The sequence below is a fragment of the Bos indicus x Bos taurus genome, chromosome 4 (genome assembly GCF_003369695.1).
Source record: "Bos indicus x Bos taurus breed Angus x Brahman F1 hybrid chromosome 4, Bos_hybrid_MaternalHap_v2.0, whole genome shotgun sequence".
Lineage (NCBI taxonomy): Eukaryota > Metazoa > Chordata > Mammalia > Artiodactyla > Bovidae > Bos > Bos indicus x Bos taurus.
In genome coordinates this window covers 90559579-90679490 of record NC_040079.1, presented here as the reverse complement: position 1 = coordinate 90679490, position 119912 = coordinate 90559579, and the positions used below count along the sequence as shown (strand labels likewise).

General features: G+C 36.4%; 1 protein-coding gene across 2 annotated transcripts; it reads left to right on the top strand.

Moving 5' to 3' along the window:
* Positions 1 to 3645: 3645 nt before the first annotated feature.
* Positions 3646 to 101809, top strand: ITGB8 (integrin subunit beta 8). Of its 2 annotated transcripts, XM_027539961.1 has the most exons (14): positions 3646 to 5137; positions 39441 to 39526; positions 50386 to 50557; positions 59661 to 59907; positions 61246 to 61411; positions 61997 to 62155; positions 75352 to 75447; positions 78719 to 78808; positions 84973 to 85107; positions 87766 to 88171; positions 90608 to 90833; positions 92063 to 92169; positions 95799 to 95962; positions 96059 to 101809. In XM_027539961.1, exons 1-14 carry the CDS (start codon positions 5011 to 5013, stop codon positions 96179 to 96181), a joined length of 2304 nt encoding a protein of 767 aa, XP_027395762.1. In that variant the 5' UTR covers positions 3646 to 5010; the 3' UTR covers positions 96182 to 101809. The 2 variants fall into 2 exon arrangements, with proteins under 2 accessions (XP_027395762.1, XP_027395763.1); XM_027539962.1 differs by lacking the exons at positions 3646 to 5137; positions 39441 to 39526; positions 50386 to 50557 and adding an exon at positions 56606 to 56956.
* Positions 101810 to 119912: the final 18103 nt, after the last annotated feature.

Sequence of the window (119912 nt, the reverse complement as noted above, 5' to 3'; positions counted from 1 at the left end):
ATTGCTGACAGATTCTTTACCATCTGAGCCACCAGGGAAGCCTATTTAAGTTCCTGAAAATTTTTCCAACAGGATTTAAATTTAACCCAGCATCTCCTTAAACTCAATAATGGAAGTCTTATTTCCGAAAATATTAACATCTCATACAATTAATATCCATAATATCCAAGGTATTTTCATCCATAAACTACCTTGGAAAGAGACACTGGCTCCAGCAGTTCATTTTTCTTTGTCTTTGCATCTGACGCTGGAGTTTATCAATAAGCACACATAAGTCCTTTGAGGAGTCTATGCGTTAGTCTATTATGTTAGGGGCTCTTAAAGCACAGTATATAAAGCACTATTTGAGAAGTTAGTAACAATGCATATTGTTGGGCATCACACCACATCTACAAATTCAGTATCTCCTGAAATAGTAAAGAATCACTCTACAGGTGATTATGTTATAGGCAATCTTCAGTTCACAGCATAAGGAACACTACTTTCTGTAACATTTCAGTGAAAAGTACTTCTTGATGGCTTCTATTCTTTATTATTGGAAGAATCTAGAAATCATAGTCACAATAACATATCCCACTAGCTCAACCATTCATCTCTAAAAAGTTGTAGATGAAACAAGTTCACAGACAACTTGTGAACATGAACTTAAAACCTTTGAATAAAACTTCGAATATCTTTGATCTCGACTTCAGAAAGATACAATATTAAAATGTGAATATGGCTTTGGCTGTAACCATGGGGTCAATGGGCTTCCCCAGTGGTTCAGTGGTAAAGAACCCACCTGCAATGCAGGAGCCAGAGGAGACACGAGTTAGATCCCTGGGTTAGGAAGATCCCCTGGAGGAGGGCATGGCAACCCACTCCAGTATTCCTGCCTGGAGAATCCTAAGGACAGAGGAGCCTGGTGGGCTACAGTCCATAAGATTGCAGAGTCAGACACGACTGAAGCAACTTAGCAGAAGCAGCAATATTCAGTTAAAGGCTGAACACACACTAAAAGGAGTAGTCTCTCAGATGTCTCTCTCACCCCTATTAACTGTCTGCAGCATATTCATTTCTCACCATAAACTGAGATATCAAGGTTAAAGGAGTAGGTTAGAAACTTAATTTACCCAATCTTATGACTTATTACTACTAAAGGATTCTGATTATAGGAAGCCCAAAATGAATAGCTAAAATGTTATTTTTAGACTATACGTGAATTTCATTTGCTTTCATTAACATAAACAATGAAATATCAGCTGTCAGAAATTTCAAAGACAGCAGAACATGATAGAAACAAAAATTACTCAGGTCACTATCTTCTTAAGCATTGTTTTCTTTGTTAGAATTCTTCAGATAATATATGAAGAGGACAATACTACATTTATTCACAATAAATACTGTACATTTTTCTTACAGGAAAAAGGTGAGTTGTGGTGACAGTTTTTTGTTGTAAACAAGCAAACTTTGCCCCAAGCGACTAGTTATATTTGGTCTTAGAATATGGGGAGGAAGGAGGGAGGAGGGTTCAGGATGGGGAACACATGTATACCTGTGGCGGATTCGATACATGGCAAAACCAATACAATATTGTAAAGTTAAAAAATAAAATAAAAACCAAAACAAGAAAGAAGTGAACCATAGTGTTTGCTGAATTGCAAGATTTGGGAGAATTCACTTTTGTCTTTATAGCCCCAAATGTACAGATAATTTGTTAGTAAATAGCTTGCAAGGATCACAGTCTTGCAGCTGGAATATTCGCTTATTTTGATAACCAGAATTATGACCTCTTCGCAACTGGGGAGTGATGATATATGGAGCTGTGCTTATTCTTCCATGTCTCCATAAAACTGGCATCCTGACATAAATTTGCATGAGCTCCATATAACACAATATGAAACTCTTTCCAAAGGGCTTCAAATTTACAGCCTTACAGATTTATATGTTTGTTTTATTCCTCTTGCTACACAGTTGTGTTGACTTAGTATAGAGCATAGTGACATCTAACAATACAGAGTTTAAAAATTTGTACATACCTTCTCAATTTCACATTCTCATTATTTGCATAAATTTATATCTTATTTAATAAGTAACTTCCATTTACATTTCTAGCACTAAGAGTTAGACTTTAAAATGTTAGGAAACTTTGATGTGATAGTCACTCAACAACGCAGTGTACTTATATTAACACATCCTTACAGAGTTTATGGATTGACCTTTTTGCTTTATTGTAGCACTGAACTGTCTCAAAGGTGGCTGCATTCCTTAGAATTCCAAAGAACTAATCTCTGGAAAATACACATACTGCTTCACCAAAGAGTCACTAATCCGAGCTTGAGTATGTTCCTTTTGTGTTCCAATTTCAAATCTTCATCCCCATTCCAGCTGTTTCTCAGGATCTGTCCTTTAGGACCACCAAAAGCAAAACTATAGTTGTTCAAACTTGAAAGTGAGGAAAGAAAAAATGAAGCTGGGCTGAATATAATTTTATCTACTTAGAGTACATTTCCAATAGTGGAATTATATTTACAATTATCTTTTTTTTTTTTCAAGTTTGGGTCATTCATTCAGTCTCTCAAAAGGACTTTCTTTGTAGATCCAGAGCACTTGTAATTAATTTTCGAACTAGGCTCCTGGCTTGCTTAGCTAACTAATACTGTGGGCCCCAGTGTGCAGTCCACACCTGAAAAGGGGGAGTTTTTAACGTCGTGGTTTATTAACCAGGTACTTTCCATTCACTCAGTTAACAATTAGAAAAGAGAAAGAACAAAAAGAGAGAGAGAGCGCGAGAAACCCTCCTACTTGTTTTTTTACTCCAAATATGGAGATGGAAACTATTAAACAAATAAGAAGGAGGGAAACTCCCGCATATTTCACCTTGACCTGGCTGGAATGCTGATGCTTGTAAGAGGTGGTGCTCTATAAAAAAAGATCGGGCTGCTAGTGGACAAATGAGAGGTCAGACTTTACCACAGGGAACCTCTCCTGCCCCTAGAGGAAAAAGAGAACCACCAGACTGTCTCAAATTGGAAACAGCGCCTTGTTTTCAATCAGGGGGACTGGGTTCCCTCCCTCGGCCTAACGTCGTAGTAATGCGACCCAAAGAAGCGCGCGGCTTTCCTGACAGTTGCCGAGCATAACACCGCCTCCCGGCTTGTACCTAAATCTCTGAGCTGTAAACAGGCAGAAAGGTCCTCCCACCTCCTCTCCTTAGCCTCACTCTTCTGCTTCGCCGCCCTTTGTAACTCCTTTGTTCCGTTTATTCGGAAGGTGACGCTTAAGGTCAAAAGATCCATTGTGACTAGCAAAAGCCCAGGGCCACCACGAGACTCTGGGAAGAACAGGGCTGTCCAGCTCAGGGCTGAGGCTCCAAGTAGAGAAGGAGCCGTGAGAAATTTCAGCCGCATCTCCGGGTACAGCCCCTGCGGACCGGCCCAACTCTCCAAGGGTTGGGAAGACGCTCGACAATCTTGCGGTGGGGCAAAGGGTGAGCTACTAATTCTGCAAGCAAAATGGGCAGCGCGCACCATCGGAACAGAGGGTGTTGGGGGCAGGGAGAGGCCTCTAGACTCCACTTAGTCTGTGGTAGCGGCCGAGCAGTGAGTATCTCCCAACAAAGAGGCGCGCAGCGTCGGGGTCAGAGGCTGGGACTTTCGCGCAGCTGCCATTCTTGCTGAGCGTGTCTCCGCGCTTGCTAGGCGAGCATTGGGGTGCAAGGATTCCGGGAGGAGGGGGAAAGAGAACGGGCTGTGCGATTCCTGCTGCGCGGCTACGCATCAGGAGCTCTTGTGAACGATGGGAATGGCAACTATCAGAGCCAAGGGGGAGAAAAAGAGCTGGAGTGAGCAAAACAAAGAGCGAGTGTGGGCCGTGGTGACTTCATGCCTCACCAATGTCCCGCCCACGCTGCTTCGAGCTGTTGCTGCCGCCGGAGCCGCTGCCGCCGCGCCTGCGGGCGGCCGGGGCAAGGAGCTCTGTAGCGTGGGGCGGTTTCCTAGCAACTCGCCGCCCTAACGCTCCTAGCTATCCACACTTTAGGAGCCCCAACCCCCCTCACCCCAGACGAGGGCCGGGACAGGACCATTCCTCCCCTCCCCTCGCCAACTTCGCCTCTCCGGAGTGCACCCCAGAGCGCGACAGCTGTCCGGGCTCTGGACGGCGGCACGCCTGAGCCGCACACTGGGGCCAAGAGAACCAGGGCACGAAGCTCCCGCCCCGTGAAACCAGGCTCCTGCGCCCCCGCGGAACCTCCCCTCCTGAGCTGTCCGTCGGTCGTGCGCTTCACTTCGGGTCAAGCAGGGAGCTGCGATGCCTCGCACTGTGTCCGCCGACGCCGGCGGGGGCTTCTAGAGCGCTCGGGGGCCGCCTCCCCTGGTTGCTGGCACCTCAAGCTTCCTCCCTCGCTAACCAGGACGCTGTCGTTTCGACTTTGCCTGCTGCTCAGCTGACGAGGCTGCAAAGCTACAACCAACTGAAGTTGGCCTCCCTGCCCACCTGTGGAAGAAGCTCGAGCTGATTGATGCGCCATCGACTTTTTTCCCCTTCGGCCTCGCCAACGTCCCCTCCCACAGATGCAGCATCACCCACTGAATGTACATTAGGCTGGTTTTTCCCCCAGCTTCGGGCTTTGTTTGGGTTTGATTGTGTTTGGCTCTTCGCTAAGCTGATTTATGCAGCAGAAGCCCCATCGGCTGGGAAGAGACAAAAGCTCTTTTCTTTGTCCCAGAGCGGGCTGCGGAGCCTTTGCTGGCGTCGCCGCCTCGGGCCATTGGCCGTCAGAGGAGCTGCTTCTCGCGGAGCTCTTGGGACCCGCAAGATTGCTGAGCTGGGAGGGCCGCCGGGGCCCTGAGATGCCGAGCTGTGACCAGGCCGGCGTACCTGCAACGTTTGCTCCGAGCCGCGGGGTCCGCCTGCTGGGCCTGCTGGAAACGTCCTAGCAACACTTGGCACTTCGCGCCGCGGAGCGCGAGCGCGCATCCGGTTAGCAGCCAGGCGGCGGGCGCGGTGTGGTGCGGGCTGCTTTGCATTATGTGCCGCTCGGCCCTGGTTTTTTTTACTGCCACATTAGTCTGCCTGCAAAACTGCAGGCCAGGTCCTGTCCCGTTCCTCCGGGCGGCCTGGATGTTTTCAGTTGTTCTTGGACTGGGCCAAAGTGGTAAGTTGTTTTGTTTTCTTTTGTTTTCTTCCTTTTCTCAAAGGTCTTGGGCTGTCAAGAAGAGCATCCCAACCAGGTAAGTGGCCGGGTGACAGCCTCCAACTGCGGAGAACTTAAGAAGGGCGGGTGTGTGGCAGCATTCTCCATCGCAGGCAGCCCAAGGGAGGCCAGGTGTCAAGCAAGCATTTCCTCCCTGGAGTGACGGCAGTAACTACTTGTATCAGGAGACACTATATGAGTTGCTCAAGGAGGCAGTAGTAACAGAATGAAAGTTTGGAATGGTGGTGGATATTTACAGAAGCCAGTTTAGCTGTTCCACTTCATCTTTGAAGGTGTCCTCCTTGAAGGCATCCTTGAAGATGCTTCCACATGTTTCTAGCATTTTGGGTCCACTACCCACTAGCTCGCATTTGATTCAAGCCTGAGAATCAACTGGTATAATGAGAGTGATGGTCCTGTTTTTGAGTCCCTGAAGGAAAAGGATAGCAGCATACGTTTATTCTACCATAGTGCTTAGCCTGAATGAACTGAACACATATGAAGAATATTCCTGCTTTAAGTCACTGTTTTTTTCAGCTCAAAAACCAATTCCCAGCTAAATGATCCCTCAGTGAGATCAATGCCTGAGACTGAGACTCTGAGACAGAAGCCTAGAGCAAGATTGCCAGCTTTCATTCCAGGCAAGCCACTTTTGTCAGAACCACCTGATTTGGAAAGGATACTTCTTTATAAAGGATACCATCTTCATTTTATGAATCACAAAGAAAAGCTCAAGTCAAATAGCGTATGAAAAGGTGTTTTGGCACTTCTGAATTATATGCAAATTTAAGGTGGTAGTACTGGATTGTTAACAAACAGTAAGACAAAGTAAGTAATAGCCATAATCATGAATTTAGGATAAGTTCTTACTGGCATTAAATATAAGGCAAATATTTATTTTTACCAATGCAGTGATTATTGCCATACTTTTTAGAAAATGTTACTTTATCTGTGTTTGGTCACTGAACCTTTAAATTCTATTAGAGCCTTTCTCTCACCTCTCCTGTTCAAGGAGACTTGTAATTGTTTTGTAGACTAAACTGTTCCTCTATGCTTTGAATAGTCAAATTTCTATATGATTAAATAGAAATTAAAACCATCAAGTCATAACCATATAAATAAGAGTCTATAATGGAAAAATGCTATCAATTGGTTGCATATATAGCTGTCTGACATTTGTTTCAAAAGATTTACCCAGCTATGTGAAATGAGAGCAATTAGAATTAATTTTTAACTTGTGGTTGTTTTTTTGGCTTGTAAGTTAATTTTAAGTGAAACTTAAGGCAAAGGGAAATGTAACATCATTAATTGTCTCAAGTGAAATACTCATTTGTTGCAAATTTCCCACTGACTATAACTCCATCCTATGTTAATAAGTAACAAAGTATTTTTCTGGATTTTGTAAATACACACACACACACACACATATACATTAGTAAAATGATCAAAACTTGTGTCAACAAAGTATATTTTGTCCCCAGTAGGTAGACAAAAGAAAAAGCCATACTTGCCCCCAGATTATGCTAGTAATAGTGAGTTTTTTAAAATATATTCATTGTGTTTGTTAAGATTAGTCAGGTTCTCCTCTAATAGCTGTATTTCCATCCAGTGACTGTAGCTGATTTGAAGCAAATATTATGAATGGACTCCCTTGCACCTGCAGTTGTGAAAAGGGAATGCTTATCTGAAATCAGAACAAGGCATCCTTTTCCCAGTCTCTGTCAATATACAAAGGTTTCTGATGTATACTGGTTTGCACTACAGTTAAAAACATGCAAAAAATTTAAATTATAGCCAGGACAAGTCAGAAAATTAGAGATCAGCGTAAACTGTTGTACTTTTGTGATATAGCTACAAGTCTCAAATTATATGTCTTCACAGTACAAATTAGATGCTTAAAGCAGAATAGAAATTTAGGTATCAGTTACAAAGGAAATCTTGTTCCCCTGCTTGGTAGTTTACACCAAGGAAATGTTGAGGGCAATAAAGCTAAACAACAACAACCAAAGAAACCAGCTGCACGACTCTGGGTTTAATTTTCGAAGTAGAACGTACAAGTCCCAAATATAATGAATATAGTGAGCAAGGGGGATGTTATTAGTAAAATCTGAACATTATTCTGATCTAGAAAAAAAATTATTGGAGTTTGTTTTTCAGCTTTTGTTGGTGGGAATTACCGACAATCAGAGAAACAATAACACCATAAAATGGTTAATGAGTAACTAGAAAACACTAAAGAATACCTAATGGTTAATATTTGAAGAGTTAATGTAGGAACACTGCTTTTTCTACATTTGTTAGTTTTGGAAGGCTAAAAATCATTTTAACCTAAATTTTCATATAACAATATGAGTGAAAAATTTCAGAAATTACCATTTCTTTTTAAAAAGTGGTAGCTATTACAATTAAATTTCATCTTCTGTGTATAATCAACTATTATTTTACATAAAAATCAACTGGATTACCATTGTTTTGTAAATGTAGTATTATTTTTACCTCAGAACATATTTTATAGAATAAGTCTTTTCAGAACTCTTTATGCTTACCTAAAGTGAAAGGATATTTAAAAGAACTCATGCTTAATTTTTAAAAATCCAGTTTTCCAGATTATTTACACAATAAGCATGCAAAGTGCTTCTGTCTTAAAGTAACTGAGATACTTTTTGATAAAAAGCTTATGCTATATATGAAAAGGGCTTCCCAGGTGGCTCAGTGGGTAAAGAATCCACCTGCAATGTAGGAGATATAGGCAGACATGAATTCTAGCCCCGGGTCAGGAAGACCTGGAGGACGGCATAGCAACCACTCCAGCATTCTTGCCTGGAGAATTCTATGGACAGAGGAGCCTGGTGGTCTACAGTCCATGGGGTTGCAAAGAGTCGGACACAACTGAAGTGACTGAGCATGTACAAACACACGTATATTAAAAGGCAATGTTTATGCTGTATATATTCAAATCATGTAAGTAGCTGTTATGATTTGGATAATGCCATACAATTTCTGAGCCCTCAAACTTTGTTCACCTATTATCAAATTATCAGAAATTTCACCATTTAATGGATTTCTTTGGATTAAGCATGGTATTGACACTCTGTTTCTTCTAACTTTTAACTGTATATTATGGAAATTTTCAAACAAGCACAAGAAGAAAGAAAGGTGTAAGGAATCACCATAGGTCCATAACCCAGCTTCATCAACCATCAACTCAAGCCAAACTTCTTTCATGTCTTCCTCCCACTCATTTTCTTTCCCCAACAAGACTCTTTTGAAGCAAATATCTCATATCACTTTGTCCTAAAATATTTCAGTAAATCAAACTACTACTAGAGGAGAAGCACACATTTAATCACCACAACATGAATTTTTTGGGCTGAAATTTAGGGCCACAAGAACATCCACTATCTTCAAAGGGAAGAATGTAGAAGTGAGGGAGGCAAGCAAAGACAAAGACAGTTTTAAGCATTTATTTTGCAGTGGTTCTATTATATAGCTCCACTAAAAATATTTGTTAAAGTATCCATGTATGTGAAAAAAAATGTAATTACTTTATTCTAATTGAATCACAGCAGATATACTTTGCTTGAGTTTCAGTTTTAAAGACTGTTCCCCTCTCTCTTGAATTGTCATTTTTCTCCTCTAGATCATTTATAGCATATGCATATCCATACATGCTGTAATAACTCTCATCTTTAATCTCAGTCTCCTTCATAGCAAAAATTCTTGAAAGAGTTGTCCCATACTTGCTGTCTCCAATTCTCCTCACCTTCTCTATTAAACCACTGCATTTAGGATTTCTTTATCATCTCTGACATTATGCCACTCTGTTATGATTACAGTGACCTTCCTGTTGTCAGATCTGATGATCAGTTCATCGTTTTCATTTTTCTTGACCTGTCATTGGTCAGCGAGTTGATACTGTTGATCACTCCCACCTTTGAGGCACTCTCTTTGACTTCCTGGACCCACATTCTCTTGGTTTAAGCTCCTTATCCATTCCTGATGTTGCTTCTTTCTCATGTTCCAGCCTCCAAATACAGGAGTGGCCCAGGATTCAGCCCTCAAATGTTCTTTTCTAGATATATACTGGGTCTCAGGTGGAGCAATCCAGTCTTGGGTCTTAAATATCATTTCTATGCTGACAGCTCCAGTCCTGCCCTCTTATCTCATCTCCAAAGGGTCTAGCAAACTGCCTATTCAATACCTCCACTGTAGGTCTAGGGTTTCCCTTGTAGATCAGCTGGTAAAGAATCTGCCTGCAATGTGGGAGACCCGGGTTTGATCCCTGGATTGGGAAGATCCCCTGGAGAAGGGAATGGCTACCCACTCCAGTATTCTGGTCTGGAGAATCCCAAGGACTATGTAGTCCATGGGGTCACAAAGAGTTGGACATGACTGAGCGACTTTCACTTCACTTCACTGTAGGTCTAAAGATAACCTTATGATATTCAAAACTAAACTTCCCATTTTCTGCTTCAAGCTTGCTCCTTTTACACTCTTTTTCATCTCAGTAAGTGATGTCAGTCTCCCAGTAGTTCAGGATAATACTTTGGCAGTGCCCTTGATTTCTCTAACACCTTCACTGTCGATCCCTGGGTTGGGTTGATTTCTCTGTTTCTCCCACATTCAACAGTCAGTTCACCACTTCAAGTGCCTAAAAAGCTGACTTTGTGGTCATTTTCTTTTTTTGGCCATTCAGAGTTGATGAAAGTTGAATTAATACTGTAAACTTTTTTTTTTAAATAAAGGATATCTTCAAATGGTAGAACGATATATAACACTCTATAAAGAATAAGAGGACTGACCAGGTAGAAAAAGTTCTTAGAATATTACCAGCTGATAATTTTTTAAAATGTATTTTTAAAAGTATGTTTAAGTCTTAAAGATATATTATTTATTCATGAATATATTTGTGTACTAAGCTAATTAATCTTGATTGGACTGAAAACATAATTAGTTAATAACAATAAAACAAGGGAAGTAAGAGGATATAGTTTAGAAGAGAAAGGGACATTGTTAAATAGGATTTAATGTAGACAATTAATAAGATAATCAGTTTCCATTCCAATTTGATATTTTTATGAGATGTAAAAGTATATGATATATATGATATAGCAATACTATATTGCCTTTTCAGTTTCCCTGTACTCCATTTTGAATGATCCTTCCTTGAAGCAACAAAGTATTTGAGATAATCTGGTTTGTGTTTAACAGTTTAGAGCCTTTTCTGTCCCACCTGTTAAATTTCATTTATCCAGGTACAGTTTATGTTAAATTTCTTACTTTGTTCACCATGCCTTTTCCCAGGGCCATTCTGTTGACCACTAGATGGATGTCAGAGGGTACAGTTTTTATCTAAAGTTCTTTAAACTTTAATAAATGGGGCCTGATATGCAGAGACAATCCAGTTTTCTTTAAAAATGTAATAAACTATTTGCCTTGTGATACAGTCTTCCTCTTGTTTGTACTTATTAAGCAAAGATGCTCAAAGCTTCCTCCTTGAAAGTGCCTGTTGTATAGCAGTCTCCATTATTTACATGACATCTTTTCACAGGTTTGATAAGTCTCAGTGTGGAACTTACATAAAAAAATATTTTTTTATATTATTGAATCTTACCTTACCAAACTGACACAAGGAAATAGTCTTTTTAATATGTTCACTGAATGACCTGAAAACAGTCATAACCAATCCTGTATTGTTTATGCTCAGTCCTCCTTTGTCCTCAAAACTCGTCCCTGATGGAGTCCAAGTCTATACATTTAGAGAAGTTTTGCCAGCATGAGGACTGTGAGGCCCTAAGTATCTTCTCCAGTTCTATATGAAATATATTCTGTAAGCTATTTATTGATTATAAAAGAAGCTATAGAAAAAAAATAATATTTTATGCTTATGCATATTGCATTTTATTAAATTGAACAATCAGTGAGCTTAATAAGTAGGTGATCTAATTGGTAACCTCTAAAAATGGAACTTTTCCATTTGTATCCGAAAGATGTCATGTTAAGTATGGCTTCTATATGTAGTGGAAAGAAAGTGCAATGCTTATGTAATTTCACAAACAACTGGGTACTCTCTCTCTGTACTATGCACTGATATAAATGATTTAAATGACATTAATTTAATCTTCATAATATATCACTGTGAGAGAGGTAGATTTGTTATTCCTGTTAAAGAAATGAGAAAACTGCTGAAACATAGAAGAGATAAGTAACTCATTCAAAATCACCTAGCTAGTAAGAAGAAAAGATGGGATTTGAACTCAGTTATGCTGCCTCATAATTCATTTTTAAAAAGTTTCTAGATGTTGCTTAAAGTTATACCTTCAGTGTGACTGTCAGATAGAGGGCATTGTAAGGAGGCCCATGGCATATTTGGAAAAAGGTCTTTCATTCATCCCTTCTCAACTGTTGGTGTGCAAAGGGAATTGTGGTGGAAATCTGGGTGTTTTAGGGTTGTCCAGGAGGCAAGGAAGTGATGGCCACAGGTGAGGGCACATGTGAGAGCACAGGAGCCTAGAAACAGAGACTGGGACTCCTTCCCTGGAGACTGCTGGATGCTCTATAATGCTGTTGCCCTCACAAAATAACTGAAGAGAGGAGGATAAAGACGAGAATCGGGGTGTGGTCAAAATATACTTTCAGTGGAAGCCCTCGAATGCTCCGACTCAACCCTAAATGCTTCTCACTAAGGTTGTTTTCATATGGGAGCAAGAAAGGGAGAACACAAGTGGCCTTATGAGAGTAATCTGGAACGAAACTCCGCCTCCCAAAGGATTTCCAATGTGTTAAAGATGTGTATGACTTGTTATGAGACAGAAAGGAAAAGGGAAAGTTCAAAGAGTTCAAAGAAACAAAATCATGATGCAAGGCATCACATAATTGACCAACATAGGGCTTATCACATTCCTAGCCACTTGGAGCCATGCTATTATAGAGCTTGATACTCTATATTGTTTAAAATATTCGTATTAGTTTTTCCTCCCTGCATTTTTACAAAGTAGGTGTCCCTTCAGCTGTTAAATATTTGCAGTGATTAGTCACAGCCAACAGTCTAACAGTATTGGTCATTTAGAGCATGGCATTTCTGGTGTGTGCCAGGCTCAAGGCATCTGCTGCTATACTTTCTTCAGGCAGACGTTTTTGCTGTTTTTGTGTCTTTATGAATTTGAGTGTTTTCAGTTTTATAACTATTTGACAATCAGCAGTTAGTTCACATCTATGTTGACTGCCTACAGATTTCTGAAAGTGGTGACAGGTACATAGGTGATCAACATGTAGAGCTTGTTTAGTGAAACTTCACCCTTGTTTCCTGGACAACCACATAGGAATATGGTATGGGACACTCCTTATTTTTTTGGTTCAGTCAGCTTTGTTAAATCTGGTATCAATGCAGATGTCTAGCGTTCCCACCTCCTTCATGGCAAATTTCCAGGTATCTTTGAGTGTCCAAAGGTCATGCTTCTTTTAAAGCCTATTTCATATATGCACAGGATGCTGATGGTTTATTTTCTGGTCACCACCCCACTGATGGCAGAATTGCCCTCTTGCTCACCAGTATTTTCCATGGGAGTCATCCAAAAAGAGCAAGATATTGTGACTCTTCAGGCAGAAGTTTAATGCTGAGACATTGAAAGCTCTATCTAAGCACTAAGAATACAATGATGCTTACATTCTAATTGAAGAGGACAAATACATATTATATATCATGCGTATATATGCATGATATATTAATATAATTACAATTTATAATATAGAATATATGTCATACATACATGTATATGTGTGTATATATATATGTGCATGTATATATATATATATTTGTGTGTGTATGTGTGTGTATGGTAAAATGAAGAAAAAATAAAGCAGAGTGAAGAAAGTGTTCTGAGAATGACTGGACAGACTATTATATACAAGACAGAGTAGGCCATTCTAATAAAGTAACATTACATTTCTTGAATGTTTTTCTTTCTATGGTAAACTTAATATATTTTACAATCTTTCTTATAGTTTAGCTCCTTCTTGAAAATGGGAGGCAAAAAGATATGCTAGGATTTCTAAGATGTTAACAGTAATAGGAATTTTTTCTCTTTTGCTATTAAAGGGGATCAAATTTTCACTTATGGCTAGGAAGAAGAGAGTTCAAAGGTCATGAGGGGGTGACAAGATGATAAATAAGTGGGTGATTTTAAGATGACTAAAGGAAAATGGAGGTTTTTGGTTTTTAGCATCAATTCTTTGTTCATAATGGCTTATCAAATCTATCCCCTCCTTTTAATACAATGCCACTAGGGTAGAGAAAGCCTGAAATAGCCTTCATTCCAGGAGGCAAATCTTTTGGCAAATTCTATGCGTGTCCTAACCAGTCTCCATTATTTCAAACCTTTGTCCACATTTTATCTCCCTACTCAGAACCTTCCATAGTTTCCATTGTCTTCAGGCTCCTCTGTATGGTATGCAAAGCTCTTCCGGAACATCCCACGCCTAACATTGTGGCTCCTTGTTCATACCCTGTCTCCTGATCAACCTGTGACCTCCTTGAGAGGCGAAATTGTTCCTGTTGATTCTGTGTTTTCAATGCCTGGCACGCAACAGGCCCTAATAAATTATTTTAAGTAAATGACTCAATGAATGAGGTGAGGATAATAGTGATCAGTTTTAAATTGGATAGGTAAGCAAATAAGCCATATTTAGCTCTAATTATCACTAGAATTTGATTTTTAAGAAATATACTTTTCTTTTAAAAGTGAGTTCTATTATGAAAGGTTTAACACTATAAAAGATGTTTGTTTCTGCGTTCCCAGTCCACTCTGAAAAGCAGTCTCTTGACTTGATAGGCAAATCTTTAGCAAAGATCAAAACAGAGACTTGGTACTTTTTAATCTACTTTTTACAAATCTGTTTTGTTTTTCAAATTTCTGTGATTATTTTCATTGTTTTTAATTAAATATGAAAAGTAACCCTCATCCCTTATCCTCAATGTATATTTTTAAATTGATAACTGTTTAGATGATAGAAACTGAAATTTGTAGTCATTTTAACCAAATACTAAAAAAAAAAATGTAATAAAAGACTAGCTATTCTAATAACTTTAATCATTATTCATCCAGATTTTCTTAAAGCATCTATAGCTTATAGTTAATATTTGCAAAGTATATTCTGTATGCAAGACACATGCCTATATATGTGGTATGAAAATATATTCTTTAATGCCCACAACCCTCTGAGGTATATACTCTGATAATTGCCATCTTATAGGTAAGCAAACTAAAGAGTCACTGGGTAACTTGTTCAAAATCTCTCACTTAATAAGTAATAGAGCCAGAATTCAGACCTGCATGCATTTGACTCTGCACTCTAAATCATCACTACAGACTATTTTCCAGGAGTAAGAAGAATCTGTATCATGGGGCTTTGGGGCCCTGCTCTGGATTCCTGGATTCCCCAAGGAATCCATGGGGCATGCCTATCCAAAGTCTTCAGTTCCCTTCTAGATCATCTTTAGAATTCTCTGCCCAAACAGCCCCAAACTACTTTCTTTAGACTGTGCCATCCATATGCCAATCCCTTGGAGAGGGGAAATAAATAGAACTTGGACATGCAGGCTTGAGTATCCATGCAGGTAAGTTATAGGCTATTTGTAATGCAGAATAAAGCTAGAAGTGAGAGAAAAGAGGAGAAGATTGAGGGCTGGAGAAATAACACACTGCCAAGTTCCCAACCAGAAATCTTAAAGAGTTCAAAATTCTAAATTGAGACCTAGCCTTCGAGGTCATTATCAATGCATGCTTATGAATGTAGGAAAACAGAACTTATTTTACTTAACAGTTTCTTAGCCTGGGTTTAAACTGTTAAATATTTAATTCTGTTATGCCTGCCATCATTTGTGCTCTGGTTTCTGGCCTAAAATAAGTTAAGGACAGGTCTGTCTAGTATATTAAATATTACTGGGGTGAGGATGACAGACAATGAATACACCATACATCACTGAATAAAGAGAACTACTTTATGTCAAGGTAGTTTTGGTAAAATTCTTAAAATGTGTACAGATTACACTGAAATTTATTTTCTTGTAATTAGTATCATAGAGTCTAGTGTATGTAGATTTTTAATTTAGTTTTACCTTTTTATTTCCCCTTATTAATTTAAAACATTATAGAAAAGAACATTTTACTGACATGAATTAGCCAATTTGGTTGAGTTATTCCGTTGGCATATATATATATTTAATATTTGTAAGTAAATTAATGTGTACAAAAAATACTGCCATATTGCCTTTATGGACTAAAAGTGCTAGTTTTCAATTTAAAAATCAGTTTTAATGTGACTTTCTGTTTTTACAGGAAGTAAGTTAGTATAATTTACATATCAAAGGAAAATGTATTAAAAGTCAAAACGGTTTCCACTGGGATTTTATAATTTAATTAAATACTGTTCTACCTTTCAACATAAGGACGAAGATCAATCCTGGTACCGCTGCTGCTGCTTAGTCGCTTCAATCATGTTCAACTCTTTGAGAACCCATGGACTGCAGCCTGCCAGGCTCCTCTGTCCATGGGATTCTCCAGAAAAGAATACTTGAGAGGGTTGCCATGCCCTCCTCCAGATCTTCCCAACCCAGGGATTGAACCTGGGTTTCCTGCATTGCAGGCAGAGTCTTTACCACTGAGCCACCAGGAAGCCCAAATTCTTGTGAGGAAACTACTAACATTAAATAAAAACGTATTAAAATGATCTTATCTGACATTTTAAAAGATTCCCAACTGAAATTAGTTCAGGAAATAAGCATAAGATCATTAAATTAAAACTGCAGTGTTAAAGTATAATGGTCTTATTGGATATATACTCTTCAGATGATTCTAAAAGACACTTTTATTTTGAATACTATTATTCAAAGTATTAGCAGTTCATATTTTAAAACAGCACACAAAGTCTTAAAAAGTGGTCTTTCATGCTGATTTTATCAATGAGCCAAATATCATTACTAATGTTGTTTTGGAAAGAGTTGTTGCTCTCTTTCCTAGGTGTTTTCGTTGATGCTTCATTTTAATCTACATATACTGTTACATTTGTCAGAGTTGGCTGCCATTCCAGATCAGCAGTGGTACATTTTGATTATTCTAGAGAACTTCCCCAATAATCACAGCCTCCATGTGGTATAGAATGAGAAATTCAGAACAGTGACCAAAGGCTATTTCAAGCTATAGTCCATGGGAGACACTGAATTTGGAAGGGCTGAAAATGGGAAAGGCTGGCAATGAAGACAGAAGAACAGAAGACTAGAAATATGTTAGCCCTGAAGAAATGTGACAAATACTTATTAGTTATGTGAGGTGTGCAGTGGCTTTTGGTCAGGAATGTTTTGATGTTTTGGACTCAGCCTCCTTTTAGGATTGAAAGAGTTAATATACTGATAGTAAAATATACCCACAGTCAAGGTAATGTTGTTCCAAATATACATATGGTAACAGGGTTCTATCCTTAGAATTGAACCACAAACATTTTTCAAGGCAGAAGCATTTTTCCTGATTTCAACGGGGGCCATATATTCAGTATAATTTCCTAGTAACTATTGCAGGTACTAGGTAGGGAAAAGAGCTTCATCCTTACACAATGAGGGATGACCATCATCCTCTGAAGGAGCTTCAGAATATTATGAGTTTGAACAAAGAAAATATTAAAAATTCAAAATTCTACAGGATCTAAGAAGGTCCTTAAAAAATGCCAGACTAGAGAATGTCTTTTTTAATCACCTACTCAAGTCAGCCTTGGAAGTCAGGCTGGCCACACCTAATGGTGTAAGGTATTCACTGATTGCAGTAGAACAAAGAATACAGGAAAGTTTTGAGGTATGCAGAAATTGCTGTAGAATTGGCTGTTCTAGTTGAAAACAAAGAACTCATTGTAGCAGAACTGAATTATTGGCAGAAAAGAGACCTAGCTGGTCTCTTTCTTAATATAAGGCATACCTCCCAAGGTATCACTCTATTATTGTCTTTCATGCATTTGGTTTTGATTTATATGGTGAACTGAGGACAAGTGAACCATAATTTGCAAAGGAAAACCCTCTAGATACATAAGGCTCAAGTTCCAAGAAAATTTATCTGGAAGATGATAACACTGAAAAATACACTCAAGAAGGGAGTCAGTTTCAGGCATCCTGAACTTTGGTTTAAAATGTCCCTTTCAATGAGTGTTTCATCCAGCATTACCTAGAACCAGAGCCCTAAGGTGAAGCTTAATATGTATAATTACAGTGCCCAACCCCTGCGGTTGGTAATGGAAACACAAGGACTAAATATTATTGGTACCAGTATTTAGTTCAGAGGATATAGCTTGTTTGATGCCTCTTGAAGACTTGAAGACCACACCAGCCACCAGATACTTGGTGTCATCTAATGGAACTAAGATGGGGTGTTAGAAGGGATTCGGCATCCTGAGTATGTACCTGTGCCCTACTGAAGACAGCATAGCACAGATGCAAAATAAAGCCCAGGGCCCCCTGTTAGGGAGCACATGTTGCTGACCTTGGCTACTTGGAGGTCAGCAGAGCACTGATGCCTGAGATCATTGTTCTTGGACAACAAGGCTGCTGGATAGATTATCTGGTGGTAGACTTGTTGGGGTAGAAACCAACTTACAGGCATTTTCAGAAATCACATGTCAGGGATTTTGGAACAAATTTGCCCTCTTAGAAATGTGTTTTGATTTTGAAGTTACAAAAAAAAAAGACAAGTGCTGTTTATGACTGAATTATTTGGTGGTGTAGAAATGTTTGGTCAGTTAGACCTATAATTGCATATTATACCCTGCTTTCCTAGAGGGCAGCCTTCTCAAATACTACCCAGATGGGTAGTATTTTCTCTTACATTCAGTTCAGTTCAGTTCAGTCGCTCAGTCGTGTCCGACTCTTTGTGACCCCATGAACCGCAGCATGCCAGGCCTCCCTGTCCATCACCAACTCCCGGAGTTCACCCAGACTCACGTCCATTGAGTCAGTGATGCCATCCAGCCATCTCATCCTCTGTCATCCCCTTCTCCTCCTGCCCCCAATCCCTCCCAGCATCAGAGTCTTTTCCAATGAGTCAACTCTTCGCATGAGGTGGCCAAAGTATTGGAGTTTCAGCTTCAGCATCATTCCTTCCAAAGAAATCCCAAGGCTGATCTCCTTCAGAATGGACTGGTTGGATCTCTTTGCAGTCCAAGAGACTGATTGGGCACCTATAAATTCCTTTGGGTTTAATTTTTTAAACAGAAAAGACCATGTACAGAACTTGGATTTTCTTGGCCCTTTAACTAAATTACATACCTTGGAGATATTTTGAGTTTGATATCAGACCACTTCAATAAAGCCAATACTGCAAAAGCAAGTCAGAAATTTTTGGCTTTCCCAGTGCATATAAAAATTACAATTACACTACTCTATAGACCATTAAATATGCAAAAGCACTGTCAAAAAATAATTACATACATTAATTTAAAATACTTTATTGCTAAAAAAAATGCTAAGTATTATCTGAGCCTTCAGTGAATCATCATCTTTTTGCTGAATGGGGTCTTGCCTGGATGCTGATGTCTGCTGACTGATCAGAGTGGTGGTCGCTAAAGGTTGGAGTGGTTTTAGCAGTTTCTTAAAATAAGATAGCAGTGACGTTTGCTGCATCAACTGACTCTTCATTTCATGAAGGATTTCTCTGTAGCATGCAATGCAGTTTGATAGTAGATACAGCAGTATTTCTTTCAAAACTGGAATCAATCCTGTCAAACTCTGCCACTCGTTTATCAACTAAGTTTATGTAATATTCTATGTCCTTTGTTGTCATTTCAAAAATCTTCATGGCATCTTCACCAGGAGTAGATTTCATCTCAAGAAACCACTTTCTTTGGTCATCCATAAGAAGCAACTCTTCATATGTTAAAGTTTTTTATCATGAGATTATAGTGATTCAGTTACACCTTCAGGTTCCACTTTTAATTCTAGTTCTCTTGTTATTTCCACCATTTCTGCAGTTATTCCTCCACTGAAGTCTTCAGTCCCTCAAAGTGATTCATGAATGTTAGAATTAACTGCTTCCAAACTCCTGTTATTGATATTTTGACCTCTTCCCATAAATCACAAATGTTTTTGATGGTATCTAGAATGGTAAATCCTTTTCAGAAGTTTTCTATTGACTTTGCCCAGCTCCTTTGGAAGAATCGTTATCTATGTCAGCAATAGCCTTATTGAAATACATGTAAGAAATGTATTCCTTAAAGAAAACTTGAAAGTTTTATTTACTCCCTTACTCCATGGCTGCACAATGATCTTGTGTTAGGAGGCATAAAAATGAATTAATCTTGAATATCTCCATCAAAATGCTTAGGTGACTAAGTATATTGTCAATAAGCAGTAATATTTGAACAGAATTTTTTTTTGAGAAGTCAGTCACAAAAGTGAGCTAAAAATATTCAGTAAACCATATCATAAACAAAGATGCTCTATTCCAGGCTTTGTTCTTCCACTTATGAAATGGAATAAGTGCAGGAGATATAGTAAATGAGTATTGGCTTCAACTTGAAGTTACAGTTGCATTAGCCCATAACAGGAGAGTCAGCCTGTCCTTTGAAGCTTTAGAGCCAGGCATTGACTTCTCCTCTCTAGCTATGAAAGTCCTAGATGATATCGTCTCTCAATATAAGGCTGTTTTGTTTACGATGAAAATTTGTTGTTTGGTGCAGCCTCTTTTATCAATTATTAAATGAGCTAAATCTTCTGGATAATTTGCTGCAGCTTCTGTATGAGCACTTGCTGCTTCACCCTGTACTTTTATTTTATGGAGACGGTCTTTCCTTAAACTTCATGAACCAACCTCTGCTAGCTTCAGACTTTTTCTGTGGCCTCTTCACTTCTCTCTGCCTCCAAAGAACTGAAGAGAATTAGAGCCTTGCTCTGGACTGGGCTTAGGCCTCAGGGAATGTAGTGGCTGCTTTAATCTTTTATCCAGACCATTAAAACTCTCTTCATATCAGCAGTAAGGCTGCTTCACTTTCCTATCATTTATGTCTTCACTGGAGTAGCGCATTTGATTTCCTTCAAGAACTTTTTCCTTCTATTCAGAACTTGGCTAACTGTTTGGCACAAAAGACCTAGCCTTCGGCCTGTCTCGGCTTTCAACCTGCCTTTCCTTACTCAGCTTAGTCATTTTTAGCTTTTGATTTTTAATTGAGAGGCATGAGATTCTTCCTTCACTTGACTGCTTAGAGGCCACTGCATAGTTATTAACTGGCCTAATTTTATTGCTGTAGTGTCTAAAGGAATAGAGAGGCCTGAGATGAGGGAGAGAGAGAGGAGAATGGCATGTCGGTAGAAGAGTCAGAACACACTTAATATTTACTGATTTTCTATAATAGTAACATCAAAGATCACTGGTCACAGATCATCATAACAAATATAATAATAATGAAAAAATAAATATTGTAAGAATTGCCAAATGCTGCACAGAGACATAAAGTGAACAAATGTTGGTAAAGTGGTACTGACAGACTTGCTTGATGCAGGGTTTCACAAACGTGCAGTTTGCAAAAACACAGCAACTACAGAGCACAGTAAGATCAGATCAGATCCGTCGCTCAGTCGTGTCCGACTCTTTGCGACCCCATGAATTGCAGCATGCCAGGCCTCCCTGACCATCACCAACTCCCGGAGTTCACTCAGACTCACGTCCATCGAGTCAGTGATGCCATCCAGCCATCTCATCCTCTGTCGTCCCTGTCTCCTCCTGCCCCCAATCCCTCCCAGCATCAGATAAAGTGAAGCGCAAAAAGGTGGGTGAGCCTGTAGATGCTTTTAGCTCTACGTTAAAGAATTCAAGCTTCAGAGTACTCCAGAATTGGGCCTTTGAGTCCTATGGAGCTGCCACAGTGGTAGAGGACCTACTGACTGGTCGATCCAATTTAAGATATTTGTTAGAGGCCCTTATTGACAAGCACAGAACACCCAGAAAAATCCCAAGAAATATGGGATTACCTAAACTTTGGTAGTATCTCTCCAGCATAGCAGCCCTCCTATATATGACTTACCTACAAGGAATTTGGGTCACCAAGAACTTTACACTTAATAGAACAAATTTACCTTTCTAAGGTTTGGGGGATGCTGTACAATAGGTGGCCTGAGAACAGTCTGAATTAGCTGGTCATACAAAGAAGGCTATTGGATGTTGCCGAGATATATAGTGACCCCCATCGATCTAAAAGATCACAGGAGATGCTACATGAACACTGGGAGACTAGCAAGGAATTCTAGAATCTGAGAGGGCATTATCAACAACATATATAACTTAATTTAGATATTAAAAATGGCATATTTGGTAAAAAAAAAAAAAGGCCTTTCATTCATCTCCCTTTTTAACTGTTGGTGTGCAAAGATGAAGTATGGTGGAAAACTGGGTATTTCAAGGTTTTTTAGGAGGCAAGGAAACAATGGCCACAGGTGCACTTGCATGTGAAAAAGAAACCTAGGAACAGAGTTTGGAGTTGGGTTGTTGTTTGTTTGGGAACAGAGCAGAATCTCCCAGGGAAGAAGGGGTAGATAAACTGACCTATCTCCGCACACTCAGTGGATCTGAAAAATGGATCTGACAGGGTGGAGAGGCACTCAGGAGCCTGGGTCATGCTGAAGAAGCAGCTCCTATTTACCATTCAAAAATAATCGTACTTGATTATATATTTAAAAGGGTTTCCCTGGTGGCTCAGATGGTACAGAATACACTTGCAATGTGGGAGACCTGGGTTTGATCCCTGGGTTGGGAAGATCCCCTGGTGGAGGGCCTGGCGACCCACTCCAGACAGAAGCCTGGCCGGCTACAGTCCATGGGGTCAGAAAGAGTCAGACAAACAACTGAGCAACTAACTACAAGCACATATATTTTAACAGGTAGCTTGGGAGTCTTTAGCAGAAGCACAAATGTTGAACGTGAAAGGGGTGAGACATGAGGTCCATGGGAAACTGAGTGAAAAACAGATGGGTTCAGAGATTAGACCTGGGGTGTTGCAGGATGATTTAATTTTTCCGAATGGAATGCTGCTGTTTGCCAGCATTAATTGATCCAGCTGAATGGACTGACTTTCTGTAGCAACTTAACAATACTCTGTAATCTCTAACAGATAACATATATTTGGGAGCCAGACAGAATAGAGATGTAATCATGTAATAAAAGGATCTAGCAAATTCCTGAAGGAAGTTTTTACTGATCTTCCCAGGCTCCCTTTTAGGTGACATCCTCCCATCGTTTGCCACCATTGCACCCAGCCTGTTCTTTTCATAGCACACTTGTGTGATATGTTAGTTTTTGCCATTACTCTATAAACTTTACAAGACAGAAGATTAAATGCCATGATTAAACAATTAGATATTAAACAATTAGCAAATAATTCATGAATGGACAAATGTCATCCAAATCCTTACAGTTTCAAATTCCTTGAGAAGTAGAATTTTCTGCTCTCTGTTCCCAGATGATAATGTCTTTTCCTCTTTTGACCAAATCTTTGTCCATTCTCTTGCTTCTACTCAAAAAATCTTTTAATAATACCAGCAGTTCTGCCCATGAGAAGGTGAGAAACAGTTACAGTAAAACCCTGGTTACCTACAGTGCATGTGAAAGGTAGTATCTTAATTAAATCCATGGTCATTCATATTTTGATGCTTTCTTTTGAAAATCTTTTAAAGATATATTTATAAACTTTTCTGTCTCGGTAAATACATCATTCAGACTGAGAGATCTGAGGAAGCCTCAAAGTTACCATTCAATCAATACATCAAAACAAAAGGTACTGTTTGAGCACCTACTCATACTAGTATACATACAAACTAGTAGCATTTGTACTAGTTGCTGTGGGAATGGAGGAGAAGTAAGATACCATGCAGGTGGTTTAGCTGAGCTTAGAAACAGTGTGGTACATAACACAAAATAGTGATGTGGGGCTGATGTGGGTGATCTAAGGTCATTAGTGTTGCAGGGCTTCTGACTTCTCCTGAATCAGACAGGATATAGGTTAAGTGTATCCTGATGGCAAGAGAGAACGTTGAAGTCCCTTCTAAATATTAATACTTAATTTTAACATTTCCTGTGCTTCAGCAGAGAATTAAAGTGGAGAGCCTTGATTAACTGAAGGTTTCAACTACTTAGGTTTTACAAAAAATATGGCTCACCTTTTCAGGCACAATGTACTCCTAGAAACCATCATAAAGTTCATCAACATAAAGCAAATTCAGGCTGTGTATCTCTTACTCTAAAGGTATATGTGATTTACTTGCACTGTCTTTAGTTATTAGCAGAAATTGTTAAGTCAGTGTATATTTCAGTCTTTGTCTAAGACTGTAAGTCAGTCTCTGTTTAAGAGAACAAAAAAATTTGAGTTAACGTAATTTAGGTATTCTCGGTAATATAAAGGTAAGGTTGGATCATATCTTAAGTATGAGGACTTGGTAGAAGCATTTGCAGATCTGAATAGAAAGAATTAGAATAATGAATGTGAAAAACTATGATGGAAAGTCAACAAGAGATGAATCAGCAAGGCCTAGGGGTTCGGTTCAGTTCAGTTCAGTTCAGTCGCTCAGTCGTGTCCGACTCTTTGTGACCCCATGAATCGCAGCACGCCAGGCCTCCCTGTCCATCACCATCTCCCAGAGTTCACTCAGACTCACGTCCATCGAGCCAGTGATGCCATCCAGCCATCTCATCCTCTGTCGTCCCCTTCTCCTCCTGCCCCCAATCCCTCCCAGCATCAGAGTCTTTTCCAATGAGTCAACTCTTCACATGAGGTGGCTGAAGTACTGGAGTTCCAGCTTTAGCATCACTCCTTCCAAAGAAATCCCAGGACTGATCTCCTTCAGAATGGACTGGTTGGATCTCCTTGCAGTCCAAGGGACTCTCAAGAGTCTTCTCCAACATCACAGTTCAAAAGCATCAATTCTCCAGTGCTCAGCTTTCTTCACAGTCCAACTCTCACATGACCACTGGAAAAGCCATAGCCTTGACTAGACGGACCTTTGTTGGCAAAGTAATGTCTCTGCTTTTCAATATGCTATCTAGGTTGGTTATAACTTTCCTTCCAAGGAGTAAGTGTCTTTTAATTTCATGGCTGCAGTCACCATCTGCAGTGATTTTGGAGCCCAAAAAAATAAAGTCTGACATTGTTTCCACTGCTTCCCCATCTATTTCCCATGAAGTGATGGGACCAGATGCCATGATCTTCATTTTCTGAATGTTGAGTTTTAGGCCAACTTTTTCACTCTCCTCTTTCACCTTCATCAAGAGGCTTTTGAGTTCCTCTTCACTTTCTGCCATAAGGGTGGTGTCATCTGCATATCTGAGGTTATTGATATTCTCCCCAGCAATCTTGATTCCAGCTTGTGCTTCTTCCAGTCCAGCATTTCTCATGATGTACTCTGCATATAAGTAGGTGAGAAAGAAATTTGGAAGGAACAGTGCCCCACAAAAACAGCTTCAGATGCTGGTATAAGTTGTTGCTTAGGGGATGCATATACACTGCTACTGCTGCTGCTGCTGCTGCTAAGTCACTTCAGTTGTGTGCAACTCCTAACGACCCCATGGACTGCAGCCTATCAGGCTCCTCCGTCCATGGGATTTGCCAGGCAAGAGTACTGGAGTGGGTTGCCATTGCTTTTTCCACATAAACACTACTTCTGTGTATTTTCAACTTTATGTTTAGAATTCTTGGTTCAGGAGCCTGCCTTCTGTCTCATCCTCTGGCTCCTCCTGAATTTGTCCTTTATCTTACTTCTTTTGGTCTTTGGGTCTAATAACTCACTCATGGTTTCATGATCCATTGGCCTCAATAGCTTGTGAGAATTCCCTGCTGCAGTCCTGGACCTCAGGGATTCCCAACAATTCTGTCTAAGGTGGAGGCAGTGAGAGTGATATGGGTGATTTTATGGATTTGGGTAAGCTGAAAATCATGAGCAAGATCATGAACACATTGTAAACTTTAGAAAAGTGCCTGGTGATGATAACAAAGATTGGGAGGGGCATATTAAATAAGAGCTGTGAGCTTGGAAAGAATAGAAGTTGATACATCTTGGGAGGCAGGGAGGTGAGGAATTGGGGGGAGAACCCTACAAATAGTAAGAGCAAGATTAAGGTGTTGGTTGAAGATTTACCCAAAGAATCATGGAATTCTCTAGGCAACAATACTGGAGTGAGTTGCCATTTCCTTCTCCAGGGGATCTTCCTGACTCAAACCTAGGTCTCCTGCTTTGCAGGCATATTCTTTATCATCTGAGCCACCAGGAAAGCCCCCTGAAGAATGATAAATTCTAACAAAGCTGAGTATTGACAAAGCGAAAGCAATAGCTGCGCCATTTGGGGAAATATGGAGACTATGGAGTGAGAATTTCAAAGCACAATACATACTACAGTTCATGTTAGACTATTAATATAAAATGTCCTGAATTCCCCAACTCTTGGTGGTTTTTTAAGAAAATATCCTTGTCCTTGGAAAGTACACCTTGAAGATTATGAGGTGAAGCACTGATCATTGATACACATGTATAAAGAAGTACCTAGTCAAAGTCCAGCCCATGGAAGTAAATTGGGCAATTAACTGAAATCATTTCAGTAATTTAAAGACTATAAAATATTAAATTTCATTCCTACAAGATAGAGCTAGGTGAAAATTTTAAATCATAAATCAGAATTTTCTTTGCCTCAGTCGAAAAGTAAAATGAATATTATAAGAGACACTGAAGTATTTAGAATCATCTTTAGCTAAAACGTAAAAGAGATTTTACTGTAGAGAACAGAATATATTATTATTAATGTGTATGTCAAACTATAGTAGAAACTAATACTAATTACTAATACTAAGCAATAATATTAGTACTAATTACTAAGATACTTAATCTTACACTTGGTGTTAGTACCCACTCCTTTCAGTTTTTCATGCTGCTGAAGGCTTGCAAGAAATTCTAATTAAAATATAAAAAATAATTTTTGAATTTTAAAACTATTTTATCATCTCACAGCTGAGCTCAATCCATTTGAAGGAGCATTACAATAATTCACCCCTTGATCTGAACAGAAGTTATATAAGCCAGGTAAATACAGTATAGGGATAAATGACTTTAGTTAATTCGTTGATTAAATTGATCTGTAAGCCAAAAGATTTACATAATGTGCCACTGACATACTTTTTAAAAGTCACATAAAGTAATTTAATATTTTTATATGTATTCTCAAGAAAGGAATCTATTTCCCCATTGTGCTATGATTGTCCTTTATCTAATAAATAATACTCCATCAAATTTAATTTACAATATTAATCTTAAACTTGACAAAATTTACATCAATAAGTCAACCTTACTGATAAAATTTATATCATTTAAAGTGCCAACTGAACAGTTTTTGAGTTATGTATAGACCTGCCGAACTAACACTGGAAACAACATACAGAAGGGTTTCATCCCAGCCAAAATTTGTTTGTGCTTCTTTGCTGACAAAGTTAAAATATAAAAGAATAAGTGATTCTGTGTTACAGCCAACTGATGAGTAACTAATGTATCTAACATATAGGGTTTTAGATGACCTTTAAAAATACACCTTTCATATTATAAATTGATCTTAAAATGTCCCCACAAACTAACAGGAATGTACATGCTATAAAGCGAGAGTTTTCTGCTAATCATATCATTTAAATTCATACTCCACTTTTTAAAGTGTTTTCACAATATAGTGGATGAATACAGCATTTAAAAGGAGGAGCAGTTTCCCTACTTCATCAGCAAGGAAGCAAAACCTCAGCAAAGTTAAATTATGAAGCTAAGGTCTGAGAATAGCCAATTAGGGCAAGAACAAGTTGCCTGCTTCCCTGTTCCAGATTTGGCTTCCAGGGTAGAAATGGAAATTCACAAATGGAAACTGCAACTGCAAACACCATTTCAAGTGCTTCTGCCTAATTAGAATGCAGCCCAGAACTGTCCCCTGGCAAGAGATTGGGGAAACACAGTTGTAAAAGGAGAAGCTCTCCCCTTTGCTGAAAAAGTGCCAACCAATCTGATTCAGGCACATGGAAAGACATTCAAGCTGAGGCTCTGGTGTTAAAACTCAAAGTTTCCTTGTGCATAGAAATAAAATGAATTTTGAAAAGGGCACCGAAGTACTCAGGGAAGTCTTTGGCACTGAGGACAGAAAATAATTCTACTGGGGAGAATCTAACATCCTCATCTCCAGAGTTGGACTGATGATAGGAAAAGTAATGACATGCTACTAATATGAAAGAACTGTCTTCAGCTACATGGGAATTATTATTGAGTCATCACTTAAGAATTAATAATAGTACTAATTAACAAGGGTTTTAAAATCATACTTTGGTATAATTGTCTTTATGTTTTCTTATATTCAATATAGGACAACATTTAAGAGAAAAGACTCTGTAGTCAGAATTGGATTCACACTTGTTCTCTGGGCTTTCTAGTTATGTGACTTTGAAATGAGACTTTACCTTAGTTCCTATTCTTTAAAATGGGTATAACAGTGCTTTCTCCATAAGACTTTTATAAATTTTTAGTGAGATAATACATATGAAGTGTTTGGTACAGGGCCCAAGAGAGAATAATCACTTAATAAATATTTGGAGTTTTCCCCCTTATTTTATCCTATTGTATATACAAGAGCGGATTTTCAAGTGGCAGAGTCAATTATAGATACCTTTTTGGTCTCTGAAATGTAATTACAGGAAAACCAAATGCTGAATGAGCTAAAGCTCACTCTTTGAGTTTTAATTTATTTTTTTTATTTAAAACAAAATTCTTTACAATACAGTGTTTCTCTGCTGCTCTAATCAAATGCACACCTGCAACATGACTTCAAGATTAAAAGATATAATGAAAAAAATGTATTCCTATTATCCTTTGGCATTTTTCTTTACCTCCTTAACTAAGAAATGAATAGTACTTGATTTTTTTTTTTAGGTAGAAGAAAGGAAATTCATGCATGCCAAGAGTTGGAGAGGAAAAACCCCTAGAACTCTAGTGTGCTAGATTAAAAAACATTATTTAGAGGAACAGAGTGGGAAACCGGTGAATATTTTGGCTTTTATAAAAAGGGAGTGTGCCTCATAAATAGGACAGTTGGAATGTATGGAAAAGTTCCAGTTAAAACAAGACACAAAGCACATGACTAATATTGCTTTTCCAAGTTAGACAAATGCAGCTTTAACCAGAATTTGTTTCAGAGGGGCCTCTGGAGCCCTCCTTGAATCTTGAGATTTTCATCTTTTTTCAAGTTCCAAGTGTGAAATAGGAAAGCCATACTGAGATAGACTGTGTTTTTGTCCCTCACCTTTCTTTCTGAGTTTCCCTCGCGTTGTCACAAATTCTCACCAGGTGAGTGAATGTCAGAAGACAAACTGATATACACAGGCAAAGAAGCAAATGCAAAACTGGATTTGAGCCTCTTCAGGAACTATCTTGTTTTATGTTGGATACCTGTGTAGCCCACCAAAAGAATATTCACTGTTTAGGAAATAATATGAACTGCAAAGTCATTTTCAAATGCAAATGACAAATATTCTTTATAGTCTTTCATCTTCTTGCCATTTCAAAGAAGATATCTAAAAAAACAAACAAATTTTCAGCCAGATTTCTGTATGTTACCTATCCTTCAAACCTGATGGATCTTCCTCAATGTGAAGAGATTCCTTTAATAATAATTCATGGTGTTTTAATTCTCCTTTTACATTTTCTGTCACCTGAGAATGAATCGCCTTGTGTTTTGTTATTATTTCTTGTTCTATGCACAAAACAACTGTGCATTTAAGATGACCTGAGGCCTCAGCTTGCCTAAGGAGTTTCAGTTTACACCTGTTTCACCAGTGTAATTAATAGTTCCCCCTTTCAAGTTAAAAGGTACTCTGGTGTACAGTGTAAGTTATACATCACCCAAGGTGGTCTGCAATCAGAACTTTTCAAAGCAAAGGTGGTTAAAATGTATATAAATGAGCCACAATAAAAGTTTTGATATGACCCCTCCAGATTAGCCTTCTTGCTGTGCCCATTTCAACACAAATGAGTGCCATCAATGGCTTCACAATGGTTCTTGTAAATTCCATCATGAATTAGGGTTTTGATTTCTGTCATTCCAGCACACTTTAAATACTGACTCATGTTGGGATTGCCCCAAACAGGGCAGGGCAGACTAATGGAATGTGAAGTATTGCCCTAACATTTCTTAACCTGCCCAGTGTTTAAAGTGGCTTTATTTTCTCCATTTATGCTCCAAAAATTTTTGTGCTAGCATAAAAACTGTGTTGTATTCACATGATATTTTTTGCTGTGTAACAAGGAGGGTTGAAATTTGTCCCTGAAACAAGGATTATATATAATAAAAGCCTAATAAACCTAGTTAATGAGAAGAAAACATACTAGTGCTATTTCCTAACATTTGCATTATAAGGAAGTTCTGCTCAGTAAGAAGTTACTCAATCTCACAGGGGCAAAAAACATTTGCTGAAAATGGAATTTGATTTAGATCTGAACAATAAGAAAAATAAAATAAAGGCCTCCCTGGTGTTCGGTGGTAAAAACAAAATCCACCTGCCAGTGCAGGGTACACGGGTTCGATCCCTGATGCAGGAAGATCCCACATCCCTTGGAGCAACTACTTATCCTGCGCTCTAGAGACCCTGATAGTTCAGTTGGTAAAGAATCCACCTGCAATGCAGGAGATCCCGGTTTGATTCCTGGGTTGGGAAGATCCACTGGAGAAGGGATAGGCTACCCAATCCAGTATTCTTGGGCTTCCCATATGGCTCAGCAGGTAAAGAATCCACCTGCAATGCAGGAGACCTGGATTCAGTCCCTGGGTTGGGAAGATCCTCAGAGAAGGGAAAGGCTACCCACTCCAGTATTCTGGCCTAGAGAATGCCATGGACAGTATAGTCCATGGGATCACAAAGCAGCAGACTGAGTGACTTTTGCTTTCACTTTCACTTTCTAGAGACCAGGAGCCCCACCTACTGAGCCCATGTGCTGCAAACTGAAGCCCATGCACCCTAGAGCTTCTCTGCAATAAGAGAAGCTGCCACAATGAGAAGCCTGCTCACAGCACCTAGAGAGCAGCCCCTGTTCTCTGCAACTAGCGAAAGCCCAGACAGCAATGAAGAACCAGCACAGCCAAAAATAAATAAATAATTTTTTTAAAAAGAGAAAGAAGGCAAGTGAATTTGATAGTTTTGCATCTGATAATGGTAGCATTCAAAAGTGCTATTTCAATTCAGTATCATTCCATTGGGAAGATCCCCGGAGGAGGAAATGGCAATCCACTCCAGTATTCTAGCCCGGGAAATCATGGACTGAAGAGCCTTGTGGGCCGCAGTGTATGGAGTCACAAAGAGTCAAACAGGACTTAGTGACTAAATAACAACAACAGAACTCATTTCATCATATTTTCAAAGTTCTTTAGAAAGAAAGTAACCTTGCTTTTAAAAAAATCAGCAGAAATATTATCAGAAGACCAATGTAAGGAAAAGAAATTTGTCACTATAGGTATATTTGTTTTTTTTTCACATTTGGAAACATCAACATAAGTTCATTCAGATGTGAAATATTAAGTAAACATAGTTATATTGCAAAAATATGTTTGCGAAAGAAAGATTATTTTAAAATGCAAATAATCAGAGCTAGAAAGACTTCAGAAATTAAATAGATAAACTCAATTTAGAATATCAATTATTCGGGCGTCCCTGGTAGCTCAGCTGGTAAAGAATCTGCCTGCAATGCCTCATCACACATTTATTAAGTGTGTACCAGGTGCTAGGCTCACACACTGAGGAAAGAAAGAAAACAAATATAATCACCTGTTTTCTAGGAACTGACAGTCTAGTAGGTTTACTTTTCCAAGGTAAAGCAAAACATTAAAATTCAGTCTCTTTATGATAGATGATCTGTTTTTTTAATGCTATGCTTAACATTTCTAAAAGAGTATTTACATTAATTCTGCTCATCTTTCTCTTATTTTTTTCATTGATATATAGTTGATGTATAATATTGTAATTTTCTGATATACAACATAATGATTTACAATTTTAAATGTTACATTCCATTTATAGGTACTGTAAAATATTGGCTATATTCCCTGTGTGATACAATATATCCTTGTAGTTTTTTTTTTTAATATAATAATTTGTACCTCTTATTCCCCTAACTATATCTTGCTCCTTCCCCGCTTCTTTCTCCCCACTGGTAACTACTAGTTTTTTTCTCTATATCTCTGAGTCTCTTTCCTTTTCGTTATATTCACTGGTTTGTTTTATTTTATATATACCACATATAAATTATATCATACAGTATTTATGTTTCTCTGACTTATTTCACTTAGCATAATACTCTTCAATTCATCCATGTTGTTGCAAATAGCAAAATTTTACTCTTCTTTATGGCTGAGTAATATTCCATTGTATATAACAGAAGATATAGAAGATGTGTTACATATATAACCATATATGTACATAACATATATAAATATATATAACATATATAAATATATAAATTGAATATTTATACATCTATATAGATTTCCCTGGTAGCTCAGTTGGTAAAGAATCTGCCTGCAGTGCAGGAGACTCAGGTTCGATCCTGGGGTCAGAAAAATCCCCTGGAGAAGGAAATGACAACCACTCCAGTATTCTTGTCTGGAAAATCTCATGGACAGAAGAGGCTGGCAGGCTATACAGTCCATGGGACTGCAAAAGTTGGACATGACTAAACAACTAACACAGTTTCTAAATCCATTCATCCACTGATGGACACTTACATTGCTTCCATATCTAGGCGACTGTAAATGATGCTGCTATGAATATCTTATTAATTTATCCTTTGAAACAGATGAAAAATTATCTTAGGCACTGTGTTTATCTGCTAGTGGCCTTTACAAACAGTGACTTAAGTAAGATTGGTGTGAATTTTCCTGTTAATGTCAGAAACAGTCCTGAGAGACAACCCGGAAAGAGGGAAGCAACTCCACAGAGATGAGCAGCTTGGGATCCTTTACTTTTGCAAACTTTACTATCTGTCTGTCTGTCATGAGACAGACAGACTGTGGCTGTCATGAGAAAGGTTACCTCAAATCTGAAGATTGCTGCTGCTGCTCGGGACATCACATCTATGTTCTAGGCAGGAAGAAGGAAGACAGGCATAAGGCAAAAGGGGCCTTCCAGCTGAATCAGCCCTCTTTTTTGAGGAACTCTGACAGAACCCCCATTCAGCAACTTCTGCCTCATCATCCTAGTCATCAGAACTAATCATATGACCACATAAGAGAGGCTGGAAAAGGTGGTGATCCAGATCTTCTCAATGCCATATTCAGCAAAACTAGGATACTGTTAGTAAAGAACCAGGCAGGCAAAGAGCTGTCCTCTGCCTGCTATTCTGATTATTTATCGCTATTTAGGGTACATCATTATAGGAGATATTGATGGCACCCCACCCAGAGTCCTTTTATAGGCTAGCACACCATCCCTAGCTACTTTGAGTTTTGGCTGTTAATGGCTCCAAATGCCACCTTCTCAGAATTGGCTTCCACCGAAGTGACCCACATGGCTCAAAGATAAATGGGACTTTAATCCACCCTGTCTCCTTCCTATGCCCTCCAGGCTGCCTGAAACCAATGAATGACTGGTATGAGGGTATAAAAGTCAGACCACCTTTGCCTCAAGGTGGAAAAACACTGTGGTATCAATTTGCTATGACTTCTGGGTGGGATTAGGCTGAGATCAGACTTTGCACCAACATATTTGCTAAGCAAATGAGCAATTCAATTTTGTATTATATATGTGAACTCCCAAGGAACAAATGAGGAAAAAGAGAAATACCAATGGCTGTATTACTTCCTTGCTCTCCCTCTTTTGAGATACTGCCTCAGGCACTAACTTCCTTGTAATATATTTCTAAGCTTTACCCAGCTTCCCTACCCAGATCCATCTTTTCCAAAGAGCTTCCCACATTTCCATCTTTTCTCTGTTGCCTCTTTACTTAATCCTTATTAAAATTTAACAGTGAAAAAAAAAATTAACTGTGACTTTGGTGGTTTGTTTGCTGTGCCTGATTTTCTAAGGAAGAGTCATAAATCACCTCCTCCCTCTCTATATTTTTTGAGGGGCCTTTAGTAAACAGTTCTCAATCAAAACTTGGAATAACCAGATAATTGCAAATGACTAGAGCACAAATCTATTTCTTTGTTTTCATTTTTATATCAAATGATAGTACATTAAATTTCATGTACGTGAGAGCTTTCGGTAATCAGGTAATATATTTCAAAAATATCTAACATTTACATGACTATGATATACATCGAGAACAAAGAAACTCTGAAGTTATATTACAAACTTTATTGTGTGTGCTCAGTTTGCCTAGTTTTGACTGTTATCAAGTAGAATACATATCCATTATAATATGATTTGTTTTTTTTAAAGGAAGCAGTTTTATATAATTACCCAAGTTTAATTTAATTTGTATAGTAAATGCAATCAAGAAAAAACACACTTATGCATTTTTCACAAATTATTCTATCTAAAAGTAACAGGAGAATCTAAAATGATTAATTCTAGATAACAAGTACAATAATCTTTATTAGTTTTCATTGTTCCTTATTTCAGATAACTATGGACATCCTTTGAATTTTGTTGAAATTCTGTGGTCTAGACTTTAGAGCACAAAAATGTTTCCTAAACTTCCACTTGATCTGATCATTTGATTTATGGAAAGATCCCAAGTTAAACACTGAAATTTCTACTGTCTTTAGGTTATTTTTTCCTGGTCCAGATTCTTCCTCTTTTTAACTTCTATAAATTAAACATTCTCAAAATAATATTAATAAACATATCATTTAAAACAAAATACATAAATGAGTGTCATGAGCATGTAATTTCTTGATTTTGTGTACTTTATCCTATTGATGATTACTATTTATTACAGTTCATGACAGTTACGGAGGCTTTCTTCACATGTATCCTAAACACTTAATTCTGGGAAATGATTCAAAAATTATTCAGATTAAGTCAATGTTCACTTTTTAAAATTTGAACAAAATGAAGGTGTTCTAAGAGATTTTCAGAAATCCAATTAGAGTCATGCCAAATTGTATTGTAATAGATTGGACTGATATGCATATATTTGACTAAATTGCTCAGTTTTTCTGTAGTTGTGGCAAGCAGGGGTTACTCTCTAGTTGCAGTGCATGGGCTTCTCACCGAGGTGGCTTATTGGGGAGCGTGGGCTCCAGAGTGCATGGGCTTCAGTAGTTGAGGCACATGGGCTTAGTTGCCCTGTGGCATGTGGAATCTTCCTGGGCCAGGGATTGAACCCATATCCTCTGCACTGGCAGGTGGATTCTTAACCACTGGACCACCAGGGAAGTCCAGGACTTTCATTTTAAAGAAAACCAGTTACATTTTAAACAAACTTAAAGACACACAATGCCTTCATTTTTTTTTTTTTTGAAAGCAGAACTAAACATATATACACAGATGTATGTGTATCCATTAGTCACTCAGTCGTGTCTGACTCTGTGACCCCATGTATTATAGCCCACCAGGCTCCTCTGTCCATGGAATTTTCCAGGCAAGAATACTGGACTGGATTGCCATTTACTTCTCTGGGGATCTTCCTGACCCAGAGATCGAACCTGGCTCTCCTGCATTGCAGGCAGATTCTTTACCGCCTAAGCTACCAGGGAAACCCTACACAGATGTGTGTACGCAAACATATAAATATATATGTATAAATATATACATCTGTATATATATATATATATATATACACATATAACTTATTATAATAACATTACAATAATCCCTTTATTGAGTGCCTAATATTTGCCAAGCACTATTCCTGGCATGCTTGTACTTGTGATGCATCTCATATAAGTATTTTGATACAGGTAAAGTTAGCCCCATGTTACAGTGGAAGAAATGGAGCCTCAGAGAATTTAGGTAACTAGCTTAAGGGCACATAGCTGCTAAATGGTAGTGCTATGGAAATCTGGTACTTTGTTCACAGTAACCAATTAACCATGCTACCTCATCACATCTGTCACCTCCAGGCGTAACATGATGAGAAAAAGTAAGACTTTCCACTCATGCTCATGCTGCTGCTGCTGCTGCTGCTAAGTTGCTTCAGTTGTCCCACTCTGTGCGACCCGATAAACAGCAGCCCACCAGGCTCCCCTATCCCTGGGATTCTCCAGGCAAGAACACTGGAGTGGGTTGCCATTTCCTTCTCCAATGCATGAAAGTGAAAAGTGAAAGGGAAGTCGCTCAGTCGTGTCCGACTCTTCGAGACCCCATGGACTGCAGCCTACCAGGCTCCTCTGTCCATGGGATTTTCCAGGCAAGAGTACTGGAGTGGGGTGCCATTGCCTTCTCCGACTCATGCTCATAGATCAAGGAATTTGACTTATTCAGAATGTATGCAGTTACTGACAGTATGATGTTAAATCCTTTATTCATTTCTGTCATGGCAGCACACTTTCTAATAAAATAGGGTTTGTAAGGCACTTAGGCCTAAAACAAATGGACACAAAAGAGAGTTCTGAGGATATGTGGTTTATGATATTATTATTCTGTTTCCACTGGCTTAAGAATTTAATTAGAGTCCATTAAAAATCCTTAATTGGAACAGAGTATTGGAACATAAACAACAAGGTGATTAAAACCACATAACTGGACAAATACCTGGATAAGTAGCCACCACTACCATAGAGGAGGGGGAAGAACCGCTCAAGCACACCCTCTAATGAGGTGTCAGCTCTGAAGGCTGCTAGGAGACTTTTGCTGGAAAGCAGCCTTCCTGTGATGCTGACTCAGGGATGGGAATAAACTGAGAAGATGTGGAGACTGATCACACACACACACAAACTCCTAACACTTGGTGTCTAATAGCCCACATAGTAGCAAGACCATTCAGTATAAACAACTGCTGACTAATATGATAATATTATGTTAGGTATTAACTTACTTGCATACTTTAAAATTAAAAAGGAAATCCGTAAAATTATGCTTACCAAAGTGTATTGACTCGTCTTCTCTAAAGTCTAACTATGATACTCTCTAGGAGCCTGGTGGGCTGCAGTCCATGGGGTCGCTAACAGTCGGACATGACTGAGCGGCTTCACTTTCACTTTCCACTTTCTTGCATTGGAGAAGGAAATGGCAACCCACTCCAGTGTTCTTGCCTGGAGAATCCCAGGGACAGGGGAGCCTGGTGGGCTGACGTCTATGGGGTCGCACAGAGTCGGACACGACTGAAGCGACTTAGCAGCAGCAGCAGCAGCAGCAGTAATATTTGACACTATTCCCGTGGAGTTCAATTTATGGCCTTAATCCAGTTCTGGAGAACCAGAAGGCCCACCTCCTTTATATCCATATATAGGATCATTTTTCCTGTAATTAGGTAGACTCTGATGTTAGCCTTGGAACCTAGGAAATATTAATAGAACCAAAGTTTCTGTCTCTCTTGGTCATCATCCTTAGGTGACAAAGTTTGAAAACAGAAGTTGGCATTAGAACTTTTGAAACAAAACAGAAAGCAAAATTCAGAGACAACAGATGTTTGCTTATAAATTCATTATTTACTACATGTGCTATAGAAGTAACAGCCTGACTTGAACTTGAACTGTGTTAACTTAAGACAGAGTCAGACAACTATTAGAAACAAAGACCAGAATCAAAGAATCTGCAGTTTCCCTTCTAGGAGACTGCGGTCTTCACTGCCAGAGCAAAAGTCTCACCGATTAAATGAAATGCATGGTCAAATCTGATCTGAAATAGGCTTAATTCCATCTTCCAGTTGTGTCAAGCTTCAGTTCAGTTCAGTCGCTCAGTTGTGCCCTACTCTTTGCGACCCCATGGACTGCAGCACACCAGGCCTCCCTGTCCATCACCAACTCCTGGAGATCACTCAAACTCATGTCCATTGCGTTGGTGATGCCATCCAACCATCTCATCCTCTGTCGTCCCCTTCTCCTCCTGCCTTCAATCTTTCCCACCATCAGGGTCTTTTCCAATGAGTCGGTTCTTCACATCAGGTGGCCAAAGTATTGGAGTTTCAGCTTTTAGCATCAGTCCTTCCAATGAATATTCAGGACTGATTTCCTTTAGGATTGACTGGTTGGATCTCCTTGCTGTCCAAGAGACTCTCAGGAGTCTTCTCCAACACCACAGTTCAAAAGCATCAATTCTTCAGTTCTCAGCTTTCTTTATAGTCTCACTCTCTCATCCATACATGACTACTGGAAAAACCATAGCTTTGACTAGATAGACCTTTGTTGGTAAAGGAATGTCTCTGCTTCTTAATATGCTGTCTAGGTTGGTCATAGCTTTTCTTCCAAGGGTCAAACCTAAGAGTTGGTAAAGGTCAAGTTAGGTCTGCAAATGTGCTTGATTTATAAACCTAAACTGACTTCCATTCTGGGGACAAAACTAAAAAGGTCACTCCTCTCCTAAATACTTTGGAAATAAGCAGGCTTTACAGTTTTGGAGGATAAGCCAAATGAAAAGTTTTTAGGTTATGGAGTCTTCATAGTTGGAAACCACACTCATAGTAAAGAGAGCCCAAATATTAGTTATTTTTTTTAGTCTCTGGAATTCTAGACTAGTAAAGAAAATTCTAGGCCAGTGCATCTAAATCAGGGAAGATGTTTTGGATAGTGTATTTTAACAGCTGATATAAAGTCAAGGCAAAAGGATGAAGGGGACATAGAGAGGGGTAATAGAACAATGAGACACTAGGAGAAAATGTTTTTAGCTTAACTCATGGATGTCTGGGAAAATACAGGAAAGAATGCTCACTACCACTCCAGGTTAGCACCTCTCTGCTGTGTTTACTCTCCTGTATTCCTCTCTCTCTCTTCACTGCCAATGCCCATCCCACACCACCTCCAAGTCAGAAGATTCTAGAATGTTGGGGCAAATTGCGAGAGAAGAAAAGAAGAAACCAATTAGACGGGGACAGATAGAGATTTTGTAGGTTCTATCCACTTACGTGTGTGATTGGGCACACACAGTCTTTTTTTCATGCCTATTACATGTCTAAAACAGAGATAAACACAAATGAGAAGAAACAAATTGAGATGGCAAAGAGACATGCTATGTAACTTGCCCTCTTCTCCGACCCCTGCTCTCCCCTCTAAGCAGAGAGAGAAGTTCCTCACTATATTCCCATAGTGCATTGGTGATATTTTGTTACACCTATCACTCTGTATTTTATTATTTGCTTATATGGTTTTTACTCCACCTGGATTGCTTAGAACCAAGATATCTATGATATGTACTGTGTGTCTGAAGTAATGGGTAGAGTGCTGTGATTTCCCTACATTTTACTACATTTCATAGTAAAGGATGAAATATAGGAAGCATGTAATTGTTCCAATAAAACCTTATGATAAAATAACTTATGACTCACTCTTTATTATATTTTAGGTATTTAAGTTTATAGTGATGAGTCTCTTTTTAATGATCTAAGTAGTAGGTGGCTAGAAGGATAAAGGTAAACAGTATCCCAGCTCAACTATGTTATTAACACCCAATAGAAAAGTGTGGGTATCTATGCAAAAGTGAATTGGTCATGATATTAAAGTGGTTCAGTCACAGAAATTAAATTAGGTTAACTAAAACAACTCATTCATTTTTGCCATTTTACTTCTAAAATGATGAATCATGCCATTTTATCTGGTTCTGATATCCTTCAAGTCAAAATAATCAATATTAATGCAGTCAGAATTACCAAGTGAACTACTCTGTATGTCCATTAAGATTGTTTCACAGAAACTTCATTCACTATGACTCAATACATATTTACATGTTGAGATTGAGGTCTGTACATGATTATTTTTATAGGAAGAATTCTAAATCCAAAACCACCTCATTGGTTCAGATAATATGAACTATGGTGAAACTTTAGCACACTAAAAAATTTGGAGGATCCTCTACCATTGCAACAGAATTTCAGACCAAACCCCTAAGACTGACTAAAGTCATATTTTTATCACCTCCTTCTCCCTAATTTTATAAAGCTAGATAACTAACTATCCAGAAAATATGGCATATATGAATTGCAGTGATCTGGTTAACTCTTCTCAAAGATATTACATATTTTTGTTGTCACATATTTATAACTATGGGTAAGCTTATTTCAGTTTTCAAAATACACTTTGGTCTAGAATTGCACATAATTCCCAATGTGAGAGTAAACCATAATGCCTCATTTTATCCTCCATTACAGAAGACAATAGATGTGCATCTTCGAATGCAGTGTCCTGCACCAAGTGCCTTGCGCTGGGTCCGGAATGTGGATGGTGTGCTCAAGAGGTGTGCCTTTTTCCTTTCTTTCCCTTTTGGATCCTTTGTCTTTTCCTGCATGATTTCATTGACCTAATATTCTCTGCCTTGAAGATGCATCAGGAAAAAAGAAAGATATTGTTGAATATCAGGAAAATGTTCTTTGGTTTTATGCTTGGAAACAGCATGTTTGGCTGACTATAAGTATAACCTTTTTATTAGGAAAATTATGGTAATTTTAAAATGAAGTGCAAACCGTTTTATGTTTTCCATCTGTTCTATAGAAAGAATTGGCAAACACAGATAGTAACTTTTGATGGGTCATAGGCTTTGTGTGAAACTCTTGCTGCAGCTTGGGGCATTAGGTTATATATCCAAGTTGGATCATTGTTTTGTGCTTGCTTATTAAAGAAAAGCAAGCTAATTTATTATTCCATCTCATTTGTTTTTATTTGAAATACTTGGAGATAAGTGATTTGCTCCCTTTCATAACACTGAACATCAATTCACTGGCTACTTATGGAAAATTTGATGCTTTTGTTTGACATGTGACCCTACTCATGCAATATTGTGTACATTTAAATTCTGTGACATACAAAATAATCAGAAAATGTTTATTCTTCAAAATTAGTATTTTTGTAGTCAAATAAAGAGAAACATATCCCAATAACAAACTTTTTGGGAAAACAATTATAGTGTTTTCTTTCCTTGTTGGGCTCTAAAGTTGTTTTCAGTTATTTCTTTTGTTGGTAATTTTCAATCAAAACTACCTTATATATTAAGTTTCAGTGAAGAAGCCATCTGCTAATTTGGGGTTTTTAATGAGATTTCCTAGGTAACTTACAATTATTTATGTAGTTCCTGAAAATTGAAACTAATAGACTTTTAATGGCCTTTTGTTTGGCGTGAAGAGAAATCTCTAGCTTTTGCAACTTGTTGATTTAGTTGAAAAAATGGTACCTATCATTATCTTTACAATCTCTCCTGTTACTGCTTGCCCTTATGCATCCCCCAGGAGGAAACAGAAATATGAAAAGTAGCAAAGGATGATGGTCAATACTTTCTTCTATGCAGCAAGTCAAGGAAAAGGCAAGGGAAGGGCTCATGAATAGTAACCATATCTATAAGTAAGCAGTCCCCCTACTGACAGCCTGAACGCTTCCTGGATGTACTATTGGCTTTATCAGTCAGAAAAAAGATGCCACTCAAAACTAGGCAGTGCTTTGCCAGAATTCATGGAGCCACACAATGTAACAGGACAATTCCAGAGTTTCCAGGATCAGTTTCATTCCTCCTATGATCCAAATGACCAGGTAGAATTCACTCTTTTCTCTGAGCCTCCCTTTCCTCTTCTCTACAGCCTAAAGTTTGGAGTTTCCTTCCAGGTTTTCCTTGTCAGGTATGCTTGATATTCATCGATATGTTGGTATTTCCTGACCCTCACCCAACATTCCATTTTAGATTTTTACTGCAGCACTAAGGAAGATGATTGCCCTGGAGAAGGAAATGGCAACCCACTCCAGTATTTTTGCCTGGAGAATTCCATGGACAGAGAAGCTTGGCACGTTACAGTCCATAGGGTCACAAAGAATCTGACATGACTGAACACAAGGCACATGCTGAGGATACACAAAGAAAGATTATTACAGTTGTGAAGACTGTGCCAACTTAACTTCAGTTCCTTAGAACTTTAGTGATTATAGCTTAGAGGAGTTTTCAAAACATGGTTCAGAAACCCAGTTGTCAGCCAAGTGCAACATGCCAGCCATACAGAATCAGTCAGCTTCCAGAGATCACCCTTCTCCATTTCACACCTCTACTGGCACAAAAAATTGGAAGAGTCACAGTTATGGGAGCAGCAATGTCAGTCCTACCACAAGGGAGGGATTTTGTATATTCACAGGAGGAATAGGTGGTCATGTGGAAGGAGGTAAGCCAAGAAGGAAAGGTGGAGTGGCTTCCAGAGGTGTTTGCTATTGGTCCAATCCTCAGAAGGGGATCTCAGAAAACACCCAGAAATGACTTAGCTGTTCATGTCCCAAAATATTCTTCTATGTGGTACAAGGTAGCCTAATATTTATATTGAAAAAACAGGCTCTGAAATGAGATCAACTGGGATTCAAATCCCAGTTCCATCAGTTTCCAACTATGTATCCTTGGCCATGTTAACCTATGCACTGTGAACTTCAGTTTTCCCTAATTCTAAAATTCTAATTCTAAATTCTAATTCTAATTCCCTAATTCTAAAATGGAAATAATAACTGAAACTACGACAAGTGGTGGAGTTTAAATGAAACTGTATGTGGGAAGCATTTGGCACACAGGTATTGCTTAAGTTACTATAAGAGCTACAGTGAGACTCAAGCAATTCATTCAGACCTAAGAAAATCGCCTGAATTAAGAACACGTTAGAGGAAGCAACCTGTGTTAAGACTGTCACACTGGAAGATAAGATATTTGGTTTCCTTTGTTTGCTGGGTCAATCTGTTGTACTTTATTTTTGTTGGACTGTTTTGATTTTGCTAATGTGTGTATATTCAGTCACATGTTTCTATTCAGTCACAGTTTTTATTGTTGTCATAAACCTCAGCCTCTACACTGGGCTTTTGAAGTTCTGTACAGTTTTCCTTTTTTTTTTTTCTTTCTTTTTCCTTTTTTTTTCTTTTCTCTTTTTTATAATTATAATTTTTAATTTCTTTAAACCTATTATATTTTTTCTACATTTATTCCTTTCTTTGCCTTTCCTATTGTACTTTTCCCCTTGCAGTTAATCTTTGATGTATATAAATCTTCATCTACCTCTGTTTAACTTTGCATATCTATTCTTTCTTTCTTTTCTTTCTTTCCTTCCTCTCAATATATTTATTAGTTTTGTTTTCATTGCTTTATTTCCCACTTGGCACCTTGCTTTAGTTTTGTTTTCCAGTTTGTGCTTTAGTTAGTTTTGTTCTTAACTGGTAAATATAATTTTTTATTTCCTATTTTTACTGAGTCAATCTACTGCACTTAACTTTGTTGAACTGTTTTTACTTTGCTTATGGGTCTATATGTATATGTGTATATTCCATTATTTTAATTTTTATTTGCCTGATTTTGTAACTGCAATTTATCTGGGGTTCAAATTTGTTTTTTTGGTTTTGGGTATTTGTTTTAATCTCACTTAATGCCATAACAAACCACTTGTGGAATCTTAGTTCCTGACCAGAAATCAAGACCTGAGCCTTTGGAGTGGGAGCACTGACTCCAAGACCCTAGACTACCAAAGAACTAACTCTAGGGAGTATCAAATAGTGAGAACTCACACAAAGGAAACCGCTTAAATATAAGACTAGGCGTCACCCAACCACCAGTAGCACCTTGTGCAGGACACCTCATCTAAACAACAAACAAAACAAAAATACAAACACAATCATCAGCAGATAGGAGTACCACCTCACTCAGCCTTGCCCATCAGAGGAAAAACAAACAAAACTCAGCACAATCTCACCCTATATGAAGCTTACACAAACCACTGGACCAACTTTAAGATGACAGAAACCAAAAGGAAGAAAGAATTCAGTCTTGAAGCCTGGGAAAAGGAGACCTCAAACACAATTAGTTAAAAAAAAAATGAAAAGGCAGAGAAATATTACACAAATGAAGGAATAAACTAGAAACACAGAAATCCAAATAAATAAAGAGGAAATAGGCAAATTACCTGAAAAAGAATTCAGAATAATGAGAGTAAAGGTGATCAAAAACCTTGAAAACAAAATGGAGAAAATGCAAGACTCAATTAACAAAGACCTAGAAGAATTAAAGAATAAACACACAGAGACAACACAATTACTGAAATTAAAAATACTCTAGAAGGAATCAATAGCAGACTGTCTGAAGCAGAAGAACAAATTAGTGAGCTGGAAGATAAAATGTTGGAAATAACTTCTGAAGAGCAGAATAAAGTAAAAAGAATGAAAAGAACTGAGGACAGTCTCAGAGACCTCTGGGACAAAATCAAATGCACCAGCATTCGCATTATAGGGGTCCAAAAGAACAGGATAAAATGAAAGGGTATGAGAAAATTTTTGAAGAGATTATATATAAACTCATACACCATGATCAAGTTGGGTTTATTCCAGGAATGCAAGGATTCTTCAATATATTAAAATCAATCAGTGTGATACACCATATTAACAAATTGAAAGATAAAAACCATATGATCATCTCAATATATGCAGAAAAAGCCTTTGACAAAATTCAGCACCTATTTATCATTAAAATTCTTCAAGTAATGGGCATAGAAGGAACATACCTCGACATAGTAAAGGCCATATATGATAAGCCTACAGCAAACATTATTCTCAATGGTGAAAAACTGAAAGCATTCACCCTAAGATCAGGAACAAGACAAGAGTGTCCACTTTCACCACTGTTATTCAACATTGTTCTAGAAGTCCTAGCTTCAGCAATCAGAGAAGAAAAAGGAATAAAAGGGATCTAGATCAGAAAAGAAGAAATAAAGCTCTCACTATTTGCAGATGACATGATACTGTACATAGAAAACCCTAAAGATAGTATCAGAAAATTACTAGAGCTAATCAATGAATTTAGCAAAGCTGCTGGATACAAAATCAATACACAAAAATCATTTTTGCATTTCTTGCATTTCTATATACTGTCAAGGAAAATCAGAATGAGAAACCAAGGAGTCAATCCCATTCACCACTGCAACAAAAAGAATTATATATCTAGGGAAAAAATCTACCCAAGGAGACAAGAGAACTGTACACAGAAAATTATAAGACACTAATGAAGGAAACAAAAAATTACATAAACAGATGGAGATATATTCCATGTTCCTGGCTAGGAAGAATCAATATTGTAAAAATGACTATTTAGCAAACTCAGTCTACAGATTCTTGTGATCCCTATCAAATTACCAATGGCATTTTTCAAAGAACTAGAACAAAAAATTTTACAATTCAGATGGAAACACAAAGAACCCAAACAGCCAAAGCAGTCTTGAGAAATAAAAATGGAGCTGGAGGAATCAACTTTCCTGACTTCTGATTACACTACAAAGCTACAGTCATCTATACAGTATGGTACTAGCACAAAACAGAAATATAGACCAATGGAGCAAGACAGAATGCCCAGAAATAAACCCATGCACTTACGGGTGCCTTATTTTTGACAAAGGAGGCAAGAATATACAATGGGGCAAAGACAGCCTCTTCAACAAACGGTGCTGGGAAAATTGGACAGCTACATGGTACTGAAGAATTTATTTACATGGCAGCAATGGAGAAACAGGCATAGAGAATAGACTTATGGTCATGGGGAGAGGGGAAGAGGGGGGGAGATGTATGGAAAGAGTAACATGGAAACTTATATTACCATATGTAAAATAGATAGCCAACAGGAATTTTTTGTATGGCTTGGGAAACTCAAATAGGGGCTCTGTATCAACCTAGAGGGGTGGGATGGGGAGGCAGATGGGAGGGAGGTTCAAAAGGGAGGGGATATATGTATGCCTATGACTGATTCATGTTGCGGTTCGACAGAAAACAACATAAGTCTGTAAAGCAATTATCCTTAAATAAATTAATTAATTTTTAAAAAGTCACTGGCCATATCATTAACAGAAGGAGCTGTCCAGTCCCCACATGCTGACTGGGTATCATTGACAGGAAAAATGCTATGGTTATTTTTGAAAGATCACCCACAATTAGGCACATATGCAACTGATGGTTTTATTTCTTAGCCAGCAAGGGTAGAGGGACAAGAAAGGAAGATGCACTTTTTTCTCTGTGCGTGATCAGAAAAGATAAGCAAAAATAACGTAAGCCTGGTTTTTATAACTCTCAAAGCTGGACAAAAGTAAAAGTTCACTAGAAAATTTACACAGAGTATAATCAAATGGTCTGCATTCTTGTGTAGCGTGTTAATCTGTGATTTTATATATTTTGACTTCTCTTTCTCTCCATGCTACATAAATATAACTGGAAAATACTTAGAACAGACAAGAGTGTATTAATATTATCTAGTTCAATGTTTCATATCCCTTTTAACATATGTGAAAGACTTGACATATCTCTGTCGGGAAAAAGAGACAAACATATCTGAAAGTTTTAAAGGCTTCTCTGTCTTTTCTGCCTGATACGTCAGACACAGGTTGTGCCTGCATAGCCAAAAGTTTTCAGGTCAGCCTTGGAACATAATTAAACTAAACTATAATATTGGGATTTCTTTGGAAGGAATGATGCTAAAGCTGAAACTCCAGTACTTTGGCCACCTCATGCGAAGAGTTGACTCATTGGAAAAGACCCTGATGCTGGGAGGGATTGGGGGCGGGAGGAGAAGGGGACGACACAGGATGAGACATCTGGATGGCATCACCGACTAGATGCACATGAGTTTGGGTGAACTCCGGGAGTTGGTGATGGACAGGGAGGCCTGGCGTGCTGCAATTCATGGGGTCACAAAGAGTCGGACACGACTGAGCGACTGATCTGATCTGATCTGATAATATTGGGTTGGCCAAAAAGTTCATTCAGATTTTTCATGTCAGCTTACTGAAAAACTCAAACAAACTTTTTGGCCAGCCCAATACAAAGAGCTTTCACTGTTAAAAAGGAAAATGATAGAATCTTTTCATTTCTATGAAGATTTCCATGCTTGGAGCATAGAAAAGACTCAGAAATGAGTACAAGAAAAACCTTTTCCTATTTATATCTCCAGATTACTACATTAAATGGATGAAAGTGACGACTGATGAAAAGTCAACTAGGGTAATAACTTCAGCCTGGGTGTTTCATTCTCAAGTAGGTTTTAGATGCAGACAGTTGGGAGGATGATTTTGCTTGAATATTTCTTATAAAAAAGTAAAATATAAGAATTAGAAGACATTGAAATGACTCAAATCACCAAAAGTTAAAAGGGTGTGGTTTCAAATTCTTTTCTTTTATACAAAGTGGAGAGCAGGCCACAAGTGGGTAGGGGCAGCATTCCATTCTTTGTTTTGATGCCACGATCTGATCTTTTCTTCCCTTTTCAAATCTGTCAAATTGGCAACGTATTTCTAACTTAGTTTTTACAGTAAAGTAAAAACAGCCATGCTGATTCAGACACTGCAAAACAATTGAGACTTTTTTGCCTATTTCAGCAAAATGATTTGACATTTAAAGGTCAAATGATATAGCTTGATGTATAGTTGCAGTGAATTAACCACCCTCCCTTCTCTTTCATTCTATATACATAAATCACAAAATTCTGGCCGAAAAGAAAAATCAGAGTCTTTTGGATCATATTTACTTTCCTAATTTGAAGTCCTGCAGTTTTCACTTTTGTAAAACACATGTGGCCTTTGGTCTGTGGCCTGTCACGGGAGGCATGAATGAGCATACATGTACCAAGGCCTATATGCCCTCAGTATTCCCCAGGCTCTAAAAACAGATGAGATCCCCTCATCTAGTCCCATAAATCTAGCAGTATATGCCACCTTTCTTTGAGTAGCTCCAAGTTGTTTAAGAACTAAGTCTTACATTTTGTACCCCTAAGTTTTATCAATAAATAGGATAAATTTGGTAATGAGAAATTAAGGCTTTAAACATTTTAAATTTCAGGCTAAAATCTAGGTGTGTGGCCATCAGCAAGGCAATTGTTTTCATTCCCATGAAGTCATTCACCAATGACACCTGGAGATTTTGATTGAAAAGAACATATTCTTTCTTGTCTTTTAATTATATTTTTATTATAACTGTGCACCACACTCTAATTCAGGATCAGTACTGTGAAGAGTAACATACTAAACATTTTTGTGCCACATACTGTCTCTGTTGTGCAGCCTTCTTCTTTTTTATTGTTTTCAGTTCAGTTCAGTTCAGTTCAGTCACTCAGTCATGTCCGACTCTTTGTAACCCATGAATTGTAGCACGCCAGGCCTCCCTGTCCATCACCAACTCCCGGAGTTCACCCAAACTCATGTGCATCTAGTCGGTGATGCCATCCAGATGTCTCATCCTGTGTCGTCCCCTTCTCCTCCTGACCCCAATCCCTCCCAGCATCAGAGTCTTTTCCAATGAGTCAACTCTTCACATGAGGTGGCCAAAGTACTGGAGTTTCAGCTTTAGCATCATTCCTTCCAAAGAACACTCAGGGCTGATCTTCTTCAGAATGGACTGGTTGGAACTCCTTGCAGTCCAAGGGACTCTCAAGAGTTTTCTCCAACACCACAGTTCAAAAGCATCAATTCTTCGGTGCTCAGCCTTCTTCACAGTCCAACTCTCACATCCATACATGATCACAGGAAAAACCATAGCCTTCACTAGACGGACCTTTGTTGGCAAAGTAATATCTCTATATATGCTATCTAGGTTGGTCATAACTTTCCTTCTAAGGAGTAAGCGTCTTTTAATTTCATGGCTGCAGTCACCATCTGCAGTGATTTTGGAGCCCCCAAAAATATAGTCTGACACTGTTTCCACTGTTTCCTCATCTATTTCCCATGAAGTGATGGGACCAGATGCCATGATGTTAGTTTTCTGAATGTTGAGCTTTAAGCCAACTTTTTCACTCTCCTCTTTCACTTTCATCAAGAGGCTTTTGAGTTCCTCTTCACTTTCTGCCATAAGTGTGGTGTCATCTGCATATCTGAGGTTATTGATATTTCTCCTGGCAATCTTGATTCCAGCTTGTGCTTCTTCCAGCCCAGCGTTTCTCATGATGTACTCTGCATATAAGTTAAATAAGCAGGGTGACAATATACAGCCTTGACGTACTCCTTTTCCTATTTGGAACCAGCCTGTTGTTCCATGTCCGGTTCTAACTGTTGCTTCCTGACCTGCATACAGGTTTCTCAAGAGGCAGGTCAGGTGGTCTGGTATTCCCATCTCTTTCATAATTTTCCACAGTTTATTGTGATCCACACAGTCAAAGGCTTTGGCATAGTCAATAAAGCAGAAATAGATAGCATATTAAAAATGTAAAAGGTATTTTTTAACACTCAAGCCATACATCTACGAGCTATGGTTGTGTTTGTCTCACTGTCTCTAGTTTTCCAACCCTTGTTCTAAATTGACAGAATTAAATTAAAATCCTTATATGAATGTTTTTATACTGCCTACTTCCATTCCATCTAATTCTGCATCAGTGCTAGGGATCTCTGTATTCATAATTAGTGATCTCACATTCAAGTAATATTAAACTTGATAATCTCCTTTCTCCATAACTCTATGACATTCTTTGCTTCCTCTAAATTTAATGCCTATCAAAAGCAGAGACATTACTCTGCCAACAAAGGTCCGTCTAGTCAAGGCTATGGTTTTTCCAGTAGTCATGTATGTGGATGTGAGAGTTGGACTGTGATGAAAGCTGAGCACCGACAAATTGATGCTTTTGAACTGTGGTGTTGGAGAAGACTCTTGAGGGTCCCTTGGACTGCAAGGAGATCCAACCAGTCCATTCTAAAGGAGATCAGTCCTGGGTGTTCTTTGGAAGGAATGATGCTAAAGCTGAAGCTCCAGTACTTTGGCCATCTCATGCTAAGAGTTGACTCATTGTAAAAGACTCTGATGCTGGGAGGGATTGGGGGCAGGAGGAGAAGGGGATGACAGAGGATGAGATGGCTGGATCGCATCACCGACTTGATGGATGTGAGTTTGAGTGAACTCTGGGAGTTGGTGATGGACAGGGAGGCCCGGCGTGCTCCAGTTCATGGGGTCGCAAGGAGTCAGACACAACTGAGTGACTGAACTAATTAACTAACTAATGATAATTACATTAACTCACTTAATGGTTGAATTCTCTAATGGTCTGCTGACTTAAACAGGGACTCTATCCGTCTTGTTCCATTCTGCATCCTCAGTACCTAACAGAACTACTGAGTTAGTATTCAATCAATACTCTTTTGATTGAATGAATACTTGATTGGAAATGCAATTTTTTGAATCATTTGAACCGGAGAAGGAATGACTGAATGCCAGATCAAAATAACCACTCCCAGGAAGATCACTAAGCAAATATTCATCTAATATATATAGCAAATATCCCAAATAATTCAGGCCAACATTATATATAATAAACTATATTTCTATACTTTTCAATACATTTTCTGTTCTTAGGGAGAAAAACTGGTTACATGACAAATAAAAATATTAAATTTTTCTCAGTCAAGATAAATTTTAAGCTTGCTCAACTAATTCCAAGTTTATTGGATGGCTATGGAATTAGCATGAACTAACCAATGCTGAATTGTAATGAAAGTTCAAGATTCAGTTGCAAAATCAGGAGAATCTGAGCTGCAATTTTATATCTCCCAGACTCACTGTGGCATCTTCCTTGGTTTACTGAATTACTTACATGCTATTATGCGTATAAGAAGTGAGGGAATTTTCAGTCCAAGAAATATAGATTTCCAGTTCATTCTTTTATGAATTTTGGTACCTCATTAGGCATGTGATTTCTGAGGACTTGCTCCCACATTCTAAACATAATAGAATATAGTAAACATACCAGTTGGGTTCTTTGAAAATTAAAGCTTAAGTGCAGAACCACACTGAATGGTCTATTTTGCCTAAATTTTCTTCTGGAGCAGTATTTCCAAAGTAAAATATTTAGAAAGAATTAAATTGGTATAATTTTACAGTGATCAGTTAATAATATTTAAAGTACTTGGTTTAAATCTCCTTTTTAATATTCATTTTTTCTTTCAAAATAAGATTTAGAAATTAAACTTATTTAAGACAAATTTGCCAGTATTCTTCTTGGAAACATGCAGCTATTCTTAACAGTCATATAATTTGTACAATATTGGAAGATGGTTTCTTGGTAGTACTCATTATGTGGTTTTCTTTGGTTATAACTGGGATGATATGCACTAAAACATCATTGATTTTCCTTCTTTTAAACAGGATTTCATTTCAGGTGGATCAAAGAATGAACGTTGTGACACTGTTTCCAATTTAATACACAAAGGCTGCTCAATTGATTTAATAGAATACCCTTCTGTGCGTGTAATGCCAAGTGAAAATGAAATTAATACCCAGGTGACACCAGGAGAAGTGCTGATCCAGCTGCATCAAGGTACGGTTATTTTCAAATATATCAACGTTTATTCTCAAGTTAGAATTGTATCTAGCCTTTGTTGCTGTATATGTGCTCAGTCCTGTCTGACTCTTTGCGACCCCATGGACTGTAGCCCACCAGGCTCCTCTGTCCATGGGATTTCCCAGGCAAGAATACTGGAGTGGGTTGCCATTTCCTTCACCAAAGGATCTTCCTGACCAAGGGATCAAACTCATATCTCCTGTGTCTCATGCATTGGTAGGCAGATTCTTTACCACTGAGTCACCTGGGAAGCTCCTGCTGCTAAGTCACTCCAGTCGTGTCTGACTCTGTGTGACCCCATAGACGGCAGCCCACCAGGCTCCGCCATCCCTGAGATTCTCCAGGCAAGAACACTGGAGTGGGTTGCCATTTCCTTCTCCAATGCATGAAAGTGAAAAGTGAAAGAGAAGTCACTCAGTCGTGTCCGACCCTCAGCAACCCCATGGACTGCAGCCTTCCAGGTGCCTCCATCCATGGGATTTTCCAGGCAAGAATACTGGGAAGCTCCTAACTAGCCTTATTTGTTCATATTTAACATTTTATGACAGGCAGTATTGTTGCTGTAGAAATGACAGTGGGCTCAGAATCAAGAAATCAGAATTCTAGTCTTTCTTGTGCCTATAGCTAGCTAGCTGTGTGGCCTCGGACATTCTCTGCAAACCTGACCACGCTATATTATAATTATGTGTTTCCAGTCTTGATCACATTATACTATAATTGTGTTCCTAGGACACTGCCAGCTCTGTATAAGAAGAAGAACATGTTTTATTCCATTTTGTTTTTCCAATGCCTATCAGAGTGCTGGCATGTAGTAAGCATTCCATAAGTGTTTGCTGAATTTGTTAGTTGATTAATTAGTAAGAGATGTGAATTAGTCTTAGAGCCTCTGTGATAAGCTTTTAAAAACAAAACTATAATTCATAATTATCATAATTAACTTGAGCTGCTTTAGTCCCTGAGAGTAGTGCACACTTTTCGTCCTATACTTCTCTAATACTTGTCCTTCCATACATTTGTATTCCACAGTTTGGCGTATGTAGTAGGCCACTGGAAATTATTCATTTTTTTTAGTGCCAGAGAGTCTTTTAGTGCCAGAGAGTTTTTTTAGTGTCATCGAGCAAACTGCATATGGCAAGATAAGTTCAAGTACAAAGATATGCATCACTAAATTATATACATTTAGTTTTAAGTGGTATGCAGTTGCCTTGAAGCCTTCATTATTTCATTTTGGGTGGTCTTGTCCTGTTACTAAATTTTTGAATAACTATTATCGACAAATGCCCTCCCAATTCCAAGGTATTTTTCTCAGACTCTTTGATTACCAGAATAACAAAGTCCATTTCTTTCTTGGCCTTAGGCATACTCCCAGCTTCCAATTAAAACTGTGCACATCACCATATCAAATAATTATACAGACTAGTATGGACATATGAATGCTAGCTGCAAAGGGATACACAAAAATGAAAGTAACTAGGTTGGTATTATAACACTTGTCACCTTCTATTGCTGCCATAACGAAATACCATATAGTAAGTAGCTTAAACAAAAGAAATTTATTTTCTCACAGTTCTAGGACCTAGAAAGTCTGCCATCAAGGCACTGCCAGATTCAGTTTCTGAAGGGGGAAAGAGTGATAGATAGAAAAGGAGCACTCTGTTGCATCTACATATAAGCCCACTGATTCCATCATGAGGACCCGACCCTCAGAACATCATCTAAACCTAATCAACTCCCAAAGGCTCCATCTCCAAGCATTACCATATTGTGAGTCAGGACTTTAATATATAAATTTGGGGGGGGGGGGTTTCAGTCCATAGTCCTTGATATATAAAATAATATTTTCAAAGTCCATGAAATAGTTTTAGAAATTAATTTTATTTTATGCAAAAAAACTGAACTCCAAGTGAAACTGTTTTTATAGGCCAACATCTCTGAACACCTTGCAATAAAATTTGAAGCCAATATAAGATGATTAACAAATATTAAATAATAGAGAAACTAAGGAAAGCTTCTCCTAAATAAATTCTATTTCCAAGAATAAATCAAAATTCTACTCATAGACGATTTAATAATAATGATAATAACAGTAGCACACATCAGAACATAATGGGATGTGTTCAAAGCTGCTCTCAGGAAAACTCAGAACTTTAAATGCTTTTATCATTGAAAAAAATGAAGCATACAGATAAAGATATAGGAACAACAAAAACAAATTAATTAAGAAAAAAACAAAATGAAATAAAAAATAGAAATTAAAAAAGAAACGAATGTATAAATCTAATAGCTAAATCGATGGCAATGCTAATTAGAAAAAGAAGACCCAAAGCAAATGACCTGATTATACAGACTATGACCAGATAAAAAAATATTGGGGGGGAAAACTTCAATACATTAAAAATGGTAAAATATATAAATTATGATAAAATAATTTCCTAGGAGAATATAGAAGACTAAAATTGACTCAAGAAGAAGTAGAACCCTAAGAAATATAATAAAGATATAAGAAGTTAAGAAAATTCTAAAAGAAACTCTCCCTAAAAACATTAGGTCTAAATATTTTCATGGGAAATACACTTTAATGTTCACCTAAACATTCAAGGAACACATTATCCCTAGGCTACATAAATTCTCCCATGGTTTTTTGAGAAGGCATAGAAGAGAAGCTACTCAATCTTTACAAGTTATCATAACATTAGGATCAAATCCCTAATAACATTTTAAATAATCAAATTAAACTTCATGTGATAATAAGAACAATAAGAACAATGTCACCATACAAGTAGATTTAACCTGCAGTAGTTGATTATCTTAAAATCAATGTATTTTTTTGTTATCTTAGTTTGCCAAAAGAATAAAAATATATATTGTTATCTCAAGATGCCAGAAATCATACAATAAAATTTAGTGTCCATTCCTGCCCAAATGAAATTGAAGAATACTTTGTTAATACACATTAAAATCCTTCTGAAAGTTTTATATAAAAGCAATCAGACAAGAAAACCAAATATAAGCTATAAACATATTGAAAAGATAAAGCAAAATTAATCTTATATGTCTACACAGAAATCCAAGCAAATCAAACAAAACTAACACTAAAGTTAAAAGGCTGTGAAAGGAAAATTTTTAAATATTAAATGTAATCTAAAAGAGATCATTTCAAAGCAGCAACCTAAAACATAAACTGTCTGGCAATAAACTTTCTAAAAAATGTGTAGAGTCCATTGTGCTACCTAAAAGCCAGTATGAATAAATGCAGAAGAATTCTATGTTCCTAAAAAGGAAAATAATATTATAACAATTACAATTTTATATATATATGTATATATCCAGTAATATAACAAAATCTAAGTGAATCAATAAATGTAAGACAATCCCAATGAAACTTGAATGCACTTTGTTGGAACAAATATTCAATGATACTCATTATACATGTATATATCTGTATCTGTCGGTCTCTCCATGTATATATAACAACCTATTTATTTAGGGTACATTTCTAGTCATAGATTTACTAGGTTATATATATTATTAGATTATTCACACACAAAAAATCATATCCAGTTAGGCTTTCCAGAATCAACTTTGCCTATTTCTCATTCTTTTTAATCTCTTCAGTTTGTTAAGTGTAACTAGTCCATTAACTATTTTCATTTGTTTTGTTCCCAGTACTAGAAAGCTTGAACCTTTTTCTTAAGTTTATTAACTATCTTTACCTCTCTATTTTGTGTGTGATTTTTCAACAGCTTACAGATGAGGCTTATCATATATTGTTTGCCTCCAAAAATATGAATAGCCTTTAAAAATATCTGGCTCTTTTTTAAATACTTAAGATTTGAAAATTACAAGGTGCATTTTTTCTACTTGTATGTTACATTTAAATTTATACACTTACATGAATTTAGTTTGTTCTCTTTTGTAGACATAATGGTGGCTGAATCCTCCTGAAACTATAAAATAATAGTTCAAAACTTGAGAAATTGTTTCAGTGCTGTAGATAAGCAATGGCAGTGGTGGTAACAATGCAGGAGAAAAATGGCCAGACTTGAGAGATAATGTGGACGTTTTGTCCCCAGAGATTGGTGAAATCATTATGGGGCTTGATTTTAGTCAATACTAATGAATTTGTGTATGAAAATACTTTAATTGTCTAGTGTGTATAAGTTATCCTTCCTATAGCTATGAAAAACTGTATTTTTATAATCTGCATATATAGCAAATAATTATTAAAATAGGTATAATAAATTCATCTAAAAATGCACTGTGGCATCAAAGACATGCTAGCTTTGGGGCATAATATATAAAGCTGTATCTGGAATTTTACCAATTCTAGATATATGTATAAACCTCATTCCTTATGATGTAAAACTCCTTTACACTCTAACACAGAGATAAGAGCTGAGGGTCTGTTATAATGCATGCTATGTGTAAAATATGTTTATTCCCTAATCTGATATTTATTTGTTAGATTTATTTATAGACAATCACTTTATTTTTTGTATGATTAAAAACTCATGACCTATGTAGCATCTATTAAGAATTTTTTAAAGCTTTTATGGATATTTCTATTATATCATATACTGACTAAGCTTTTAAAAGAATATTAAGAATATGTACAAAATACACAAAATCAAATATTTTAAATGAGATTTTAAAAGGACACTTTCTTTTACTTTATACTTCTTAAACTATACCTCTTTTTCTTATTTTCACCTATCAATCTTATGGAGAAATAATAACAGAAATAGGCCACTGATCCTAGTTGGTATTCCCTAAGAACAGTGAAATGAGATGAAATCTTTAGGAGGGTAGGGAAGAGAAGAGAATTCTCAATTTCTGCTTCAGAAGTAATATATGACAGGGATTAGTATAATTTATACTTCACTAACTGAAGAAAATGTTTCAAACTTGATTCATTTAATAATATTAAAGAAAAAACTGATTTAGTGTAGCTTAATTTAAAATGTAAGATTCTTCAGGTATTCTTGAATTCAAAACTTAAAAAAAAACATACAGAGTCATGCATTTTTCCTCAACACCTGGCCCGTATCCCTTATTTTACCCCTACAGAAATCCAGAAATGTGCCAGAGTCTGTACCTTGATGTTTCAAACCTGTCTCATTCTTGGACCTTTTCCTTCCCCTGCCCAAAGACAATGAATAGAAATTGGCAGCTCTTTTTTCCTTTTACATGTCTCCATATTTTCTTACGAGTTGTTAGTTTCATCTTATGCAGAATATTTTTTAGTGTTTTAGAATCTTTTCTTAGTGTCCAGACATGTTTATTGCAACTAGTTCTTCAGAGATGCTCACACTATTAGTTGAGTGATTTAAAACTCATTCTAACAACTTTAGTTCTTTGGTCTATTCAAACCAATATTGGCAATAGCTGTAAGTAGGTCTCAACTTTCCTCCAAGTCCCCTTTCTTATTCTATGTCACAAACTTTTTTTTTGCCTTTGAAGTTAATCAAGGGAATAGGATTAGAGCCTTTAAAATCTCAAAATATAAAGATGAAGCTTTCCTGTAGCTAACGTAAGTGGTGACATAAATATTTGGAGGCCAGATGATACTCTTTTCCTCCTACAGAGAGAAACTATTAATATTTAAGATCTCCTGAACTAAGCGAAAGAAATTATAAATATCAGCTTCTTACTATGGTGTACATGTGGGCCTTTTCAAATGCTGTATGAAAATATTCTTCAATTATAGTTTAAAGAACATTTATGAGTGGCTATGCATGTACCAAATCAGAGGCTTCAGAGATGAATAAACAGTTTTTATCCTAATGTTGCTTAGAATCTAGTAGTAACAATAATGGTAATAATTACTAATGTCCATATATTTGTGTGTGCGTGGTAAGTCACTTTGTTGTGTCTGACTTTTTGCGACCCTGTGGACTGTAACCCTCGAGGCTCCTCTGTCCATGGGATTCTCCATGCAAGAATACTGGAGTGGGTTGCCATGCCCTCCTACAGCAGATCTTCCAGACCCATGGATCAAACCAGTGTCTCTTATGTCTCCTGCATTGGAAGGCGGGTTCTTTACCACTAATGCCATCTGGGAATTTACTAGATACCAAATATTGTGGTAAATATTTTCGATAGATCACTTCAGTTAGTAGCTCTTACTCACTAAAATAATCCACCCCCATGTAACTCCTCTCTCAGAGTAGCATTTAAGACTTTTCTGCTGGACTTTATATTACAATGGTGATAGCCACAGATACTGTTTTATTTTTAGATTTGATTCTTTCTCATTCAGTATATTCAAAACCTTTTTAATGTCATTTTCCCTTTGAGCCCAGTGTTGATGGAACCCCACTATGAACTGAATGAGGATTTTATCAAGGGACATAGTATCCATATTCCCATGAAAAGGTATTTATATCTACTGCCTATATGAAGAGAAGGTTTCTGCTTCATATTCAGTTATCCAATCCAAAGACAACTTGAGAGCGTAACAAGGTAGTGTCATGGAGTGTCATTTGCTCATCAGCAAAATATGGTAATCTAAGCTTGGCCCCTTCAGCTTCTTCCTTAACAAGCAGAGTGGTCTGGGGTTAGTCTATTTAGGGCTGCCCACCTTAAGCTCACTGCTTAAAGCTAAAACCTTTTAAGAAACTCAAGTGCTTTGCAGTTTTAAAGTAGCAATTATTGTTCTCTCCAGCAACGAGTACAAGTCCTGTGTACAGAAAAATTTTCCTTTCTCCTATGGTGAAAATTTGTCTTACTCAGGTGTCAGTTCATGCTGAGGTCTTCAACTGACCCAGGTACATGCGCTAATGCCAGCATCTATGTAATCCGAAATCAAGCCACAGCAGACTGCACCCTCTAAACCTGGTCACTTGGCAAGGGTTCCTAAAAGCTGTCTTTACTGAGGCTAGTGAGCCTAGGATTTGCTTGCTCAGCTGTAAACAGTTGATACGTGCTGAAAAGCAAAAGTGAAGTCGCTCAGTTGTGTCCGGCTCTTTGCGACCCCATGGACTGTAGCCTACGAGGTTCCTCCATCCATGGAATTTTCCAGGCAAGAATACTGGAGTGGGTTGCCATTTCATTCTCCAGGGGATCTTCCCGACCCAGGGATTGAACCTGGGTCTCCTTCATTGCAAAGAGGTGCTTTTACCGTCTGAGCCACCAGGGAAGCCAAGGCCCCTGAATGGCTGGAGCTCCCTGAATAGCTCAGGCCTCCAAGGACTGTGCTTTTGTTGATTCTGTACAGACTCTGCCTGTGGCTGCGATAACCAACCAACAATATAACAACTCACACAATACACTGAATATCTGATGTATTTTTCAGTGACTCTGTCAAAATAGGCAGCCATTCATCTTTAGGCAGAGCCAACATAAACTACAATGATCCATCAAGGTGAAAATACCATGTGGCCAGTGCCTAATGCCTCCAGCCATATGCCTAAGTCAACAATTAAAAAACAACTACACAAATTAAAAAAAAAATTAAATGCTGACCCACATATTAAAATACAAGTTCCTACACATGAACTACACTTCCCAATATACTCCATTTCTATTTTTCATCAATTCAGCTCTGTCTACCTGATTCTATCATTCTCCTGAATTAAACTTCTCTACCCAAACTTCAGGTCACTTCCATGGGTAGGCTTTTTCACCATATACTTAGAAAGCAGAACTGAATATATGCTCTCTGTAGGCAGCCCAGCTCCTAAAAACAGGGAGTGAGAAAGTTGACTGGGCTGGGCTATGCAAACCCAATTCTCCTCCCAAACTCAGGCTGATGAAACAGAGATGTTATAATAAAGAATTTTCCTACATGTAAAGGCAAATTTAGGAATAATAAGCCACTTTCTCCCATAATTAATATTAATAAACCAAAAAGCTTTCTATTTTGAATACATTCCATAATCTGGCTGAAAAACATTTGAACTATTAAATAAGTTTATAATGTTGTTATTCTTATGCTATATTTTGTTATTATTATGCTTAAAATATGCTATATATTTAAGCATATTAAGACTGAAAATGACTTGATAAATTATAGGATTCTTTTTCATAAGTAGATCAGGTTACTAATTATGTACTCGAATTGGTATTTATTCATTTTTTTCCATTCAAAATATTCCCCATATACAAATAATTAATGACTTACAAAGAATTTGCTTTATTGTTTAAAAAAGTAAAATTCACAAATTGTCTGTATTTAAATTGATAACTTTTTACCACGTACTTTAAAAAGTTAAACACAGAAGTACTCATTCTGAAAGGTATCAGATCTTTGTATCACATGATAATGGACAGAGAACTAAATAAAACTGTAATGCAAAGACAGCTGTCTTTTGGAGGCTCCAACAATTCTCCTTATGGTGACTTTCTCATCCAGTTCCTTTGCCTCTGTGATCCCTCTTCAACATATATGTTTATTAAGCACTTATTATGCACTGGACAAATGCAGTCCCCTACATAGCTTAGGTTCTCAGTGTGGCTGCTGCATATCATTCTTTAGACCACTGTCTCATTTTTTCTTACAAATAATGGTTGGGAAGAATCTTATCAAACAACTCATGATGAGGTAGTAAGTATTCTGAATAGCTTAATGTACTTCTTAGTACCTGAGTTTCTGCATCTCATACATAAATATGCCTTAACCCCAAAGAATTAATTTACACCTGCATCCAATAAGGGGTAAATTTTCTTAGAATGCCTTTCTGGATGTCTTCAAACCTAAAAGTCACCTGCAAACAAACACATTCTTCTAGTCTCTCATAATAGAATGCTGCTTGATGTCTGGGCTGTGCTTTACTAGACACTAGAAATGCAGGTTCATATGGTGATAAATATATTCCCTATTACATTTATATTGAGTTGCTCTGTTTGCTGTTATCTTTGCCCCATAGAATTATGAGAAATGCTTTGTAGAAGTTGGAGACTAAAACATTGGTATGTTCTTCTAACTGCCTTAAAATTATTCCAGAATATTCCCAATTTCCTTCATTATGCACAAATTAGTGATCACTGTTCTATATCTAAAATGTGACTGATTTATTGATAGCTTAACCTGAGATGTTAAAAATGAATACTACACTATGTTTGTCTTTCTTTGAACTAGGAGCTGAAGCTAATTTTATGCTGAAAATTCATCCTCTGAAGAAATATCCTGTGGATCTTTATTATCTGGTTGATGTCTCAGCATCAATGCACAATAATATTGAAAAATTAAATTCAGTTGGAAATGATTTATCTAGAAAAATGGCATTTTTCTCCCGTGACTTTCGCCTTGGATTTGGCTCATACGTTGATAAAACAGTTTCACCATACATTAGTATCCATCCAGAAAGAATTCATAATCAATGCAGGTATCTAATACTAGACATGGACTTCCTAATGCTAAACAAGTTTAAAACCTTGTAAAATCTCATTTTGGTTTTATATCAAGGACTTACTAAATTATCTGTTTTTGTTTTAATTAAATGAGAAATAAAAATATTTATAGAGGAAGGACATTCCTATCTGAAAACTTCTAAGATTGAAGGGGGCTTTTATTTTTATATTTTTTCACTTAGTTTTTATTACAAACATTCAATAATCAGGCTACCATATATATAAATACCTCTTTGAATATTCTGTATTTCTTTTTTTTTATTGCTCCAAATTTGCTGAAGCAAGGCTTATCATTTTTAAAGTACTTATTTTGCCAGTATTGCACCTACATTTCCATTACTGTATTATGACTGTGTTTATAATTACATTGCTTATAATGTTATTTCAAAGAAAACTCAGCTAGCACATGGAGGGTAGGTAGGTCAAAAGATGAGGATTTGTTTGCTAAAAAGAGTTCTTTTTCTTATCATTTTGGAAGGCTGATTATAAATAGTGTGTGCCCTACAAAGAAAGGAAAACCGACCTTTAAAATACGAATTTCTCACACAACATTTAGCCTGTTGAATTTTCGAAGAGCAAATATAAATGTATCCAGTTCTTCCTTAACAAAACATTTAATTTTATCATCTTCTTTCTGACTTCCATATGTTGTCCAAATCACTTTACAGGGTATAGTCTAATTTACCAAAACAGCCCTGCTGTCTGTTGTAGTGGAAAAAGACTGATGCATCTCCATATGGAGCTTCATACACCTTCTCTCCAAGCACAGATGCACCTGAGAAATAATCCTTACCTTTGAGGACATCATGGAATTCTCAAAACAATTTTTATGAATTTTGACCATTCATCAATGATTCTACAAGAATCACTTTAAAATTAGCAAAATATTTTAAAATATCTAACAAAAGTATAGTATTTTAACGAAATTCCTAAAAATATTTCCCCAAAGTGTTTTTCAGTTGTTCCATGAACAAATGTGATAGGAAATCACTGAAAATTCTCATCTCCTCTTAAAAATCAATAGTATATATTAGCATAATAAAAGCCCTTAGGTGTCCTATATTAAAGGAACATGCTTAATCTTCTTTATGTTTTGAAACCAAGCCATTAATATTCCTACCTGCAAAGAAATATCCAGCAATATTGAGCTTTTCTCTGATTTTATAAAATATAGATTTTTCTCTAATAAAGTTTTATTGGCAAAAATAAAGTATTCCCTTCTCACATCAACCACACACTTTTACATGAGTAATATTTCGGATCTTTGAAGGACACACAGCAGAACAATTTGCATTTCTTCTTTACTCATACAGTGACTACAACTTAGACTGTATGCCTCCCCATGGGTACATCCATGTGCTGTCTTTGACGGAGAACATCACTGAGTTTGAAAAAGCAGTTCACAGACAGAAGATCTCTGGAAATATAGATACACCTGAAGGAGGTTTTGATGCTATGCTTCAGGCAGCTGTCTGTGAGGTAAGAAGTTTCATATTATTGAGTATTTGCTCAGATATAAAATTCCCCAAGAATTTATGATTTCTCTGTGATTTGTGGAGTGAAACATTGCATAAAAGAATACATTCTTCTCCTACCTCTTGTTTGTCACCAATGATACTCATTTTGGTATGTGTTCAGGACAGAGGGACTAAATTAGGAAAAGTTTATAAATAGGAAAAGATATAAGGGAAAGAAAAACTTATGTTCTTGGAAAATCATTTCCAAAAGGGCTGCTCTTTTCTCTCACTACTCTGCAAGGAAAAACCAGAAATAGCTTGTTGTCCTACTCACATCACATTAGGCAGTCTGAACTTTGTAAACCTGGCCTTTTCTTCCTCTGTTGGAACACCAGAAGTCTCTTGCCAGGAACTAGTGTGGTTTAATGGCTGTGGAAGAGGATATACAAATAAAAGTTAATGCTATTTGTGAAACAGCATTGAATTTATGCACATAACTCTAGCCTGACTTAATGTTTGTTAACTTATATTTAATGTTTACTTGAGATACAGACCACAGTAAAGATCTATGTGATTGTACAAGATCTAATTACATGTTTATTTTAAGAGTCATATTGGATGGCGAAAAGAAGCTAAAAGATTGCTGCTGGTGATGACAGATCAGACGTCTCATCTTGCTCTCGATAGCAAATTGGCAGGCATAGTGGTGCCAAATGACGGAAACTGCCATCTGAAAAACAACGTCTACGTCAGATCAACAAGCATGGTAGAGTAACAATAGCCTATTAGTAATTATGACTCTTTGGGTTAGTATAAGTTTAAATTGGCAAATTCAGCTGTCCCTGTACCAAGAAATTACCTAAAGGGTCATGATCCAGAGTCAGGACAAGTCATGAGAGACAAGTTACAGAACAATGCAATCTATAAATTTTGATCAATAAAATGTAAGGCTGAAATACATGGATAACATCTAGTAGCTGACTCTCTAATGTCCTACAAAACAATGTGTAATTTATGAAAATAAAAGTGATAGAAAAGCTTACTTTTTTAGGCAACTGAAGAACCTTCAAAGGAAAAGAGCATATACATATATGTTTGCCTGACTACTTGTAGCTAGTTCTACAGGGTTAGTATTGAAAAACATATTAGAGATGAAGAAAAGTGTATTTGGCCTGAGGAATCCTCAGAGAAAAACAGAATCTAAGTAGAGACTAGGGGGGAAAAGGAGTAAAACAAGGTTGGCTTTCAATATTTTATATTTCACTCCTTCCTTCTGAAGTTTATCTGTATTTGGGCTTCCCTGGGTGGCTCAGATGGTAAATAATCTACCTGCAATGCTGAAGACCTGGGTTTGATTCCTGGGTCGTGAAAATCCCCTGGAGAAGGGAGCTTCCTGAGGGTTAGTTTCACCTCTGAATCATATATTTAAATACAATCTCCTAGAGCCGTATTTCCCAGCATTAGCTATTCTACATGTAGAAAATCAATTGCATAAAGCATCATTTATTTTTGATGTGATCCCTGTTTATACATGCATGCAAATGTTAGAACAAAAGCTTCCAAACTTTCTTATATTGTGGCACCTAGCTCTTAGTAATCTTTACCCTGGTACACATAGGCAAAACAAACAGACAGCCTGACAGTTCTGTTTATTAAGTAGTTAGGGCCAAATAACATAACTACTTATGTTCTAAAAACCTAGTAGCCAGTTAAAACAATAATACAGATGAATCATTTGTGTCATTCTTAGTTATAATGGGAACTTCCCAAGCCTTGGAATCAAACAGGACATAGCCACCCTCACTTTCTGTTACATACTGATTTTCATGCTGCTTAGTTTTGCTAAGATATGACATCATGTAAAAGAACAGAGCCAAATGTAATCATAAAGCAGTGAACCACTTCCAGCTGGTAGTTCACGGATACTTGACAGATGTCAAGTATTACTATGCTTCCCTTAAATATTTAAGATATTTTGCAGCACCCTGGTGAGTGCACCACAGTGCCTGAAGACACCTCATGCACAGTTTGGGAAATGTAATATCAGAAGCATATAAATTATGATGAAATGTGTGTGGTTCCTATAAGTGAAATTTAAATAGTTTTAGTTAGTTAATCTTAAATGCCCTACCAGACTTTTTGAAAGTCTAAAGGAACAACTGCATTACCACATAAAACAAGATTAACCCTTGGTTGGTTTAGATTCTTGAAAGCAACCTCAACATTTAAAGATTTTTAAAGTAGCTAGAATTTGAATTTTAAAATCTAGGATTTGGAGTTATTCCCTTAGTGTCTTTCTTATTGTTGATTCTCTCCTACTCAGTCACATTTCACTTCAGTAGATTCATCCATTTTAGTCATTTATTATCTTTCCTTCTGTTCAATCTCTTTTAATCTGAGATAGAGTTCTAATTCATTTACTGGGAGCTGAGAGAAGACAAGAGGAACCATTCTATTGTGAGAAAAGTAGAAGCTTTTTTTTTAAGGAAAAATAATAATTACATTATTCTCAAACTGCATTGCAATTATCCTTTTAAAGTTTTGCCAAGTCACTGAAGTCAGCTCTCCACAACTGTACTTTAGATGGTGCTGCTGCTCATCTAGGAAGGATTCCTTAAGGCAAAGAAATGTCCTCATACTTTTAGACATATTCCATGCCATATAACCTTATAGAAACAAAGTATAATTCTGATGGAATTTTACACCGTGTTTGGACTCATATATCAGGAATTTGGACAAACTATCATGAAATGTACTTGTCTTCTTGAACACTGTTTTACCTACTTAAAAGAATGAACATGTCACTGATACCTTCCACATGTCACTGATAGCTACTGAATAAACCAATATTGCTACTACCTTCGAAGAATATTTTACCTCATTTATCCCAGGCCTGTGTTTTAAGGATGCCTTTCCTAAGAAGTCTTATTCCCTTCATTTCCAGGGACACTGCCCTAAAACAAAAGAAATTGAAGCATTTTGATTGATCCCTTGACTGTGCATTTATACACACAAGATGTACTACTGCTCTGAAACCTCCTCTATCTAAAGCTACCCTGAGCCTAACTCTAAGCATATTTATCTGCTCATATTAAAACGACTTCTATTCTCTCCTATTCAGCCATTATAGAGGAATTTGAAAAGATAAAGTTTAGATAAGCAATAAAATATTTTGCTTCTTAGTTTTATCTCCAGCAGCCAATACCAGTAATGTTGAATAGTATCTGGGCCTCTTGGTCCAAGACTCTGGTTCTTTCATTTATAAAAGGTAATAATTGATAAAAGGCATTTCATATGTCTAATTTACATCATCCAGAGTTCTACTGCTTATTCACATAGCTATTTCATGAGGATCAATGTGAATTTCAGAATAGTAACATCTACCATGATTTGAGGTTTTATTAACTGAAATCACTGTTGCTACATACAGTATCAGTATACTGCATACAGTACAGTGCATACTATATGAAATTTATCTTTATAACAACTTGGTAAGGTAGTCATAACTATCTTTCTTTTATAAACAGAAGAACTGAGGGTATAAGAAATTAAGAGACTTGACTGAGGACACACAGCTGAAAAGTTAATCAGTGGCAGAATCAGGGTTTAATCCAGTTCAATCTTTTAATAAATATGTATTCTTAACTACTTTGCCATACTGTCTCAAGGGATACCTAGAAGAAATAAGGTGGTGAAGTTCTTGGTGTAAATTTTACTCTACTTTCTAGTTGCAGTCTTACTTATAGAATAAATAAAATAAAGTAGATAATTGGTCTTATGTATATTACACAATGAGATAAAATTTTAAATAATTTATATTTAAACATTGTTATATTTTATATATGACCATTGGCAAATAATGTTATAGTATTAACTAAATTACATTTTCCACTGCTTTTTCTCCAAGTGCCAGAATGAAAAACTTGAGTAGTAATATAGTTTTATAATTTACCAGTTATAATTTATAACAGTTTAAAGTTTTAAAATTAATTCTAAAATGGTAGAGGTTAGTATAAAAATTATTAATGGTGTAGAAGACAAGTTGTTGATACTGAGGCTTTAGAATTTCATCCTGTTTCCCTACCCAGCTCCTCCAGGGTGATTCCCAACCTCATTCAGAGCCCTCTTCACAACCATTCACCCCCACCCTCAACTAAGAGTAACGCCAGAGTCTCCAATAACAATGAAACGGGCCCAGGGAGCAAGTATTTGGAAGAGGCAAACAGGTCACACAATGAACCATTATTAATGAGACTTTTAAATATTGCTGTGACTCTCAGTTCTCACGGAGAGATGCAAATAGGCGAGATCCTACCACACTGCTAATTGTATTTAGTAGCTTAGATTTGGTGTTTCTGTCTCTGAACCTTTTTTTTTTTCTTTTTGTGCCTCATCATTTTAAGGTCAGTGATTTTTCACTCCTCCTCTCATTTAACTCCCCTGAAGTCCTTTAATTTATTTAGATTCATAGAAATTACTAATATGTCATAAGAATAATAAAGTTAATTCTAATATGGCTAAACTAAAGCATATAATCAAAACTTTCACCCTATTTCCTGATTCATACTTCATTTTTCTCTGCTTAACACTGTATAAAAAATTTTCAAAATTAAACAGATAAGATTAGTTTAGACTGTTAGCACTTCTGGGTTTTATGAACATGCACCATCAGCAAAGTAAATGGAATTTCACCCAGGCAAAAAGCACCTAGAAAGTTTTAAGTTTATATGCAATTTTTTAAAAAATATTGTTACAACTTTTAGTTTAAGGTAAGAGAGAACTTTCAGCAAGAGAAAAACAGAGTCACATACAGGGAACACCCATAAGGCTATCAGCTGATTTTACAGCAAGTTTTATAAAACAAGGGAGTGACATGACACACTTAAAAGTGCTGAAACAAAAAAAAAAACCCTACAAGCTAGGATACTCTGTACAGCAAGTTATCATTCAGAATTGAAGGATATATAAAGAGCATCTCAGATAAGCCAAACTAAGAGAGTTAATCAATATTATCCAAACTTAACATGTTAAATGAAAAAGAAAAGGCTGTAAAAAAGTAATAAATTATAGGAAGGGGGAAACACCACTGGTAAAGGCAGATATATAGCAACATGGTAGTTCAACTACTTAAATAAGCTAGTGAAAAGGTTAAGAGACAAAATTATAGAATCAACTAAAACTATAGTAAGTAGTTAAGGGATAGACATGAAAATGTAAAACATGATATCAAAAACACAAAAGGTAGAAAGGGGATAGTAAAAAATTTAGCTCTTCTACAGTACGTTTAAACTTAGATGACTATGGGCTTAAAACAAGCAGACATAGTTACACATCAACATATATGAACTCCATGGTAACCACAAATCAAACACCTACAATAGGTATACAAAAGCTAAAATGAAAAGAGATGAACTAAAGTCTAATACTAAACTAAAAAGAGACTAAAACTAAAAAGAGATGAACACAAGCATACTACTTAAAGCAAATCATCAAACTACAAAGGAACAGACTAAAACAAGAAGACAAAACAGAGAAACAACCAGAAAAAAGTAACAAAATGGCAATAAGCACATACCTACAAACAATAATTTTGAATATCTATGGGCAAAATGCTCCAATCAAAGGGCATAAGGTGGCTCATTGGATAAAAAAAAAAAAAGAACAACTATCTAACATGCTGCTGTAAGACACTCAAGTGAGAGCTACAGTTACACAGACTGGAAGTAAGGGGTTGAAAAAAGATACTCTATACAAATGGAAACAAAGGAAAGCTGAGGCAGCAGACCTGTATCAGACAAAGTAGACTTTAAAAGAAAGTCTGTAACATAAGACAAATAAGGGCATTAAATATTATATAATGATAAAGGGATCCATACAAGAGGAGATTACACTTATTAACATATATATGCCCAATATAGGAATACACACACACACAGAAATACAGGAAGAAATGGACAGTAATACAATAATAGTAGGACACTTTACCATCCCAATGACATCACTGGGGAGATCATCCAGACAGAAAATCAATAAGGGAACAGTGGCCTTAAATGAACCATTAGACAGTTGTAGGTATCTACAGGACATTCCATCCAAAAATAGCAGAATGCACAATCTTCTCAAGTATACATGAAACATTCTCCAGAGACCACATGCCAATTGCCTCGACAAATTTAAGAAGATAGAAATTATATCAAGCATCTTTTCTGACCACAATGACATGAACCTAGAAATCACTTATAGACAGAAAAGTGGGAAAAGAACAAAGACATGGAGACTAAACAATATGCTAGTAAGAAATCAGTGGTCAATAAAGAAATTGATGAGGAAATCAGAAAATAAATTGAAACAAATAAAAATGGAAACACAATACTCTAAAATCTATGGGATATACCAAAAGCAGTTCTAAGAGGGAGGTTTATAGTACAGGCCTATATCAAGAAATTAGGAAAAATTTAAATAAGCAGCCTAACTTACCATCTAAAGGAATTAGGAAAATAAACACAAAGTCCAAAGTCAGCAAAAGGAAGGGTATAATAAAGATTAAAGCAGAAATAAATAAATTGATGTTTATTTAATTTATTAAACTACAATAGAAAAGAACAACAAAACCAAGAGCTGTTTTTTTTTTAAACATAAAATTAATAAGTAACATAAAATTAATAAGTTGTTGACCAGGATAATTAAGAAAAAAAAAAGAGAGTACCCAAATACATAAAATAAGACATGAAAGAGAAGTTCTGCTATAATCACAGAAATACAAATGATCATAAGAGAATACTAAGAACAGTTAATACCAACAAATTGGACAAACTAGAAGAAATAGGTAATTTCCTACAAACACACAATATTCTAAGACTGAATTAGGAAGAAATAGATAATTTGAACAGATCATTAACTAGTATTGATACTGAATCAATAATCAAAACCTCCCGAACTAAAGTCCAGGACCAAAGAGCTTCAGGAGAATGCCGCCAAACATACAAAGAAGAGTTAATATCTATCTTTCTTAAACTATTTCCAAGAAGTGAAAAGAAAACATCATTTCCTGAGCAACTTTCACTTTCATTTTTTTCACTTTCAAACACTTCCAAACTGATTCTATGGGGCCACCTTTACCCTGAAACCAAACTCAGACAAAAACAATACAAAAAAAAAAAAAAATACCGGTCAATATCTCTGATCAACATAAATCATTATATCACTACATGCAGATAACATGATGCTATATATAGAAAACCATAAAGTCTCCATCAAAAAACTATTAAAACTAATGAATTAATTCAGTAAAATTTCAGGATACAAGATTAATATACAAAATCTGTTACTTTTCTATACACTAATAATATATTAGTATATATTTTCTCAGGAACAGAAAGCAAGAAAACAACTTTATTTAAATTTGCATCAAAAGGAATAAAAATACCTAGGAATAAACTTAACCAAGAAAGTGAAAGACCTATGCTCTGAAAACTATAAAACATGATGAAGCAAATTGAAATTGACAGAAAGAAATGGAAAGATATCCCATGCTTTTGAATTGGAAGAATTAGTATTGTTAAAATGGCCATACTACCCAAAGCCATCTACCCAAAGATGTAATGCAAATTCTCAATTACCAATGGCATTTTTCACATAACTAAAAGAAATTATTCTAAAATTTATATACAATCACAGAAGACCCCAACTTGCCAAAGAAATACTGAGAGAAAAAAACAAAATTGGAAGTATCATTCTCCCTGACTTCAGACTATACTACAAAGCTACAGCAATCAAAACAGTATGTACTGACACAAAAACAGACATATAGATCAGATACATAGACAGTCCAAAAATAAACCCATGCACATATTGTCAATTAATGTATGACAAATGAGGCAAGAATATACAGTGCAGAAAAGACAGACTTTTCAACAAATGGTGCTGGGAAAACTGACAGCTACATTCAAAAGAATAAAACTAGAACATTCTTTTTTCACATCATATTAAAAAATAAACTCAAATGGATTAAAGACCTAAATGTAAGACCAGAAACCACAAAACTCTTAGAAGAAAACACAGGCAGTACGGTCTTTGACAAAGATCTTCGTACTATTTTTCAGACCTGTCTCCTCAGACAAGGGAAACAAAAGCAATAAAAACAAATGGAACCTAATCAAACTGAAAAGCTTTTACACAGCAAAAGAAACCATCAACAAAATGAAAATGCATCCTACTAAATGTGAGATGTTTGCAAATGATATGTCTAACAAGGGGTGAATATCCAAAATATATTAACTGTTAATACAACTCAATATCGAAAAACAAACACATGTATTTTAAAAATGGGCAAAAGACCTCAATAGGCATTCTTCCAAAGAAGAAATACAGATGGCCAACAGGCATGTGAAAAGATGTTCAACATCACTAATCATTAGGGAAGTGCAAAATAAAACCACAGTGAGATATCACCTCATACCTGTCAGAATGGCTATCATCAAAAAAACCACAAATAACAAATATAGAAGAGGAATGTAAACAAAAGGGAATCATAGTGCATTGTTGGTGGGAATTTAAATTGGTACAGCCACTATGGAAAACAGTACTGAGATTACTCAAAAAATTAAAGATGGAACTAAGATATGATCCAACAATTCCACTCCTAGGCATATATATCTGAAGAAAATGAAAATCAAAAAGATCTATGTACCTCAATGTTCATAGGAGCACTGTGTTCAAAAGTCAAGATAGGAAAGAAATCTGGCCATCAAGAGATAAATGAAGTTTGTGGTATATATATATATATTTCAATGGAGTGTCATGCAACTCTTGAATGAACTATTGCCATTTGCAATAACATGGATGGATCTAGAGGGTATTATGTTGAGTAAAATGAGTCAGACAGAGAAAGACAAATACTGAACATTTTCACTCATGTTGAATCTGAAAAAAGAACAAATGAATGACTATAACAAATCAGAAACAGACTCACAGATACAAACTGGTAGTTACTAGCAGGGAGAGGGATGATGGAGGGGCAAGATAAGATAAAAGGATTAAGAGGTACAAATTATTAGGTATAAAATAAGATACAAAGATGTAACATACAACACAGGGAATATAGCTAATATTTTGTAGGCTAGGCTATTATAGCTAATTGCTTATAATCTATAGAAACAGTGAATCACTATGTTGTACACCTGAAACTAATATAATATTGTAAAGCAACTACACTTCAATTAAAATAATATGTACGTGTGTGTGTGTGTATGTATGTGTATATATATATATATCACAGCTTTTAAAACTAACAAAATGCCCGATTTTAGCTTGCTACTCTACGATCTGTTTAGAACTGTAAATGCCATGTGAACAATAAGGACTTCAATAATAAAATTAGAGTAGACCTAATTTGAATGCTTCTCATGCTTGCAGAAAACTAGCCGGGAAAGTATTTATGTGAACAGTATTTAGGTGTTCGTTTGTTTGTTTTTTCCTAAAAAGTGAAAGCAAAGTTGCACATAGAATCACCTGGGCTAGGCTCAAAGTAGACTCACACTGCTTCTAATGCCCCTAAAAATGAGAAAAAATAATGATTTCCCAAAGTAACTCAACAAAAACAAAAACTGATGAAAATATTTATGAAATATAATGTTCTAAATAAATTATGTTTGGTTAAATCATGTTTAAAAACGCAGAAAATTTTTATTACCATTCTCATTGAACAGCTTACAAAAAATAATTAGTCCATGCCCCTCATTCACTAACTAAGGATATCAAGAATGCAATGGACACCATGTTGACAGGAGCCACAAATTCAAACACTTCAGGAACCAGGTGCAAAAGGTAAATACATGAGGCAAGTCAAAGCATATCCAACAGCCCAGCATCTAGCCTTTAGTAATGGTCTCCAAATGTCTTTTACTGAAAGCTGTCTTTTATTAAGCAGCTATGGTATTTGCTCCTTTACACTTGGGGAGCACCATCCAACATCCCAGTGAAGTATAGATATTGCTATTACCTCCATTTTATAAGTGAGAAGATGGAAGCACTAAAAGAATCAGGAACTTGTCTGTGGTCACACAGCCCAACATAGCAGTGTCTAGGTAAATGACAAGCAATGTGACATCAGGACATGAGCCCCTGAGTTCAGTTCAGCTCAGTCACTCAGTCGTGTCCGACTCTTTGTGACCATGAACCGCAGCACGCCAGGCCTCCCTGTCCATCACCAACTCCCGGATTCTACCCAAAATCATGAGCCCCTACTTATCATTAATTTGGGCTTAATAATTAGAAAATGGTAAATTAAACACATGTTAACCCATTTAATCCCCACCATAACCCTGCGAAGTAGATACTAGATACTAGTATTTATACCTCTTTTACATATATAAAAACTATATCACAGAGAGGTAAAGACAGATTCCTAGTGTCATGGAGCTAATAGTTGCAGAACCAAGAGTTGAAGCCCCAAGTGGTCTGTTTCCAGGGCCCTGCTCCTGGTATGGCTCTCAGCCAGAACAATTTTGTATCCTGCCTCCATGAAGATATTTCAATGTCCACAGGTATTTTGGTTGTTACAACTAGGGGAGGAGGGACATATTGGCATCTAATAGGTAGAGGCTAGGAACATCGCTGAGTATCTTATAACACACAGGACAGTCCCATACCACAACACAAAATGTAAATAGTGCCACTGATGAGAAACACGGGCCTATGAGATTATTACTGTGCAGCCATATAGATAGAAAAACAGGCCAATGGGAGAGATGGAGACTGACAAAACATAAGTCTTCATCTTTAAATAAATCTGTGCTATCAGATTGTTTTCATGATCTGTCATCTAAAAATCGATTTATAAAAAGTAATGAAAAAATAATCCAGATAATTGTGTGCTTTCACTTAACCAAGACATTTTTTCATATCTTATTATGATATGCAATACTTCAAATTCTATATTATCGTATAACTTTTTTTTGAGTTATTCATTCATTCATTTTAATAACTATTAATAGACTTCTGCTTACCGGGTTATGAGTAATACAGGGGACACACTACTGAAAAAGAACATCACTGGGAGAACTAAACTATGGCGAAGATGAACAAGTTAAAAGAGTAATTACAATGGTTAAAAACAATTGTAAGCCATTATATTAATTTCCTAGAACTACCATAAGAAAGTACTGGTGGCTTAACACAACAGAAATTAATTCTCCCACAGTTTTGAGGGCTAGAGGTTAGGGATCAAGTTGTCAGCAAGGCCACACTCCTTTTGAAGATTCCAGAGAAAAATCCTTCCCTACCTCTTCCTAATTTCTGAGTTTCTGAGTAGACCTAAGTTTTGGGAAGAAATTATTCAACCTACCACAGGTGTATGTATGATTTGCAGAAAGAAAAAATATTTTGCTATAACTGGAGAGATATTTATAAAATACGAGGAAAGTGAAAGTGAAGTCACTCAGCCGTGTCCGACTCTTTGCGACCCCATGGACCGTAGCCTATCATGCTCCTCCATCCATGGGACCCTCCAGGCAAGAGTGCTGGAGTGGATCGCCATTTCCTCCTCCAGGGGACCCCTCCCCCGACCCAGGAATCAAACCCAGGTCTCTCGCATTGTAGGCAGACACCTCACCATCTGAGCCACCAGGGAAGCCTCTCACAAATAATATAAATCATCATTTTTAGGTAAAGAAGAAACACAGGTTATAAACTGATAGTTGAGAAGACTGAGCACAGAGAGGTCATTTGTCCTATCTCATACAGCTCAACAGAGAGAGCCCTGAATTTTAAATACAATTGCATTTTTTTTAAATATAAATGTGAAGTGGGTCACTATTAGGTTCAGTATAAAGTGTTTTTTTACAAGTTTTAATAATTTATGCATGGAAACTTTCATCTGTTCAGATACAAACCCCAAATCTCATTTTAGGTAATAGTTGCTATTACTCAAGTAATGCTTTAGTCAAAGCCTTTTTATAATGAATCTCACTTTTATGGAGAATCTTAAATGCTTATTTTTTGTCACTACATAGGTACATTATTAAAATTCATACATCTCTACACCGTTATTTCTTTAACCAAAACTGTTTCCGTTTAATCCTTCTTACCTCCTCTTTCCTTTTGACATTTTAAGTTATTTCTCACAAATCACAGTGAAGGTGTTGGTGAAGAAGAAAAATGTGAAAGGAATCCTTTTGCCCTTAACTACTTAGGCGCTGCTTTGGCACAATGCTTTCTCTTCTCCCTTTTGGCCGTGAAATTCTTGTTATCTCTATTAATTTTTTTCAATGTTTAGAGAAACAATATGTAATGGGTTAGATAGAGGGGGAGTTATGGAGAAGGCGATGGCACCCCACTCCAGTACTCTTGCCTGGAAAATCCCATGGACGGAGGAGCCTGGTAGGCTGCAGTCCATGGGGTCGCTAAGAGTTGGATACGACTGAGAGACTTCACTTTCACTTTTCACTTTCCTGCATTGGAGAAGGAAATGGCAACCCACTCCAGTGTTCTTGCCTGGAGAATCCCAGGGACGGGGGAGCCTGGTGGGCTTCTGTCTATGGGGTCGCACAGAGTCGGACACGACTGAAGTGACTTAGCAGCAGCAGCACAGGGGGAGTTAAGGCTGAGAAGTAGTGACGTCACCAAACCAGGACAGCTGGCTGAGAGGGAGTATTTCTGCTAGTGAAATACAAGACATAAAAGGTAAAATACTTAATACTTAAAAGATACTGTGCTTCATGGGAGAAAGGGGAAAGGGTTCAACAATGGCCATTAATCTACAACTCTCTTGTTAACAATGGTTTATTTAAACATCTGTTAAGCATTTGTAACTTTAACAAATTGGCCTCAAGGTACTTAAAATTTTCTTTTAAAACAGTTCTTTATAGGGTTAAAAAATGTGTTCTTTTAAGCTTAAAAATACACTGACCTTCTTAATGATCTTCTGAGAAAAAATAATTTTCCCTGTTCTTGAGAAGGAGAAAGAGATTAAGAAGGCTCCAAAAACTGCTTACATTTTGGACTGCTTTTTAAATATTGATTTTATGTGTGTTAAGTATAAGCTGGTCAAAAACATGTGGATTAATTTTTCCATAAAATATGAATGGTTTTAAAAATTAAGAAGGGGGAATGCTTGGCAAACACTTATTATTTTTTGTCAAAGCAAAAATATTTGAAAAGCAGTTGTTGCCATTAGAAAATATTCCTAGTACAGCTAGATACAATTTTTATCATAAACTGACAACCCAGGATTTGAATACAGGATTTTCTTCTTTTAAATAGACTTTGTATTACACCATGTTACACAGCAAATATATATTGCACACATGCATGCTAAGATGCTTCAGTTGTGTCCGACTCTGCAACCTTATGGACTGTAGCCCAGCAGGCTCCTCTGTCCCTGGAATTCTCTAGGCAAGAATACTGAAGTGGGTTGCTGGGCTCTCCTCCAGGAGATCTTTCCAACCCAGAGACTGAACCTGGGTCTCTTGTGTCTCCTGCATTGGCAGGCAGGTTCTTTACCACTAGCGCCACCTGGAAAGCCCATCAAATACATATGCATATATACATTAATATATTTGCATTTCAACACTTGTTACTGAATTTCACCTCAGAATGTGATTGTCACTAATATGTCTCTGATTCTGAATATTAGATAATCTTTTAATTATGTCACTTGGAATCCAACGTTAACCTAAAAGGTACTAAAGACTTTGTACTATGTTGAATGCAACCCTCTTAATTTTTCTGAGCTTCTGATATTTTTATGGCAGTTTTGTCTTTAAAATATCCTTAATACTTTGATGTTAACCTTATTTTTTTTAGTAATTTAAATGCCTCTAGTAAAACAATAATCCTTCCCAACCCAATACATTTTTATGTTAATCATACAGTTCTCTGTATAACAGATGTTTGGAAGTGTATGGAACTGATGCACTAAATTTCACTCCCTTCTTTATCTCATTTTCTCATTTCTCATTACAGGAACATCCCTCACTAGGCCAACTTTCAGAAAAGTTAATAGACAACAATATTAATGTCATCTTTGCAGTTCAAGGAAAACAGTTTCATTGGTATAAGGTATGTTAACTCCCAAAATGTAAAAATTAAAATGTTTGCATCTGTAGTTAAAATTAGAATACTTCTCAGAACCCCAGGTAAGGATTCTGGGGTTCTTATACTTTGTACAATCTAAATTTAACACTATATTAACTAATGTATACTACACAGTGCCCTAAGTTAACATTTAAGTATAAATAAATACAAATTCTATGTTTGCAAACCTAAAATTAGAATCTAGTGAGGGCACTGATAGTACTTGGTACTGAAGTCAAATGAAGTGAAGTCGCTCAGTCATGTCTGACTCTTTTCGAACCCATGGACTGTAGCCTACTGGGCTCCTCCATCCATGGGATTTTCCAGGCAAGAGTACTGGAGTGGGTTGCCATTTCCTTCTCCAGGGGATCTTCCTGACCCAGGGATCAAACCTCGGTCTCCCGCATTGTAGACAGACTTGGTACTGACTGTGACAATATTGGAGAAGACTTTTATCAGGTGAAACGTAGTTCACACCCCAACTATACCATGTCCACATTTCTGCTTATTCTAGTCCATGGGCATATCTTTATAATAGATTAGATTGGGGAGCATCAGTATTTTTCAACAAATCTAGCACCAACATACCTAGATTTTGTCTAGGTCATCTAATAAAGGAATAAGAGGAGCCATGGAAGTGGCTGACTCAGTCAAAGCCTTGCTACATAAGAATAATTTTGGTTTTGTCCAGAATCTTTTCAGCCGGGTGAGTCCTACAAGCAGAATAGACATTTGACACCTGTGTCACTCTGGCAGCACCCCATGGGATTCCTCCTGTCACCCCCAAAATAGAACTTCTGTGATCCTGCTAAAGCTTTCCTTGCAGTCTTTTAGATTCTTTTTTCCAGGAAACTCTCTTTTCTTCATTTCTACAATGGCGTGATACCCTAATTTTCTTTACACGTCTGGTCACTGGATCTTCATCTCCCTTGTTGTCTTTGCTTTTACCTTGTACCCACAATGTCCTTTACTTATTTTTTTTTAATATTTCAGATAAACTATTTTTTCTTTTGGTTTCAACAGCTACTTGAATTCATTTGCATTTGCCACAAAGCTGGTGTTCCCGTCACCAGTTTCCCTAATATCTGACTACTACATTTATCATCTGAAAGTGCTACTTTAATTATATCATTTCATCCCTTAGCAATTGTATCATTTCTTTCCTACAGTGAAGATGTAATTCCCTGTTTTCCAAAATTTACATACCATGGAATTCGTTTTAAGGAAACAGCTGTTATATCCACAGAAGTAGAGCTCGGACTCAAATTAAATGCCCAAATCACTTTACTAACAATAGTAACAGCTCCCACTTTTTGAGTACTTACTGTTGTCAAGCACTGAGTTTATTAACATTAATTCATTTGATACTCTTAAAACTCTTAACAAGAAGGATAATATTACTAATATGCCCACTTTAAAGATGAAGGAAACAAATGCATTTAGGGAGGTTATATACTTTCCTAACAGCCTAAATCCTGTGTTCTTAACCTCTAAGCTTAAATTTCAAATTGAATTTCAACTCACTGAGCAGCTTTTTATTGTTTTGCTCTTTTTTGTCTGCTATTTATTACTTCTTGATGGTGATATTGGCTCTAGCAGTTTCTTCCTACTCCTTTAAGAAAATTTCTACTGACTGTTAAACCATAAAACCAGGTTTGTTATTAACTGAATTGCATGCAAAGTAAAAATCAATGGATTCTAAAAGCGTAACAAACTCTGCTGAGTCCTGTGTATGCCATGCAGTCACCCAGTTTGGTTGCTCACAGACATTTTTATTAATCACCTTTGTCTGAGTTGTAACACCTTCCTAACCCATCTCCCAAATCCACCTTTCACCTGGCTGCAGGATGAGCTATTTGAATCACACTTTGAGTAAAGTGCTCCAGTGGTTTCCTCTGATCTAGAGGATCAAGCCTTTATTATGGCACATGAGGCTAGTGGGTCCCTGCTTGCCTCGCTGACCTCATCCCCCAAAGCAGTCTGCCTTAAACTTGTCCCTCCAGTCGTGCTTCTAATTCTCTTGTGAACACACTCACCAGGCTCTTTCTTTTCTTTGTAACTCTGTTCTTGCTATTTATCTCCCATCCCTGGAAGCCTTTCTCCATTATTAGTTGTTAACTCTTACTCATCCTTGAAGACACAACTCATGAATCACCTCCTCCAGGAAACAGTCCCTGACAAATTTCCCCAGCCCCCAAATGCCTGCTCTGTATCCCTCGAATTAGGGTCCATATATATGACCATTGCTTCATGGGAACATCATTTTTTGAAACTGTCATTTACATTCCTGTAAGATCCTTAAGGGTAGAAACTATGTGGCCTAATAATTTAGCGTTTCCAAAGTGGCATGTGATGCTACTTAATAAAAGTTATATAAATGGACTTTTAAAATGTCTGACAAATATATTTCCCTTATACCTGAAGTACTAAATTATTTGTAGTAGCTTATTGTTCAAGTAGTAGCCGTCATACAGCAAGAACTCAGTGATATTGTGAATGATAAAATGATATATAAATGCATTTCAAGACTTTTCATAATCTGATTCCATATAAATATGCAGCATTCACTCTAGTAAAACTAGTTACTTCTCTATTCTTAGTTAATCTACAACTTCGGTAAACCTTTAAGCCTTTACTAATTCTCATTTTCTCACTAGGAATACCTAGAGTCCATTTTTTTATGGACCATCAGAACACCTGTTCAATGAAACTTCCATTTGTGACTTTGATTTTTTTTCTCCTGTCTGGACAAGCATGTCCTAAAGACCGCTCCATGGAAAAGCAGTTCTGCAAAATATTTATGTTACATGAGAAAACAGTTTTGTAATTAAGTAAATGTTAGAGAATGTGGAATTATTATAATAATGCTAAATTATTTCTGAATTGCAGGGGTATACATTTTGAGTCTCTATGTAGAAGAAACCATATGCAGAACTTATCAAATTTATTTGCCCTCAGAACCGTTTTCATTTTTAAATCTCTTGGGACCAGGTTCTGTGGTCTATACTTTAAGGTTTAAGTTAGCATGTAACTTGGGTACTCACACACACTCATGCACATACAAATACATATCGTTTCAGGTATATATGTTTTAGCTGCTTTAGTTAGTTGCTTATATTTTTTCTTGTGTTTTAACTTTTTTATTCATGCAGTGACTCATCTTCCATTGATACCTATAAGATTTTTAAATACTTCTTGATTGCTAAGCCACTGTACATAGTTGTAATTTAGTGAATGCTATTGGTATGTTTTCTAGGACCTTCTACCCCTCTTGCCTGGCACCATTGCTGGTGAAATAGAATCAAAGGCTGCAAACCTCAATAATCTGGTTGTAGAAGCCTATCAGGTATGTATATATTGTACACATTTTTTTTTTCAAATAAACTTTTAATCCCAATTTCTATAGCAAGGTACAAACTAATGCTCTATCATCTTGAGAGGAGTGGTGGAAAAACATTAGATTAGGAATTAGGAACCTGAGTTAGCCCTGGCTCTATCACTAACTAGTTACAGAACCTTGGTAAAGTCATTTCAGCTTTCTGTGTTTCACTATGTCCTTTGACACAGTTTACTAAATTCAGGTTGAGCTGCTGCTACTGCTGCTAAGTCGCTTCAGTCATGTCCGACTCCGTGCAACCCCATAGACGGCAGCCCACCAGGCTCCCCTGTCCCTGGGATTCTCCAGGCAAGAACACTGGAGTGGGTTGCCATTTCCTTCTCCAATGCAAGAAAGTGGAAAGTGAAAGTGAAGTCGTTCAGTCGTGTCCGACTCTTTGCGACACCATGGACTGCAGCCCACCAGCTCCTCCGTCCATGGGATTTTCCAGGCAAGAGTACTGGAGTGGGGTGCCATTGCCTTCTTGAGCTAAAGACTACTAAATTTCCTTCCTTATTAAATGTTCTGAGAGTCACCAAGTCACAGCCATAGAATATACTTTATTACCAAGAAATATCATAATTTCCAGTGCCATAATCAATCTACTGTGTTATTTAAATAGCAACTTTCCAGAAAAAAATGAACTGAGATATGGAGACTACTAGGAGAATTTTGTTAGGGTGTCCTAGATCATCACTAGGTTGTTCAGTTTGATTCAAAGAATTACCTTAAGAGATATACTATTTTATTGAGATGACAGTTGTACGCTGTTCCCAAGTTGTGAAGAGTAGGTGCTAAATACAAAGTTAAAGAAATATCTGTACTCTTAACCTAGGTCATTCCTGGATAGAATAATCTCTTTTAGGACACTGTAAAAACAGTAACTGTCATTTTAATACCACTGCTGCTGCTGCTAAGTCGCTCAGTCGTGTCCGACTCCTAGCGACCCCATGGACTGCAGCCTACCAGGCTCCTCCGTCCATGGGATTTTCCAGGCAAGAGTACTGGAGTGGGGTGCCATTGCCTTCTCCGTTTAATACCACTACAAACTAGTTATTTTCCATACATGACCTCATTCAATCCATTCAACCAACCTATAAGGCAGTATTAGTACTCCCATTGTGTATTTGTAGAATTTCAAAGAAGCTAAGCAAATTAACCAAAGGTCAAACAGCTAACAAGCAAAAGAAGCAGAACCAGAACCTAGGTTTTCCTAAATTCTAACTTTCAGGTGCTTTCTTCTGTATTATATAGTCTGTTTTCTTTTTTCACATGGTGTTCAAAGATATGCTTTGTTCTATCTTGAATTTATGTGCTATTGACAAACTCTCACTTCTTCAAATTCTCTTATTGCCTTCCTGACACAGTAGAGTTGAACTGTATTAACAGTAGCCCAAGTATTGTTAGAAATCTCAGGCTTCACATTTCCTTCATGGAACATCTGCTTTCAACTCAGGTACAAAAGAAAAAGGCAGAAGTGGATACAGAATAGAAAGTGAAGGACTTGTTTAAACTTTCTTTCTTTAAAAGGAAAACAAATCTTGCAAGGTTTTTTGTTTGTTTGTTTTGCAAGTAATTGTTCTATGTCCAACAAGACTATGTTGGATGAAATACGAAAAGCATCTTTAATTACAATTTTTTTTATCACTGTTACCAAAAAGAAAGCATTAATAGGACTGGAGGGACATCTTGACTAGGAAAATCAGACCTGTGTACAACTCATTACAACTACAACAGTAGTTTGCTCCCAAGGATAATCAAAATAAGAAAGGAGCTTACAGTATTTGAAATCACCCTATTTTTCATAATATGAACCCACATATAACCCCTTAGAAAAAATATAAGTTGATAAACTTTCCTATGTATCAAATTAGACCCATGGAAAAGGAAACAATAGCTTTTTTTTTTTTCATGTTCTTTATTTGCTAGGTTAGGTCTGTATGCATTATCTAATTGTAGTTCTGATTAACCTTAAACAATTTTGAAAATACTAACAAAATCAACAAAAACTCTAACCAACATCCTTAAGCTGGGATTCTGTTATAATTTTATATGTCTGTACTTTAAAATTTTTTCTGAAAATTCATTTCATCTTCACAGTCCAACAGAAACCATTCATTCATTGAAGAAAAAAACTAATATTTTATTCTACTTTGTAATTCTTTGCATTTCATTTTTAAGACTTTTGTAAAATTACATACAAATTTAGTACATGGTGAATGTGATTGCATTTTATTTTTTATCCTTTACATTGCCATCAAAATTAAAACTATATAAAAATTAAAACTAAATAAAAACTAATTTAAAACTATACATATTAAATATATACTTAACCTTAATTTAACTGAAATAAAAAATAAATTATATTGAATAAAAGGAATTACACTTCATAAAAAATAAAGTCTGTCTCTGCACCTGTTAGATATTAAAAGGCAAGCTTAATACTGTCTGAAACTTGGGGAGGGAGGAGGGAAGGGGATTCGGGATGGTGGATACCTGATATCAGATCAGATCAGATCAGTTGCTCAGTCATGTCTGACTCTTTGCAACCCCATAAATTGCAGCACACCAGGCCTCCCTGTCCATCACCAACTCCCGGAGTTCACTCAGACTCATGTCCGTCAAGTCAGTGATGCCATCCAGCCATCTCATCCTCTGTCATCCCTTCTCCTCCTGCCCCCAATCCCTCCCAGCATCAGAGTCTTTTCCAATGAGTCAACTCTTCACATGAGGTGGCCAAAGTACTGGAGTTTCAGCTTTAGCATCATTCCTTCCAAAGAAATCCCAGGGCTGATCTCCTTCAGAATGGACTGGTTGGATCTCCTTGCAGTCCAAGGGACTCTCAAGAGTCTTCTCCAACACCACAGTTCAAAAGCATCAATTCTTTGGCGGTCAGCCTTCTTCACAGTCCAACTCTCACATCCACACATGACCACAGGAAAAACCATAGCCTTGACTAGACGAACCTTTGTTGGCAAAGTAATGTCTCTGCTTTTGAATATGCTATCTAGGTTGGTCATAACTTTCCTTCCAAGGAGTAAGCGTCTTTTAATTTCATGGCTGCAGTCACCATCTGTAGTGATTTTGGAGCCCAGAAAAAGTCTGACACTGTTTCCACTGCTTCCCCATCTATTTCCCATGAAGTGATGGGACCAGATCCATGATCTTCGTTTTATGAAGGTTGAGCTTTAAGCCAACTTTTTCACTCTCCACTTTCACTTTCATCAAGAGGGTTTTTAGTTTCTCTTCACTTTCTGCCATAAGGGTGGTGCCATCTGCATAAGGAGAAGGCAATGGCACCCCATTCCAGTACTCTTGCCTGGAAAATCCCATGGATGGCGGAGCCTGGTAGGCTGCAGTCCATGGGGTCGCTAAGAGTCGGACACGACTGAGTGACTTCACTTTCACTTTTCCCTTTCACGCATTGGAGAAGGAAATGGCGGCCCACTCCAGTGTTCTTGCCTAGAGAATCCCAAGGACGGGGGAGCCAGGTGGGCTTCCGTCTATGGGGTCGCACAGAGTCGGATAGGACTGAAGCGACTTAGCAGCAGCAGCAGCAGCATCTGCATATCTGAGGTTATTGATATTTCTCCCGGCAATCTTGATTCCAGCTTGTCCTTTTCCAGTCAAGCGTTTCTCATGATGTACTCTGCATATAAGTTAAATAAACAGGGTGACAATATACAGCCTTGACGAACTCCTTTTCCTATTTGGAACCAGTCTGTTGTTCCATGTCCAGTTCTAACTGTTGCTTCCTGACCTGCATACAAATTTCTCAAGAGGCAAATCAGGTGGTCTGGAATTCCCATCTCTTGATGAATTTTCCACAGTTTATTGTGATCCACACAGTCAAAGGCTTTGGCATAGTCAATAAAGCAGAAATAGATGCTTTTCTGGAACTCTCTTGCTTTTTCCATGATCCAGCAGATGTTGGCAATTTGATCTCTGGTTCCTCTGCCTTTTCTAAAACCAGCTTGAACATCAGGAAGTTCACGGTTCACATATTGCTAAAGCCTGGCTTGGAGAATTTTGAGCATGACTTTACTAGCGTGTGAGATGAGTGCAATTGTGCAGTAGTTTGAGTATTCTTTGGCATGGCCTTTCTTTGAGATTGGAATGAAAACTGACGTTTCCAGTCCTGTGGCCACTGCTGAGTTTTCCAAATTTGCTGGCATATTGAGGGCAGCACTTTCACAGCATCATCTTTCAGGATTTGGAATAGCTCAACTGGAATTCCGTCGCCTCCACTAGCTTTGTTCGTAGTGATGCTTTCTAAGGCCCACTTGACTTCACATTCCAGGATGTCTGGCTCTAGGTCAGTGATCACACCATCGTGATTATCTGGGTCATGAAGATCTTTTTTGTACAGTTCTTCTGTGTATTCTTGCCATCTCTTCTTACCCATGGCCAATTCATGCCAATATATGGCAAAAACAACCACAATATTGTAAAGTAACTAGCCTCCAACTAAAATAAATAAATTCGTTTTTAAAAAAAGAAGAAAAAAAAAGACTGTCAAACAATTTCTTAATCTCAAAACTGGGCAAAATTTTAGATATTTGTCTTCATATCATGCTTGAAAAAACACTGATATAACTAGCTTAAGGTTTTAAGGGAAACAGGATTTCAAAAAGGCAAAAAGAACACTGATGGTATTCAGAATTTCCTTCTGATTTGTCAAATCATCACCATATCAATACCATTAGTATACCATCCACCTGGGAACCCCAGGTGGCTCAGTAGTAAAGAATCCACCTGCAACACAAGAGATGAAGGTTCAATCCCTAGGTTGGGAAGATCCTCTGGAGAAGGAAATGGCAACCCACTCCAGTATTCTTGCCTGGAGAATCCCCATGGACAGAGGAGCCTGGTGGGCTACAGTCCATCGGGTGACAAAGAGTCAGACATGACTGAGCAGGAGAAGTTTTCTATTTTTTCCTGAAACTGTTTAATTAAGTGATTACAATGTATGGATTCTCTGGTTGATAAAAAATGTGACTCATATAGTCTTACCTAATTCAAATAGAATTTACTAATTTGAGGAAGTATTTTACTCTAAGGATTTACTACTATAATTCCATGATCAGTTATTAATCTCTTTGTTGACTATACAGTTGAAAAAGAAAAATTACTCAAGTAAAGAACTGGAAGCCATGGGGATATCTTTTTCCTTCGTACCATGTTGCTCACTCTCTTTTCTTACATACTTCATCTTTTCCCTTTCCTTTTGTTTACAAAAATAAGTTAAGGATTTTTGCATGTGGTAGACTCTAAGTTTTATCAGATGAAATTCACACAGATCCACAGAATATATTTAATATAGCTATAACTTTTGGAACTGAGATGGGAAGAAATTAGGCTGTGCTTGATACACATAATCAGCATAACTGGCAATACATACATGTTTTTTGAATGACTGTATATATAAGTGAATAAATGAGTGAATGATTTTCTGCCCAGTAAGAGGCCCTATTTCAGTATTAAGAACTGAAACAATAAGCAAGCTCCAGGGATTTGGCAAAAATCCTAGGCCATTCTTGGAGAATTTACAGGGCCATAACTGGCAGGTATTTCTTATACCTACAGTATAGAAATGGCCTCCACAAAATTTACCTTTCAATTCTGTATCAGTAAGACATTTTAGATTCCATGATAGTCTTAAGTATCTGAAACTGAAATGTTGTTTTAATAGCAGTACATGTCAGAAGCGTGTTCCAGACTTTAAGCTGTTAAGATTTATGTGCTATGATGTATCATATTGTGTATGTATTCTCAATGCTTTCTTCAAATTTTATCACAAAATATAAATATTATTGGATTAAAATGATTATTTTTGTAACACAGGCTGAGTGAGAAATGTCTCTGAAGTGATCAAAATGCAGTCATGGAAATACGTGAAAAAAATAGAGCAGTTTGAACACAGATAATCTAATCCTTTAGTATTTTTTTTATGTATTTCAAATGTAGCTAGGTCATTATGTGGAAATACTGTTTTTAATCAAGATTTTATAAAGGCAGACTCTTTGATTTAGTTAAAAAATTAAATCTAGAATGATATGATAAACTTGACTTTTGTTTAGTTGCTTACATTTGAAACTGCTATAGTATACAACTAAAAAATGTCATCTCTGCAGAAACTCATTTCAGAAGTGAAAGTTCAGGTGGAAAACCAGGTGAAAGGCATCTACTTTAACATTACTGCCATTTGTCCAGATGGGACCAGAAAGCCAGGCACAGACGGATGCGGAAATGTGACAAGCAATGATGAAGTATGTGGGTGTGCGTTTTTCCGATTTAAAGTAAATTAACTTGTTTGGCATGCTTTCTCACAGAAAACTCAAACCATTCTGAAAACTTTGCTTACTACTGATCTTAAGAATCTCATTTACACTTCAAAGTAACTTTCATTGTCTATTCCTAAAGTTCCTACTTGTTGTAACTCCACTGACTGTTCTCTCAAATTCTCTAGTACTTATTTTAAAATAAATATGTATCATATTAAATACTTATTTAATAATAATAACTTTATTATTATTGATGACACAGCCAGTATAGGTTAGGAAATCACATCTTCTGGAACAATAAGTGTCTCTTCTTATATTATGCTAATACCTTTTTGTTTCAAATCTGAAAATTCTCAGAGTAAATGTGAAAGCTGAGGGTAAAAGCAATACAGAAGAATGGGAGTGATGGAGCTGTTGATAAGGATTAAGAATTATAAAATCTTTCACTTTGTGACTGTCCCAGGACACTTATATTATCTCAATATAACGATCTAGGAAGTAGGGAAATTTGTTAAGGACAACAATAAAAAGAAGTGTCATCATTTAACTAAAAAGGAATGAAATATGGAAAAGAGACTCAGATTATAGCAGCATGAGGAAATAGGACAATGGAAGATAGGGATTCTCCCAGGATTTGCACAAGAGAGAGTAAACACACAGAAATATACTTTAAAAAGAAATTCTTGTAGAACAAAGTGATTTTCAGTGAGTCATTTACCTCAGTGAGGCATCAGTTGCTTCATTTTTAAATAAATAACTTGAACTAGAATATTCTAATCACTCTTCCATCCATCTCTAAGGTTCTATGATGTTATTAATTATTTTAATATCATGCTATACAGAAAGAGCTATTGAAAGATTAAAAATACTACTATTCTGTTAATAAGATTGAATAAAAGAGAATCTTCCTTTCTTTCTAGTTAGAATATACTTTTCCCTCTTGGGAAGTTTAGAATCTGCAGATAGTACAGTTGCTCCAACAAACTGTATATTTGAAATTAATTATTTCAAATTCAAGTTCTGTTGGCTTCTCCATAATCACTCCTTGAATTTTGTCCAAAAGACATTTTATACCAGTTTACAAAAAATATGTTTTATTTACACTGAATATAGAGAAACTTTTTCTTTTGTGCTCCCAAAAAAATAATGCAGTTATTACTTTTTGAGAAAGGATTACCCTCTTAGAATAAGCTCTTTCTTTCAAAATCAATTTTGGCAGAATGGTTTAGCTTACTTCTTTTTCTTTGTCTACATCCCTTTTTTCCCTCATTTTCAACAAAGTGGTATAAACAGTTTGACTGTCAAGAAGAGTCATTTGACCTCTTAATTATAGAAATCCCAAGTTTTGCTCTACTTAATTTTGGCAGTGACCACATTATCTTACAACCTGTTACTCCTTAATATTTTAAAGAGAAAAAAACATTTCAAGTCTGACATCAGTTGTACTGATTTTAATATTATGAGACTAATTCTAATTCTGCATGGATATAGATAACATATAAACCTAAATTTAGATCTTTCTTATTGTGTGTGTGTGTTTGTGCTTGTGTGTATATGTATTTATGTTAGGCTTTTTTGTTGGGATGGATATCTATAATCTATATACATAAGAAAGAGGAAATCTCTATATAGTCATATATATATATATATATATATCTCCATATATATATATACACACATATATATATATCCATCCATATCTATTTACCTAATCTATCTCCATCCCGACCAAAAAGCTTAGCACAAATTATTTTTAAATTGTAATATATCTCAGTCTAACATGGAAGAAAATTATAAACCTTGTTTGCCAAATTACCTGAAGATTATAAGATGAGTTAACAAATATAAATACACACACTAAGCCAATTGTGTTGTGGAGAAAAAACTGAGAAGAATTTGGCAAGAGAAAGCAATTATGTAGTTTCATGGGGGAAACCAATTCCTGCCAGGCCAGATCATTAGTTGCAGACTAACATCTCCACTGAGAAAAATGTATGACCTTGTATTGAGATCTTAGGACTTTAAAGTTGAGAGTCCTAAATCTTTTTCCCTTGAGTAACATCAGGGAAAGCCCCATGTTTTCCTCTTAACATTATGTGTAAACTAAAATTTAACTCCAAAACTTTACCTGGGCTCTAGGAAAAGACAAACAAAATAAAAATTGTTCATTTGACAATTGTTCATTTCAGGGTTTTAAACCAGTAGAGCAGAAGCCCTTGACTTTAGTTTATTTGATCTATCTCTAGTGCCAAATATTTGTCGTAACTCCACAAGTTAAGGACTGGATCTAGAAAATGGTCTATTCTCTCTCAAGTTTGCTAAGAAATCATCTGAGGATATAAATGAATGATTAGAAGTAGATACCTTTCAAATAGGTTTGAATCCATGTCCATTTAATGGTGCATGATAGGCAAGTCTCAGTCATTGTATCCTTTAACTCTCCAGTTCCTTAATAAGGAAATAAAATGAAATTAAAAGGTAGTGTTATGTCTACATATGAAAAAAGAATGCATGTGTAATTTATAAATATTAATTTCTTATAGATGGTATAATATTGACTTAAAATATCATTAACATATATAATATTAGTAATAAAAACAAAGTATATAAATGTACTTTTTTCCCTCTCACCCACAAATTTAGGTTCTTTTCAATGTAACAGTTACAATGGAAAAATGTGATGTCACAGGAGGAAAGAGCTATGCAATCATCAAACCTATTGGTTTCAATGAAACCACTAAAATTCATATACACAGAAATTGCAGCTGTCAGTGTGATGACAGCAGAGGACCTAAAAGAAAGTGTGTAGAAGAAACTTTTCTAGATGCCAAGTGCTTCCAGTGTGATGAGAATAAATGTCATATTGATGAGGATACATTTCCTTCTGAAAGTTGCAAGTCACACAAGGATCAACCTGTTTGCAGCGGTAGAGGAGTTTGCATTTGTGGGAAATGTTTATGTCACAAAATTAAGTTTGGAAAAGTGTATGGAAAATACTGTGAAAAGGATGACTTTTCTTGTCCATATCATCATGGAAATCTGTGTGCTGGTGAGTATAAATATGTACATGCAGTTATTTATATAGTTGTATATTAAGCTAGCATATATGTTAAAGTATCTTTAAATCACACCTTTATAATTACCAACCATGAATCTGAATCTGATATTTAAACTTTCAAAGTCTGTGAAATTAGGACATAGCCACAAATATACTGCACATAATTCTGATATTTATAGTTTAAATTATTTTGTACAGGAAATACTTAAAAATTAAAACCAAAAATTAGTTATTATTTTCAAGAATGCTGTGACCTTGTAAAGACATATACCAGAAAAGGAAATTACTGACAATGTCTGACAGATTTTCTATAATCTGGGTATTCTTCTAGAAGACTCTGATTTATCCTCATAAATGGTCACTCCCCTCATCTTGTTCAGAGGATAGTTAGCTATAAAAATATACTTTCACTGTAAAATTCTTAATGTGTTATTAGAGATGGCATTATAAATCTGTAGTATATAAACCTGTCTACTTTATTTTTGGAATACCAGCAACAGAATTGTCAAAGGACAGTACTCTTCAAGAAAATACAGGTTTTATAAAAAAATCAAGATTAGTCCAGAGGCCACATACAGACCAAAATTTAAAATGAAATAATTTAAAACAAAAAATATCAAAAGTATGTTTTGGCTAATTCAGTTTACTGCCACCTAGAGGTTAAATTCTAGAAAATATATGCAACATTTGAAAATTAATGCAAAATACTTATTTAATTACTTAATTTTTCTATGGTAGTGTACTAAATCCTTTTATTATTAAAGTACCTTTTTAATGTTTGCATTTTGGTAAGCAAATATTAAATTACTGATAACATGAAATATTTCATTGTAGTAAGCTTATGGAAAGTAATAAACATACACAAAATACGTTTTTATTCTTGTATAAATAAAAAATGTGCCCTATTTCACATAAACATGGGATGGAAAATTTCCTTTATATCTTATGCACATAATATTTTATATTCTAAAAAATTTATTCAGCTGTACTTGGCATCTAGGTAGAAGGGGTTATAGATGACTTTAGAATAAACCCATAATTATTGTCTTAAGTTTTTCAGTGCTAAAACTGATTGGGACAGGGAAGAGAAAGAATTCTGAGGTCATCATTTTCTATAGCTGTCAAGCTCTCAATGAAGTCTGAAATGTTGAGACACTGAGAATCCCAGTCTCTGTTAACAGTAAAATATTAAAAATCAATGTATTGGTCCTTCTACATGACTATGATAACTACTGTTACAGAGGAAATTGAGAATCTGCTTTGAATTATTTGTATATAAATTATAACCACAAACTGTAGGCTGACAAGTATTTTCTTCACTAAGGTCCTTTGAAAATAATAACACATGTTCACAGATCAGCGGGCTAGTATTAGGCATGTAGCCCGTATATAGAAAATTGAGTCTGGCAGGCATTTGCTTGGCCTGGATATCATTAATTTTACAGTTAACAAATTGAGCTGATCCAACAGTAGAGGCTATGGAACAGTTACACTGTAAGATGCTCCACAATAAAAGGAGAGAGGGCATAAGCCAGAAATTGAGGGAACAAAGAAAAGGAAGGGAAGGAGGAGGGAGGGAGAAGAAAGGAAGGAAAAAAGGAAGGAAGGAAAAGTCTTTGGTCAGATAAACTTGAAAAACATTATACAGCCCTGAAAATGTACCCTCTCTTGAAAATTTATAGTTCACATTAACATATTAAATTTTGGCTACTTTCTACAGGCTAAAACCCACTTAACTAAGTATAATCAGTGTTCTTCCTCAACTCCAACATGCACAAACATACCACCCTGATTTCTCTCTTGCTTTCTCTCATTTACCACCTAATAACATTTCACAACATACCTTATTAAGACATGCACCACTAACCTGCTACATAATGTGCTGAAGATGTGAAAGGATTATTTCAGCTTCCCTGGAGATCTCATCTTTAATCAAGGCACTAGCAGAACTGAAGCTCTTAGAAGAGTTTGCCCAATGGACATGCAAAGTTATCCCAGGCCCTTAGCAATAATGAGCGACTAGGAGAGAAAATTATGGAAGCTATTCATAAAATACTCCTTTCTTTCTAATTTCAAATCAGACAACATTACTTCAGCCTCTGTTACTTCTTTATATCTGTGTCTTTTTACTTTAGAACTGAATATACAGTGACCTTCAAGTAGCTGGGCAGCCACTGCAGCAGGGCAGAATTCACAACTGTCAGCACAATAGATTAGCATAGGGAGATTATCTACAATAGGACAGCTTTAAAAATAGTCAGTCCTAAGTCCTGGGATTGTTTATGTCAGACAAATAGAAAATGATGCTGCTTCCATTCACTTGACTGTCAGTGTGTTTCCATGGGATGGAAGGGAAATTCATGTTTGGAAATGCTTCACAAAGTCAGTGATCTCGGTAACTTAGATCTCGGAGTATCTTTGTTGCAGGGCATGGAGAGTGTGAGGCCGGCAGATGCCAGTGCTTCAGGGGCTGGGAAGGGGATCGCTGCCAGTGCCCATCTGCATCTGCCCAGCTCTGTGTCAGTCCAAAGGGCCAAGTGTGTAGTGGGAGAGGCACATGTGTATGTGGCAGGTGTGAGTGCACTGATCCCAGGAGCATCGGCCGTTTCTGTGAACATTGTCCCACATGTCACACAGGCTGCAGTGAAAACTGGTATGTGTTTTCTGGTTCCAAACCTACGTAAAACAGTCCTTCATTTAGCCATGTTGAATCTTTGCTGTTTTGCCTACCTTAACCAAAAAGTTGCTGGATCTTCTCCAGACAAATTATCATCATGCTAAAAAAGAACAGAATGAGGAATTTAGGAATTTGAAGACTTAGACTCCAATCTTGGATCATGCATGAGAATTTATCTAGGTATTCACTGCCTTTTTTGAAAGTTTTTTTTTTAAAGAATAATATTCAGTGTTAATAAAGATTCAGTGGGGCTGTCCCCCCAGCTTTCTTGAGATGTAATTGATGGATAATCTTGTGTAAGTTTAAGATGTACAATGTTATGATTTAGGAGCTGGCTGCTTCCCAGCTTACTATTAATTAGCTTTTTGATCTAGGACAAAATTGTTTAAATTCTCTGCGCCTTAGTTTCATGATATCAAAAATGCAGATAATAATAATACTGTGCTATAATTCTGTGAAATAATTAAATTAGATGTTCATGCAAAAAAGCCCTAAACTTTTGTACTTGGTGCACAGTAATCATAGAATAAATGTTACCTGTTATTATTGTTTTATTTTTATTCTTTTAAAGATAAAAGAGTAGTAGCTATGAAGCACTCTAGAAAGAAGTGATGGATAAGTAAAAGGTTATATTAAATAATGGCAGCATTGTTGTTTTGTGCCAGTAATTAACTGCTCAAAGACAACTACTCAAAATATAACTGGCTTACAATTTGTTTTTTTCATTTTTTAAAAGATATTCTCCAGTTTTCACAATTATGCATAAGAGGTTATGTAACTCATTAGGAAGATAATGATGGAGGTATTTCTAGTCAACTCAATCAGAATTTGAACTGTATATTCATTGCAAAATTTTTCTAGTAGTACCATAATATTCATTTTCTAAAACAGCTGTGCTGGCTGGTTTTGTTTTTGATTTTATAGTAAGACTATCTTATTCTTTTCCTAGAAATTTTATTTTCAATACAAAAAATATCATTATGTTGATTTTATACATTACAATATTTTAAGTGGCTAGAATGTAATTTTGCTTGGTATTAAATTCAGCCAAGATTACAAATAAATGTCACAGGTCTCTTTCCCAGTTTAACAAGTCTGCTGTCCTAAAAAAGTACCCTATTTGGACATTTTATTGTTTACAGAAAATACTACAAGCTACAACCTTTTAAAGAATTAAACGTTTTCACTTCTATTTCCCCTTATAGGAATTGTGTGCAATGCCTTCACCCTCACAATCTGTCTCAAGCTATACTTGATCGGTGTAAAACTTCATGTGCTCTCAAAGAACAGCATTATGTGGACCAAACATCAGGTAAACAAAAGTTTAATAATCAAAGTCCTGAAGTATCTGTAGAGAACCATGTTCTCCCAAAAAGCTCAACCATCCTAAAAAAAAGAAATAACTGCTTCAATGTTTACAGTCTCCCAGAAATGGTACTCTATAAAACCGTTTGAGGATATTTGCCATGGTATGACTAAACTGTTCGATCTCTCATCTCAACTACCCAGCTAAATTCACATGCTATGCAACTCCATGGAATTACACCAAACAGATTTTCTTGAGAGACCTCATGAGCCAAGAATAGGCGTTTCCTATGTAGAGTCCATTTCACCTTTAAAGACAAGGTCTCAGTTCAGTTCAGTTCCGTCGCTCAGTCGTGTCCAGCTCTTTGAGACCCCATGAATTGCAGCACGCCAGGCCTCCCTGCCCATCACCAACTCCCAGAGTTCACTCAGACTCACGTCCATCAAGTCAGTGATGCGTTCCAGCCATCTCATCCTCTGTCATCCCCTTCTCCTCCTGCCCCCAATCCCTCCCAGCATCAGAGTCTTTTCCAATGAGTTAACTCTTTGCATGAGGTGGCCAAAGTATTGGAGTTTCAGCTTTAGCATCAGTTCTTCCAAAGAACACCAGGATTGATCTCCTTTAGAATGGACTAGTTGGATCTCCTTGCAGTCCAAGGGACTCTCAAGAGTCTTCTCCAACACCACAGTTCGAAAGCATCAACTCTCCGGTCTATGGAGCCATAATTATCCTCCACAACCCAAACCTGCATCCAGTCATAAGCTTCCTCATGTGAAACTAACATTTACTTTCATGTTTCGGGTGATGCAAAAAAAAAAAAAAAATTCTAGGTAGTAATGATCTGCTTTTGAGAAGTATATAACTTCAAAAGGCAATTCCTTCCTTCAAAAGGCAATAATTTTCATTCTGATGCAAATATAATCTAGAGTTGAATGAGAGCTTCCCAGGTGGCCCTAGTGGTAAAGAATCTTCTAGCCAATGCAGGAGATGCAAGAGATATGGGTTCCATCCCTGGGTTGGGAAGATCCCCTGGAGTAAGAAATGGCAACCTGCTCCAGTACTCTTTCCTGGAAAATTCCATGGACAGAGGAGCCTGGTAGGCTACAGTCCATGGGGCTGCAGAGAGTCGGACACAACAGAGCAGAGCACAGCTTTTTTTCCACGGTGAATAAATATAAAGATGGAACAATGGAAATGGTATGGAAATTTTAGTCTGAAGACCTTGGCTTAAGCATGTTTACTGATACTCTTAATAGTAGCTAAGCAGTATTAACCATCTTACAAAATTTCCCTGAGCCTCAGTTTTCTCATCTATAAAATGAAAATAATATCAACCTCAAAGAGTTGTGTGAATTAAGCCAGTGAACATTAAAAAAATTTAAAAGATGATACATGAATGAAAGAAACATGTGAACTCTACATTCAAAGACCATTTTGGACAAAAGTTAACTAGAACCCAAATGCCAGTGCCTTCCTTTTGTTCAGGTTTAAGATGTTAAACTATATAAGAATTCGAAATGAAGCCTGAAATTATGTATTCATTGAGAACATTCCTACTGCTACTATTATTTCTGGTCTCTCTTCCAACCTGTAAGAATAATTCTAGGTCTTAGAGAGATTGCACAGAAGAATAAACTTTCTCCAGAGTTTTGTTTCCTCTCCCCTGATATCCATACTAACCTTAGCCCATAATAAATTTAGATTTGAAAAGAGCCCATGTGCTGCCAGATGGGGCTGCAACAATCACACCCAAAAGCCAAGTGCCTTTTCTAATAAATAGAGCACTGACTGTCAACATGTAATTTATTATGTTAAGTAAATAAACCTATTTTGACCTAAGTGTGGCTAACAAAATGTATTCCCTTAAAGCTCCTTAGGAAAATCCCTTGCTTGACCTAAACTAAGAAAAGAGGCATGGCTGGAGCTAAATTTTTGGTTCTCCAAAATTAAAAATTTTTAAATGCATACAGGTTTGAATCCTGAAAATGTCTTCCACCCTAAACCATTAGAAATATTTATAAAATGTATTAGTATTAATAGCTAGAGGGCTCCCCTCCCCTTCACAACTCTGGTGCAAGGAGAGGAAAAAGGGCATTTGTTAACCACCTCTATTATCTATCCACTTGATCACACTTAAAGGGTTATTTTGCTTTTCCTGGCTAAACTCCTACTAGGAAAGAAGCCAGAAAGTGAGATCAAGCCACGCGCCCCCTTAGCTGATTACTATTCTAAGTTGGCCAAGGGAAATGAAAGGCGTGCATGTCATGAACCTGGGCACTACCAAAGGTAACACCTTTTAATAGAGCATCTTGGATTCTCTCTATGTATGAGACCATAACACAGGGGGACTCACACTTGGGTTTGGTGCTTCTACTCCAATTAGTTGTCCTCCAGTCTCCTTTTAGCACTTCTTTCAAGGAACCTTAACATTATGATGAAAAAAAAAAAAAAAACTGGCTCTAAGTCTTCCCACTTGGAGATGAGCCCTTGCCCTTTTTACTGAATTCTTGGCTGTTTAAGAGCATGCTTGGTCATCCGGGGGAATTCAAACAGAAATCACTCATGACTGGGTGACTGCTTTTCTAAGTCTTGTTAGGTCGCCTCCCGAAAGGCCTTCTCAAGGAGACTTTCAGACAGTTAGATGAAGTCCCCAAAGTCTGGAGAATGTGCAGAAAAGCACATGGCACTTTAGGCTGGGAGGTAACTCTGTGAGTGTGGGGCAGCTGATGAGTTCTGTGGAATACTTGTGTATTATGCAACCATGTTCCTCTTAGATTAGGGTAATACCTCTGGCAGCCACAGAGGCTGTAGACTTTCCAACTAGAGCTTGCCAAAGGTCCAGTGCTAAAACAGGGACCTAGCCTGCCCCTCTTAATACAGCATTTCCTTTTCCAGCTAGTAATTATCTGCTCTTAAAAAACAAAAAGTGGTATTTTTAGAAGCAGAATATGATAGATTTAGTTAAAAGACAAGTAAAAAATAAATTAATAACAATCGAGGAAAGAGATTTGGGTATTGTCCCAAACTGTACACTCCCATTTCCTGGAGAAGCTACGTGTAATAATAATGAAAACTTACACTACAGTTTCAAAGGAAATATTTATTCATCTATGAGAGTAGTACTAATTTTAGCTTCTGCAGATGTTTACTTTATTTTCCATTACTGATGTGTAACAAATGAGGAGTAAGCATAACAAGAAAAACATATGTTAATGCATGGAGCTGTTAAATAATTCTTATATCCTATTTTCCACTTAGTGATCCACATCATACCACAAAAACTGTCCTTCTCTCTGTCGTGGTTGAAATCACATTTAGTTAAGGATTTGGAAATATTCTAGTTAGTACAAGAATCAAGCTGAAAAGAAATAATCTTATTGAATACCTTAATTGTGGCTATTCTCTGAAGGAGAGTTTTTTGTTAAAAATACTTGAATAATAAATGTGTAATAATAATTAGTTTACTTTTGAATCAACAACAATGGAAGTCCTTCGTTTTGAAAATGTAGATTTGCAAATATCTCTGATCCTATTAATTGAGATGATAAACATTATTTATTTCTAATACTACTGTTAGAATCCTTTGATTTACTCATTCCAGTTTTTTAAACCATGTATTATTTGCTTCTTTACAGAATGCCTCTCTAGTCCAAGCTACTTGAGAATATTTTTCATCATTTTCATTGTCACCTTCTTGATTGGGTTGCTTAAAGTCCTGATCATTAGACAGGTGATACTACAATGGAATAATAATAAAATTAAGTCCTCGGCAGATTACAGGGTGTCAGCCTCAAAAAAGGTCAGTGAATTCTAAAAATGAATTACTATCAGTGTGTTATTGTCTACTTTCAATATTTAGGCTCTTAATTAATGATAATATTTCTTCCTTATCAAGGACAAGTTGATTCTGCAAAGTGTTTGCACAAGAGCAGTAACCTACCGACGTGAAAAACCTGAAGAAATAAAAATGGACATTAGCAAATTAAATGCTCATGAAACTTTCAGGTGCAACTTCTAAAATGATAAAAAAAGAAAGTACCTTATGGGAAACTGGATTTTAAATAATTGCTCCTAAAATTTACTATTTTAGAAGTCACAGGAAGAGACAAACTTGCTAGATCATGCCAGTTGCTGGTTGTCTACTCGAATGAAGACTGACAAGCATCCTCATCATCATGTGACTCACACTGCTGCTGAATTTTTCAGAGAAAAATGTGTCTTACTACTGTTTGATACTAGTGTCATTGTAGCACTTTACTGTAATATATAACTTATTTAGATCAGCATAGAATGTAGATTATCTGAAGAGCACTGACTACACTTTACAGGTACCCACCATTTGTACACTTCCCAGAGAGACAATGCTGTGAGATAGTTTTGGCATTGTGTCACTACAAGGCTACCGTAATCCCTGCACCAAACATGCAGACAAACGAATAATGCAGTTATACTAATGTTGCCAAGCACTTCAACAACTGGCAGCAGTGAACAGATAAGACCAGACAGATGAATAAATGATTAGTGTTTCATTCGTTCAAGAGATAAACAGATAAAACCTTAATCTTGAGGGATATTGCTTTTGAAATAGTAGTTTTATGCATGTGTGTTTGTTTTCTTTGACAAGATGGATACTAATTCTAACATTCTTTCCTCTTTGCCTTTATATTTTGGTTTTCTTTCTTACAGGATAAGTTTATATATGTCACAGATGACTGGATTAATAAGTGCTAAGTTACTACTGCCATAAAAAACTAATAATAATACAATGTCACTTTATTAGAATATTTTTCAAAGTTCAATGTTTAATAAGGGACACTTCAAGTAACATCAAAATCTGAACAGCTTCATTGTTTGCTGATGTAGAGTTTTAGATCTTCTTACCTGGTAAACTGGATGGATTATTTTACCACTTCATTTGTCTAATCATCAGGTTGAAATTCACAAAATATTTAGAAACTTTGCCTCAAGCAAAGTGCCACAGTTTTGAATGTGATTTCTCCAATATTTATTCAAAGCAAATAGTAATATTTTTCAAGTTAAAACTAAATTAAGCTATATTACTTTTGCCCTTTGAAGCAGTCTAAGGATATTCTTTCCCTGAATCCCCTCAATCCAACTCACCAGAATTCTAAAAATACACAATTAGAGAAGAATAGACAATATCTTTAGAAATAAGCTAATTCACGCTTGTGGTTATTCAGGGGAACTGAGGCTCAGAAAGTTCAAATGATTTTTCAAAAACCCCTCAGTGACTAAGTGGCAGCACTCAAAGAGAACTATTTTACTGCCAGGCCAGTGCTCACTGAACAATGTCATACTACCTCTTGAATCTTTAAAATAGTCAATTGGCAAGTATTTTTAAATGTGATTTACTGAAGTCTTAAGTGAATGAGTATGACAATTCTAAAACAAAGCAGAAAAAAGTAATTCAAACCGAATTGTCCATGGTTGGCATCCAGTCTTTCTGCTAATCAGCTTCTAACAGACTGCAAAATGGCCTAACTAGCGGAGAAGGCAATGGCACCCCACTCCAGTACTCTTGCCTGGAAAATCCCTTGGACGGAGGAGCCTGGTGGGCTGCGGTCCATGGTGTCGAGAAGAGTCAGACACGATTGGGCGACTTCACTTTCACTTTTCACTTTATGCATTGGAGAAGGAAATGGCAACCCACTCCAGTTTTCTTGCCTGGAGAATCCCAGGGACGGGGGAGCCTGGTGGGCTGCCATCTATGGGGTCGCACAGAGTCGGACATGACTGAAGCGACTTAGCAGCAGCAGAGAGAAGTCTATTCACACAGGCTGTGTGAACAGCATTTCCCCTGGGGTCGTGCAGTGCTCAGTCCAAGAGCTTGATACAGAGGTGATGAACTTTTATCTTCCCTAACAGGAACTTCATCACAACTACCATATCCTTAGAGTTATTCACTCTGATTTTATTGGCTAGAAGTCAAATAGTCCTGTGTACAGCACAGAGCTTTGCATATGACAACAAAGGAAGTTGTTTTAAATTCCTTTTAAATGTCCTCTTACAATCAGCTTCCCCGATTTTCTGTCTTCCAGCACTTGAGTTAATCAAAGTGCCAGATGTCTACATTTCGATGAAGACTATATCCCATCCACCCTAAAGAAGATTCAAAAATGTATAATAAGTTGTTCCAGAACCAAAAGACACAGTAGTTCCATCAGCCATCCCCTGAAGCCAGGCAATTACGATGCTAAATTGAGCAGTATTTCCTTCCCCGAATGAGTGATCAGCGGCATTGACATAATTCAGTATTGTGACTCACTTATGTAAAATACCTTTGATCACCAAGGATAACATAATAATTGTTTTAGCAGCTTGCCTGTCACACATTACATTCTTTTAAAAAAGGAAATAAATGAATACCTGTCAGCCCCCAAAGGAAAAAGTGGAAAATATCCATTCATTGAAATACTGAAAACTTTGACACATTTAGAATTTTTAAAACATTACAAGGTTCATTAACTAATGTCTATGTGGGCTGAATTATCCAAAAGAGGATAATAAAATGAAATCCTTAAAAAAAAGGGATGGATATTTGGACACTCTCATTAGTTTGCACTAATTTATAATGAAACAAGTCTCTTCTCATAGGAAGGGACAAGCTTCCTGATAGGCAGTTTGATGCTAGATGGTGATTGCAGTTATGCTTGTGATGTCTTGTGCTTTCCTTTTTTATTTAAAGATCTAATTCTTAAAGATTTTAGAGCTTATATTTACTTGAATAATTGATATTTTCCTTGTGAGAGATAATTAATATTTGATTAGTTAGAATTAATGAAAAGTTAAGGGAAAACAGGGTATTCTTAGATTAAATAATTTATGTAAACAAAGCCTATTTCAACTAATATGACCAGAGGAGCCTTTTGAGATTCACTGATATTAAACACAAGTAGTGAAACTTTAAATGGTTAACGAAGTTAAGAACTTGAACAACTCTTTTGGTACGACAGCATTTCTGTGCCCTAAAGTACGTCATGATTTAGAAATAGGCCATATATACACTACAATATAACTGTATGAATTTTACTTCTCTGGGGATATCTTTATACTGCAATATGTGTGGATTTATAAGCATCTTTTTTTAATTTATTAATATTTATGTACAGACATTCTCTGAAAGACTCAAAAATTCACTAAAACTCTGATTATGTCCTAAACGTTCAATTTAGTTTGGTTTAAACAAATACAAAAATCTAAGATTACATAGAATAGATTTCTCTAGAGGCAAATTTGTCAAAACTCAAAATTAGTGGATGCATCAGATGCAATACTCCACTAAAGAATAAATTTCAAACATTTTGAATATACACTTAATCGCTATTGAAGATATTCTTATGCATGACAATGGACATCCATACAATGTTGAAATATAATTATGATGGATTATGAAAATTTTTCTCCATAGAATTATATTCCTTATGATACCTTTATAATAAGTTAAACTCAATGGCTTTTCCTTCCTTTTCTTACCCCTATTTTTTTTCTACTCACTTTTCCTAAGAGATTGCCCCCAAACTTCAAGTTCAATTAGCCTAATTGTGAAAAATAACTGCCTATAATAATATAATGAAGTTCTTCATTTCCAAATATCTCTTAATGATTTTAAAAGTCATTTGAATCTATGTACCTAAACAAAGACCCATTAAAAACTGAGAATTTTAAATGTTTACAACTGTTCAAGCTTATTTCAATTTTAAGGGATTTGAGATCCATATATTTTAATAAAAGTATCTAATGAAATACAGATACTTGGAAGTTCAATCTTGTGCATATTATATTATTTTATTTACTCTTAACATTTAATTTACAACTATCCTTATTTATACTGACCTTAAGAACTCCACTTAATGCAATGCAAGCTGAGACATATTTTCAAATAAATATGAAACTAGCATTCTTTCAGATCATTCCCCTTTTTTCTTATAATTCTTCAATGGCCAATTTATTATGGGTTATACATGTTCATATTTCATTAAGTCTAAGATATCTACTTTTCAATTTAACATCTCTGAAATATATCTTGTGATTATTGGCCTCTAAGATGCAGTTTTTATAATTTTACTTAAATAAATATTACACTAATTCATCTTTAACTAAATGTTCACGGGTATAGAGACATTCATTTCTATATAAATATTTAAGAACACACGTACGATAACACGTGAAGTCAGTTTTCAGTACATCCGAATCACATTACCACTTAACATGAAGCCTAACCATCTGATTATGAGTTTAGATCCTGCAGACCTTTATATAAAAGCTCTTTCAACTTTCTGTTTATGCTTCAGCAAACCCTAACCTAACTGACAAGAATGACTGAGTTTCTCCCAGGTTTGTTAACAAATGTTTATTCTATTACTCTCTAAAGAATACTTTCATGTGATCATCTCACTCTTAAACAGAATTAACTGGAAAAATATTACATAAAATCATCACATTTAGATTTAAATTTTTGCAATTTTAAGATTTTGAACCATTTTATGTGTCTTATGTCAATGATAGAAGAAAAGTATCATACAACCAATCAGTGTTGTAAGGAAATTTTCCCTTAAAGTCCTCTTACATTTTTATTTTTCTATGTCCTTTCTATTCTTTTGTTTGATTTTTCTCTTTGGCTTTCATAAACTCACCTTAAGCCCATGTAATGACTCATAAAACTGCATATTTAAATTATTTGACTTACATGAAACAATTGTTCAGCTATCTGGGCAGCTGTCAATGAAATACCTGAGAGTAACAACACTACTCCTTTATCTACCTGGATTACTTTCCCACAAAAATTTATCTTCATAAACTATCTCTATTAATCAGGTTTCTAAGCTCCACAGCCTATTTCAGTTAAAATCATCTATTCAACAATTAAAAAAAAAAAACTGCAGTCATCAAGGATGGAAATGTACGATTTGTGTAAAAAAGTCTTTACTAACTTTACACTGTACCACAGATAAATGTGATTTTGATAACAATTCCATACAATGACAAATATGGCACATAGATTTTCTTTAAAATACTGAATATAAAATATTTTAATTCTAAATTATAATAAAATATAAATTTGCACATATTAATATAGAAATTCATTTTGTATATATTTAACATAAGTTTAAAACTATTTTACATTTACCAGTTACTTCATTAAAGTTTTTTAAATCTGCAAAAAATTAGTAATGTTTTTAAATTATCAGTAATATACCTATGTGTTTCATTTAACAACTCCTGCCTCTGTAGAAAACATTTTAATATAGAGTGTATTTTTAAATTAAAGTATTTGAAATCAAAATAGTTCTAAGAAAGAAATTGTCATTAAACAAGTTTCTTACTATTTCTGACTTTGAATTATACAGAAATTTAAATTGCCTTAAATGACATAGAAAATTGGGGATACAATAATTTCACTTAGATACTATGAGCCTGTTCATATAATTCTGATTGACTACTAACTTTGGTTTATGTATTTATTAAAAAGCTGATACTGTAGTTTGTTGTGAGATGTTTATTTTTCTAACAGAGCTTATAACAGTTATGACAAGGCATTTAATTAATGCATCATTTTGTTTAAAAGTAGGTGTTAACCGATATGGAATTCTGTTTCAAAATAAAAATGTGAAGATCTAAGAATGCACAGGATGTTTCTTTATTTATCATTGTGTGCTACATGACCCTCAGCACTGCCAGGAAATAGCACACTGTCACACAAGGAAATGTAGTAACATTCATACATTGTCATCCATAGAGGACATCATATAATTCCAAAAAGCTCCTATTACTGGAAAACTGTAGAGTCAATAATAAAGATGTAAGGTCATTCTCATTGATCTATTTTCCTTCATAGCTGCCCAGTGGTGAGAGCAGAAGAAATATCCTAATTACAAAGAACTGAAAAATTAGCTAAAAAACAAATTGGGCTTTTTTTTTTTAGCAACCAAAGGCTTCTACCATCACCTTGATACAAACATAACATGTTCATAATCTTTAACTGCACATTCTCCAGAGCCACATTTAAACAAGCGAAATTTATGGAATACCCTTGTGTTGTGATTTTTCTTTGTTTAATCTAGTGGAGAAGGCTCTATTTATAATAGCCAGGACATGGAAACAACCTAAGTGTCCATCAGCAGAGGAATGAATAAAAAAGATGTGGTACACATACAATGGAATATTTGAGTGTGTGGGTGTGTGTGTGTGCTTAGTCGCTCAGTCATGTCCAACTCTTTGGAACCCCATGGATAGTCTCCTCTGTCTTTGAGATTTCCCAGGCAAGAATACTGAAACAGGTTGGCATTTCCTTCTCCACGAGATCTTCCTAACCCAGAGATCAAATCCACATCTCTTGTATCTCCCGCACTGGCAGGTGGATTCTTTACCACTGCACCACCTAGGAAGCCCTAGAATGGTATATTACTCAGCCATATAAAGGAAAGAAATGGATCATTTATAGACATGTAGATGGACCTGGAGACTGTCATATACTGTGAAGTAAGTCAGGAAGAGAAAAAAAAATCATATACTAACACATATATGTAGAATCTGAAAAAAAAAATGCTATAGATGATCTTACTTACAAAGCAGAAATACAGTCACAGAGGTAGAGAAGAAACCTATGGATACCAACTGGGGGTACAGGAATGGGATGAATTGGGAGACTGAGACTGACATGTATACATTATTGATACTATGTATAAAATACATGGGCTTTCCTGGTGGCTCAGATGGTCTCAGACAGGTAAAAAATCCACCTGCAATGTGGGAGAACTGGGTTTGATCCCTGGGTTGGGAATATCCTCTGGAGGAGGGCATGGCAACCCCCCCGCCAAGTATTCTTGCCTGGAGAATCCCCATGGACAGAGGAGCCTGGCAAGCTATGGTCCATGGGGTCGCAAACACCTGGACACAACTGAACGACTAGGCACACACATAAAATAGACAGCCAATGAGATGATGCTGTGTAACCCAGGGAACTCTACTCAATGCTCTGTGGTGACCTAGTAAAAGCAAAAGTGTTAGTCACTCAGTCGTGTCCAGCTCTTTGCAACCCTATGGACTGCAGCTCACCAGGGTTCTCTATCCATGGAAATCTCCAGACAAGAATACTACAGTGGGTACCATTCCCTTCTCCAGGGGTTCTTACTGACCCAGGGATCGAACCAAGATCTCCCACATTGCAGGCAGATTTTTTAAAGTCTGAGTACCAGGGAAGCCCTAAATCAGAAAGAAATCCAAAAAAGAGGGGATGCATTCGAACTGTGCTCCTGGAGAAGACTCTTGACAGTCTGTTGGACTGCAAGGAGATCAAACCAGTCAGTCCTAAAAGAAAATGAAAACCCTGACTATTCATTGGAAGGACTGATGCTGAAGCTCCAATACTTTGGCCACCTGATGTGAAGAGCTGACTCACTGGAAAAGACCCTGATGCTGGGAAAGATTGAGGGCAGGAGGAGAAGCAGGTGACAGAGGATGAGATGGTTGGACAGTACCATTGACTCAATGGACATGAATTTGAGCAAGCTCTGAGAGATACTGAAGGACAGGGAAGTGTGGCATGCTGCACTCCAAGGGGTCACAAAAAGCTGGATGCAACCAAACGACATAGGTATATGCATGGTTGATTCACTTTGCTGTACACTAAAAACTAATACAACATTGTAAAGCAACTATATTCCAATAAATTTTAAATAAAAAATAATAAAAGAAAGTAAAGCAGATGAGGGAATACACTGCCAGCTAAATAAGTTATGTTGACAAATTCCCTATCTTTAAAGAGTTGTAAGAATTTGAGGGAAAAGGTATGTGTAGCATGAAAGTGAAAGTCGCTCAGTCGTGTCTAGTTCTTTGTGACCCCATGGACTATACAGTATTCTCTAAGCCAGAATACTGAAGTGCATAGCCTTTCCCTTCTCCAGGGGATCTTCTCAACTCAGGGATCAAACCCAGGTCTCCCGCATTGCAGACAGATTCTTTACCAGCTGAGGCATCAGGGAAGCCCAAGAATACTGGCATGGGTAGCCTATCCCTTCTCCAGCAGATCTTTCCAACCCAGGAATTGAACCAGGGTCTCCTGCATTGCAGGCAGATTCTTTACCAGCTAAGCTACTAGGGAAGCATGTGTAGCATAGATAGACACGTTTCACTGGAGAGATCAAATGGGCCATCAGGTTTAACAAGGCCCTTGTTTTTGAGTATTCATCTCATTTGGCTTTGGGTTACAGTCTTTTAGGCTCAGAATACTGGTTTTGGTAGGAGTGCTATTTGGCCTCATTCTTTTCTTCCCTCCTTGGCAAAAGGACCCACCCCCTGAGTTTGAATAGAGCACACAGCTGAGACTTAACCATCCAGACTCCTTTGCAGCTAAATGTGGTTATAGGACTAAATGTTGGCCAGTGTGACAGATGGGAGAGGAACCTAGGATCTCACTTCATCTCATCTCACTTCATGTTTGTTATCTGGACAACTGGAGCTATCTTGGCAAAGGAAACCCTGTACTGAAATATTCAGAACTTCCTCTTCAGCCAACAACTGCTGTCCTCAACTGAACCCTAGTAGGGAAAACAATCTGTTTCAGCTAAACCATAACATTTGATGTTATAGCAGATAATTTGTATAAATAAATAATGTGCTATTTATAAAACTATCTCACTAATTCTTCAGCAATACTAAATATCATTTCTGTCAATTTTTCAAGGGAAATGAAGGCACACGAGGTTAAGCATCATGTCTAAATGCGCACAGCCTATAGGCGGCCAAGGCCAGATTCACAAACAGATTTGTTTTTCAGTCCATAAATTACTGACGATATGCTTTGTGAGAACAGATTTTATTAAATTAACTAGTTTTACTAGTTTAACTATGTCCTTATGAACCAAAAAACACGTGCAATAAATAAAGTTGAAAAGCTAATATATGCACAGAAAAACTACACAGAAAGAATTGAATGGAATCTAAAAATGAAAAACAAAATGTTAAGCGCACTCAGATGTTGTAATTAGACTAACATAGGTCCATGGAGATTAGCATTTGGCCTAGGCTTTGCAGAAAAGATGAGTGTAGACATGCAGAAAAGTTAAGGTCAGGGAGCGGTAAAGGAATGGTAAAGTAGAAAAGAGTGGGGATTCTATCCAAGGACATTGAAAGCTTGTTGAGATGCAGCATTGGATAATGAAAAACAGTGATCTGCAGGTAATGGTCTATGGAAAGCTTGCTTCCCTGGTTAAGCAATTCGAAATTCGGTTACAAGGAAAAAGCAAGCTCTAAAGTTTTTACACAGAAAAGTATTATTATTGGAATTACACATGGTTTGGCATATACTAACATAAATTAAATATAATCTTTAAACATTAATTTTATCCCTTCTAATACTAAATATAAATACTACATAATAATATTAAATATTGATTTTTTAATGCTATTCAACTTTTAAATGCTATTTAATAATCAATTTAAATACTATTTAGTACTAAAACTGAAGTATATAAAAGGAGAAAAAATTGAAAATCTAACTTCCTAACAGCAATCACTATTACGCATAGGCATATTTTCATTTTATTTTTCTATGCCCTTTATAACTTATTATGCATATAACACATATTTGTTGTAAAATATCCAAAAATACCTAGACATTAAAATTAAAATATTTTTCCAATCCAACCACCTAGAGTTGACCACTGACATATATTATGTGTGTGCGTTTGTAATCAAGAAAGAACTATGTCATAAATAGTATAGTATAAAGAGACTTTTTCTTCAAAAACATTTCAAACATTTTTCCATGTCAAGATTTAAACTATAGTTTTAATGGGTGGATATTATCCCATCCAAGAATGTGCCACAGTCATAGCTCTTATGTTCAATGAGAAAATGAATGACCAAGAAATGATACCAAACATGAAACAATGGTTAACAATTTTAGTATTCAATAGGAGGAGATTGGTTAAGTAAACTATTTTTGAATGTGAGAGATCTGCCATTTATAATGGCAGATGAGAAGGAGCCAACAAAATGAGAACTGTTTATATTGGGAAGGTTTGCATTGGTCTAAGGTAAAATAGGGGAGTATTTCAAATTATGACAAAGAGGAATCAGTGAAATGAGCTTGGAGAATTTTCATGAGGAAATAATGGTTTAGACAAAAGTAGACAAAAGGGAACAAGAGCTACTGTTATGAGGAAGATTAGCGAGAACATGGAGACTGACTAGATACAGCTGACAAGGAAAGAATTAAGTTGAAGAGAATTCTTATGTATAGTCTAAAAGTCACTACAGATGTCCACCAAAATTGGATAAAACCCCAAATCTGGTCTCACAAACCCATTGTTTTTGCCATTCCATGACTTTTAGACTAAATTCTAACTTTATCAAAATACTTGGCCAGACAAAACTAAAGCTGAAAAATTTTAAACCATGTCTGCGGTAATGCTTTCTATATTATCAAAATAAGCCCAAATGCAATATAGGCATATTTCCTTCTAATCTTGTTATTTATATATGAATATTTTGATCATAATTAGAAGCAGTGTCAGGCTGCACAAGAAAAACAAATGGCACCTTGACTTTCAACTTTGCAATCCTTCAGCACTTATTTGGACTGGTGCATTGTTTAGGGCACAGTGCTGTTTAGACTTCTTCCAATGAATTGCTTAAAGTTTGCTAAAGAAAAGAAAAAGAAAAGGAAAAAAGTCTGTCTATAATAGTGAGAGGAAAACACTTTCTTTATTGGGCTTTGTCATACTTCATGCTATTTTTCCATTGTTACGACTACAAAATACATTCTAACCATCATTAAAGTCATGAATAATAATTATCCACTAAAGAAAATCTTAATTTGCCATTAACAACATTTTTTTTAACATTCTGTTAAATTAAGGATAATCTTTATCAGTCCATGATTTTCAAAGAGTAGTTCCTTGACCAATAGCATCAGTGTCACATGAAAACTTGTTCGAAATGCAGATTTTTAGTCTCTACACCAAATCTTCTGAATCTGAAATGGCCCAGCAGTTTTAACAAATTCTCTAAGTAATCCTGATGCCTGCCAAAGTTTAAGAATCAATTTTCATAAACAGTATAAGTAAGCATCAGGAAACCAAAAGTTATAAATTATACTTTCTCTTGTACAGCAGTCAGTACCTGATACTGAAAACTCAGTCCAAGTACTTACTTACTAAATGCTGAGTGAGTCAGTAATGTTCTATTTTCTTTGAGCCCTTCAGAAATGCCCCTTTGAAAAGACTGTGCTTAAAATCTGTCTGTCATTTGTTACATTAATAGTTAAAATCAAAGTAATATTGCCTGGCATATTGTTTAAAAAACAAAATTGACCTCAATAACTCTTTCAAACAAGTCTAACATATTCAGTATATGTAGAGGAAGCCCACATTAGAAATTTCTATTACCTATTCCTGTTACCCATCTATAATTCTTTTTTGTTGTTGTTGTTGTCACTTAAACACTCGCTGGGCTTCCCTGGTAGCTCGACTGGTAAAGAACCTGCCTACAATGCAGGAGACCCCAGTTTGATTCCTGGGTTGGGAAGTTCTCCTGGAGAAGGGACAAGCTATTTACTCCAGTATTCTTGGGCTTCCCTGTTAGATCAGATGGTAAAGAATCCACCTGCAATGCAGGCGACCTGGGTTCGATCCCTAGGTTGGGAAGATCTCCTGGAGGAGGGCATGGCAACCCACTCCAGTTTCCTTGCCTGGAGAATCCCTGTGGACAGAGGAGCCTGGCAGGCTATATTCCATGGGGTCACAAGGAGTTGGACACAACTGAGCGACTAAGCACAGCAAACACTCTCTATTCTGCTCAAAAGTTAAAGGCATGTAGATATATGTGTGGGTATATGAGATAGCAGAGAATCTCTACCACAGCCCTAATTAATTGGAAAATTCCTAACATGGTCTGTGAAGTTGCATCTTGGTCAGAGGACTAAATCTTCTCCTCACATTATCATGTCCACCAAAGTATACAATTTCTCTTTTCCCTCTTTGTCCAGAGACACTTGCAAGTATCCAGGTCTGTTGGCTGTCTATCAAAGACAACTAGGTATAACATCCTTTCCCTTCCATTCCCTGGTCACTGGAGTAGAAAACCCTTCTGCTCCCTCTTACTTTGAGGAATCATATTTGTTTACGCTTTTCTGGAAAAATATCTATGTCACTCCTTTCTCCCTTATCCCAGATCTAGTTTTATCTCATCTTTAAAAAAAACAAAGTAGCTTTATAGTCATGTGTTCAAATTTATCTCTAGTCCTCTAAATTTTTCACTTAGTTCGGTAGTATTTCTGCTTTAGTGTTGACTTGGGCAAGGGAAAACAACCTGTACAGTAACAATGAATAGAAAAAAAGGAAAGAAAACACATATACATGTACATAGGAGTCAGATAAACCCAAGTATAAAAAAAGTGGTACTGAGAACATATTCTGGGACTCTGGACCCCTCAGGCCAAGTAGGATATAAGAGAAGGCAGAGACAGGAAGAAATGGTTATTGTTAAAAATAATTTCTGAGGGACCTGTATTTGAATCTCCACTTCAGCTCTCTTTGGGGGCTAGGATAGCATACTCCCTCCAACTAACAGCCTAGTGGGACTTCAAGAGAACCCTTAGGACCTTTTAAATGTAGTCCCTGTACCTGGGAGACACAGAAGTCTGATGCCTGGCTCATGCCAGAAAGAGGCTTCATCATAGATTAGTGCTCATAACACATAAGGCTATGGCCTGGGTCAGGAAAACCAGAGGGGATCAATGACTAGTACTAGGTATGTCTGTCTTAATTCGAACAAAGTGTGACTCTCACTCTAGAGAATACATATATATGTATACACACACACACATATGCATACATTTATATATATAATTTGAAACAGTGCCATTTTCTTTCCTCTCAAATATCAAAATACTATCAGACTCTTCTCAAAAATGATGTTATATGTAACTTAAACTCCCTCTCCCCTGACCAGAGAATCTGAAAACAACAAAAAAACATGTATTGAAAACATTTTCAACAATGTTTATTATATTTTATAACTATTTGAGTTCATTTTTAATACATTTAATATGTATGAGGTTACTGTGCATAAAAAATATTCACCTTAATCTAAAATTGATTTTGCAAATATTGGTTACTTTTTACTTGGCAAGTTTCTCACTTCCTTTGGTTTGACTAAGGTTTTTATTGTTTTCAAAATTACAAATACAGAATATTATTCAACATTTAAAGACCACAGTTCTCTCTTTTGTCTGTGGAGAATTTGTGAATAGGCCAATTATTAAGCTTTAAGATTTCATTATTTTGTCCTTTAATGACATTGACTCTATTTGGGTAAAGAAAAATATGTAGGGCTCTTTAAGTCAAAATTGTTTAACCAGAATGGTAGCTATTTATGTCAGCTTTTAAATTTCCTTTATTAATCAAAGAAATATATGCAATTTAAGCTTCTTCCTAGCTCTTTAGTCAGATAGTAATAATAAGCATATATCTTAACTCTCTATTCTGGTAATGAGTAGATAATGGCCTAATTAGTCAGTAAATCATTTGAAAACAAAAGCCAATAGAATGAAAAAACCCACATACTTCCAAGATATGAGGAGAAAGTAAATGCATTCTTTAAAATGATGGCGGGTAAAGATATCAGTGAGTTTTTATGATGGGTGTAGGTGGTTCAAGAATAAAAGAGAGACAAATGGTGAAGAAAAATCACAGCAGGAAAAATCTCCATCACTTACCTACCAGCCCTTACACACACACACATACACACACTTACTTAGGAGTAGAACTATCAGGTCAAATGGTTAGAGTACAGTTGTTTTCAGAAACAACCAATTTGGTTTGCAAAGCGGTTATACCACTTTACATTCCCAGCTGCAACAGATGAGTATTTCAGTTGCTCTGCGTCGATGTTAGGAGTTTGTAGTGTCAGGTGTTTCTTTCTTTTTTAAAAAAAAAAAACTTAAAACTTTCCATTTTGAACTGGTATAGCCTATTAATAATGCTGAGGTAGTTTCAGCTGAACAGCAAAGGGACTCAGCATTGCATGTACATGTATCCATGTATTCATTCTCCCCTAAACCCTCCTTCCATCCAGGCCAGCATATAACATTGAGCAGAGTTCCATGTGCTATATAATAGGTCCTTGTTGGTTATCCATTTTAAATATTGCAGTGCATACAAGACCTTCCCAAAGTCCCTAACTATTCCATCCCCCAAAAAACCTTAAGTTTGTCTTCCAAATCTGTCTCCTTCTGTTTTGTAAGTTCATTTGTATCATTTCTTTTAAGATTCAATATATAAGGGATGTCATACACTATTTCTCCTTCTCTGTCTGACTTACTTCACTTGGTATGACACTCTACATCACCCATGTTGCTGAAAATGGCATTATTTTTCTTTTAAGTGGCTGAGTAATATTCCATTGTATACATGTACCACACCTTCTTTATCCATTTTTCTGTCAATGGACATTTAGGTTGCTTCCATGTCTTAGCTACTGCACACAGTGCTGTAATGAACACTGGGGTACATGTATCCTTTTGGATCATGTTTTTTCCCTGGATATATGCCCAGGAGTGGTATTGCAGGATCATACGTAGCTCTAGTTTTAGTTTTCTAAGGAACCTCCATACTGTCCTGGATAGTGGTTGTACCAATTTACATTCCCACCAACAGTGTAGGAGGGTTCCCTTTTCTCAACACCCTCTCTAGCATTTGTTGTCCATGGACTTTTTAATGATTCTGATCAGCGTAAAAGTGATATCTCACCATAGTTTTGATTTGCATTTCTCTAATAACTAGTGATGTTGAACATCTTTTCATGTGCCTATTTGTCATCTGTATGTCCTCTTTGGAGCAATGTCTATTCAGGTCTTCTGCCCATTTCGTGAGTGGGTTCTTTGTTTTGATGCTATTAAGCATCATAAGCTGTTTGTAAATTTTGAAGACTAATCCTTTATCAATCACATTATTTACAAATATTTTCTCTCGATTTGTGGGTTGTCTTTTCATTTTGTTTATTGTTTCCTTTGCTATGCAAAAGCTTTTGAGTTTACTTGGGACCCATTTGTTTATTTTTGTTTTTATTTCCATTATTCTGGAAGATGGATCAAAAAAAGATGTTGCTGTGGTTTATGTCAGAGAGTGTTCTGCCTGTGTTTTCCTCTAGGAGTTTTTAATTATTGGTATCACATTTAAGCCTTTAATCCACTTTGACCTTATTTTGGTGCATGGAGTTAAGGAATGATCTAATTTCATTTTTTTACATGTAACACAGGCCTTAAACGACACTTTAGATGAGTTGGACTTAACTGATATTTTATAGAGCATTCCATCCAAAAGCAGCAGACTGCATGCAGATCCTTCTCAAGTGCACACAGAACATTCTCCAGGACTGACCACATTCTGGGCCACAAGGCAAGCCCTGGTAAATTTACGAAAACTGAAACCATATCAAGCATCTTTTCTGATTACAAGGCTATCAGATTAGAAATAAACGCTATGAGATTAAAAGTAAATAAGAAAAAAAAAACCTCTAAGAAACACAAACATGTGGCAGCTAAACAACATGCTACTAAACAGCCACTGGATCACTGAAGAAATCAGAGGAAATGAAGAATAGCTAGAGACAAATAAAAACAAAAGTACAATGATCCAAAATGTACAGGATGCATAAAAAGCAGTTCTAAGAGGGAAGTTTATAGCAATATACTCTTACCTCAAGAAACAAGAAAAATCTCAAATAAACAACTTAACTTTACACTTAAAACAACTAGCTAAAGAAGAACAAATAGAACCTAAAGTTACTAGAAGGAAGAAAATCATAAATATTAGAGCAGAAATAAATAAAATAAAGACAAAGAAATCAATCACAAAGATCAATGAAACTATTGACAGAAAACAACAAAATTCTGTGAAGTAATTACCCTTCAATAAAAAATTAATTAATTTTAAAAAAGATCAATGAAACTAAAAGCTGGTTCTTTGGAAAAATAAACCAAATTGATAAACCTTTAGCCAGACTCATCAAGCAAAAAAAGGGAGAGGACTCAAATCAATAAAATTAGAAACGAAAAAAGAGAAGTTACAACTGACTCCATACAAATACCAAAGATCATAAGAGACTACTATGAACAACTGTATGCCAATAAAATGGACAACCTGGAAGAAATAGGCAAATTCTTAGATATAGTCTCCCTAGACTGAACAGGAAAGAAATAGAAAATATGAACAGACCAATCACAAGTACTGAAATTGAAACCATGATTAAAAATCTCCCAACAAATAAAAGTCCAGGGTCTGATGGCTTTACAGGCAAATTTCATCAAACATCTAAAGAAGAGTTAACATCTATCCTTCTGAAACTATTCCAAAAAGATTCAGATGAAGGAAAACTTCCAAACTCATGTTAATGAGGCCACAATCACCCTGTTACCAAAACCAAACAGATACCACATAAAAAGAAAACTACAGGCCAATATGACTGATGAACATAGAAGCAAAAATCCTCAACAAAATACTAGCAATCTGCATCCAACAATACATTAAAATATACAATGATCAAGTGGGATTCATCCCAGGGATGCAAGGATTTTTCGACATCCCCAATTCAATCAATGTGATATACCATATCAATAAAACTGAAGAATAAAAACCACATGATCATCTCAATAGATGCATTAAAAAAGCTTTTGACAAAATTTGGCACCTACTGATGATAAAAACTCTCCACAAAATGGGCATAGAGGGTACACACCTCAACATAATAAAGGCCATAAAAGACAAACATACAGCTAGCATCATACTCAATGGTGAAAAGCTGAAAGTATTCCAAGATTAGGAACAAGACAAGGATGTCCACTCTCACCACTTTTATCAACATAGTTTTTGAAGTTCTAGCTACAGCAATCAGAGAAGAAAAATAAGTAGAGGAAACTCAAATTGGAAAAAAAAAAAAGAAGTTAAACTGTCACTGTTTGCATATGACATGATACTATACATAGAAGATCCTAATGATGCTACTACTACTACTAGAACTCATCAATGAATTTGGTAAAGTTGCAGGTTATAAAATTAATGCACAGAAATCTATTGCATTTCTACACACAAACAACAAAATATCAGAAGAAATTCAAGAAGCAATTCCATTTAATAACACATCAAGAAAATAAAATACCGAGGAATAAGCCTACCTAAGAGACAAGAGAACTGTCCTTTGAAAACTGTAAGATGCTGATGAAAGATATAGAAGACAGAAACAGATGGAAAGATATACCATGTTTGTGAACTGGAAGAATCAATATTAGCAAAATGACTATACTACACAAGGCAATCTACAGATTCAATGCAATCCCTATCAAATTACAAATGGCATTTTTCACAGAACTAGAAAAACAAAAAAACTCAAAGTTTGTATGGAGATACAAAAGACCCCAAATAGTCAAAGCATTCTTTAGCGAGAAAAATGGAGCTAGAGGAATCAGGCTCCCTGACTTCCAACTATACTACAAAGCTGCAGTCATCAAAACTATGGTACTGGCACAAAAATAGACATATGGACCAAAGGAACAGGATAGAAAACTAGAAAACCCAGAAATAAGCCCATGCACCTATGGTTAAATAATCTATGACAAAGGAGGCAAAACTACACTATGTTGGAAAGACAAGTCTCTTCAACAAATGGTGCCGTAGTGTCAGGTTTTTCAAAACCCTTCTAGTAGTTGTGTACTGCTCTATCTTGGTGGTTTTAATTTGTGCTTCCCTAATGTTTAAAGGTGGAGAACTTCTTTCCAAGTGCTTCTTTGCTATCTGCAGTGGTCAGCACCCAAGTCGCCCCCCACCACAGGACCCTGAGATACTGGTATTCACATCTCTATGTACTTTTCTCCTAAATTCAATAGGGCTTTGTAGCAAATTTGATTTTCATGAATCAAATCATGAAAATGATTCAACGTGACTTCTGAGGCTAAGTCATAAATGCCACTGTTGCCTCCTCGATTGCTCTTAGCTAACAGACTTTGAGGTAAGCCAGCTGCCATATAATGAGGACATTCAGAAAACCCTGTGGAGGGACTGTATTTCCACTGCACATGCCAAAGGTTCAATCCCTGGTGGTGAAACTAAGTTCCCACATAGTGGACATAGAGGCTAAATTAAAAAAAGAAAAAAGAAAGCTTAAAGAGAAAACCCTATGGAGAGACCCACCTGATAAAGAACTCAGGCCTGCAGACACTAAATTACCCAGCACCAATTTGTCAGCCATGTGAGCCATTCTGAAGGCAGATCCTCAAACCCCAGTTAAGGTTTCAATTAACTGCAGCCCCAGTCAAAAAAAAAAAACACCACCAGTTAAACTGCGCCAGTTAAACACCAGTTAAACACCACCAGTTAAACTGACTCCTTGATCTACAAAAGCTGTGAGACAAATTTTTATTATTATTTTAAGAAATCAAGTTATTTAGTAAATTATTATGTGATAATAGATAATTAACACACCGTTCCTATATCTTTTCTTTGGTAAAATGTATGCTCATGCCTTCAGTCTATTGTTTTTAATGGGCTATCTTCTTGTTAATGAGTTAAAAGATTTCTTTATATATATCCTTTGGGTGTAAATCCTTTTTAAGATAGGTGTTTATCAAATGTTTTCTCCCAGCATTTTGGCTTGCTTTCTTTCATTTTCTTAACAGACTCTTTCAAGAAAATAAATTTCATATTTTGATGAAGCCTAATTTGTCTACATTTTTACTCTGTGGTTCATGTTTTTGGTCTCATAGCTAAGAAATCACCCTATGAAAGGTCAAAACAGTTTTATCATATTTCTTTTGGAATTTTTATAAACTTAGGTCTTACTTTTAGATATACAATCCATTTTTAAATTCTTAAAAAATACAGTGCTCATTTTTTTCAGGCTAATTATTCTAGCAACACTTCTTAGAAATACTATTCTTTATCCCTTAAATAAATTTGGTATCTTTGTAAAAAAAAAATAGTAATCAATTGACTGCAGTAGACTCTCAAACAATGCAGGGGTTGTGGGAACTGGTCAGTTGCACAGTCCAAAATTTGGGCATAATTTATAGTCAGCCCTCATTGTGCACGATTCTTTCTTGTCTGTGATTTGGTATCTGCATGTTCAACCAACCATGCATCATGAAACACTACAGTATTTACTATGGAAAAAAGTCTATGTATAAGTGGACCTGAGCAGTTCAAACTCAAATGTTGTTCTAGGGTCAACCATACATGGATGTGGTTCTATTTCTAGTCTCTATTCTATTTTGTTTGTCTATTTGTATATCCTTTACCAATATTTTATTACTCTAGCTTTAGAGTATAAATCTTGAAATCACTATGGATTTTCCAACTTTGTTTTTCTTTATCAAAAGTTCTTTGGCTATTTTTAGTACTTTGTTTTCCACATGCATTTTATAACATACATTTTTCAGTTTCTGTAAAAAAGCCTGATGAAGTTTTAATCAGGACTCTATTAAATATATAGATCAATGTGGGGTGAATTGAAATCTTTACAATCTTGATTCCTCTAGTACATGAACAATATACATCTCTCCACTTATTTAGATGGTCTTTGATTTTTCTCAATGATTTTTAGTTTTCAAAATAAAAATCCTACACATATTTTATTAGACTTATCCCTATGCATTTTTTATTTATTTTTTTATTATAAACTTATTTACTTAGTTGGAGGCTAATTACTTTACAATATTGTATTGGTTTTGCCATACATCAACATGAATTCATCACGGGTGTACACGTGTTCCCCATTCTGAACCCCCCTCCCACCTCCCTCCCCATACCATCCCTCTGGGTACTCTCAGTGCACCAGCCCTAGGCATCCAGTATCGTGCATAGAACCTGGACTGGCGAATCATTTCATATATGATATTATACATGTTTCAATGCCATGCTCTCAAATCATCCCACCCTCTCCCTGTCCCACAGAGTCCAAAAGACTGTTCTATACATCTGTGTCTCTTTTGCTGTCTCACATACAGGGTTATCTTTACCATCTTTCTAAATTCCATATATATGCATTAGTATACTGTATTGGTGTTTTTCTTTCTGGCTTACTTCACTCTGTATAATAGGCTCCAGTTTCATCCACCTCATTAGAACTGATTCAAATGTATTCTTTTTAATGGCTGAGTAATACTCCATGGTGTATATGTACCACTGCTTTCTTATCCATTCATCTGCTGATGGGCATCTAGGTTGCTTCCATGTCCTGGCTATTATAAACAGTGCTGCGATGAACATTGGGGTACACATGTCTCTTTCAATTCTGGTTTCCTCAGTGTGTATGCCCAGCAGTGGGATTGCTGGGTCATAAGGCAATTCTATTTCCAGTTTTTTAAGGAATCTCCACACTGTTCTCCATAGTGGCTGTACTAGTTTGCATTCCCACCAACAGTGTAAGAGGGTTCCCTTTTCTCCACACCCTCTCCAGCATTTATTGCTTGTAGACTTTTATCCCTATGCATTTTATATTTTAATTCAATTTAAAAAATTTTTTAAATTAGGTTTCAATTTTAATTTTCCATTCTCAGTCTAGAAAAATGCAATTGATTTTTGTGCATTCACCTTTTATCCTATGATTTTTCTAAACTTACTTCTTAGTTTTTGCACTTTTTTAGGTTTTTTGTGAGTTCCCATTTAGGCAATCATGTCACCTATAAATAAAGATAGTATTTCTTCCTTTCTAATTTGTATGGCTTTAATTTATTTATCTTACCCAACTGTACTGGCTTGGACCTTCAGTACGATATTGAATAAGAATAATGAGAATATGCACTTTGCTGTTTCCAACTCTTGGGTGAAGGCATTTGTCTTTCACTGTTAAGTAAGTTATGAGCTGTAGACTTTTATATTTATGCTCTTTATCAACTTGAGGAAATTCCCTTCTGTTCCACATTTGCTAAAGAGTTCCCTCTTGATGGTTGTTGACTTTTTCAAATGTCTTTACCTCATCTATTGACATGATCATATTTTCTTTCAGCTTGTTGATATGGTTATTTACATTTACTGATTTTTTGAATGTTAACTAACCCAGCTATTTGTAAAGACCCTCCACAATATAACCTTACTCTATATATATTCAGCCAAATTTTGCAGAAGCTGCAATCACAAACCCTAAGCTGTGGGACCTCCCTATCTTGATCAACTGATGCTCACCCCGACTCATAATCCTCTTTTTCCTTCACCTATCTGGATCCCTGTCTCCCTTCAAGGTCCAAGTCAATTCCACCTTCTCCGTGAGCCTTTCTCCAGTTACCTAAGCTCTCTCTCCATGGGCCAATTATTTGAACATGAGCACTCCTCCAAATATTTTATTGGCAAGAAGCAATATCAAGAAGAAAGAAAAACTGCTGGGGATCAGTAATGCAGATAAATGTCAGTAGAAGAGAGTAGGGTATAATAATATCTGAGTATCACAATTGGCATTTTTCTCCTAGTACAATAATACAGGGAATTTCTAGTTCTAGTTCTGGGGAGATTCCAGTCATCTTATGCTCATAGATAATCCTCCTCCCACCCTCACTGTTGTTGGAGAAATTCCGAAAGACTGTGCTCATTTGCTTTTTTTTTGGTAGAACTGTACAGACAAAGAAAACCTCCTGTTTCTCTGAAAATCCTCTGTAAAAATATGGATAAAATAAAGATAAAATACTGCATTTATTTATTCAATAAATGCCCAGCAGTACCTCGTATGAAACACTGTGTTAAATTTTGTAGGGGAAACAAAGATAAAAACTGTTTGACATCTCTGAATTTAAATTACACATGATGCAATTTATGTATACTTATGTTTACTTATTCTTTCTTGTGTTGAAATCTCTATTCCTCTGTAGTTCCCCCACCCCAGAAACACACAGCTTCCTTCCACCTATGAAAAACTACTATTCAGTATAAAAATACTAAAATATATTATCACATAAACACATTATTAACATCTATTTTGCATAGGTTTACAAAGCCAGTTTTATTATCAAACTATTGTGAAATATAATCCTTAAACTTTAAAAATCATTTTGAATATTTTGTCATAATCTTTGAGTAGAAAACCCACTTAAAACATAGCGAACTGTTTTTAATAAAAATTAAAAATAAAAAGAACCTTGTTTAAAGCCAGCTTTTAGAATTAAAACCATATGGGAGCTCTGATAGTGCAGCTTTTGGCTCTGTCAGGATTCCCTGTGATGAAACTGGCACCTGTTTTCATGAAAGTATTTTGCCACTTATGCTTTCGGACATTTGCGGTTCTGGCCTTAATAACAGTCTCCAGATGATTATTAAATTACCTGGATAAGGAACTGCAAATTGTTAAATATTTATTTTTTAAATTTATTTGTCTTAGTGTGACAAACATAGTACAGAGTAACTGCCTGAGCAAACAAATATTGCCAAATGCTGGATTAGCACTACCCCCTCAGATCAGAATCTCAAGACACAACAGTAAAACTTTGGTGATTTCCATGATCCAAGATGAAAAACAAAGAAGAAAGTCTGATACTGTAAATGATAGTGGGGATTTTTCTCCTTTATATTAAAACTCCACTAATTAAAGTTCAGCTGGAATTTACAGTACTCAATGGTCAAAATCAAATGCATGACTTGAACTACAAACAGAAGTCAACTGCATTGAGTCAGTTACAGACCAGGATACTGGATGAATCCCAGCTTTACACATTACTCACTATCAAATTCTGTGGGCAAGTCTTAATTCTACCTTGAATAATTTAGGAATCATCTGCATGAAAAGTCTGTGTGAACATACTTCCTGCTATCCCCTGACACTCTGATTTTCTGCCATGTTTTTCTAGTTAAGACTTACCAACTTAAAGTAAATAATTCATTAGTTACAGTTAAGATATGATGATAAAAGAAGAAATAACATAAAACAGTTTATAAAATGAATGGTTCAAAAGTCTAAGCTATGTAGAGTCTTCTTCAGTCACTATCTGTAAGTCATCCATGAAAACCGGTACAGGGAGTTCAGAGTATTTCACCTGAGAAGAAATATAGGAATCACCCACAAGAAAGAGAAATACCGGCAGGCGCACGGGCTGGGGACGCGCGCCACAGTTGAGCCGGGCGCGGTCTTTCCAGGTCCAGCCACGACATGGCCACCGCCCTCCTAAGGAGAGTGGCCTCCGCCGTGGGCCCGCTGCTGCAGCTGGGGGGCCGCCCGCTTTCCGCGCTCGCGCAGGGCCCCCCGCGCGCCGGCCCTGCCACTAAAAAAAAAAAAAGAAAGAGAAATACCGTATTCACCCTTTGCCAGCTCCTGCAGAGCCATATCACACTGAGGAGGAAATAATCTCCACAAATGCTGTCTTCCCTAAATATAACCTTTGATTCATTCCTGTAAGGTGTGTTTGTTAGGTATGTTTAGTGTATTATTTAAGAATATTCAATTCTTCTATGGAAGACAAGGAAAGCAAATGGAATCAGTGAAACTCATGAGAACTATTAAATATAAACAGTAAGTATAAAAGTAGCTGTGAGACACAGGATTAAGCATAGATTGTAAGTTAGTAACCTGTGAGATACATTAGACATAGATAAAATAAGAAGGACATAATGATAAATACAGGTAGAGATATAAAGAACAAAATACCAAATATTCATATGGCACATGAGACACTAAAACTTAATACTTTACCTAATATTTATGAGGCAAAAAAGAAACCAAATATTTATGAGATACTTAATGCTCATGGGCTTTAA

Coding starts and splice junctions, on each gene's coding strand:
- ITGB8 (XM_027539961.1), top strand. CDS start 5,011: ATGTGCCGCTCGGCCCTGGTTTTTTTTACTGCCACATTAGTCTGCCTG. Junction 62,156..75,351: donor ACGTCAGATCAACAAGCATG/GTAGAGTAACAA, acceptor TTCTCATTACAG/GAACATCCCTCACTAGGCCA. Junction 78,809..84,972: donor TGGTTGTAGAAGCCTATCAG/GTATGTATATAT, acceptor TCATCTCTGCAG/AAACTCATTTCAGAAGTGAA.